General features: G+C 37.2%; 1 protein-coding gene across 1 annotated transcript; it reads left to right on the plus strand.

The window, feature by feature from the left end:
• Nucleotides 1–26,981: 26,981 nt before the first annotated feature.
• Nucleotides 26,982–119,097, plus strand: LOC114650764 (interleukin-1 receptor type 1-like). The gene is made up of 12 exons (XM_028800601.2): nt 26,982–27,096; nt 76,144–76,228; nt 78,004–78,075; nt 91,028–91,283; nt 93,928–94,114; nt 95,546–95,711; nt 97,221–97,283; nt 98,935–99,064; nt 106,303–106,448; nt 107,524–107,667; nt 117,816–117,983; nt 118,532–119,097. The coding sequence occupies exons 2-12, from the start codon at nt 76,195–76,197 to the stop codon at nt 118,894–118,896; spliced, it is 1,731 nt and encodes a 576-aa protein (XP_028656434.1). The 5' UTR covers nt 26,982–27,096; nt 76,144–76,194; the 3' UTR covers nt 118,897–119,097.
• Nucleotides 119,098–128,678: the final 9,581 nt, after the last annotated feature.

A 128,678-nucleotide genomic window follows, 5' to 3' on the forward strand; every position in this document is an offset into this window, starting at 1 on the left:
CTGCTCCAATTAGTCGGTACAGTAAATCCTGTCTCCAAGATGATGTTTGGATGCACTTATTTCTCTTTCAATGACATCCCCTATTCTGCACGCATCTTTGCAGTTTTATACTGTCATACCATACATAGAAGTCTGGGAGTCAAGGACTTTTGTGGGTAAAATGTATGATGATAGTCTGAGTCTCGTAAGAGAGACAGAGAATAGTGCTCTGCAGCATTGGAGGCACAGGGATATGACAAGTCTATAATACAGTTTGACAAGCACTGAAATTGAGCAGTTTTATATGGAGCCATAGCCTTGGGTTAAAAATCAGGCGGTCAGCCAGTCCATTGAATCTGCCAAGTGTGTTTAGTTTTGTAAGAGGTTATCTGTCTCAACATAATAATAAAAGATTCAAAGACTTCCACTTCAAATGCATGACTTTGTAGCTTGTCCCAGATTCCCATGACCCTCTGTGTGAAAAGTGCTTCCAGGCAATCCTTCCTAATTTTTAATAGTGCAATTGAGTGCCTGCTTTGCTACTTAGGTCTCCATATAGCGATCTTTGTTCAAGACTTAAAGGTTATAATTGCTTGAGCCTGTTAGACTACAATATGCACTTTAGTCCTGGGATGCAGTTAGTTACTTTTTCGTGCAGCTTAAAAAACTTTATTTTTTTAAAATGGTGACCAATACTTTATATGGTATAGTCTAACAAAAGCATTATGGAGTCTTAAGTTATATTCATCATTTTTAACCTCACATTTTATTCTTCTTTGAAAAGCTTGTGCACAGATGTTGGGTCAACAAAAACCTCAAAACTACTTTTCAGATGTTGCTTCCTGTAGGACAGTGTAAACTATCTTATATTTATGCTTAAGTTGTTTTTGAACTCATCTACATTAAACTCTATTTCCTATGATTTTGGATAGCTGTGAAGAGTCTTCAGATCTTTCTAAATTTTTTATTGGACCCATATCATTTGTAATTCCTCCAATTATAATATTACCTGAAAATTTAACAACTTTACTACCTGTATTAGAACCAGTGTCAATCATGTACACTATGATGAGTAACAGTACAACGCAGCTTATTGATGGCCTCATCCGACGTGAAGCAGTCTCCTCTTCTCTAGATCTCCAGATCGTTAAAGTAAATCCAGTCTTCATAAGTTACAAGTGACGCCATTTTCTTGTAATTTTAAGAATTCTTTGTCTGACTTTTAAAAAAATAAAAAACAACTCAAACAGATTTAGTTTTACTTTTGAGGTACATTATGTCATGACAACCTTAGTGACTTTGGTCACACATTACACATGGCGGTGAGCACCTCCACCTCTCAGCTCTAGCTCTAGCTCTGCTTGCTTACTGGTCTAATCACGGTCAGTGTGGAATCTATTGTCTTTGGATACTTAGTTTTCAACTCTTATCCCAAACAATGTACGTCTTAGCCTGATTAGCTGCTTTAAATCGGCTTGTTGTTTGTGATAGTAACCTTTCATATATGGTTGGCTCTTTCTCCCCTCAATGTAGTAATGGACAGAGGTCAGTAATTAATGCCTTGCACAGGTTGTCAACATATAATCTGCTGGAACTGATGACATCGGAAGTACAAGAAGCCAGGGTAATGACCACTGTCATAAAAAGTTTAATATCCAGACAGTAATTTGACAGAACACATGGAAGGCATTGGTTGAAGATTTGCTTGTCTTAGTATCTCTGCTCTCCTGAAATCAAGAATATTATCTATATTACTAAACGAAGGTTATATATATGCACGGATGCCAGACGCACCGAAGCGCATACGCACTGCGACTTGGCGCCCCAGAGTCAAACCCAGCGGCCTCCCAGATTCAGTAGGTAGCGCCCAAACAACACAACACAACCTGTAAACTAAACTTCAGGTCACAATACAAACGCCGCCCAAAAATGCACACCACTGCATATAAAACCTTCGTTTAGTAATGTTTACAAAGGTTGTGGCATGCCAGATAGAATAACATTACAGTAATCTATACGTGACGTGACTCGGGCATTAAACAGTACTTCAGTACTGTGTTGCGTAAGAACAGGACAAAGTCTGGAAATGTTTCGAAGATAGAAGAAGGCAGTCCCTGAAATGCTACTTATATGGGAGAAATGATTAATAATAATTATAATTATTATTATTTAATAATTGCCATTATTAGTGTATAAATGGATATAAATAATTGCATTTAAGCGATTCACCAAAATCTGTTGTATGTAAACGATACTGTTTTAAACATTATTGTTTTTTTCATCAGAAAACCCGGTTTCCACGTCTACCTGTATTAGTTTAAATGCCACTTTTGCCACTTGCAATAAAGCTGACGTATCGTATCTACTGGGAAACACAGTGAATGCGCCGTCTATCTATATATGTCTATGTATTTAAACTTCAGGTAGTGGTGACTAACTGACAGTGCCAGCAGTCAGCTACTCCACAGTGCCAGCGGACAGTGTTCTCCACTCCACAGTACCAGCAGCTACTCCACTACACAGTGCCACCAGTCAGTGTGTTCTAATCCACTGTGCCAGCACTCAGTGTGGCAGCAGTCAGTGTGGCTTATTTGAATCACATTAAGGTAATTCAGTGTTAAAAGTAAGTTCAATTATGATTCCTAACAGCAAACGACTTCTAGCTAACAACACACCCATAGAAAAACAAAAATGAGACTGCATGGATAAAAGCAATGAAGGCGCCTACAACACGCTTCTGAAACACCAGAACCAAAGGAGTACAACTATATTGATTTAATTAAATGAAAACTTTCCCAGGACGCTCCCACCCTCCATGATTTTTCATCCCTACAAAGATTAGAGGGAACAGAAAGTAATTGCCATTCTTGGATTTGCGATTCTTTAGAGAATCGGGGGTTTACTGGTATGTTGCTAATATGAAACTGTGGAATAAGGAATGTGGGTGTCTTGGACCTCACAAACAGGAGAGAAGCTTGTCTATCTGATGTCCTGTATTCTATGTACCCTGACAGAATGATAAAAGTAGTTAGGCAGCACATCATTGGCTGTCACAAAAAAAAAGGGGGGGGGGGGGGGGGGAGCTCCAATTGCCAGAAAACATTCAATGTGACATTGGCTTTATCCACCCATAATGCAACAACTGCTTGGATTAGTGGCTCCCAACCTCACCTACTGTGGCCACAGGTCTTCAACCCAACCAACCCCTGCTTTTAACTGGACTGGATCTGTCTTAATTAAGCAAACATATATGGTGTTTCCTAGTTTCTATGAATCCAGAAAGGACAAAACTGGGTTTGTGAAATTCTAAATATAATGAAGCAATAATCTATGTATGTTTCTTGAAGATAATTTTGAGTTTTTTGTCTTGGTGTTTAAGGTCTTCTGCCTCATCATTATCACTATCAATTTTCCAGGTGTTCTGATTATTTTAGCCATTATTTATTATCTGTCTCTGCCTTAATTGCTGTTGAGTCAATGTCGACTCACGGTGAGTCTTTGGATAGCTTTTCTGAGTTGCATCCTGTTTCTCATAAATGATCTCACACAACTAGAAGAAGAAGAAGGCATTCCGTTTATATTTGCTCACTACTCAAAGCACTTTACATAGTCAGTGGGAAGCCACGTCAACCACTACCAATGTGAAGTATCCACCTGGATGAAGTAAGGAGGGCCATATTTGTAAGCTCCCGCACATTAGCTATTAGGAGGTGAAGTGGTGAGAGAGACAGCCAGTTAGGGACAGGAAATGATTTGGAGGCCAGAATGGCCAGGCTTTGATGTTTGACAGTTTAGCCTGCATATCGTAAACATCCCACTCTTTACAAAGGATACCCAGGGATCTTTTATGACCACAGAGTGTCAGCTTGAGCTTATCTGAATGATGCATTAAAGAAGTAAAATTAAACAATAAGATCAGTTAGATGTAAACGACTCACTGACTGTAAAACTGGTCAGAATAAAAAATCAGAGAACTAAATCTGACAGCCACTGGCTTAGATGATCAGATAAGTAGATAAAGAGTTTTACTTCCCTTAATGTGTTTTCATTGCATTTTGGAAAGTCATATTCAGTGTTCTGCTTTAAATTTGCATGACTGCAGATAATCAAAACATTTAGAAATGTTTACACAGCAATCATAGATCAGATTACTGACTCAGAAGAATAAAAATGGACCAAAAACAAGGGAGTCAGCTTTCTAAGGAGCATGGAATTGTTGAAAAGCTTCTGCAATTTTTTTATGCAATGTCAAAGATCTTGCCAGTACTTATTTTTCTGTGATTACATAAGTAAATAGCTGTTGACAATACATGTTTTTAATTAGCATTTATTTTCCATTTATAGACACACAAAAGAAATACAAAAAAAATCAAAGTGAAAACAAAATTTAAAAAAACCCTCTAAATTAATTATAAATATGAAAACAGAGAGGGACGGGTCCAATAATTTGAATATTAAACCTATTAAGTTAATGTTCAGTAAGGGCACTTTTGGTAGCAGTTATTACCCGACTGTCTTTAGCGTTAAAGTTTCAGAGCTGAATATATCAGTTTTCAACTACTGTATTCTTCTCTTTAAATTTGCTCAAGGTACTTCATGTTGATGTTGTTGAAAGGGAAACAGGTAAGGAAAGTATAAATACCAACTCCTGCCACAGTTTCTTCATTACACTCTACCTCAAGCTGGGGCTGGATTGCTGCAGCACATTATCTTTCTGGTTTTAAATCCACTGAATGTGGCTTTGACTGTATATATTGGATCACAACCTTCTAGGAATAATGCTCTTCTCTTAGATGTACGTATCTCGCAGAAGGCACACATGTCCTCCTAAGTTTCTTAGTCTTTTGCCTACTTCCATTTTATATTCTGTCTTCTCAGATTTTGACAATATAGCTGAGTATAACCACATTCATAACTCCACCACTGTTGTGGACAATGGAGAGTGTGTGTATAGGACAACGTGCAGTGTTACACCCAAACTAAGAGCTTTACATTAAAGCCAAAAATGTTACTTTTGTTCTAATCAAACCTAATCACTCTCACATTTGATGTTAGATTTGTTGTAAGCTTTTATTTAGCGATAGTTATCTCCTTTTGTCACTCCCATAGGAAATCAAATCTTGTGAAGCAATGGTCAATATGCATAGTTCCCTCATGCTAGCCAGGGTCCTCCATTAAGTCAGTGTCATAACGTTTGATCCCTTGAGCGATGCCATCAGGAGCCGTATACTCTCCTGGTATGTCCCACATAGATACGTAGTTAACCTGAGCTCTTGTGAAACAACTTCATTGCTCTGAAGTACAGTCCATTCATCTAAAGAGAGCTTGATGGACTGAAAAGCCTCTTGCTATTCCTAAAATTTCAGTTTTGAAGAGTTAGACTCTTCAAAAACACTGGAAGAGTTGTTTGGGTAAGCCATATCACTATGGGTAAATCTTTATCTTCAATTTTTATGTGTTTACACTTTCATGTTATGGATTTTCTGAGCTGATTGATGGCAAATATCTCAAATAAATGCATTTCAGTTCTATATTGTAACAGACCAAAATGTGAAATTGAAAATAAAGACATTACTGCAACTATTTTGCCATGAAAAGGGAAGGTTAGGAATCCATTAGTTTGCACTGGCAATAATTAAGCTAAGATGACAAGGATGGAAATTGAACACCAAAGCATAAAATTAGTGCAACCTGCTGAGGGCCAGGTTTACAAAAGGTAAAAATAGTAAACACAAAAACATGTGTGATGTGCACAGTACTTATTGTTTTTTTGTATAGCCTGGTAAAGGAGGCAATGCTGCACTAATCTTAAAAGGCAGCATGAGAGGCGTGTGTTTTGTCTTGGTAGAGTAATATGTTGCTGTACTTTCCCCTATTGTATTATTAATAAGTAGCCTTTGTCAAAATGCCTAATCTCAGACTTACCACTGTTTATAAGGTATTATAGTGTATAACTTATCCCCACCTTCCCTTCTATATCTATAACCTCAGGCAATTAGGTGTAGTAAAAAGATAAGCAGGAGTTAAGTTACACATCAATAATGTATTTTTGGTAATATTCATAAATAATAATATGCAAAGTACATTTGAATATTGGCAACCATACAACCTGATTAAATGGTGATGTGTAGTTCAGGCGGCACACAGACTTGTAGTTACTTAAAAATGTCTCTAGTTAAAGCATCATTCAGCTTCAGAACAGGCTGCATTGCCTGCCTCAATATGGCTGCCGGGTTGTGCTCTCCATTGTGTTGTCTTCTTCAGTTCATGGTGTGATGGTCTTCATCAGTTTGGTAAGAGAGATATATGCTTCTTCATCATATGTTGGTTAGTAAGAGAGAGAGTGTGAGGTTAAGCAAGTAAATTTATAGATGTTCTGTCCAACCCCTAGAGCCAATAGGGCGTCATAGTACTTAAAGGCCTGCGAGACAAGCCAATTCCAAACAGCCATACCTCAGACCAATGGGGAAATAGAACATCTTAACACCTGCCACCCCAAGACCATATGTCTTTAAAGTAACCTGGCTTCTTTGCGGGGGTTGAAAGACTTTAGCAGAGAAATACTCGCCAAACTGGTTTAAGGCACATCCTCCCCCATCTCTGTCGTAAAATTCAAAGAGACCCATTCCTAAGTGGGGGGTAAACACTCACTAATGTAACACTAAATTACATTGCTTTGCCTAAATTACAAATAAAGACATACAAAATATTTCTCAAGTTATATGCAAAATCTTACATCACAACAGCATGTCCAGGCTGAAGCAGCTGAGACCACCCTAAGGGTCAAATGAAAAAGTCAAAGAAAGACAATGCCTTAATGGTGTACTCAAGACAGAGCAATAGCAGAACAAAAAAGACTATTGACTCTGACAATCAAGTGCAGATACTTTTATTAAGTAGAATGGCTCTGTGATACAACACTCATAATGGATCTTTGAAATTAAATCTTAGTTTACAATTGTGTCCAGCAAGGGAGCATTAGCTCTACTCATGGACCAGGTCACTGTTGCAGCTTCAAAGCTACAATAGTGGCAAATTAAAAAAAAAAAATCACAACACAAATAATAATTTTATACTTAATTTGTATTAAAGAATCATTTAGCATTTAACTAATGTCAGTCTCGTCCACGAAAGCTCCTTTGAAATTCCTCTCTCTCTCTCTTTCTGCACTCCGACTGTTTTCTTCTCCATGTGCTGTCAGATTGTGCAGTAATTTGGACTATGGAAGATTACAGAGGGCCACAATACAAAAGACCAATACTTAAACAGTTGTGTTACTCCAGAGAGTCCGTGGTTCACCATGTGTGGGGTTTTTAAGTGCCAGGGTAACAATTTTTATAACTTTAAGATATTGTTTTGGTAGAGTAAACCAATCAGTGTTTAGCAAGGAGGTTAATACTAATGAAAGAAAAAAGATGTTTAATCAAAGGAATAGCAACCAATTTTTGACATAATAGAAATAAGTGAAAATAAGTTACGTTGTTGATCTTCTTATATAATATGCTACCGTGGCTGCCCAGGATTTTAAATCACCTGTAGCTCTCAGACTGTTTGACCTATTGACCTGAAATTTGGTACACATATACTACGTGACCTCTACTGTCCACTTTCGTGGTGATGATTTTTATTCCTCTGTTTATTTTATTTTATTGTAGAATCAACTCTCGGCAGCAGGCCGGCCGTGTGGCGCATGTGTACGGGTGCCGTTCTTATCCCTCCCACCTTCGTTGTCACTTCCTCTACCTCTTCATATCTTAAATCATTCTTGAGGCAGATTGAACACTTAAGTGCCAGCTTAAGTGAAAAATGAAGAAAAACATACTAAGTAATTGCAACACAAATACTGACTTAATTAGTTTTAACGTGAAAAGATGCCAAAGAAAGAAGAGAAGAAGCGGGATGCTAGGGTAGAGAAAAGAAGAGCTGCTCAGGAAGCAGCAAGCGCATCAACCTCGGAGCAAACGAATGCTAAACGTACAGAGAAAGAGGATGAAAACTAGGAATGCTCAAGTCGAATGTATTCATGGCACGTTATTGTGCAGTCTGCTGTTACTGGTGAAAGAATGTTTCTTAAGAAGGGTTACTGTATGTAGATGAGTGCAAAGCCTATTAAATATGCAGAATACAGCGTTGTATTTCATATTGCTGGATAAATGTTACTTTCAAAAACTCCACAGTTATGAATTTGGTTGTGCATATTGGTACAATTGGTTTTTCTACTTATCACAAAAAACAAGCTTGACTCACTTTAAATTACACGTTTTTCCATAGATTAAAAGGGTAAGTGTAAACTAAGAATTATTTTGCATTGTATAAATAAGTCCACTTTTCTAATGTGATTTTTGATGTTTAAGACTGCTGGTTCTACTCCCAACACTCTATGATTCTAGACATTTATTTTGCCTGCCACTGCTCACCTAACAGAATTATGCAACTAAATATGTTATACCTTATAAAATTTGTAATTTGATTTGGAAAAAAATCACCTTTCTGTATTCATACATGTTAGAAATGTAATGCAATGAAGCAAAACTCCATATATAAAATAAAGTAGCAAAATACTGTCTGCCCACTGGCATAGTTTCACTACTTTTCTGCAATTCTCACTTCTCTTCAGTCATTGCAATCTTCAAAATGGCTTCCCTTATGACCATGAGTAGTTTTACAAAGAAGAAGAAACCATTTAGTCCACTTAGCTCATTTGTTTAACTAATAATTACGAGGGCTAAAAATCTTATCTATACAATTTTTGGAAGCTGACAGGCTCTCTGCTTCAACAATATAACTTTCTTGGTGGTTCCAAATTCCAGCAACCCTTTGCGTGTAGAAATTCTTCTTAGTTTTACATCTTGAATGCACTTCCCCTTAATTTTCTTCTTTGAGTGCACAATTCACTGACGGCAAAAAAAAAACCCTGGATCAGCTTTATTGATGCTTTTGGTAGATCTGAAAGTGTAAAAAAGGTCATAAGAGGAGAACATGTCCTTTAGTTTAGGGATGCACTCTTCAATCTGCAACTTCCCATCTCCTAGTCAGTTTTTGCCTCAGACTACCTGCCTCCTTGAGGTTCAGTGAGAGCTAGCAGGTACAGTCCCAGCCATTTAGAGTTAAGAATCACCTGCGAAATTCACACTTCCTACCATGATTGAGTATCTCCAGGACGCACTGCAACTGTAATCTACAGTGTGCTTTTTGTTTGTCCAGGCACACCCTGTGAAGCCTGCAGTGTTCAGAAGCTAGCAGGCTGCAGATACAACTGATAACTCCACTAAACCATTGTTATAGTAAGTAAGTAATACATTGCTTTGATTTGCATAATTGTAATGTATTTGTTTTTATGCAAAGTTTACGTACTTACATTGTTGTAAATTAAAGTGTATTATGTGAAAGCTGGATACTGTGGAAAATAATGCATGTAAGTGCTTGAAACTTTAACAAGTTAAGGTGTGTCTGGAAAAAGTGGCTAGATGTTTCTGTCAGCATCATCACTGTGAAATTCTAATAAATTAGAGAGGAGCAGATAAACTGAATTTTTTACCTGTAGTACCAAATATGTTTTTTTACTCAATTGGATGAGTTTGGGATAAAGGACTCTTGTCGTGGTCCTGCCTACACCATTTATATAGAATGTTTTATGCTGCCAAATTTCTACCAAGAGATAAATATCGCCCAGAAAAAAGGTAAGACATTGTCAGGGTCAGGTAGTATTTCTGAAAATGGAAAATTTAAGAAAGAATGAATCATCAAAGCCCAATATATGAAAGGGAATTCAAAGGATAAAAGAACAAATCAAAAGACAAAACGCTAGCTGAATATATTCTTAGCTCCTTACTTTACAAATGAAAAAAATTCATTTGCAAAATATTTTTCCTTTTTAAAATATGCCCATCACCTCTACAGTCTATGCAGTCGATGTAGATCTCTTTACCAGCAATAGCGCAAAGCAGTGGTAAACAACAAAAGCCCATGATGTCACCAATTATTTTGTATGAATTTTTAAAAATATATTGTTATATCCAATTTATATATTGTGACAAAGGCGCTATACCGGCGTTAAACTTGACACAGACAGACGCAGGAAGCTTACTTATAAAAGCACCAGCATTTTATTTTTTCTTTGCTCGTGTGGAACATCTTCCCCGTCCCCACGAGTCCACAACACAGTCCAAGAACTAAAGACCAACACACCTTAACACAATACTTTTTCTTCTCTTTTTACTCCTCCCTGGCAAACTTAGTCCACCTTCCACCCAACTCTCACTCCCTGAGTACTGTCCACTGGTCCCTTATATAAGGCATCCGGAAGTGCTTCTGGTGCTCATTTCCCTACTTCCGGCAGTACCTCCGGGTGTGGCAGAACTGCCCACACAAACTCAGGAACACCTGCAGCGCCCCCAGAATCCAACAGGGCTGTATCAGAATCCATCTCCCATGAAGCCCTGTGGGAGTCCAAGGTATGGCTGCCATTTAGTGTTTTGGGGGAGGTAGTGTTCTGTCCACACTGGCTCCCCTGGTCCTTCCATAACAGAGGTGCCCTGGGCTGGGTAAGGGCCCCAGCCATCTATGACAACATATACACAACAGTTTAAAACATTACATAGTCTGTGATTGACTGTACTTGTGATGAACTCCTTCATAGTTAAGTAGCTAACATGATATTTAATTATGGATAGGCAATAAAGGCAGTGCAGTATTCTGAATCATAAGTGTTCACAAGAAAACATTTAAATGATTAAAGGTGTGCCATATTATTAATTACTTAAGCTAATTGAAATACATTACTTAAACTATTTACTGAGCTAATAGGAGTCCAGTACACCAGGGCAGTGGTTCAAAAGTGATAAAATAGAATAAATAATGGAACTTCAAGAGTCAGTGGAGACCAATACTGTGAGCCAGTACAATAACACTGTGCAGACCAGCAATTAAAACAACAGGATCCATGGAACATGCATAGACAACACATGTTGGGGTTAAAGAACCCTCGGTGACTAAAATAGACTTAGAAGAAAGTAAGTGAACTAAGATGTTTGACAGTTCTCCTGACCATATAATGGTACAAAAACAAATTAATAACTATAAATACTAAGATGTTAAAGGTGCTTTATACAAAATGACAAAAGAATTTAAAACCTGCAACAGATCAAACAAATATTCTGCTATATATATTTATTGTTATAAACATAACACATTTTATTTTTGTCAGACAGTGTTAAATGAAGCCATTCCTTTATTAATTTTCTGAACCTCCTTATTTCAAAACAGGGTAACTTTGGGGATGGTGGTTATCACACTCAGCAACCGGCCCTGAGCAGGATACCAGTCTCTCCTAAGACACATTCATACACACACATTGACTCATGCGGGGGTAAGAGAGATCTGCTAATGAGCAACCCACAAAGAAAAAGGCTACACAGAATCAGAATTTGAACCCAGGACACTGGATCTATGACATTACAAGACTATCAATGTAACTTCCCATCAGCTGAATGAAAATAGATGCAACATAATTAAAAATGAATAAATTAGATATTCCTATCTTTGTAAATGTTTACAAACACAAATTGAAAATGAAGCAGAATTAATTCAGGTTAGACTTTTGGTTGATAACAGCAGCTTCAATACTGACTGGATTTTAATTCTCCATTGCGTTTTCATGCTACAATCACTTGTGTTGTGATTCTACCTAACTCTGCTTTTTGTCCCCTTTCCATATGCAGCCTGCAGTTAGACATGTCTCCCTTGTTTGGTGATGTAGATACCTTAATCATTAGGCTGTCAAGTAACTAGAAGTAGGGTATGAGGTTGAGTTCTGCATTTTCATCCACAGAGCTCAACCATTGTGCCTTTTGTCTTCAGAACCTTGGATTTTTTTACCTCTTTGTTGCTTCATGAGTATGCTATTTCTTATGATTTCATTTTGATTTCCTTTGCTATGACCCACATCTTCTTCTGGTTGTCTTTCTTTTTTATTTCAAACTTCTAATTCTGTTTGTAAAGAATACTGTTCCATTATAGTTGCTACATGAATTACAATGCTTTAACCTTGATGATTGACTCTCTCATTCCTTAAAACACTGCTGAACATTTGTCTTTGCAGATGGCCCTTCTGTCACAAAATGGCGAGCTATGAATCCTGTTTGGGAGCTAAGGTTTGCTTGAACATGGTGTTCTAAACTGTAGGATGCACACTCTACCAGCAGTAGAAAATTCAGACATCTTACTTGTGTGCCTTATTACTCAAGGGGGAAATTGTAAAATTAGTCTTATCACAGAATCAGGACAGGTCAATTACTGCCAATCCTAGGCATATAGTGTACACATAGTATATACAGTATATAATTCTTGTTGACAAATCTACAAACATAAGGTCCTAGCTCCTGTTTTCATGGGCATCAAGCTTTCAATCATTCTATGCAATACTGGATATGTGCAAGTTTTCCCTGTGGTAGTATAGATTACTTCTAAGATCTCCCAATTTCAGGAATTAATCTAATTCAAATATTCCATACATTTTTGTTAGGGTAGAATTTAGACAGGTCCAGAAATTAACTGAATGCAAATAATTAAATTGATATCAATAGCAATTCTCCACAGAATTAATTTATATTAGTAGCTGATATTGCTTGAAAGATGCATTCCACCCATTTCATGCCCATCAACTTTTATATTTATATATACACCATTTTACCCTCACCTCTGCTTCCCCAAAATTCCATGCCTGTGGAATGTCCTCATTCTTCTCCATCATCTAGAAGCAAAAATTCCGTTCCCCATTCGACATACCATTATCGGTAGTCACCAAGCAGTTAAAGCAACCCCATCAATTCCTTGCTTCAGAAGAAGTTTTGCTATTATATTTTAATGGACTAATGTTATGGTAGAAGATGGAAATGGTATGGGAGACAAATTTTAGACCTGGCTGCAATCACACCTAGTATGTCTCCCTGAGCTTAAACCAAATAAAAGTTAATATCAAATGAGATCAGAAATGACACACAATAATCAAAGAGCACATCTGGTACAAGTGTGGCTAAATTAATTAGAATGTGGATAGTGTACATAGATACCAGAGGTTGCTAAGTTATGTGGTACATGAAAGGCATCATTTCCTTTCCAAGCTAGAGGATTTTTTAAATATTTTTTCAGGTTAATGAACTGGCAAGGAGGAGGGCAGTGTTAGAGATTGAAAACTCTTGTCTGTAGCCACAGTGATACTCTCTTGTATACCTCTTTCCAGGTCCAGGCTGAGACAGGATATAAAGGCCAGAAAACTAATGTAAGGAAGAGTGCTAGCTTAAAAGGGACTTAATTAATTCTTAACCACTGGAAACAGATTTACTGTAGACTCCCGCAAAGTTGCGGTTCAGAGTTCGTGGCCTCTGTCATTTGTGGATTTTTCCTTAGATTTAATAATTGTTTGCGGAAACTGCAAATATCCTCCGCAATTTTTTTATGGCTTTTTATATGGCAATATAGAATTCTTCATGCGTTTTAACACTAAATTATTAAGAACAATATAATTTACTAAATTTGTAACATAAATATTAACGTAAATTCAGCTAAATTTCCATATAAAATATAATACTGTATACATTTTTTAGTACTGTAGAGAGAACACGGCTTGGGATGGTGAAATACCCCTGTTCTCTGAGGCGAGAGGTTTCAAAGTAGCCAATTCGAGAGTGTTATTCATTTCTCCTTGCTGCTGATTGGCTGCTGCCCTGTGACGCATCTCTGGCAGATGCAGCCCAGCATTCCCGCATCATAACAGTTTACCGCGTGTAGCTATCTCGAGCTATGTCCTGTACATACAGTATGTGCAATTTACAGGGTACCAAAACTCTTCATTTTGGAAGCCTTTATAAAGATTGAAAGTGCTGCATCCAGATGAAGATGGGCTACACAGAATACTTCAGCACAGACGCATTGATGGACTTTGTGATGAAAAGAGCAACAGTGAGCAGCACTCCTGGGATTTCATGTAGTGCAGACCAGTAAAAGTTAACAGACTTCATAGAAGAGATTCTTGTTGGTGGAGTCCATGGATAAACAACAAGACTTCAACACCAGTGTAGAGACAGAAGCAAGGAAGGATGGACTCAGAATAAGTACAGACAAGACCAAGACCTTGTGGGTTGGAAGTGCGGTGATGCCAAAGAGGTAATGGCCCAAGTGATGAATCTAGAAAATCTACACAATGACTCAAAAAGTCTTAAATCCAAAATCATACTGTATAACTCAACTGTAGTACTGACATTTAGGACACTGATAAAAACAACACACTGGTTCAACATGTTTCATCAAAGATTTCTCCTGACTATATTACTGAAGAAAAGGATTGAAGCTTGAAGCAGTTCAACTCAAGGAGGATAATTAGACTAGCTGGATATATCTTTATTAAGACACTTTGAGAACAACATAATTCATACAGCCATGAAATGGATGCCAGGAGGTTGGAAAAGAACAAAGAGTAGGCCCAAAAACACCTGGTAAATATCTTTTCAAGAATATCTGAGAAATATCAACATAAAGTGGATAGAAACAAAGAAGACAGCAAATCGGATTCTGTGAAAACAGATTGTTGCCTTATACTTCAAAGACCTTGAAGAGCTATACAGGTAGATTATGTGTCAGACTTCTTCCTTTCATGTTTTTCTATAAATTTGAATGTTTCAGACAATGGATAGAGAAGTGATTATAGTCTATGCTAAAGCAGTATACACAGATTTTTAATATTCTCATGGCTAACTGAAATATTCCAAATATTGTTCCCTTCTTGATTCAGTCAAACAGTATTCTTAATGTTGATAAGAAATATTTTTTATTTGCTGTCCTTACCTGGACTAGTAATACTGAGAAAAACTAAACTCACTGCATAATTGTCAGAGTTCTCAGAATAATAAACAATTTTCTTCTTCTTGTAATTCTGACACATGACTAGACCTCAAACTTTGGCTGTCTACATACAGTCTTAGTTTCAACCGAAGGTTGTGGGTATACCTGGCTGAATATTTTACCAGAAATATACTTGCACTTGCTTTCCCAATATTATATCTATGCAACTGTTGAACAGGCAATCAGAAATACAATATAGCTGTTGTTTTTAATTCTAGTCCTTCAGAAAAAAAACATTAACTATTGATTTTCAATCCAAAGAGCTTCTTAATCATTTACCTCTTTTCATAGTTTGCTTTAATTAAATTTCATTCTTTGTATGGTGTATCTGTAATGCAAAAACACCTACTGTGATTGTCATATTTGTCAGTCTATCTGTCCGCATGAAACAACTAGTCTCCCAGTGGACCAATTCTATTGAAATTTGGCACACTTATTCTTACAGGAAACTTGTTGGGACAGTTTAATTTTCGCTGATATAGCTGTAATAGTAGAGTGATGTACTGTGCTAGCCATTTATGGATACAATGAAAAGTGAAGCAAAGTGACACCTTGGAATACATCTCAGTTTGTTGTTCTTATTTAGCATGGACTGAAGTTCTTTAATAATTTTGCAAAATACTTCTAGATGTTGGTTATAGGTGAGAACAAGGGGGATGCAGTTCTTGTTGTCTTTTTTTTTTTTTTTTATATGCCAGAAGATTGTCTTTGGGTATGGCAGTAGCTCGTTTGATTTGAGTGTCCATTGTTTTGGGAGTATATGCTTGTCTAATGAAATTTCTCCTGAAATTGTTTATCCCATTCTGTCAGGTCTGATCAAATATTGCTTGGCTAAAAATGATGGAGCTCCTTATATGTTTTGGATGGAAGCTATCATTTCTCAGGTATGTCTGTCTGTCTTTTGGTTTGCAAAAACAGAAGTCACAAGGGTACTGTCTTTCAGGTGAATGACAGTGGTAAGGTAGCTGAGTCCTGTTTCTGCCAATACTAAATAATGATGACAAATTGAAAGATGTACTCCCAGAACCTCTCTTCTTGGCATACAGACAACTACTCAAACTGCAACTGCTAACTCTCCACAGTTCCCTTAGTGAACCAACAGAAAATGGTACATCTCCAATGTTATAGAAAAGATACAAAACATGTAGTCACATTTACACTACAGTTTGGGTAGCTATTCCGTACAGCCAACAAGAAACCCAGATAAATGGATCATAATGTGATCTTCTGTACATAATTCTATGCATGAAGTGTCCCAACACTGGGCTATATGTGGAAGAAACTGGACAAACACTGCACCAAAGAATGAATTTACACTGGTCTGATATTAAGCATGGCAATAATGATGCTCTTGTAAAAGCTCACTTCAGCAGCAGTGGGCACTGTAAGGATAATTTTAAAGCCATAGTGGTTATGGGTAACTTCAAGACACAACAGGAGAAAAAGGAATGGGAAATTAAACTGATGTTAAAATTTAACACATTTCAGCATAGTTTGAATAGAGACAGGAGATTTATAGCCAGATATGAGGACTATTTACATAATTCAGACTAACCCAGGAGCTTTGATTACAGATTCACATTGTCAAGAAAACTCATCAAAAACTTCAAAAGATTTTGTTGGTTATTTATTTTATCAGAAGCTTTTGATCAAACATTGTTGTCCTCTCTTGCTAAATGAATCTTAGGTTGGAGAGGTCTGTTAATATTTGACACTAAAGATGTCTCACATAAGGGTCTTAGACTGATGTTTCTTTCCTAGTGTGCATGTAAACAGAGGTAACCCCATTTTCCGTATTACACTTTACCTGAAGAAGAGGCCTGAGCTCCCTTGAAAGCTTGCATTTGGTAATCTACAACGTTAGCCAATAAAAGGTATCATTTTGCTTCGTTTCTCATTGTGTTATCTCAAATACCTTGTGATGTACAAATTAATACAATTTCAAAAAGCATTGGTGGTTTTGCAAAGTTGTCTACCTTAAAACAGAGAAATATGATGTTCAACTTCAATCACGGATTAGTTTACTGTTTCCAATTTACCTTGATGTTGCTTCAACTTGCATATTTTGTATTTTTTTCTCTTTTACTGGTCCGATGTTGCTCTAGATATAAAAATGGATCCCTAAAATTAGCAGGTGCTGGGAGAGGCCAATGCAACCTGTTTGTCCACCAGCGCCCAGCCCACTACTTCTACTGAGGTGAGTAAACCATGAAGAAAAATAAAACAAAAGTAACTTAAATAGAAATGAATGTAAGAGGGCAGGAATTATGCAACCTTTGCTCTGTTAGCACAGAAAAAACAAATATGTACTCCGCTTTTACAGTGCAATAAAAACAACTAATTGACTGCAATATATGCTCATTTAATTCGTTCAATATTTCTCTGACACTAAAATTTACTGGCAAAACTCCAAATCTGCTCTCTATCATAGATTGAAGCAACCAACAATTTTACCGAGAGACATACAGATTTCACCTCCCTATTGAGTACTTCTTCCAAAAATATTTAAGAAATATGAACTACAATTAGTCACTGACACTCCACAATCAAAACTAACAATAGGACATCAGTCAGTGCTATTATAACATCCCCTGAATCGAACGCTGCTGTTTGAGAAAGCTATTGAGCCACAACAAGCCTATATGAACTAAATGTTTAAACTACATGAAATTGTAAAGTACTGTTAAATGCATATAATTAATGTAGTCTAGTCATACATGTAATCGTATTCTTTTAGTGCTGTTATTTTTTAATATGACTCACTGTTACAAAACATTTTAATAAAGAAACATGTGATAACTGACTATTTGGTGAAGTAATTAAAAAAAATAAAATTCTCCAACTTTTTCCTTAAAAGCAAGTGAATATTATGCATTATGTACTTTTTCTAATTCTCAGAAAGCAAACTGAAGAAAGAAAAGTACTTTTTGTGCTGCAATGTTTAAATGGAATGCAGGAAATAAGAGCCACACACCATACATGTATGTTTAAATGATTATTTTAAAGATATTGTTATAACTGATAAAGTTAATTTGTTAAAAGAGTGAGTAACTGCTTTATGTTTGCATTCAGTAATAACTGACATTTGCATAATATTATATGCCAAGCACTGGTTATTTTAGGATGTGTGAGCAAAATTATTTCAAGGAGACCCTAATAGCCAAGCTGGAGGTCTCCCAGATCGTGACCAAGGGCAACTGAAAATTTTCTGGATGGATGTAGGTGTGAACAAAAGTAAAATATTACCTGGTACAGGAAACAAAACATCATACTGTCATGTCAGTCAGTCATTGTCCAACCTGTAGCATCCTTATGTAAGTATGCTGACATTTACTGTGAGTGAGAGAGATTTAAGCCGCAAGCTTGATCGTTTTGAGGAAGTTTCATTATTTTCTAAGCTTAGCTACAGTATAAATTGGAAAGTACAGCAATAATCATAATTTATATAGCACATCTCCATACATGAAAGGAGCTCAAAATGCCTTACAATAAAAATAGCTACAAAAAGAAAGATAAAACTAATTATATTTAATTGGGAAGTGAGATAGAAAAGGTTCACTGGTGTGAAGATGAAATGTCCCAGGACAGAAGTAGAGAGGGAGTGTGTCATCTGGTACCAGTGAGATGAGAGAGCCATTACATCTGACATTCATAAAAAATATATTTAGAGGGGTGGCAGCAATTGTTTCTTATTGTGCATATGCATTCTTTCCATATTCTGATTCTCAGGAATCTTGAATATAAACTTCAGTTTTTGTGGAGTGTGTGTAAATGTGGAAGTTTATTTTGTTCTGGTGCTGACTTAGAGTTTGTGGTGAAAACCGGTAGAATTGATTGCTTATTGTGCAATAGCTTTCTGTAGCCTGTTGTATTTTTAGAATGCCTTTGTCAATATTTTCTACATTTCTGTAATCTAAGTAATACATTCTGATTAATAACTGCAATCATCTTGCAGCACTAGGTGAAAAGCTGGAATCAACCGTGGAGAAGGTGTCAGTTTACCACTGGGTGCACTCCAACACACCTTCACCGGCTAATTTCAAGTCACCAAATCGGAGTAAGATGCATCTTTTTTGATGTGGAGACAAAGCCAGAATAAGTAGACAAAAACCTCATGTTGACATGTGAAGAAATGTATAGAATGTACAAAGACAATGACCAGATGCAGAATTGGAACTGAGACCACTGGATCTATGAACATATACTGTATATACATAGTATTAAATAAACTCTTCTGAGAGGGCAGTAAAGATGAAGACTACAGCAAACCAGAATTCTCTAATTGTTCCATCTAAGTTTTACTTTTGAGCCCACATCTTCAGTTGTCTGAAATAGATCACCTCCTTGACATAAGGAAGTAAATACAAGGCATGATTATTTTCTTTTGTTTCAATATTTTAATATTATGATGATGATATTTCATGTATGTTTTTTGTATCTAATTGCATGGTCCTACTACTTTGTGCTTCTAGATTTCTTGGGTCCTGCCATTTGGGTATTAGGTCTCTAAGATGCTGCATGGTTGCTAAACATGTAGCACAAAAGCAAGAGTTTCAAATGTTTCAAAATGAAGGGCTGGCAAATTTATAAATGCAAAAAGGCTATCTTTTATCTAATTTAGTAAAGATAACTGCTGAAGATGTAAAATAAAGACTCTTCAACATATTAATAAACTGTGTACCATTAAAATTAATGACCACCAGAGATCGGCCCAATTTATACAGTCTGTGCATCTGGGGATCTAGTCTCAGGATGGAAATAAGCAAACCAAAAAGGCTAAAAGTAATAGAAATATGGGTCGAGAAATGAAGGCTTCCTATTAGGGCAAAAATGCACAGTAAGGTCTTTAAACAGGCAGTAGCCAAAATATAAGGAAATAATGAAAAAATCAGTCATCAAAAATTCTAAATGAAGGGCAAAAATTAAAGTCAAAACTACAAAGCAAAGCTCCAATTCTTGGTCTAAGATTCCTTTACCTAAATAACAAAGTATATGTAAACATTTATTTAGGTGAACCCAAAGACTGGATGGATTGAAGTCCACTTTGCCATCTTAAACAGTTGTGGCATGATGACACTATATGTCACACCTATGTAATAGCACATATCACACGCTCATGACTGCGACAGGCAAGATGTATGCAAAGTTCCCAGAAAATATCATCATCTATTTGAAAGAAAAAAACAAAATGACAAGTGATAACTGATAACACTGCAAATATGACTATAATAATAGCTAAAACACAAAAAATAATAATAAAATGATAAATCATGAATAATATGAAGGTGACAGTAGATGCTGTGTTCTATGTGGTTGATAAGAATAAAATCAGTCTGATCAGGGTGACTTAAGATGTGAACCACTGATATCAAGTGCCAAAGAAATAGCTTCACCAGCAATTTGGTAACTATCATATCTATTTATCAGGAAAACTGAGTGGACATTTGAATAATGGTTGGGTTCCTTATCTTGTTTCAGAAAGAGTGTGATCATGGAAATATTAGTTGAAGAATTTTGTAGAGAATATAACAGCATTTACATTTAGAAAATATGGGAATACAATTCCTATAGTTCCAAAAAGTGAAGAGAAGAACTGGTAAGAGAAGTCCTGGTCTTGAAGATCTACTGTTACCCATCAAGCCCAAAAATCCCATAAGATCAACCATTGACAGTTAGGAATCTAATGAGGGAGTTTCTTCTTCAGTGATCCTGGGGAGAACCAGGACTTCTGAAAATAAATAAAAGGAAGAGGAGCTGGAATTTTCTTAAACTAATACTAAATAGAATTCAAAATAACACTTGATAATTTTATTAGCTTTTTTGGTTAAGAGCCTTGATTTGATTTTGATACCTGAAACAGAGGAGAACCAGTCATATCTGTGAATTCTATATGCAAATAATTTTATTGGATTAGCTCTGCAAACCTAACTTTGCAACCATGTGTGGTACACCTCACATTTTGCCCATTGGAGGAGCAAACAATTTAATTCCATTCTAGTTTGAATGTTTAGTTATTCATACTCTGGGCATGCTCCTGAAAAATGGAAGTCTTACGTCAGTGGGAATGAGCCAAACCACAGTGGTTAAGTAATGGGTATTTAACAGTCAAGCAGAAAAATGCATGATCATCTACACAGCCAGAATTGAATTAATGTTTATTTTAGAGGTGAGTTTCTTTCAGGCATTTTACCAAAGAAAGAAGTGAAACCTTCAGCATTTTAAATCGGAATGAATGAACAGAGTGTGGGGTTCAAAAATGAAAGGGGGTGGAGAATGTATCTAATTGTGGATGTATATTTATGAGTTTGCCTCAATGCCAGGAATTATATATAAACACTGAAATGTAAACATTGCTTGGCTAGGTTTTGCAAAATTGAAGACCTATATGGTGACAGAGAGAACACAAAATGAGTTTCCTAATCCCTGCCTCTTATAGCAAATAGCGACATGGCATTTCCAGAACCTTTTTTTTGAGATAAGGGTTACTCTGTGCTAGAATCATGCCACACTATGTGATTTTATTTTCAAATCAGGACATATCCTTAGCTAATAACATAAATTACTGTAGGAATACAGTGTCTTGTTTTTTTTTCTTTCTGCAAGAGGTAATCTAGGATGCTTTATCACTTAATATTTAAACCAAAACCATAAACTTTCCAGGAGGCAATAGTTAAGATTAACCATAAGTGAGACAGAACTGAGAGCAAATAGTGTGAGACTAAGAGAAAGGAACATAGTAGAAAATTAAAATGAGTCCGGGTTATGATGCAGTCGCACACATGAGAATTATGTGTACTGATTTGAAAAGGTAAAATAGAGGAAGGATTTTAATGTTTACAGTAGCTTACATATTCTCCTTTTCCACCCTCACACATCTGTACTCATGCACAAATAAATAATTCCAATATCATTCTTTTGGATATGAAATCAATCATGAGATTACAAGCATATAAAAGGGGGTCCCTCTGAGGTCCTTCAGACACTAAGAGCCCAGTTTATGGACTTGCCTGGTAAGCGATTTTAAGCTCTGGTCCTGTTGTCTGCCATCTCTTCTGGTGTTTCACTTGCTGTGAACCGCCAGGTGGCACTGTCCTCATCACTCACTGCACTAAACAAGAAAAACCCAAAAGGTACCCCCAGGGTCAAAACTTTGGGTTCCAATGTAATCTATGGTCTCTTCCTGATAAAGTGGGATATGTGTGCAAAATTAGGGTGTGGAGCAAACACACACACACACACACATTGAGCTTCATATATTTTTCTTCTTCTTCTTTCGGCTGCTTCATATATTATACAATATATAAAAAGGGTGCCTGGCCTGCCTGAAGAAACTGCACAGGAGAACTCATATTCTTACCAAACAGCTAAGGACTTTTGATAAGGCACCATAAAGACTGTTACAACCTGGCCTGAAAATGCACTCTCCAAACTACAGGACTGTTTCGAATAGACGGACCGGGACATATTTGAACACCAAGAGCTGGAAACATTCACAGGAATGGTACTGGGCTATATCAGGTTCTGCATTGGAAATGTGACTGTGGACAAAAACATTCGGGTTTTCCCAAACCAGAAACCCTGGATGACCAGCCAGGTCTGTACACTCCTCAGAGCCCGTGACGCTGCCTTCAGGTCAGGTGACAGAGCTCTGTACAGGGCTGCCCGAGCCGCTCTCAAAAGTGGAATTAAAAAAGCCAAGAAGGACCATAGGAGGAGCATAGAGTTCCATCTGTCCAGCCACAATACACAGTAGGTGTGGTAGGGAATACAAAACATCACAAACTACAAAGGCTGTGATGCAACAACAGGAGATCTGAGTGTGTAGCTAGCAGAGGAGCTGAACTGCTTCTTTGCTCACTTTGAATCATCACAACAGCAGCACTCACCTGCTCCAGCCCTGCTCCCACCCTCACCGGGTTCCTGCACTACTCCACTCACTGTAAAGGGGCACAACGTCAGACGGGTGTTCCTGGCAGTTAACCCCAAGAAGGCTGCCAACCCAGATGGAGTGCCTGGTAGGATGCTCAGAGTGTGTTTCCACCAGCTCACCTTTATCTTTACCAAAATCTTCAACCTCTCCCTAGCCCAGGCAGTCATTCTGTCCTGCCAAAAATCAGCCACAATCATTCCAGTGCCGAAGAAATCTCCCATCACCAGCCTAAATGATTATCGCCCTGTGGCCCTCACTCCAGTAATCATGAAGTGCTTCGAGATACTGGTTCTCCAGCACATCAAGAACTATCTCCCCCAAGACTTCGATCCCTACCAATTCGCATATTGCGTGAACAGATCCACAGAAGATGCCATCGCCGTAGCTCTCCACTCTGTGCTGAGCCATCTAGAGCTACGTCCAGATGCTCTTTGTAGATTACAGCTCAGCTTTTAATACAATCATTCCTGACATTCTCATCACCAAACTGGTCACTCTTGGCCTTCCCCCTCTCACATGTATCTGGATAAAAGACTTTCTTACCAACCGGCTCCAGACTGTGAGACTCAGCCCCCACCACTCCTCCATTCGCACTATGAACACCGGTACCCCACAAGGCTGTGTGCTGAGCTCCCTTCTGTACTGTCTCTACACCCACGAATGCAGTCCGGCCCACAACAACAACCTCATCGTCAAGTTTGCTGAGGACACCAGAGTGGTCGGACTCATCTCAAAGAGAGACGAGGCAGCTTACAGAGAGGAGGTCCTGATGTTGGCAGCCTGGTGTTCAAAGAACCAATCTGGCCCTGAACACCAGGAAAACCAATGAGATCATTGTCGACTTCAGGAGGCACAGCACCGACCTAGCCCCCCTTTACATCAATGGGGAGTGTGTGGAGAGGGTCCATACCTTCCGGTTTCTCTGCGTCCTTCTCTCCGTTGACATCACCTGGACAGACAACATCACAGCAATCATCAAGAAGGCTCAGCAGCGGTTACACTTCCTGAGGGTCCTCAGAAAGCACAACCTGGACTCCAACCTGCTACTGACCTTCTGCCCCTCATCCATCGAGAGCCTGCTGACGTACTGTATCACAGTATGGTACAGCAGCTGCACCATGGCAGACAGGGAGAGGCTTCAGAGAGTAGTAAAGGCAGCACAGAAGATCATTGGCTGCCCTCTCCCCTCCCTGATGGACATTTACACCTCCCGGTGCCTCAGCAGAGCAAAAAACATCATCAAGGACAGCTCCCACCCTGGCTCTGATCTGTTTGACCTGTTGCCTTCAGGGAGGCACTACAGATGCATCACAACAAGGACAAACACTCAAGAACAGTTTTTTCCCAAAAGCCATAACCATTCTAAACTCACACATGCACTGACTACACAGTCTAACCACCCCCACTCCGGACTTCCTTCTGTCCATCAACTGTGCAATATCTAATATCTAAATGGTACTGATAATAACTGTGCAATATCTGTATACTGTACAATATCATTACTCTCAGGGTCCAACATCCACTACTCACTGCACATGATCATCATCATTGTGCAATATTTAAATTATTTGCAATAACCCAATAGTGCAATAGCTATTTATTCTTTCCAGTATTTAAATAATGTGCAATAACGCAATAGTGCAATAGTTATTCTTTCCATATGTATATAGCGTCGCAGAACTTTTTTGCACCATTTGTTTATTTGTTTATTTACTTGTTCTGTTCTACATATATGTGTGCACCGAAGGAGCTGCTTTTAATCTCATTGTACATGTGTACAGTGACTATAAAAGGCATTCTATTCTATTCTAACTGCGGCTTTGAGAAAGTTGAACTGTGCTAAAAGGTGTGCGTAGGTACAAAGTCACAGAGCACCAGAAATACCTAGACCTCAAGGTTCATGATGACTAAAACCTTTAAAACATACTTAGTCACATTTTGACTCGCTTGTGCTATAATGAGGAAAAGACATTCTGCTAAGAATTTACGGACTACTCAGCCCAGCTACCTCAGAGGAGCGCAGCGTTATCTGTTGTAAAGAGCTGCTGTGTCGCCTAAATTCCACTATCCATTTTCATTCCTTTGGATGTGAAAAAAGTGTAAAAGTACAAAAATATAAAAAAGGGGGGGGGGGGGCATCTGAAGTCCTCCAAGTACTAAAGAACACAGTTTACCAACTATACAGTATATTCAAATGAATAAATAACTTTCATTGAGAGGCCTAACAGTCAGGGCTGCTACCTCAAACCTCTGTCTCTGGAGGTTACACATTATCATCTTGTTTTCCCTGGCTACCCCCCTTTTCCCTCTTATATAACCAAGGTGTGCATGTTAGTTTGACACTAAATTGACTTGTTGACAGGCTCTGTGATGGATGGTTGCCTTTTCTAAGTTTTCTTTTTATCTGCCTCACAACCATTGGTGTCAGCATTGGCCTCAGCTGCCCTTTACCCTTTTGTTGTGAAAACTGGTTAATTAAATGGAAGGATGATTACTGACAGTACTTATTAATCTTTAATTTTTTCCATATAACTTTATTATGGTTTCTGTGTAAAAATGAAAACTGAATATATCCTGTTAATAAAACAGTGATAAACATTGCACATTTCTAGGAGGCTTGCAGTGGTTCTGTCACTCTGATGTTTGCATGTTGTCCCTGTGTTTTCATGGGATTTTCTCTGAATGCTCTGGTTATCCTACAACTTCCCTAAGACGTACATGCATGCTAGTGCAGAATGTTAAGAGTAACAGTGCTTAATAGATAGCCAATAGGGTAGGGAGCACTTTATTTGGATGAGTACAACACTTTACCTGAGATACTCATGCCTCCAATTAGACCAAAATGGCAGAACAACCCACCTGAAAACTGGCAAGACAAGAAAGCACTCCACCTCAATCAGGTATAGTTTCAAATGTAAACATCTGAACAATCTGGACAAGAACAGGCCATTCTGCCTGACAAAGCTCACCAGTCCCATCCAATTAATTCTTCCAAAATAACATCAAGTCTTGTTTTTCATTTTCAAATAATGAAAATTAGAAAAGCTCAGGCCACTATGCAACATATCTATAACACAAAGCACATTTCTAACTATAATCCAAATAATAAATGACTTCCTAAATTAGTTAAATTGGCTGGATGTTAATATGTATGCCTTGCAACAGACTGACACCCTGTACAAAGCTGTCAGGTTTATGCCCAGTAGTTCTGGGACAGACTCAGACAGTGGGACAATGATATTGATAAAGTGAGGCTAAAAATGGACGAATGCATTAACACATAGCATAACAAGTACATTTTTGACTAATTAGCAAAATCAGCAGTGAAGCTGGCAAATCCAAATCAGATGCAAAGCACATTGTGTATGTTTATTGTGAAGTGTATACAGGGTTTTCATTGTGTCAAATCCCAGACGCTGTGAACTGGTATGAAAAGGTAAGAGTTATTAAAACTGAATGATCTACATTTTAATTTTAGCACAAAAAAGGTATTCTTCATTAATTGATTAAATTAGTCGTTCAGTTCAAATAACTTCTTGATATTCTCTTATTAGTTCCTTTAGTCGTGTTAAAAAAAAGCAAAACTTTGTTGGCGTCTGTGAGAAAGTTCATAAAAATCACAGTGGGTAGGGTATTAATTCCCAATCCGCAGTCATTTCATTATTAGTTCTGCAGCTTGTAAATCAAACGTACACCTTATAATCACAGGGGAACACACTCGCATTGTGCGCCGCCCGCCGAGGCCCGTCCTCTGCTGCCTTGATGCCCGTTATGATCCTGGCAGCACCAGCACGAACAGCCATAAATTGTTAAAATTCCAGAGAGGTTACATACTGTATGACAATATATAAAGAATAAAGATTAGGCAAATCGTTTTAAAGCCTTATTAACATTAAAGACAATAGCTTAAACTAATATATTTGATTAAGCTGTAGAGTTTGTTTTTTTTTTTGAAAATCAGGTTTAAAAAGTACATCTATTGAACAAAGTATACGCAGTAATCACTTGACTTTTTTAAAATTACAATTCATTCCGGCTTGGCTCATCTGATGGCTGGATATACCATCAGTTAAATGTCTCTTGATACACTTTAATCCTTACAGGTATCCTTTATTTTTCTTTTCTACATGCGATTGTTGGGGGCGGGCAGGATTCTGTGTGCGCAGGATTGCTCAATAGTTCTCGGGAGAGGCTCCAAAGTCTGACAAGGAAATTGCAAAAGCGGAGTTGACTCGAAAGCTTTCTGGGCGGCAGCTGCCAGGATAGCCGAAGAAAGGCAGCCTGTAGCCGTGAGTACAACTTAAAACTTACTTTATAAAGTTTTCGTCGAAGCAGCTGGATTTCCATTCCAGTTGTTTATGGTGTTGGGAGACAAGTGTGATAAGTAAAGCGCTGGGAAAGGGAAACACGAGAAAGGTCCAGGAGCTGCGCTTCACTTCCAGTACAACCTTGGTCTTTATCGTGAATGGTCCCTGTGGCTGTTAGGAGAAAAATGCATATTTGTTTCAAGATGTATCTTTTATACTGACCGTCAGTTGTTAAGAACGGTTGCAGACAGTACCCCAGGGCTCTGTTAGAACGACTCCGGTGGCTATCTTGGCTAACGCCAGGTCTCCGAGTCCACTAGGTTTTGTTTCGCTCGAGATGCGAATTGCATTGGTTAATAACTTATGCTTGAATTTAATTCATTTTCTTCAAATGGTTGTTTATGTTTTACCGAGATGGTGTCTGCATCGTGAACAGCAGTAACCACTAAAGTTTACACGTGGATAGAGGAGTATATCCTGTTTTTGTTTTTTTTTTTTCATTGGAGATTTGTGCAACAGAACGAAGTTACATGGGGATGCTTGTCATTTTACAGATGTCGTATTTCACTTTACTCGTTCCAATAAGTTTTTACGCATTCGCCTAAAGTGTCTTGAGTTGTTAAAACTACGGGTGAATATATATATTTTTAAGCAAATATCCGTGTATATGTATATATATATATATATATATATATATATATATATATATATAATATAAAACGTTTCACTGTTAACAAAACCAGACGTAAACTGGGCAGCCTAGTGGCACAGCAATTAGAGGTACCGCCTCACAGCTCCTGAGTTTCGTTCACAGTCTGTTTTGTTGGGAGTTTTACAAATTCTCCCAGTCTCGGGATCGACTTTTCGCGAGGCACTCCAAGTTTTCCTTCCACATCCCTAACACATTTATTTTGTTCTGATTGGAGAATTTACATTGGTCAGTTATGAATGTACACCGTCATCCAGGATGACTCCTATCGAGGATTATTCGAGACAAAATTAAATAAATACAGAAATGCAGGCGGTGGTTAAGGCTTTGGACAGCAAACCAAGAGGTTGTGGGTTCAAGTACCACCACTAACACTGTGTGACCCAGAGCAAGTTGCTTCACCCACCTTTGCTTTAATTGGGGGAAAAAAACTAAAGAAATGTAATGAACTGTATCTCAAATGTTGTAAGCTGCTTTGGATAAAAGCGTCAGCCAAGTAAATAAATACATATGTTGAGAAATGGGACAATAAATAAAAAATAAAGTGCTATGTGAGCATTAATAATACATTGTTTAATAAAAAAGTTCTTTGTTGCTTATTTATTTATGTATTTCATTAATTGTTTCCTTATTTATTTATTTCAGTGGCATTACAACATGAATGAAATGAACACAGTCTGTTTCACCTGTCAAAATTCAGAAGGTGGGCTCTAGCAAGTATTGTGTTTTGACTGGTGAATCATTGGCAGAGTGAATGTAAATTGTAGGATGTCAGATTTGCAGCGGACACTTAAGATGTAGAGTCCTAATGATGAATTCAGAGCTTCTTGAATTACATTAGCTCCTTCGCACAGTAATTCTGTTATTTCTCATATCTGCCTTTAGGGTATGTGCAGCTCACCAACAAAACCAGTCAAACATCAGTACTATGGTAGCACTCATCCTCACAACTTTGACAGTTGAAAGTGGTAGCTTTGACAGGTAAAACTGGTAGCTTTTATTTCATTCTGTATTTTTGGTTGTGTTCACTGTCACTGAAATAAATAAATGAAATAAATAAATAAACAAACAAAAGAAAAAGAAAGGAAAAACATATTTCAAGAAACTTTTAATTATTTATGCTCACACATCACTGTATTTTTGTTTATTTATTGTCATATTTTGCAATACATTTATTTACTTGCATATTTATGTCCAAAAATATTCCTCCATTGGCTGCAATGCTGCTATAATATGCATTGTCTCAAGCAACCCTTATTTGAGATAAACAAGTTGTAAATTAAATAAATTATTGAATGTAAATCTCCATTGTTTCTTGTAATTCATACCATTTTTCTCAGCTTCTAATTCTCATTACAGTGAGAGTACAGGATTCGTGTAGCATTTAATGTAATTGTATCTAATAATTATTTCAACTTTAAAAGTCCAATCTTCCTACAGCAAAGATTAGCAAACAGTATCTGTACTTTAGTGAACATGGTTAGGCATCCCTCATAAATACAGTGCCTTCACTTTTTCACACTTTACTATGTTGCAGCCTTGTGCCTAAATCATTTAAATGAATCCCTTCCCATCAACAAACACTCAATATCCCAGAATGGCCAAAGTAAAAACAGAATTTCAGAAATCTTTCACAAGCTTTAAAAATAAAAGACTGAAATATCACATCGGATTGGCAGAAGTATTCCGACCTGTTGCTCCGTATTTCGCTGAAGCCCTTTTGGCAGTGATTAGAGCCAAGAGTCTTCTTGGGTTTGATTCAAAAAGCTTTGAACCCCCTGATTTGGGGCTTTCTGCCATTCTTCTTCTCTGCAGATTCTATCTTACAGGTTGGATGTAGACTGTCAGGGGAGAGCTACATTCAGGTTTTTCTGGAGTTGTTTGACTGGTTTCAAGTCTGGAATTTTGCCGGATACATCAAGGATTTTCCTAGAGCTGTCCCTAAGCCAAACCAGTCTTATTTCTGCTTTGAGCTTAGGGTGATTGTCCTAATGGAAGTTGAACCTTCAGCCTAGTCTGAGGTCCAGAGCACAATGAAGCAAGTTTTCATTAAAGATGTCTCAGCACTTTGGTCCTTTCAGCTTTCTTTCAATGCTGTCTAGTCTCCCAGTGGCTGAAAAAGGACCCCACAACATGATGCTGCATTATTGGAATGGTATAACTCAGGACATGAACAGAGCATAAATTCCTCTAGACATGGTACTAATCTTGGTTTCCTTAAACCAGACAATCCCATTTCTCACAATCTGGAACTCCTTAAGGTATCTTTTTGCAAACTCCAAGCAGGCTTCCATGTATCTTTAACTGCTTGGCCATTCTCTCGTAAAGCCCAGATCAGTGGTCTGTTGTACCGATGGTTGTCCTTCTGGAAAGTTTCTCTTGTCTCCATACAATTTCTCTGGAGCTCAGCAAAGTGACCATTAGGTTCATAGTCACCTCTGGCTGCAAGGCCAGCTCTAAACAGAGTTGTGGTTTTTCCAGACTTCCTTCATTTAAGAATTATAAAAGCAACAGTGCTCTTAGGAACCTTCAATGCTGCAAAATGTTTTTGCCAGTCTTCCCCAGATCTGTTCCTCAACACAATCCTGTCTCTAAACTCTTCAGGCAATTTTTATTTGACCTTATGGCCTGGTTTTTGTTCTAATTGACATTGTCACCTGTGGGACCTTCTATAGACAGGTGTGTGCCTTTTCTAATTCTGCCCACCCAATTGAACTGAGTGCAGGTGGACTTCAAAAGCAAGGTGTACAAACATCTCGATGATAACCAATAGAATGGGATGCAACCGAGTCACATTTCATGTGTCATGGCAAATGGTCTGAATACTTGTGTCATTGTGATATTTCAGTTTTTTGTGTTTAATTAATTAGCAAAAAATTCTAAAATTCTATTTTTGTTTTGTGATTCTGGGGTATGGAGTGATAGTTGATGGGGGGGGGGGGGGGGGATGAATTTAAGTGGTTTTATCACAAGGCAGAAACATAACAAAATGTGAAAAAAATGAAAGGATTTGAACATTTCTGAATCCACTGTAAATATGATGGTCTTCTGTAAACCTCTGTAAGTGTGTAAAATTTTAATTAAATTTATATACAAACTGCATTGGTGGATTTGCTTATCTTCAACAAGTGAAAAAGGAAGCCTCAATAAAAAAAACAAAACTGTTCATTAACCAATAAAATTGTTCTGGAGGTGTAGGCAAAGAGCATTATTTACTACACATAGATTATCTTTAGTTAATTTTATTCTGAAGATTTTTAATCTGTTTATGCTGTAAAGTGTACATATAGTACACATAGGTTCAATCATAAACAAATGTGGCATTTCAAGTCATAAACAGTTATAGCTATGTCAGTTACTAAGAGTAAATGTTGAAATCAGAGTACCAAAATATTTAGATTTATCCATCTTTCTGCACTAAATCCCAGCTGGGGTTGTGGAACTCTGTCTTACTAGGATGCAGAACAAAACGCAAAAACAGAAGTAATTTAGTGTTTCTAGTCAGTATATGAGCAGGTTTACAGCCTGTGGAAGGAAATTCACAAACAAAGACAGAAGATGCAAAGTTTGCATGCTGTAGAAGGTGCAATATCATAGTCTACATTTCAAGCTAGGTTCAAAATGCTGTGAAGAAGCCACACTTTCCACACCATTGCAGTGGTTTGCACTGCTGACATGCTGCCCAAGCAATGCGTATTCTGTAGATGCTGTCTTTAGTGCACAGACACAGAGGTTCAGTTTAATTGGTGATTCTGAATTGGCTCAGTGTGAGTAGGTAAGGGTGTGTGCAGAACAGTGCCCTGGGGCAGACTGGTGTTTAGTCCATGCTGGGTCTCCAGTCTAGTCCTTCCTGTTGTAACCCTATAATAAAACAAGCAGGTTCATGCAATGTTTTGACATAATTATTTCAAAGAAGCCAACTTTATATTAACATTTTGTGAAGCTTGGAGTAACCACCTAATATTAGATGCATTTCATTTTATATTGCTACAATACTATCTTGTTTAGCTTGTGGAAATGGTACTGAAACCCTCTGCAGTTTGCATGAAGCAAACAAATACAACAGGTATGTTTTCATTCTGTTTTAACTTATTGTGACAATATATATATTTTAGATTATATTAGATAAACTATTAATTCCAAGGGCTGTATATAAAATACTGTACTGTATGTTGTAGGTAGCAATGAAGTTCAATCAAAATTCAACAAATCACTATGGTCTAAGTATTAAATAAATAAGCTTTGCACTTATATTCATATTCTTGTTATGAAATGTTATTTCATATTCAATACTCTGTCTACCGGTAGTTATTTTTAATATTTTAAACTGCTTGATTTTCCTTTTTCATTTTTTCTTTCATGAGTATGCTATATCAGTCTGTGAAAAAAGTGTTTCTTGGGCTCTGCCAGGAAAAATGCACAGAGAGGTCTTTGTTTCCAGAAATTTCTATAAAAAAGTGAGTGAAGCTGCATCAAGAAAATAATATCTTAAAAGTTATAAATAGTGTTATCAGATCCTAGCACTGGTAATTCCCACCACCACTCAACGTCAGACTTTGTTAAGCAAATGCTTCTTTCTGGACAAATATATGTCCTACATACTGTAATCCATCCAACCCTTCTGGATACCAGGTTTTCCATCACCATACCACCATAAGACTGGAGCGGGCCCAGTGCGGTATTTCAGTCCATCCTAGACTATACAGTTGCACACTTTCCTTCCTTTTAACTCGAAAAGCTGGTTGACATGTCTCTCCACCAACTGAAGGAAGCACTTGTAGGTTCAAACTTACTGTATAATCAGCATTGAGAAGAATCTGAAATAGTTCACGCACATAAACTAATGTGATCTGAATGACAGAGGAGAAACACACTTTTAGATAAGGGACTCTAACTAGTCATCACAATGAGGCTATGCTCATTCTATGTAAAGTAAACTGCAGGAGAAATCACAAAGCACATTCAGCTTCAATGTTTAGAAGCATCTTGAGGGCCTGATTAACTAGCCAAAATACATTTGCATGTGAATAGTATAAACCTATCCTCGGCTACAGTGCAGCTTCATTAGCAAAAGAAAAGACAAATGTAACTGTCAAAGTCAACGGTTGTACTTTGCACAAATTACAAAACTGTTAAAAGAAGGTAGCTGATGTTACCATTTAGAATGTTGGCTGTGAAATCTTTACATTTTAAGAATTACCCAGTAAAATAAGAAGTGTATAGGCAGATCAGGTTCTCTTAGCCTCTGGGTATTTTTATAGTCTTATCATCTATGTTGAATTTTTATCTAAGTTGACATGAAGCTTAAGATTTTTAAAGCTCGTCTTTAGAATATTTTCATTGGCTATACTTCTTTGTTTTTCAAAGTTAGTATGTCTCTTTAATATGTAATTCATCTTTACCAGCATGCATTATGACTGAAAAGAGGGCCTACTGTGACCTCCTCCACTCTATATGCTGTCCCATATGCATCTTTATCCACGACTATTGTAACAGTAGTATAGCCACAGAAAATATGTTACTACTGTAGACAGCATTTTAACGCTGTTTAATTACATCCTCCTCTGATAACTAAGGGTGCCGCTCTTGAACAATCTACATACCCGAAAAGACAACATGCGAGTCCAAATGATGAACAAAATGTGGTATATATTATACAGTTAAACATATACAGAATGGAAGGCTTCATTCTAAGAAGAGAATAATACTGTGATACAGCATGGCATAATGCAAAGAATGAGAGTTTAATTTTGTTTTCAGACAAGTGATGCTTTGTTTTAACAGCAGACATGAACAGGAAAGCCAAGGGGGGTATAACATTGATGGTAGAATTGGCAGGCAGTTAACCATATGTGGATAAGCGATCTGGCATGCCTTCTCTTTTTAGGGACTAAGTGTGATAAGTGAAGTCAGTATCTGCATTACCGGAGATTAAGGAGCTGTGAGTGAACTCAGTTTGGTCAGTGCTGAGAAAGAGATGGAGTGAGAGACTGTGAGCTCCAGAGGGTGTAATTGCAGTTTAAAAGAGAAATGGACAAGATGAATAGATGGGGTGTGAAAATCAAAGGAAAGGAAATGGAATGAAGGAAAACGACACTGGCCAGGATGTGGTCTCTTTGGCAATGAATGAGGGGTAGAGGGCAGGGTTGAACCTGTCCTGGTGCAGCGAGGGGCATTTTCAGACTGAGATCCATTCTGCAAACACCGAAGTGAGGAGGCAGAACAGTCCAATGGCCAAGTTCATAGATGATGAGCATACTTGGTGATTGAGAGCAGGTTGGGTGCATCGGTTGTAAATGGAGGGATTGCAGGCATGTACAAGTAAGTGGTGCATAATGACAGAGTTGACAGAGCGAACACAGACTGGCTATGAAACTTTGCTAGTTAAAGGATGAGGTATACGATGGAGCTTTTTGATGGATGGAATGTATGGAAACACTTTCTTGGATTGCAGCTCTACAAATGTGACTGATATCCTTTCGACTGTTTTTATTTGTTTTATTGATCTATTTATTCGTTATATTATATGCACTGTTTAATGACTTATTTATTCAAAACAAGTTATTCGGCACAGTTGACACTTTTATTAAAATAAATGTGCACTTTGCACACTGTAAACTGGAATTTCATGTCTCTCACTTGCTGCTTGGCACATGCTCGGTATGCAATCTTCTAGGGGGTCTACTTGTCATCTGAGTGTTGGGTGCATCCTGGCATGGACAAATACAAAATAAAAAATGCTATGGTCACTCCATGCCTAAATGGCATTCTACTGCATTCAGTAGAAGTAGTAGTACAGTACAGTATGTGGCTGAACTGCCTTTCTAAAACAACACTATTAAGTGTTCTTACCTCAAAGCCTCAACCTATGTCCTGCTTATGCCCTGCCTAATGAGCCTTTGTCTCTACTCTGCTCAATTCCCAAATCCAAGCTTCTCTTACAGGGGATAGGGAGGCCTAACAGGTCAGGACCCAAGAGTACTTCAACTCCCATTTTGCAAGGAAGTATTTCATCATTCTTTTGCAGAAGCTACTGTCAACTAGCGTGCAGGGGAGTACAGATATACCCTGCCATAATTCCCATACTGATTGCACAGGGCGGTAGTGGTTGTAATTTATATTTGGAATCGGGAGATATACTGGAATTGAAGTAAGCAAGCTAAAACATATCTGGGAGAACAGGAATCTAATAAACAAAGCCTAGGACATAAGACAAAAATTATAGTGATTGAATGGAGCAAGAGTGTCAACAACCAGAATATTTCACGTAACAGAACCAAAACGAGAGTTGTAAATCATAGTCAGGGACAGAAGAGAATTTAGAACCTATGGGACCTTTTTAATACACAATCAAACATAATGCTAAGTCTTTTAAGTTGAGTCCATACATTTGAACAGCAAGCAAGTGTACAACACTGCCATTCACACCCTTGTGGTAATGATATCATGTAATGCACGTTCCTTGTCATCCTGCCTAGCAAATGCCTGGAAATTAAGACCAGATGGTGGTCAAACAATGGCAGTGCCCATAATGAAAGCAAAATGGTACAATAAGAGAATGTATTTTGTTTAAACATTGTCAAAACTTCTCCTAATCCAAAAAATTAATCTAACAGCTGGATTCATTGGCATCCAAAACTCCCAAAATAATGAACTACTAATTTCTAAAGACCAAGTACAAACTATAAAAAATGATAAACAAAAGCCACATCATGACATTTCCATTATTTGGGTATACTGCCCAAGTAATGTTAATCTTGGCGTCCTGTCTGAACATCTATTGTATGGTATGTCTTACTAATAATCCATTATTTGATAGAAAAACTCAGTATAGTAAAATATATACAGGTATATATAGATTATCAAATATATATATACAGATTATCAAGACTCATGGACACCCTATACTTTGTTTACTCCAGTATAACTTACTTTTCAACATCTTTCTGTTACTAAAGAAACCCACATTTAAAGTAGTAATCACAAAACTATTAATGCTTAGAAGACAGCTCTTGCATATATATGCTAAATTGTATCTTTAAGACAAATGAAATACCGTTTAACTGTAATTCATGAAGCAGCCTTTGGAACAGGGCCTTAATTTTCTAAACTGATAATAAGTAAAACACACTTTAAAGAATGCTCAGTTTTTGCTAGGTATGGATTAGTAACATTAAAACTGTCCATTGTATTAATGAGTTCTTTACCAGACTGGTGTAAAATGTACCCGAGTTTAGATCCATACTAAGCAACACTTTAAGTTTTGAGGTGTTTCAGTAGCTCCTCACTCACTGGTATGTTGTGTTAGACTTAATATCGAATGTAACTCCTTTATTCTCTGTTCACGTTTACAGTCTATAGATATCTTTTTATAAAATCTTTTTGCCTAATTGTGCACAACTGAAGAAAATCTATTCCTCCTTCTGTTTTACACAGAATTCGAAATATGCTTTACTATTTAAAGCTAGAAAAACTTAAACTTGCTGAAAGGGAGCTATCTGGATTCTTTTATAAAGAGCAGCATCCTTTAATAGGTGTTTTGACTTTCAACATCCAGAATATTAACAAACTATTCATACAGTCAGAAGTTTTAGAACACATTATTAGTTTTTTTCAGTTTTTCTTCAAATTTAATCAGTTGAAATGCAATAGATGGCCTAAAATGGTGAAAAGTAGTAAACTTCAGAATATTACAAATGGGCCTTCTTGAGAGAACAAATAATAGGTTACAACTTTCAAATATTTGCAGCAATTAAAGTAAATTAAGCCTTGCAAGTTGAAGCAAACAATTTGCACAGGTGTCCGAACTTCTGTTGATTACTTAAAAGCCCTCTGTTAGAACAGACTGTGTCACTACACCCTCTGAGGTACTACTTGGACAATATTCCAGTGATAATTGCAAGAAAATGACAATTAACAAAAGAAAATAAATGAGACAGAGCTTTATTACCCTGAGAATCAGCCAATTAATTGGATAAATTGCAAAAAAAATATTGAAGTGTCTTTGAGTACAATGGTGTCCTACATAATCCAAAGGTAATTAGAAACTGGGAGAAACACTAATAGGAAGAGATATGGCAGATCAAAGTCACAACTCGTGAAGAAGACAATTTTCTGAGGGTCACCAGCTTGTGTGACAGGCGCTTCACAGCACAACAGCTTTAAGCATAGCTTAACAGTGGTCAAATAAACCAAGTCTCATTTTCATAGTCTTTATGAAACACCCTTATTCAACCTAATTGTATAATATGATCTAGTTGGTAAAAAAGACACACAGCAAATTAATACAACTGAGTTTTAAACTAATTTATGATAATCAGGAAACTGGTAGACTCCCAATGCATGTGAGTAACAGTCATCATTCTCTGCCTGTCACAATTGACTTCAGTTATTACAGACAGTGTATTTTACAAGATTTGTATAAGCATATGACTCCGACAGCTGCATGTCTGAACATGTACCGTTTTCTTATAAAACAGGCTGTATTTTTTAAAACAGTTTTGAAGCTGTACTGAACAGTTTCTTTAGCTTGTGATTGACACCGTCTAATATTTATTTTATGATGTAGAGTGGAACCACAAATAGTCACTTTTGAAATCTTATACAGTGTAATTGTAGTGCCCCTGCCTCACAGTAAGGAGGCCAGAGTTCACATCCTGGGTCCACCTTGTGTAGAATTTTTGCATGTTTGCCCCATGGCTGTGTGGGTTTTCTCTTGATGCTCCAGTTTCTTCCCACAGTCCAAAGACACGCAAGTTAGGTGGATTAGTAATGCTAAATTGTCCCTAGTGAGTGCATGTGGTGTGTTTGTCCTGTGATGGACTGGTGCGCTGTCCAGGGACTGTTCCTGCCTTGCTCCTTATGCTTGTTGAAATGACTTCAGCTTCCTCGTGATCCTGCTCAGGATTAAGTGAGTTTTGAAAATGGATGGAGGTCTTACATGTAATACTATTTTGATTGGAGTCCTTTAAGGGTCTTAGAACCATTAACTGAATCACTGTAAAAGCAGGATATAGCAGATAAAAATAGTTTATTGGATAAACTCTTTAAATCAATAAGTAATTAAATCCATCCAGCTAGCTATGCCTCAGTTTTTTTAATCCACTTTTTCAAGCACAGAGTTGAATGCAATCTGAGCCTGTGGTGTACTGGCACCGTTTGACACACAGAGGGGATTTAAACTGAACAGGACACCAATTCATTATATGGAGGTCATATTTATGTATAAACCCTTAGTCATTCATCGACCGTTACAAAAGCCACAGTATGCAACATTAAATACTTACCCACCAATCTCCCCTAATATCATTTAGCCACAATAGCTTCTAAAATCTAACAACATAACTGTCTTACAACATACACTTTATAGTTTTTAAAACAGGATAACGTTGAAAAGCAAAGGTGGCCAGCTGCTATAGAAAAAGAGTCCTGTTCAACCCAATGATTATTGATCACACGTTACTATATTTAGTGGGAGGAATCATATAATCAGATTCTCTCTGCTAGATGGAGAAAAAGAGCATTTGTTTAGTGGATCTTAAGAAGCTTCAAAGTTTCAAAGGCTTTGGTTTGAAGAGAATCTTTATAATACTAACCTGAAGAACCTGACATTGGCAATTTTGCCTTTAAAGATGTTTTAATATTTATGTGAGAGGTCAATCTAATGTAGCAAGCTGTTTCAACTGTTCCAAATTAAAGATTTTTTGCGCTCTCTTCTGTTCTTATTATGCCAGATGTAATTATGAATTTCATCAGAGAACTGCCATAGAGACCTATTTGCATGATCACCGGCTTTCAACTACTAATCTTGTATAGCTTTAATTGTGGTTGTGTTTTTGATGCTTGATTTATCAACAAATCCATCTATTTTGCTTTTTCGTTCCAGCTTTTGTTTTTCCTTTTATGTAATTCTTACTGTATTTTGTAGCATATTTTTTTGTTTTTCCCCAGTTTAGCAATTGTCTATGTGTGGAAGGTTTTGAATGCTAACAGCTGTATTTTCTTTTCCCAGCAATAATGAACTGGCTGCATAAATTAGAGTATGGATATAACTATAACAACTTGGCACTTGTTGAAGAGAAAAACTTTCATTGCCCAGTCCCAGTTTTGTTTTGCTTATCTGATTGTTTATCTGGGTCTAATCATCTCATACAATTTCTAAATATTATTTTACTGCTCAAAAAATTGCTCTTAAACAGCATTCACAGATACTAGAAATACATACAATAATAATACTTAAAATAACAGGGAAGCTGGATCAAGGTTTATTTGTGTAGTACAGTTTAAAAAAAAATCAAATAGAAATCATTTCAAGATGTCCAGGTGATTCATGGTCTTCATTTAAAGAAATACACTTGTGAGAGAAGGAATTTTCCATCTCAAAAGGATGCATTCAAAGACATATTTATTTGTTTATTTATTTATTTTTAACTTTGATTCTTTTGAGAGGTGAAACGTTTGTTTCAGTTATTTGTGAAGCACCCCAGCAATTCTTTGTTAGTTCATTTTTGTTAGTAAGTGCAGTTTTTAAAGATTTCAACTAATGTAAAGACAATTTGTCCCCACCGTCGTCTTATTGAGTGACCCAGTGTAGCTCAGTGAGTTATAAAGTAGCAAATATTTCTGTAAAATAATATCTGCACTGCAACAATAAGACACTTAAGGATATTGTTAACCAAGAGAAATGCATACACCTGGGAAGGACCAGTGTCTTTAGATTGTAAAGCATGTTGTTTTTACCCCTGTTATACACGTATATAAATCCATCTTCTGAATGTGCTGTGCAGTCATGGGGTTCAAATGTAACCTTAACATCATCACTTATAAGACAGCGATCAACCTCAACTGAAAACGGTTGATCATAGAATATATAGTGTCATAATAAGACACAGGAAACATCAAAGGTTTGGAGCAGCCACCTGTATAATATCCCTGGCTGCAAAATGGGTATTTTTTCTGTGAATTGTGAATGGTACAATGTTCAGAACAGAACTGATTTGAGTTTGGTAAAATGGAGGCTTTAAAGGCCGTGACTGTAAGTGACGTCATCTGGAACACGACTGGAAATTATGTAGTTGAGACCGGAAGTGACGTCAGCTGGAGTGCCAGTACCAGAAGTGGCATCCTCGGGACCTGAAGTGACAACATCCATGGTGCCGGTTCTGGAAGTGACGTTATCAATGGTGCTGGCACCAGAAGTGACATCATCAATGGCACTGGTATGTAGTGGGATTTCCCGAGGATAGACTGCAGAGGACGGAGAGAGAAAACTAGTGCAGCTCTCCACCCCCTGGTCTGGCATGGTACTACTATTATTTAAGCCCTCTAGCTGCCTCCCATGCACATATGTGTGACAATATAGATCCACAAACACACACAACTGAATCGACTTCAAATACAAGTTGAGATTCAACTCGTTCATTGCCAGTCAACTATTTACTTTATTTTATAATTATTTCTTAGTTCATCAAAGGCATATGGGAAGCCAGACCTTACCCTGTAACATGGGAGACCCACTTCATCACAGTGTTTCTTAGACTCTTAAGTGAAATTATTTCAGAGCCACTACTGTAATTAACCCCAATAATTCATGGTAAAGCATACAGTACATAGGAGAATATGGAGACTCCACATAAAAGGCCAGTAATTAAAACTTGAAACTCTGCAGATGTGAGAGAGCAGCATTCAGCAGTGCGCCATTCAAAATGACTCATCAACTTCATAATATTTATTTAATGAATTAATAATACAATTTATTTATGAACAGTAAAGGGAACGTGTAAATAATCTGTTTAAAATATAATTAGTTTAACTAAAGGAGAACAAAATAGCACAGTTGGAGTCACTTATGGAAAATTTCTGAACCCTTATATCACTAATTGACAGTGATGAATTGTTTTGTCATTGCTACATTGCTGTCCACACATTTCAGAGTATTTGGGATAAAGAGGATATCTTTCATCACATTCCCAATAACTCTATATTTAAGTTGTCTCTAACATTTTTATCTTTGTTCACTATAAATAAAATTGGCTGGAAGCCTACTGCATTAGAAATTGTTTTCTCCCTGTTAGCAATTGTCCATGGAGAGAGCTTAAGTAAATAAAATATTTACCAATTCCTATTAAGCACATAACTTTGTATAGTGCCTTTTATAGTGATCATTGCATTGAAGTATTTTATACCGCAATCAGCCATATTGAAGCATATGCTAAAACAATGCTTTGCTTACAGTCCAAAATGAACAGACATATCTAAAAGGCTATGATAAGACAAAAAAGAAATATCACGCACAGAGAAGTCTATGCATTCATTTATTTTATGACTTGATTAATCCATTCCAGCATGGCGAGGGTCCAGAGCCTATTCCAGCATTATCAAATGCAAGTTGAGGGGCAGCACTGGATGGAGCACCAGTCCAGTACTGGGCAGAATGTGGAAGTTTCCATTTCATAAGTAAACAGAGAAAAGAAATCCTATGAGAGACTGGCCCCGGGAGGCAGAGGTCAATGAATATTTCTTGATATAGATGATAACAAAGCTAGTTACAATTACTTGGGACATCATGTACTGTATGGTGGATTCAGAAAGTGCCAGTTATCCTATGGTTTTATAAAAGTCAGGATTAAGCATTCAGATATTCTGAAATTCTAAATTTCACTTCTGCTTTACTGAAATGAGGAGTAGAATTTTATATAGCTGTCTGTGGTGAAGGTTGACTCTGAGCAATACACGGTGTGTCCTGTAGGTTGGCGTTGCAGCACCCCAAACCTCCCAGACTCAACTTCACAACACAGTCTTAGGTTTGAATAACAAGCATTTATTTCAGACAATACCTCCACAGGGTTTCAGTTTCCTTCCTTCTACAACACACAACAAGCACTAAGCTTCTAGACCTCCTATGCAGACTCATCCACCTCCAAACTCTGACCAGCCAGTGGACAGAGGCAGTCCCTTTTATGCCTGACCTGGAAAGTACTTCTGGGTCAGGTGGAAGCTCCTGAAAGTAGGGGCAGCTCTCCCTTGCAGCTCCCCCTGGTGATGCCCAGGGAACCCAGCAGGGCTGCCCCACATTCCCAACTTGCCTTGCAGATACAGGAATGAGCATACTGGACCGGGAATGCTGCCATCCAGTGTGTCAAGGGAGTGTGTGTTCTTGGGAGACAGTCACCCCCCGTCCATCCATTACACTGACCTCCCTACTGGGTAAGCGTATGGAATTTAATCCAGCTGGGATATCAGCCCATCCCTACTCTCCCATCACAATGGATAGTCAGATAGCAAAATAACACACAAGCTAGTGATGAACAAGGAAAAATAATAGTATTGTATGTGCAAAAGCGCAGAAGGAGACTGAAGATTGGATGGTAGTTGATGTATTATAAATGTACATCTGGATACCCAAAGCCTGATAAGAATATTCAAACAGAGCAATCATTACCTTTGGTGCAGTAAGTATGCAGGTTCTGCCTGCAGGATTTGGAACATGCAAGCAGTCTTTATTTTATATAGAGCCCTTAATGTACATATTATAATACCATACCATACCATTTTTTAAGTCCACTTAATTATAATAGTTACTTTTAATCTATTGTAATTATACATATATATTTAACAACTACTGTATTTTAAAAGGTGCACCTCTAAAGTAATGTTGATCGGTGTAAACCACCAAAGTGTTTTTTGCAGTGAATTTGCTGGGTTCACCGTTGACCTTCTTCGCCAATTTTTTTCCCCTAATAATTTGCCACATGGTCAGCTTAGGCAAAGTTTTTTTTTTTTCCCTAGCACCTCCATGATGCTTTACGAGGCCTGTCCGACATCATAGAGTTGAAGGAGCCAATGGTGGATTGGAAAGTCCTCCAAGTATACAACATTGATCCCTTGCATCACAGGCATACAGTGCCAGTGGAAGCCAGTCCTAAGCTGAAGAACACCATAGCTGAGACTCACACCATGCCTCATCCATGCCCACTCCTACCACTTATGTTACTGTATAGCACCAATCCTCTCTCACACAGATGGTGGAGCATATAAGGCTTCTCCTACTTAAATCCAGAGTCTAAATGATCACCTGGCAAATTTCTTGATGCAGCAGCTCCTGTCCCTTCAGTTGGTGGAAATGGCCCCCTTCCATCAGTTGATAAGTTATGGCATCCCCAACCAGCAGATTGCTAGACACTAATTCTTTGTAATTTCGTGGACAGACTGACAGTCATAAAAATAAACGAGTCCTGGGTCAGTGTAGATTTCCAACTCCTTACTGCTGATTCCAGTGACTAGATGGGTCCATAGTCTATCCCTTTCTATTGGCCTCCTGCTGGTTTTCTGTAACTCTTATGTGCACTGGGCTTCTGCGGCCCAAACTTCATTGAATTCATGATTTCTGCTCCTGATGTTTGCAATAATGTTTATTATTCTGATATTGAATTCTATCACTATTTTCTCCAGATGTATCTGCTGGGGCCAAGTCTCATTGAATTAATGCTTCCTGCTCCTGTTGCCACTGTCTCCAAGAAATGTTACTATTCTTGTAGTATATTGTAGTCTGGACTTTTGGGGATTCCATAGTAATAAGGAATTATGGGTATTGGGGAGCTTAGAGGAAGTGATAATAATAATAAGGTTGTGTAATGTGTACTCTGAAAATGATCTTAGTAAAAGACCTGTTAAAGTTTATTACTTTGAACCTGTCTCCGTCTTCTTCCTTTTTATTGGTACAATATTATTGCCTATAGATATAACACTTCTGATATTTAATTCTATTAACTAATTACAGACAGTACATACAGTAAAGAATTACACAAGTAAAAATAGAACAGTTCTTTAAAGTAAACACTCATCAGTGAACTTCCTTCAAGTCAAAAGCCAAACTTAAATAATTTTCAATAAATTTCAGGTCCAGGTGTCTTCCTGATGTTAAAAACAATTCAAAGGCACCCTGTAGAGAGCTCCGGAGTGGTGGAGCTGGATGAAGCAAGCACTTCAGATGCATTAAGATAATTGCATCCATCTTTTATAAAGGCTCATGTCACCATGAGATATGAAATTTGTGCATGACCACAGTTGATCGAGCAACTCTCTTACTTCTGTGTTTCTGAGATGCTGGATTCTCTGCATCTGGTAGCAGTAATCATGCAGTGGTCAGATCTCTTAGATCACATATTTTGCTCATTTTAAAGTTTGTAAGAGTGGTTTACTTGAATTAAAAAAACAGGTGTTCATAGTAAAGCTGTCCATTTGAGTGTGTGTGTGTGTGTTTATTTATTTATTGTATTAGCTTGCAGGATAACAGCAACCTGAAAATGTGTCATTTTTGCTTTTCTTCTCATTAGGTACATGTTAGAAAGGGACACCTACTGTACAGTACTCCAACTCAAGACTAGTTTCAAGACTAGTCAGAGGGCCAAACAGTTCATGCCTATTGTTGGGTTTCTGGCCGCACACCTTACACACCTATCTCTGTCTTTCTTTTTGACATTCCTGTCTAATTTCTACGCAAGGCACTAGCAAGCATGCAGTACATACTGCCCCTAGTGACCTATGTGTTTCCTCACTAGCATGTTAAGCCCCTGTCGTTTTTCTATTTTTCTGTCTACCTGAAAGCTTATTGTGAGGCCTAGCCCCACAACAGTCATCTTGGTAGTGCCTTTGCTCTTTGCTAGTCAAGTCATGTCTGGAAATTTTTTCTTTAAGATTATGCCCAGAAATTGATGTTAGCCAGATCTGAATCACACCTCTGTAAGAATATTCTCTCTGTGTAAAGAAAAACTTGTTAAGGTTTGTGCAAAATTTACCCATAACAAGTTTCCAGCTGTGTCCTTGTATTCTTGCTGAACTCATTTTAAAGTAACAGTCTTGATTCACTGGACTAATTCCCTTCATAATTTTAAACACTTCAATCATGTCTCCTCTTAATCTTCCTTTGCGTAACCTGAGAAGTCTCAGCTCTTTTAGTTTTTCTTCATATATCATCCCCTGGAATCAGCCTAGTTGCTCTTCTCTGGACTTTTTTTTGCTGCTGCTGTGTTCTTTTTGTAGCCTGTAGTCCAAAATTACACACAGTACTCCAGATGAGGCCTCACCAGTGTGTTAAAAAGCTTGAGCATAATCTCCTTGGACTTGTACTTCACACACCGTACAATATAGCCTCACATTCTGTTAGCCTTCTTAATGGCTTCTGAACACTGTCTGGCTGTTGATAGTGTCGGGTCCACTACGACTCTTAAATCCACTTAAATGTATTTACTGTATTGTACAGTATACTCAGTTGTCTTCCTAACAAAATAAACAATGCCAATTTGGTCTCTGAATCAAATTCACACTGGAGATTGATCACAGAATAGACAGCATTGTGCATTGTGCTGTTTCTTGCATTTTCTTTCTAACTTATAAAAAGTAAAAACATTTTTCACACTGATGGTTGAAATAATTAGGGAAAGCCATCAGAGCCTACCAAATAAAAAAAAAATATCTAGATGAACTAGACCTCACTGGTTTTGAAACCCCTGCATGATGATGTTTTGAAAACATTAGGAGAACAGGAAATAGAGGAAACAGAGGAGCTAGGCACCCTGATCTAGTTTCCTTTTCTTATATATCTCTACTTTCCCTTGTTGATGGCAGAGTTTAGTTGTACTGCCTCACAGCTCCAGACACATGATTCTTTACCGCCTTTTAAGTTTTCCTAAGATTCTCTGAATTTGTGGTATCATTAATCAACAAGTATACCTGAGATGATTGGTGAAACTAGTTTTGATTGCTAAATTACATAGAAAGAAAATTAAATGTTGAAATATGGTGTATAACTTAAATTTTCTTCAAAATAACTTAAAAATAGTGAAAAGAGTGTACTAGTAAATATCTCTTTATATTAATCATAACTTTTTGTGGGTCATAATGTTTACAAAGAAGTCTGTGGTCATTCAGTACAGAGCAGTATGTAGTTCTTGTTTCTCTGTCACACATTGTTACCATAGGCACAGTGATTAGGATTACTGTGTCACAGCCAAGGAGTTCTGAGTACAATACTGAGCGCAGCACTACCTGTTTGGGGGTTTTCATGTTCTTCTCATGTCTGTGTAGATAGGTGCTATCAATCGTGAGTCATAGAATAATGCTGGTGTAAATGGACGTAGACTGCTTTAGCAACAAATTTTCACTGGTGTTCAGACTGCTGCGCTCTCTTGACTTTGTGTGCTGACCACATGTAATATACAAAACTTTACATAGGCACTCTTTAGCTGAATGTCATTCTTTCTTTATTTTTGCCAGGTGTAAGTCTGTGGGTTTGTTTTTGTTTTACTGCTGTTTCCTTTATCTTCTCTTCCACCCTTATTTAATCATTGCTTGATGCAGAATTTTGGTACATACAATACATAGATTTTTCTTTCCATTTTTCTGTTTTAAGTACAGTGGACTGCTATTCTAGGAGTGTTTTAGGATTTCTTATGTGCTCATTATGAATACAAAATTTCAAAATACACAATGGCTGGACTACTGCCTGATCACAGAACAGTTCAGCATAAACTTTCCAACTATAGCATTTTTTGAATTGCATATTTATTATATTTATATTATGCCTGTTTTACATTATTATTATTATTATTGTGAACAATTTGTGAAATTAGTGAAAATTATACAAAACCTGATCATACAACGTAGGCATCATATGTGATCTTTATATTAAAGTTATTATTATTTACTTTTAAAGCTGGTATTCTATTTGTAAAATAGTACTACCTTCAATTAACCTACCCATTATGTTGTATTGTTTTATTTATATGTTATTTGCATTTGCACATTTTGTAAACAAAATATACTCAATTGGTAAAATGCAAAATCAAATTTATATTCATTTATTTAATATTTGCAGTAAACTGCTAGTTTTCTTTGCCATAATTTATTAAAAATGGGGGGAGGTTAAGGGCTAAAGGGTATTTATAGCTTTGCCTAAGGCAACAAAAATGCTATAGCTGACTCCATTTTTGGTATCTTTCCTAACTTGCTGTTATGTCCAAGAAAAGAAAAGCTGACAAAGAGAGAAGACAGACAGAAAGATGTGAGACCCAGTATTATATTGTGATGAACAAAGAGGTACTTGTTTATCTTGTTTGTAAAGAAAATGCTGGGTATACAAAGTGTTACTTTTTACACTCCAAAAAAAATTTGAGTGTGACACCCATGCTCTTGATTGTCATGATGTGAGTGTAGTCGTATGGAGAAATGTTCCCTGCAATGAGCTGGAACTTAACACAGAATTGGTTCCTGCCTTGTGCATGATGATTCTGGGATTTGGTTTGGTTCAGTAATCATGCATGATCAAAAAAAAAAAAATTAAACATTTTAATAAATTTGAACTGTTACTTGCTTGCAGCTTACAGCTGTCACCTATGTGTTAAAGCTTATTTTGCCAAATATTTTTGAGCATTAGCTGTATGAACTTCACACATTTGTGCAAACAGTGCTTATTAAGACTAGGTTTGAGCTTAAGTGGGCTTGCTACCATTAAATCTCACCATGCTTCAGTCTGAATTCAGTACAACTATGTTGTCTCATCAGTTAAGTTTGTTCATTTAAATGGGTATGACTTTACACTATGGGTTTATTATTTTATGCTTATTTTTAGTGAATGTTGCTCACCTGACTTGCACTCACAGAGATCCCTTACATGTCAGCCACTGTTATAGTGTGTCACTATTAGGAGCTCATGTAATGTTCCTCAAACTCATAAATTCCAGTAAGGCCAAAATATACAAAGAATGCACCTTTTAAGTGAAAATATCCACAACAGGTTGTGAATGCAAGGAATGAAATAATGCTCAAACATAATGGAAAAGCAACCTATTAAGAATAACTAGACAGTCATTAAATTCAAGTCTAGCAACGAAGGCTTGTCAGATTTCTCACTTTAAATACCTTACCAGAACACTCTTCACTTCCCCTCTACTGTGTCTCTTACTTTTTCTTTTTTTAGCTTTGCTTCTCTTTCTCCTGCCATTTTGGTGTTGGTCCTATACTAAGTGGCTAACTCAAATATCAATCAGGCAATGAGTCGTTTTTAAAGTTTCTTTGGTCACTCCCAACCAATCACCAGAACTTTGGGGATATCTTTTTGCTACAATGACATCAGAATAGAGCTTACTCTAGCATTTCCTTGTAACCCTTTACTTCTGAGTCTGTAGTTAACCTACGTACACGTACCTTCGATAATTGCTCCTTAGGAGGTGCCAGGCCATAGGAAAAGAAAACGAGTCCCTTTTCTGTAAATATGAGTATTTTAGCACCCAGGAGGTCTTGGCACTTCTAACAATGTTCTGCTAAATTATGAGAAGGCATCCCCACTGTACAGTCTGATGTTTGTCCCAGCATCTCTCAAAGAGGCTTCCTGCTTTGGTCAGGGCCGTCTCCTTTTGTCTCTTACTTAGGAGCATAAGGATGTTTCCTTGAGGTTCAAAGCATACTCTCTCTCTCTCTCTCTCACACACGCACACACACACACACATACACAAACACACAAACAGACGGTCCATCATCCTTTTGAGATGCAGATTTACATGGTGTAAGCAGCAACAAAGTTCAGTCAATATGCAGTGCATCTGTGTATTCAGTAAGCTTTGTATGCATACACGAAACCTGCTTATGTAATACTACTCTTTCACATACAATATATGTTTTATTTCTAATAATAATTATTATTATTATTATTGTCTGCTTCTCCTTTTTATTTACTTATTGCTTTTTGTTTCATTATTATACTGTATCAGTATGAGAGAATGCATTTCTTGGACACTGCCAGAAGAAACAGTTAAAAAAATCTTTGTTCCCAAAGATTTCTAGACAACAAACACTGACTGGTTTATTCTACCAAAATAATATTAAAAGTTATAAAACATATTACCACACTGGCATTTGAGACATTTGTCACTCCGGGACACCACAAACACTGACCTACTCAGCCCTAAAATTTTTGAGCTGCCGCTCTCTGTAACCTTCCACTCTCCAAAATTCTGCTCACTCCAGTAACACCTGAGGGTTTTCCAGGAAACATGCTTAGCGAGTAAGACTTGCTTAATTTGACAAGCCAAGCTTATTTTAGATAGTTTCAGGACCATCAAACAAAATTAGGGCAAGCCATACTTGGTAAAAAAAAGTGTCCTCTTTTAAGTTGTTCCACAAGTAGTTGTGGATTGAGAGTTCATGGAATTCATGATTGACAAGAAATCCCTAGCTGTTTCTTTGACGAAGAGCAGTTTAGTGGTCTTGTTATGATTTTCAGATTACGATTTCTAGTTTCTTCTTCTGAAAGGTCATGTTGTAGTAATACCTTACTTTATAGTGTTAACAGTATGGTGTGACATGACTTCTGCAGTATTCGACTTACAGCACACAAACCACTTAGCATTTAGACCAAAAAAATTCTACTTTTATTTGCAGTATCCTGTAAGAGATGTGTTGCAAAAAAATTAAGGGGAAAGGTTATGTTTTCTATATTTTTATCTTTCACATTATTCTGCCATAAAGGTCCTTTTTGTAGAGTGTTTTTCACATTATTAATCATTCTCTTTATTGACTTTTACTGACATGTAACATTTGTTATGAGTCACCATTAGGTTTGCAATAACTTTCCTTAGAGTTGTCCTTTTGTGTGTCAGGTTTAGAGAGACATCTTTACTGAGCTGAGGACTGTGGCAAGCACTAAGGAATGTGCCTTTAATATGGTGGTGTGCTCATATCCTGACTTGTGCTTCTCAGAATAAGAGCTGCAAATTGTTTAGAATACATTAATTTGACAGCATCTAACTTAGCATGACATTTGAGTAAGAGAAAAGCATTAGTTCAGTGCAACAAATACACTTTTCTCTACAAAGATGAACTCCATCAACAAATTGTGTTTATTGTGGAATTAAAATAATCAGTGGAAATGTGGTCATGTGATTGCAATACAAAGGAGATTACTGTTTTTCTCTTATTGTAAATTTTGAAAGGTTTTGAAATTTACCACGATTTGACAGGAAGATAAAAACATAGTTTCATCTACTTAATAATATATTATTATTATTGTTATTATTATTATTATTGTATTTATTATTTTTTTTAATTCCAAATCAGTTAAGAAATAAAAAAAAAAGTTTAAGGATGAATAATGTCTTTTATGTAGTTTAGCTGGAATTTTCATAATTTTACTGGGTATATTAGTTCTGGAAATTTGAAGGAAGGCAGCAGAAAGAAGAAAAGAAATATTTAGAGAAACTGTCTGTAAACTGGCCTTGACATGTCCAGGAGGGCAAAGGGTCATCTAACACATCAGGAAAGCTAACAGAGAAAATGTATGTCATTATTGGCCTGAACAGGCCTATTATAAAATCAAGCAGCAGGGACAGTGGTTCCCAAAGGGGAAAGAGTGTATGTTTACATTTTATTTTCTATATTTATATCTGCAAGTAATGGACCTCTCATCTGCATGTACCTTATTTTACGATTGTTGAGAGGCTTTTCTGTTACACTTTGAAAGCATTACATATTTTTAAATGTGAATACTGCAGTACACTTGTCTAAATTTAACTGGTTCTTCCATACGCTGAAAATTCAGCTCCTTTTTGATTTTTCATGGAATAATTCTTATTGATTTCTTTTTTTGCTAAAGCATTTACAGTTTAGATTGTGAAGATCCGATAAACTGCAAACAGATAGTTTTTGTAGGCAAGCTATAAAAACCACATCCTGAAGTAAAATGTGAAAAATGTCCCTGTTTTTACATACCTGCTTAGTCATCTGACTAACCAGCTGCTCAAACTTTTATTCTGCTTTAAGTCAGTAACTGTTTTACAAACAATGACTTTGACTTTTTAAAGGGTAATGGATCTGGCTGAAAACAAATTTGTAAAGTATTCTTAAAGTTATTGAATTTGTGTCAGTTGTGTTAAAAATTTCTAAAACTAAACCAAATCCAAGATTTTCTTCGACAATTCATTAGTAAATTCATGTTGTGAATTCAATTGACCACTTTATTGACCACTCTCAGATCCACAAACAGTCTCACCTCTAAATTGTTCTTCTTTGGGATCAACAGCAGATTAGAAATCCACTCTGCACCTTGCTTAACTTCTCTGATTATTCCTTCCAAAATCATCTTGTGTAGTTCTTGACTGACGCCTCAGTCATGTGATATTGAACACACATGTAAGTCCCTGAGCAACAGATGCTACTTTATGTGAATATCCCAAGTCATTTTCCATGACCAGTTCTACAAACTTGTTTTGGAAATTGTCTACTTTGTGCATTCAACTTTTTTAAACAATATGCAATATTCCTCAATGAAAACTTAATTTACTGCAATTCCATTGCTTGCAAAGCAAACTTTCTTTTTCATAAAAGGTGTAGTACTAGGGTGTTGTACAGTGTTAGCCATTATGAATGTAGAGAAAAGCCAAGCAAAATGACACCTTGCATTTAACCAGCATAACTCTAGTGTCTAATGTGTTTCAGAGAAAATTTTATACAACTGTGGACTAAGGAGGATACCAATTTTAATATTTTAACTGTAACAAAATAGGTGCGTTGCCTTTTTTTTTTCTCTGCAGAAAGAAGTATATCAATCTTAGGTTTTACAAGACCCAGGCTGTTGTCATTTCCTGCCATACAAAAACCAAAATCTAGGCCCAGGCTCCCTGAGGGCCAGTATTCAAAAAAGGGGTATCTTTAAATAATAGAAAAAGGTGAGACAACAAAATCTCGTCTAGATAGATAGATACAGGGGTGTGCAAAAGTATTCAATCCACTCCCATTGAAAGTCATCATAATTTTCTGCATGACAAAAGATTTGTACACATATTTATCCATTCAGTATTTTTAATGTGAACTCTTATGCTGTAACAATATATTTCCAACATCAAAATAAACCATTTTCTGTAGATATTTAACTGAAGAAGAAAAACTCAAAAGTTAGTGTTTGCATAAGTATTTAAACCTCTGTGCTTTGCAAGCTCCACGTTTACAAAAATGACAGATTTATCACAAATGACACAAAGGTGACAGTCATTTGACCATAATTAAACATAATCAAGCACTTCTGAGTCCTTTATATCTCTCTTGATGTAAAAAGCACCCTTTGTAAGGGCCATAGTCTTTGTTGAAAGAATATCAAAGAATATCATAGAGTCTGAATGTCCCGTTAAGCACTGTTGGATTCATCATCAGAGAGTGGAAAGTTCATCACAGCACCTAGACTCTTACTAGAACAGGCCATCCTTCAAAACTAAACAACAGAGCATGAAGTCAACTGGTGAGAGAGGTTACTAAAAATCCAGCCATCACTCTAAAAAGTCGGCAATGCACTTTTGCTGAAACTGGAGTGAAGGTACATGGGTCTACAATTTCAAGAACTCATTGTCCCACAGCTTTTTCTATGTGTAGTTTCTTCATGTGTCTCCTTACTTGGTCTTCAGTTATGGATAGTCCACACTGCTGGTCAGAGGTGGACTTGTTAATGAACATTCCAGTTGATGTGGTAGGAGTTGTTGATGTAGTAGGGGAGACTGGTCATTGGAAGAAGGTGGCAGTGGGATGGAAAATGTTTAAAAAATTGGTTCAGGTCATTAGCTTTGTCCACTTTTACCTTATGGCACCTGAGCCCTGGATTGTTTGTGCCCAGTAATTATACCCAGTCCATTCCAGATATCCTTCATTATATTCTGAGTGAGTTTGTTTTCTGTTTTCACTTTGTAAGCTTCCTTTCCTTCACTCAGCTTTTTCTTTAGCACACACTGTATGTCCTTCAGAGCCCCTTTGTCACTGGATATGAATGCTCTCTTCTTCTCATTCAGGAGACCTTTTAGATCCTTAGTAATCCAGGGTGTGTTGTTTGGAAAGCAACACACTGTCTTTATGGGTATCACAATGTCGACACAAGTTTATATAGTCTGTGATGCAGTGACAGAGTCCCTCAATATCGTTCCCATGTGTCTCGCATGTCATTTCCCAGTCTGTCATTTGCAAGCAGTCATTCAAAGCCATTGTAGCCTCCAGGCTTCACTTCCTTACTATTCTGGTGGTAGCAGGTTGCCGTCTAATAACAGGCTTGTAGTTGGGAATAAGATGAATCAGGTTGAGGTCAGATTTGTGTAAATGATCCAGCACAATACACTTAAAGGCATCTTTAACTACTGAATACAGCAGGTCCAGCTTGTTTTTTCCTCAAGTAGAACAAATCACAATTTGTCACATGGTTAAAGTCATCACATATTATCACTGTAGGGTCAGAGTGAGGTCACATAGATGACCAGTCCACCTCCTGTTTTTCTTCACACTGCACTGCCTCTCTGTCTGCTCTGTCTGCTATACAAATTAAAAAACAAAAAAATATACACATAAACACGGTTCTATTCAATAAGGGCGCGCACAAAAAGGCGACCTCAATTGGGCGAGGAGAATAAAAGCGCACATAAATAAAAGCGATCTTCAAAAGGGCGACCTCAATTGAGCGCTGAATAAAAGCGCACATAAATAAAAGCGAGCTTCAAAAGGACGACCTCAATTGAGCGCTGAATAAATGCGCGTTTAAATAAAGGTGCGCTTCAAAAAGGTGACCTCAATTGAGCACGGCAAATAAAGGCATTCGTAGATAATTTAGTTGAAATGGCTCTGGAGTATGTGAAGAGCAACAAAGGTGCAGATCTACTCGTAGTCGAAGGCTATACATTCAGAAAGGAGAAAACTATCAACGGGAAACACATCTGGAAATGCACTGAATATAGGATTGGAAAATGTTCCTGTCGCTGTCATACCAAAAATGGATTATTCGTCAAGAGACCATCTATGCACAACCATGTTCCAGATGTGGCGAAGATCGAAACAAGGAAAGCAATAGTGGACATGAAACAACGAACAACTTCTTCTACTGACGGACCGCAGGAACTCGTGGCTACAGCAACCCAAGGTCTGTCATCAACATCTCGAATATCTACGTGGCATTGCACATAATCTACAGCTTCAAGTGTAACTTGCTTTCACCTTTTTATACATTCAGTCATTGCCTTAATCTAATTTTCTGTAATTTTGAAAACAACGAAATATAGAGAGCTTTAGAAATAGTTCGTTAGAAGTTCATGCATTAATTAATTGTTTTAATATTCTTGCTTTCACCTTTTTATACGTTCAATCATTGCCTTTATCTAATAAATTTTCTGTAATAATTTTGTTGCGTTTGCCTTTATTCGCTGCGCTCAATTGACGTCACCATTTTTAAGCACTCCTTTATTTATGCGCGCATTTATTCGGCGCTCAATTGAGGTCGCCCTTTTGAAGATCGCTTTTATTTATGTACGCCTTTATTCGGCGCTCAATTGAGGTCACCCTTTTGAAGATCGCTTTTATTTATGTGCTCTTTTATTCGCCGCGCCCAATTGAGATCGCCCTTTTGAAGGTCGCCTTTATGTGCGCGCCCTTATTGACGGATACCCATAAACACACATAAAACAAAGCAATGAACCGAAAACAGAAATCTTCAAAAGTACATACAAATGACTTTTCTCCAACAACTATCAATGCCAATCTGGCGGATCTAGTCCTCTGCCTGGAATACAGGGGCAAGAGCAGTCCTCCAACTGGAGTCATGATGGCCATGTACCCTGAAACTGAAGGGGACAGGGTATCTAGCTAAACAAGTTAACAAAAAAACATATTAATTATTAGTAAATATAATTATACTTGAAAAGGGAAAAGAAACATAAATAAATAACAGCAAAGATAATACAATAAATGAAATTACATTACCCTGCCTAAAACTTAATGCAGGCTAACTGCAGAGGAGATGAGCCTGCATTTCTTTACCATTGGCTTTCTTTTTCTAATCGTAATGAATAAAGGGTTTTCGGTTGTGCTAAACTGATTTTTGCATGTGTTTTGCATTTTTATAATTATTTAGAAGACAGCATTCATTTTTATAGTTATTTATATGATGTTTCAGTGTCATTTTGTGTCACATTTTGGATAGCAGACAATGTAATTTTGAATATTTTTACATGGCATCTTGGCCTTTTATATTACTTGGCCCTTTTTGCCTAATTCCCTTATTATGTTTTACCATTTTATTTATTCTGCATTTTTAGTTCTATTCTCTAATCTTTGTTGGCCTGATATTGCTTAATTAATTTGTATTTGATGCAATTAACTTATTGTTTGGCCTTTTTATCTGATTTTTGTAATTGTTTTCTTCTTGGCTTTTTGGCTAATAAATACTACTAGCTGATACTACGCATAATTATTTATTGATGGGTGAACACTTCCTGAAAGACACAGTTGTCCAAATGGGGTGGGTTTGAGGGTACGACTGTGAGTGAATGAAAAGATGGAACTCTGGAGAGAGCAACATTCAATTGTCAGTGACTGAAAACTGGTTTTGGCAGATACAGGCATACCTTTTTGAAAGTTTGGCACTGTGTCTTATTAATTGTTATTGCAAAGAATAATCTAACAAGAAATTGTCTGCGTGTAAAAGTAAAAGGCAAATTTGAATCTGATGGGGTCAGGGAAATCCGGGGAATAAGGACAGTTTGTGTGGTAGCAGCTGTGACAGTTTTACACTCCAGTACATTGCGGTTAATGCTGGTAACAGTCAGTCTAGTGCCATTACAGAGACTTCTTGCTGGCATGAGGTTTCTGAGAAGCATGACGACTGAACCAATTTTAATTTTCAGTTTATGCGGATGCATGCCAGTGGGAGTAAGACTGCTAAGAAATTCTTCGGGGAATGAAGGACGTTCTCGGAAGTGAGTGGTGATAGTAGCTGGAAGTATTTGGGACATTGCCACAATTTCTGCCTCGCCACCATAAACTCTGGAAGTATTCATGTAGTCAGTGTATTGTTGAGCAGACTGTATGACTATGTTTCCGTGACTAAGAATAACGGACAGCATGTCGCCGAAGTTATCGCAATGTTGGCAAACAAAGGTTACAGTCATGTTGTGAAGTTCGAGAGCAACAGTTTCGTCGATGACATTTTTCCAGAAATATCCGACTGATAGAAAGAAACAGTTACCTGATGCAGAAATTTGTATAACCTTGAAAGAAGAGTTGTTTCCATGAAATACATGTGAAGCGGTGGCCATGTTAGGAAAATGAACAGTCAACGTGGCTCAGAGGTGCATGTGGACTGTAGCACAGAGCAAAGCGACGCAGGATATGTTTGGTGAGGAGTTGGGGGCGGGCACATGAGCAAGCAGTGTGCATGCCTCAAGAGCGACGGTGGACGCGGGAGGAGGGTTAGAGTTGGTGGGTGGGGCTCTGTCGTGCGTGCGTACCCCATGGTCGGGCGACTTGGTCTTTTATATATATATAGATAATATTTGAATTTGCCCCTTGTTTGCTGTTGACGTTTTGCCTTATTTTTGTGTGTTTTGAGTTTTGGCATTAATTATTTTGTATTGAAAGTAATTAGCTTATTTAACTTTATGCATTTTGTAAATACATCTCTTTAAACTAAATTGAGTTTTATTTGTTGGTTTTCTTCCTCTTCTTTCATAACACCAAAGACCTGTAGATTCAGTGGATTGAGAGAGGCATGAAAAAGGGTGTAGATGTTATCAAAAAGTGAAATGTACTCTTTACGGATCTGAAGAGCAAGTCCTCATACATGAGGCACGTTTTTGAGAGCTGGTAGAAAGGACAAGTACTTTTTGGGTGACAACCACTTTTACCACTTTTATCACTTTCACTAACAAGACATATTGGGTGGTCTTGGTGCCTTCAGTGTGTAAACTCCATGTTCTAGCTGGGGTCACCAGGTTACTTACACATTTCAAATGTAGACAAATTAGTGGTTACTTGTACCCACCTGCTAAGACACATTTCTGAAAATGTAACGTTTGGGTTTCTTTGTTTTTGTTTGTAAATTTTTTATTTTTTTGACAGTAATCACTAAAATGTATAAGAAGCTAAAGCAAATATGACCTTGGGCTGGCCTAATTTGTAACATGCTGCTGCTTAGTGACATTTACTTTCACTACTTTATATTTTGGAGAAATTCCCATTCTGCTGTGCAAAGTGTTTCCTTAAGTTTCCTTTTGCTGCTCCAGGATTTCCGGCCTTTGTTGTTATTTATTACAATTCTCATATAAAGTAATTACACTTCCCCCTCATGCATTTGTGATGTTAATCAGAAATAGAACGGCACTTTTGGATTTGCTGCTGTTCGCAACGCGTATAGGTAGATAACTAAAAGCTATATCGGTAACTGTATGTTTTGTTACAGTTTGTATAAATGTTGAAATCCTGAATTCCAAAGTTCCATATTGAGTTACACAAGTCAGACTAATCTTTTTTGTCATGTTTGTTAGGTAGTCTTTATTAAATTTGTTTGCAGCAGGAAAGGACAAAAACAGAAGACTTTGTTACAGAGATCCAATAGATAATCAAAGACAAAAGATAAAAAGATTAAGATTTGACAACCAATGTTATTGCATAAATACTCAAGATCAATACAAAGAAGAATAATCATGTTCAACGGTACACAAAACATCCATCCATCCATTATCCAACCCGCTATATCCTAACTACAGGGTCACGGGGGTCTGCTAGAGCCAATCCCAGCCAACACAGGACGCAAGGCAGGAAACAAACCCTGGGCAGGGCACCAGCCCACCGCAGGGCACACACATACACCAAGCACACACTAGGGACAATTTAGGATCGCCAATGCACCTAACCTGCAAGATTTTGGATTGTGGGAGGAAACCCACGCAGAGACGGGGAGAACATGCAGACTCCACGCAGGGAAGACCCAGGAAGCAAACCCAGGTCTCCTAACTGCGAGTCAGCAGCGCTACTGCTGCACCACCATGCCGCCTACACAAAACAATAAAGCAATATTTAACATTTAGCAGCTTCCCTACAGGCAACAGAATTTAAAATGCTTATTGCTCTAGGAATAAAAAAGTTCTTAAACCTGTTGCTCTATACCTTTGGAAACCTAAATCTGCAGCCTAATGGCAACTGCTGGAATGTAGAGCAAAGAGGATGGCTGCTGTCTGACTGAATTATGCTGGCTTTCATTCTAATCTGTTTGCAATACATTTCAGTGATAGGTGTCTGCTGTGAACCAGTAATTTTACTTCTACCTTTTATAATGTTGTTAAGATGATTTCTATTCTTATTGCTGTTGTTGCTAAACCAACAGATAAAAGCAAATGTAATAAAGGACTTCTAAAAAGTGTCATTATGGTTTTGTCCACTTTAAAACAGTTGAGCTTCCTAAGAAAGAAAAGTTGTCACTGCCCGTTTTTACAAATTTGCTCTATGTTAATATCATAGTTTAGTTTGTTATCAGTGATTGTTCCCAGATATTTGATAATTGCCCTACAATCTCCACTGTCTCTCCTTTTAATTAAAGCTGATGTAGTGGATGGTGGGGAGCACCTGAAATCTACCACCATATCTTTTGTCTTGTAACTATTAAGTCATAAATTGGAGCGATAACACCATTGTAAAAGACCTTATAAAAGACCCACAATGAAAAGAGTTGTCTGCAAATTTCAGGATATATCTATCTTTGTGTAAACTCCTGTAGTCATTTGTATATAAGATCAACAAAAGAGGAGGTAAGCAACAACCTTACGGAGTGCCAGCAGATGAACTTAAGCTATCAGAGAAACAGCCCTTGACACTCACTGTGTTCTGTCTGTTGGAGAGTACAGAATCCTCCCAACCAAGTTAGGGTCCAAGCAAAATTGATCAATCAGTTTCTCAAATAAAATGTGGGGCTGGATTGTGTTAAAAGCTGAGGAAAAGTTCTATAAACAGCCATGTTGCATGTTTTTTTTGATCCTTCCAAGTGTTTACACAATACATTCAGAAATGTTGCTGTAGCACCCTCCACACCCCTCTTTGTTCTGTGTGCAAATTGCTGAGGGTCCAGAAGAGCCTCACCTTTAAGTAGTTGTCTCATAATTAACTTTTCAGAAGATTTCATGATATTAGAAGTTAATGCCACTGGTCTAAAGTCACTTAATGCTTTGGGGTGTGCAGTTTTTGCCAAAGGAATAAAAGTTGCCTGTTTCCATAGGCTGGGCACTTGCTGTAAATTCAAGGACATTTCAAATATGGAGTGGAATATTGGAGAGAGCTCCTCTGCACAGTAATGAAGCAGGCAACCACTTATTCTGTCTGGACCCAATCTTTTTTTATACAAAATTCCCAGAGACGGTTTTCAAATGAGGGTGATATATTAGATTCATTCATTACACACATAATCATCAACATTAAAAGAAATAAACATTTGAAATACATCAGTCTTCTGTGTGTAATGAATGAATCTAATATACAAGTTTCACTTTTTGAATGGAATTACTGAAATAAATCAGCTTTGTCATGATATTCTAATTTTATGACCAGCACCTGTACATTATAATAATTAATGAAGCCTTCATATGTTTTGGTAATTGGTAAACCATTTTAAGTTTTCTCAGGCCACATGGTCTTTTATTATTAGTTTTTGTATTAAGAATTTAGGAGTTTACCACATATCTTTCTAATGAAGCTGCAATGATCAATTTGGCCAGTCTCATAGACCACTCTCACTACAGGAATCCCCTTTTCTTTTAAAGATTTTCTGTAATTGTTACTTACTTTTTATCAAATATTTTAGAGTTTGTTTCTGTAGTAGATTTTCTTTTTTTCCTGCACTATGACTCGCGATACAGTAGAAATTATGAATAACTAGTACTTCTGGTAACATTTACATCTGAAAATGTAGACAGTACAACCACTGCTTAGCTTTTTCTGCCTGTATACTCTTACTTCTGTACCTTTTTTTTTTTTTTACATTATGTTTAACTTTTGTTATTATGGACAAGTAAACTTGAAGCCAGATGTGGGGTAATCAGAGTTTAACTGAATGTTTAGGAGGTTTTTTTTTTCCTTTTCTTTGTGAACTTCACTCAATGCATTAAACATTTTTGTATATGTTGTCAGATAAAATATGTGTTTTCTCAACTATTAAGAAACCTAAAATAAATCTTATTTTGAGAAATATTTAGGATGTTGTAATTTCAAATAGACTGACAGTCATCTTTAGGTCACAAACATTTTCTGCCACAGCCTGAAACCACTTTGCATAAATTTACATATATTGGCGGTAAGTTCCATACTACAGCATTAAGTTTTTTTTCTGATTTTTTTTATTGGCAGAAGTCTATTCAATGAATTTTCCGTCTTTTTTTTCTTGCTCATTTCAATGGAATTTGTCTACTGTCTTTAGTAGCTGATCACATCAGCCATGAGTTGTACCTTCATCCAAAATCTTAACGTTTTGGCCTTTATAAATGTTTTGAAACACCATGCTAAATTATTTTAATAATGCAATAAATGTTCTCAAAACTTGTCATCTTGTTTCATGACGAACTATCTCATACCACTAAGTCTTTATCCTAAAACTAACTTTCATGTTGTTTGAGGTAACGGTCTTGCATCAATTACTTGGTATATTTCTCAACCACCCAACATCTTGTGGTAAGACCATTCAGTTAACATAAAATTTTGTGGAGTAATAAGCATTCCCCCACTTCCTTTCTGAAGCAGTATATTCAAAACACATTTATTTCTTCTTGAAAACTACTTTTGAGAGTTTTTTTTTCTGACAAGATGGGTAGTTATTGTTCAGGTGGCAAGTTAAAATATAGACAATTGACCCCATTAGTACTGATATTAACATGTGTTTTGGACCAGTATCTGGATTGCATCTGTATTTAAATAAAACAGATTACATTTAAACCAGGAATTAAAATGCATTTTCTGTTTCTGCATTATTTCTAGTTAGAGCTCCGATGTCTCTGATAGAGTTTCTAATTAGGTTCTGTCTGTGTTGTTTTTTGTATGAAAATAGAAAATACATTTACAGTTGTGTTTAATGTAGCCACTCGCTGTTGCCGACTACCTCTAAATGTGGTCAGAGTGATCCAATCATAGTAGAATAAATAGTGTATTTACACTTGGTTTTTAATGTGGACAATTGTTATTTAATCATGAATCCAAATCACATGTTAATGCCGAGTGAGAAGGTAAGTTAATGAAATGAGGTAACTTAATAAAAGTTAATCATATAATTATAAATTTGGGTGTTAATACAATTAACTATGCCAACACCCACACATAAAAAGTATTTTAGTATTACTTTATTTTATATACTGAAACTCTCTGCTGTAGTACAAAGTTCAAAGTTTAGTCAAGCAAGTAGGATACCAAGTATTGAAAATGGATAAATGCTTTCAAGTCATGAATATAGTAAATGAGAACAAATATGGAGTGTCTGCCTTGGTTGAGCTTATTTGGAAGGGGAAGAAAGTACAACAGTTATGTGTAAGAAGAAAAAATAAGTGAGAAAAGAGAATTACACATGAAAATGAACAGAATGGTTCATAAAAATGTCTTCTGGGCAAATAGTAGAGAGTAATAGAATAATGCTGAATTGGCTTCAAAATTTTAATTATAATCTCAGATCATACCAGTATTGTTTTTAATCTTTTCAGATGTCACCTTATTCCAGTAATTTATGATTTACTGGCAATGAGGTCTTTAGGCAAAAAAAAAAAAACCAAAACACACACACACATTTCAAACTGATTTCATACCCCTATCAGGGGCTGGGCCATGGAGACCTAGTGTTTAGTCCTGCTGTCCTACAATTCCACAGTGTTTAACCATTTTAATTCAGTAGCCAGTCTGTGCAATTACTTTGCATTTTGTTGTCAGTTTTTACCTCGAGAAGACTAAAAACCATACATACCAAAAAATACGTTACAATAAGAAACCAAGCAGTCCATCCATCTTTTTCATATGGCTGCTAACGGCAGCGCCCAGCATTGTGTAAGTAATTTTAAGGCAGAACTACATAACTTTTATAAATAGTGTTTCTTAAAGTGTACACTCACAGAGACAAATTAACTTAATTTATTTCAGGGCTCAAAATCTGGAAAACGCGCTGTCCGTAAAATGTACTGTAGTAAAAAGAAACTCCCCCACCAAAGGTAGCGCCATTTATTTCTCACAGTATACCTTCCCAGAGACAAATGAAATTAATTTAATTTATTTCAGTATTCAAAATCTGGGAAAAAGCACTGTCCTTAAAACTGACTAAAGGAAAAAACCTCCCCAAAGGAAACCCAAGGGTCAAAATTTTGAATTCCAAAGTAAACTAGTGTCTCTTCCAGACAAAGTAGGATATGTGTGCCAAATTTTGTTGAGATTGGGCCAAGGATGTGGAATTGTAAGAATAAAACACACACAAGAGACATTGAGTTTTATATGTTACATTAGGTAAGCTGTCAAAATATTTTGCATATTTATTTTAACAACCTGCTTGAAACTCCCATTGAACTACATAGCTAGGTACACTGTCCTGAAATTCCTAGTGGCTTCAAGTGAAACAAAAAAGTAATAATGTCAAGAAAGTAATATCACTCAGAACATGAGTGTTAATTTTGAAAACATGAAAAAGTTGAGAGGGAACAAAAGAGAACAAAGTAAAAAAATGAAACAATGTTATAAAACCGTACACTTCACCAGCTCCAAAGTATTATTAAGAAGTCTCCGTCTCATCGGTCATTCCATCTGTCTTTTAACCCTTGCACCACCTCCCCCGGCTGGTGTTATGCCAGGGGTGAGCAACGTCATTCCTGGTGTGTCACAGTGGCTGCAGGTTGTTGTTTCAACCCACTTACTTAATAAGAAGTCAATTATTGCTGGTGAAGCACTAATTGCTCAAATGACAATTTTCTACCTAATTTTAGTTGTCTCACTTGCAGGGTTCCCATTCTTAATTGCTTATTTTAGTCTTAAACAGTTGTATTCACTGTTTTTAATTACTTCTTATTAGCAATTGCTGTGGTGTGAAATTTCGTCTATAAGTGGATAAATATTTTGTATGTCTTTATTTGTAACTTAGACATTAGTGTTATATCATTGATATGAACAGAGTCTTTGTAATTTTACAACAGAGTTGGGGGAAGTGCCAAAGACCAGTTTGGCAAGTGATTCTCTGCAGGACTCTCTCAATCAACCCTCACAGGAAAGCCAATCTACCAAGCTGGCAAACATCAGCTGAGCAAATTTTTTTGGGGGCAGGTGTGAAAGGTATTGTGTGCACCATTGGTCTGAAGTATGGCCTGAGGGATTGGCCTGAATCAAAGGCCATTCTGTAGCACGATGCCCTATTGGTGTAAGGGTTTGGACAAAGGATGCATAAATTCGGTTGCTTTACCCATCCCTATCTCTCTCTTACACCATACTGATGAAAGAACATCTCAAACACCATGAACTCAAAAGGACAATACAATGAAGAGCACAGCTTGGCAGCCATATTAAGACAAACATGCGGCCTGTTCTGAAGAAAGCTGACCAAAAATGAGGACTTAACAAGAGACATTTAAAGTAACTATAAGTCTGTGTGCTGCCTGAAACTACACATCAGCATTTATCAAATTGCATGGTTGCCAGTGTACACTTCTACTTTTCTTATTGTTATTATTTATGAATATTATCAATACTACATTATTTAAAGTGTAACTTAACTCCTGCTTGTCTTTTACTACACCTAATTTGCCTGAGGTTATAATTGTAGAATGGAAGGTGGGGAGAAGATATATGGTACAATACCTTATAAATAGTGGTAAGTCTGTGAGATTTGTGGCATTCTGCCAAATCTACACATTAATAATGCAAAGGGGGAAAGGAGAGTGATATAAACCTCTACCAAGACAAAATAGTAATAAGTTCCAAATGACAAAGAAACCAGTAGTTCTCCAAGTAAGTTGTATCCACCTGTATGTATTTATCGTGAACTATCTGGTTTAATAAAATATTTAGAAGGAAACTGAAGAGAAAAAACTAAAGGACTGAGAATTATTTATATACTAGTCATTTAGCCCGTTACAATAACGGGCACTAGAACAGTAGTGCATAAACATTAGTAGGAACAGTCTATATTAAATGGCAAGGGACTTTGACCTCATTCTTTTTGTTGGTCGTATTTTTCTTTCTTTCAGCCTTTCTTTTGTTGATGTTTACTTGCTGAGCTGACCGTTCTTTGTGGGCTGCCGCCGTGTATTGTGTGTCTTTAATTTTCTGTGACAGTAATACTGTCTTGTACAGCTCAATTCAATAAGGGCGCGAACAAAAAGGCGAGCTGCAAAAGGGCGACCTCAATTGAGTGCGGCGAATAAAGGCGTTCGTAGATAATTTAGTTCAAATGGCTCTGGAATATGTGAAGAGCAACAAAGGTGCAGATCTTTATTTACGCATGCCTTTATTCGCTGCGCCCAATTGAGGTCGCCTTTTTGAGGCTCTCCTTTTTGTTCGCGCCCTTATTGAAGGATACCGTCTTGTACGTTCGCTGGCTTGTACGTCCGTAATATACCTTTAATTTTCTCTGCCGGTAATACAGGCGTGCGCATCGGTAATATGCCTTTAATCTCCTCTGACAGTAATACTGGCTTGTATGTGGCTGTAATATGCATCACTGTATTGTGTACCTTTAATTTCCTTTCGCAGTAATACTGGTTTGTATTTCCGTAAAACGCCTCTAACTTTCTCTGACAGTAATATCGCGCATCACACCGTGCCCGCGCATGCACACTTCATCAGAAGACACCCACACATGGACACCTGGACGCACATAGGGATTTTATATATATAGAGTTTAGGCTTCAAATTATTTGGAAGATATCTTTGGAAAGGTAAAAAAATCTATGATATAAGAATGACCTAACATTGTAGAGTTAAAACACAAACAATCTATGAAACTAAAACCTACAGCCACTCCGGCCCCCCAAGATCGATGTTGCCTCCCCACTGTGTTATGCAATAACCAAGCTTTCATCCTTGGCTCAAGTGTCTTTTCCTTCTATGTATTCATTTCATTGTTTTTTGAATATTATATTGTAAATTACAGTAAATTGTGGAATAGGGTTGTGCATTCTTTCTGTGTGTACTTTATTATGTATTAATGACATTGTTTAGTTTGTTAATTATTTTTATTACTATTGTATTATGTTCATCGCCACGCTAGTGTTTAGATATGAAAGTGCCATGCTGACGGCGTATGCACCCAAAAAGAAGAAGCCTTTGATTTAAGTCCGTAACAACCGGTGTAAAGTTTTGCTACCTGTAAAAGATATCGTTGAAGGGATATAAGCAGACACACGAGTGCTGGTGAGTCATGTCTTGTTGTCACTTGAACTCTTTGTTATTCAGTTTTATTCTTGAATAAAAGCACTCTTGTTTCGTTTACCTTTTGCGAAAGTGTTTATTTTATATTCCAGTAACCACTAGAATGAGATCAGATCTGGCTCTGCCTGTCTTGCACAAGCACACACACATTCATACATGAAAACGCCACTATTTGAAAGAGCTATGCCATTTAAACATGAGTTGTCATTTGAACATGCATGGCACTGTCAGATCTAAACACTGGCATGGCGAATTGCTCTCTTACTAAAGTGACCTCAGCTGCAGGTGGAAGTCCCATTTTACATATGGTGCCAGGCAGAGTTGCGTTGCGGTGCAGCAGTCTATTAGCCAGTGAAAGCACTGTGAAGAAGCTGTCTTTTGTTACGGTTCTGCCTTAGTCCAGTCTGATAGCGGTCATGGGACATCGTATCTTTGATTGCCAGTACAAAAAATAATTCTGAGCAGGTATCAACCACAGTACCAACTGTGGTCATCGCTGTTCTTGTGAAAAGAATGGAGATAAATGGTATCAACTCAGAGAGGGAGAGGCAAGTTTGTTGTACCACATGAAAGTCACAGAGAGAATAAAACTGAATAATAAAAAAACAAGCGCTAACTTTTACAAGTAGTCAAAATATACACCGGGTGTTACAGACTCAAATGTATATTTTTATTATTTTAAAGTGTGATAAGCTGCCCAGACACAGACAGACGGACACCATATTCAAGTCCACCACACGTTTATTGTACATTATATTTACAATGTCCAAGTGCACCAACCCAGTGCCAAAGCACCAATCTTCCCCAAAGTCCAGGCTCTCACACTCTCTGTCTGCTCTCAGGCTGCCTCCTCTCTCCTGCCTCCAAAACCTTGTCCATTCCTCACCCGACTCCAGTCCTTCTTTGCAGGGAGGCGGCCCCTTTTATAAGTTCCCGGATGGGCTCCAGGTGATCCCCGACACTCCCTAGACACTCCCTTGTGTGGCGGAAGTGCCGGCTGTGTTCCCGGAAGCCCTCCGGGTGTTCCCAAACTTCTTCCCCCCAGTACTTCCTGGTGTGGCGGAAGTGTTGGGGTTCCAGGTCCTTCAGGCATGGGGGCGCCCCCTGGCGGAGACCACGGGCCCCTACAGGGTTGGGCTTCCAAGCCCTGCACCCGTGGTCCTTAAAGGAACCAGGGCGGCCGCCCCCTCGTGGTCCGAAGGAGGAATGAGCCCTCCTCCTGTCCTCCTGGGCGTCCCGGCTGGGCACCACCCCCAGCCGCATGCCACAAAAGTAATAATAATAATAGCAGCTCACTACTCAAAACGCAAAGCACCAGGTCTCGAACTGGCAACCTTTTGGTTATAAGGTAGCAGTTCTTACCTCTTCACCATTCAAGAATCCGTATTAGTTTTCTGTCGATTGACATTTGAGCTTGGGTTTGTAATTCATTGACAACAACATGTAAATTGAATGATTTTTTTTTTACTTTGGTTATATTCTTGAATAAAAGCACAAGTATTTATTTGATATGTGGACTATAGTCTTCACACATTATACACTTCACATCATTATTAGTATAACATGGAAAAAGTTTCTGCTTTACGTATGTGTTCAGCATTTCTTGCATTTCCTTTCATCCTACACTTACCCAGATCTATGTAAACACGGAACACATATGGAATGCATGGGCAATTAGGTCATCAGCTATTAGAACTAGTATCTGTTGTAACAAATCAGTGATTGCTTGGCGTTGGAAGTAAACATTTTCTTTCACTTCATCTATATTAACATCTTTTAGCATGTGGGCAATAATAACATAATACTTGTTCCAGAAAGTAATAGCACTGCATAGCGACTTCACACAGGCTGGAAGCCAGTGATGCTTATAGATATTACGCTCCTAACAACAAAGCCAATGCCTTCCAGGGCAGTCAGTGATGCAAGAGTATGATGCATTAGTGTATGAGTTGGGGATAACCAGATTCAAGACGTGGATGATTTGTATGATGCAGGCTAAAAATGACATCAACAAAAACAAATGCAGAAAATTGACACATGGAAATGATTAAACTTGTTGCTAGGTTGTTCATGTATGAAATGTGACATGAAATTTCACACAAAGCGCTGCGCCCTCCTGTATTAGCAGGCATGCAAGTACTATGTGGTGGCGATCAAATGCTCAGGCACTGAACATCATATTGAAGGTATCATCTATATGAGTACCCCAATCAGTAAAATCACTCTCTCCTATACCTGAAAGTCTGCCTATATAACTTCGGCTTTTCTCTCAATTAATCCACTGCCTTCATGAGCTATTCTCTCCTTTGCTTTTAAGAGTTAAATTTCCAACTAACCTCTGATTTTCTGTGTGCCTTTTCAAACTTTAATTTTTAACAAATTTATTTATTTAATAGTTAACAGAACTTGATTTGGACATGTGCAGAGGAGAGATGCTGAATATATTAGGAGAAGGATGCTAAGGATAGAGCTGCCAGGAAGGAGAAAAAGAGGAAGGCCTAAGAGATGGTTTATGGATGTGGTGAGAGAGGACATGCAGGTGGTGGGTGTAACAGAACAAGATGTAGAGGACAGGAAGATATGAAAAAAGATGATCTGCTGTGACAACCCCTAACAGGATCAGCTGAAAGAAGAAGAAGAATAGTTATAAGAACACATTAATGAAATTGTTTCAAGATGGATTAATATATAGCCTTTAATTCAGAAAGCTGAGACTAAACATAAAAATATAGTAGCACACCACTCACAGAACTACAGAATCCCAGTAAATGATGCCGGGGCTTGTCTGTACCATTATTTGCAAGACAAGAACCTGCCATGGATGGGGAGCCAGTCCATTGCAGGACACTGTCTTCCACAAACCCACATAGGGCCAAATTGTATTCAACAGTCCAGTTTTTACCAACTGAGGCAAATTTCTAAACTAAAATCCTTTCTTTCACAGAAGGACTTGGAAACAGTCATTAATGCCTTTATTACATCTCGGCTAGATTATTGTACAGTGGAACCTCGGTTTGCGAGCATAATTCGTTCCGGAAACGTGCTCGTAGTCCAAAGCACTCGTATATCAAAGTGAATTTCCCCATAAGAAATATTGGAAACTCAGATGATTTGTTCCACAACCCAAAATTATTCATATAAAAATGATTAATACAAAATATAAAGTAAAAATACATAAAACAAATTAACCTGCACTTTACCTTTGAAAAGAATCATGGCTGGTGTGAGTGAGTTTCTAAACTCTTGTGGGATTCCACCCAATGGAACGACACGCGGAAGAGCGTCCCAAAGCAATCGCAGTCTCCCAGCGCTGTAGCAGTTAGCTGTAAAAGTGAATCTGAAAAGATCGCGGACATGCTATAAGCGCCTGCCGTCGATGGGTGATATAAGGAACAAGGAGCATTATAAATGCGCAGGGCACTGCCTGACTGCTGTGTCTGTTTCAAGCTGAATAAAGCTGGTGTTGACTCAGCTTTGTGTCTTAGTGTGCAAGACAGGGACTCGCACATCACAGCACACGAGCGCGCGCGAGCACACACACACACACACACACACACACACACGAGCGCACGCAAGCACGCACACACACACACACACACACGTGCACACACAGTCACAATGCTAATGCTGTTGTAAACAGTACACGCTTGTATGGATGTTTACTATGAGTGAGGCACGCTGACAGAGAATAGGAGACGATTGCCCACAATCCCGCAGCGAGAGAGAGAAGAGCCATCAACTCAGTTGTGATCACATGATGCTCAGCAGACAAAGAGTATACATACTACTCATACTGCAAGACCTCGCTCGTTTATCAAGTCAAAATGTATTAAAAATTTTTGCTCGTCTTGCAAAACACTCGTAAACCAAGTTACTCGCAAACCGAGGTTCCACTGTAATTCCTTAAATGTGGGACTGCCAAAATCTGCTCTGTCACACCTTCAGCGGGTTCAAAACGATGCAGCTAGATTTTTAATTGGGTCTAGAAAAAAGGATCATATCTGCCTCATATTAGCCTCTCTCCACTGGCTACCAGTGAGGTGTCACATTGATTTTAAAATCTTGTTTGTTTTAACAGCCTTGCATGGTCTAGCTCCTAAATACATCTGTGACCACCTTCACTCCTATGTGGCACCAAGAGCATTGAGGTCATCTGGACAACTACTCCTTGTAGTTCCAAGATATCGGCTGAAGTCTAGGGGAGACTGAGCTTTCTCAGTTATTGCTCCTAGGCTTTGGAATGACTTGCCTTTCCACATCAGGTCTTCATCCTCTATCAAGGTTTTTAAAAGTTGGTTTAAGACCTACTTGTTTTCTTCTGCCTTTCACTGTGTATAATGGGATTGTGGTGGATGTTATAATTGGTTGCAAACATTAATTTGCTTCTGCATGATAGTTTGCATTGTGTTTATTTTAATACTTCTTTGTACAACGCCTTGGCGCAATCTCTGTTGTTTTAAATGTGCTTTTATAAATAAATAATCTAATCTAATCTAACAGTTAACCCACCACACACATCATTGGGGATGTATGGAAAAAACAAAGTACTCTGAGGAAAAGCTACATAGGCACAGGGAAGGTTGAAAAATGCATTACTGGGTGAGGAACCTGAGAGCAAGAAGCTAGACTTGCAGAACATGGTAAAAATGCTAACCACTACACCACCATGCTGCACACATAATAAATGCTTAAATACAGTGTAATTTATTTGATACTGGATTGACTAGTCACTTACACGAAAAAAGCAAGATAACTGTAGATGCACAGAGACAAGTTTTAATACTCTACATCAGATTTTAGGTAATTCCTTGTTTCTGCTCCAGATAAAGTAAAACTTTTTAAGTTTAATATAGTAATACATCTTGTTAAAAAATAGCAGTTTAAATCATTAATACATTCATTCATATTGATTTATCATTTACAGCACATGCTATAAGTGGTCCAGGAAATATACTGTAAATAAATTCAAATGTTACCTACAAATGGGAAATGGCAAAATTCTAGCATTTGGGAGGTGGGTTAAAATGTTTTGCCTAGATTTTTAAATTTGGATTATAAACAGTTATGAACATAAATTATTAAGCTTGAGTGAAGATAATTTAATTGTGGGGACATCTTCACATTACAGATAATGGAGGACACAGCATGAGTATGAGAACTAGACCTGCTAAACATGTCACCACAGCTGTCACACTGCTATAGAACTACTGCAACCGATATTTGTGTCTTCTTCAGTGTTCAGCATTTCTTTGGCTTTTGCCTTCTTGTCTTTGAACTCAGGAACAGTGATAGCCACCAGAAGCACTGTTTAAAATCTCAGAAGCTGAGGAAAAAGGAAGTTCAAAGAAACAATTAGGAGGTGTTCAAAATTGAGTGGACCAACAATAAAGAAACAAAAAGGACAAGAGAAAAAAACAACATAAAGTTTGTTAACTGTTCAGAATCAAATGGTAGCTGTGTGTTAGAAGCTTGCCTGCCAATTCCGACCAGGATGTGCCTGTTTCTGCAACGATAGGCTCCCTTGAGATTCACTTGAAACACAATGAAAAATGGTTAGGTTTTGTTGTCTTTTTGACATGTGGTTTCACTAAATTCTTTTAAAGAGCTCACACAGTTTCAGATTTTTGCAAGAAGGAAATAACTAAAAAAATTTCACAATGTTTGACATATCTCCATTTGAATTCAGCTTATTTCAATGAAGTTTTTCAAGACCAATTGCAAATTAAGTTTTCCTGTGTATAAAACTACTTCAACAGTTCAATATTTAACTTAAAACAGTTCTGAGCAGTATATAAAAAATAAACGTAGATTACAATACAATGTCATACAAACTGAAGCTACAGGTGCAAACCAAGATGTGCCTAACACACATATACACAAATAGACCTACTGTATTTAAAGTTGACAATCAGCTTTACAGAGTACCAACATAATTGTACTCTTCTCATATCCTTGGACCTTGATTGTATCATTGTTGCAGGTTTATCTTATTTTCACACACACCTACATATAGTACATAAAAAACCCAGTAGAAGGAAGTGTAGACTGCTCCTTTATACCAACAGCAATACGCCTGCACAATGCCTCATTGTGACCGTGACAGCCAAGTCAGACATTTTCTTTCTTTTTTGCATTTTAGTCATTCTGGTGTGTTTTCAGACCATAGTGTGTTTGAATATCTATCTATCTATCTATCTATCTATCTATCTATCTATCTATCTATCTATCTATCTATCTATCTATCTATCTATCTATCTATCTATCTATCTATCTATCTATCTATCTATCTATCCATTTTCCAACCCGCTGAATCCGAACACAGGGTCACGGGGGGTCTGCCGGAGCCAATCCCAGCCAACACAGGGCACAAGGCAGGGAACCAATCCTGGGCAGGGTGCCAACCCACCGCAGGATCTATCTATCTATCTATTGAAAAATGAAGTCTATATTAAACAGAGCTTCTTAACAAAAGATATGCTTTTTAAAATAACATACCTTTTTATTTAGTTTCTTAATGATTTTTTCCAGGAGGACTGGACCTGGTCATTAGAAATATGTATTTGCTTATTAATTTGACAACTTTAAGTTATTCACAATTTACTCTAGGGGTTTAGTCACATTTAAACCAACTTTCTCAGAATTTAGCATGTAGCTTTATTGACTAAAAAAGAAATAATTTTTTTGTAGATTTGTAAAGGAAGTGGTTAAGGGTGATCTGATGTCTGATGTGTTTTATATGTGAACTCTCCAGGACTAAAATTAGAGATTCCTGCACTGAAGCAAAATTATTTGTTGGTATGTTTTTGGATTTGAGACAAGTTGGTGGCACTGAGGAGAATATGCAGAATCTGCACAAAATGTATTCAAGTCTAAAGTGGTTCTCATGGTCAGGGTCCATAACAGCACCATTCCTCCAAGTTGGCTATACATAGGTATATGATGTGAAAAAGCTTCTGTTTATAAAGTAACTCCCAAAACAGACACAGCAGTTTTTAGTTAGAAAAGCAATGCTTAATCTTATGGAAGACGTTTGCAAGCAGGAATTAGCAAGAACATTTTACAAACAGATGAGTGATATAAAGAGGATGAAATTTGCTGGTTTATCCCACTGGTATATTTTGCTCCGCAGTATATACTAAACTATGAAAGTGGTATATTTTTAAGAGCATTCTACCAACGATACCACCAGCCTATGATTTTAGAATGCTTTTACACTTCTGGTCCAGCATAACTTCCATAATTGTCTAAATACCCAGAGTTCATTTAAATGAAGACCACTATTTTAGTGCAGCTCAAGGAAATCAGATAATGATCTCAGTGTAAGTAAAGAAGCTCACCTGTGCCTGAGTCATCTTATCTTGCAACATACCATCAATCTCTGACCAAAATACTATGAAAATGGTAACAAGCTTGCATTGACAAAACTACTTTTAGCAGATAAAATATTTTGTAACATCTTGTAACCTACTGAAAATAATAGCTTGTTGTAATTTGCATGTGAGGAGGCACAATCAATTTGATTATAAAAATTTTATCAATTTAACTTAGTGATCTAAAGTATTGTTTTAGGAAGCCATTAATGTGCATAAGACTGATGTTTTGCAATTTACACAACATCATGATTATGGTGGCGCAGTGGGTAGCGCTGCTGCCTCACAGTTAGGAGACCTAGGTTCGCTTCCCGGGTCCTCCCTGTGTAGAGTTTGCATGTTCTCCCCGTGTCTGTGTGGGTTTCCTCCAGGTACTCCGGATTCCTCCCACAGTCCAAAGACATGCAGGTTAGGTGGATTGGCGATTGTAAATTGTTCTTGGTGTGTGTGCGTATGTGTGCTCTGCGGTGGGCTGGCGCCCTGCCCGGGGTTTGTTTCCTGCCTTGCACCCTGTTTTGGCTGGGATTGGCTCCAGCAGACCCCCGTGACCCTGTAGATAGGATATAGTGGGTTGGATAATGAATAGATGGATGATTGTTGTGAGAGACTTGGTTCAAATCCTGTCCATGTACTACAATTTATCAAGTTTTGTAATCAATTGTTCCCAAAGAATCACTTTTGATTCCTGTTTACACCTCTACTTTCAGAAACATGTTACATGCATAAATTTAGTTAAGCTCACTGTCTCGGCTGCAAGTGCAAATGTACAAATCCCGCCAAAATCTACAGTAAGTCTACTAACCTGTTCACTTTCACAATTTTAAAGACACTAGTAAAATTTATTATTATTGAATATTTGAGTGCCGGCAAATTGTTAATTAGCTCCCTTTCTGAGATTTTAATTGCTACATGGACTTAATTGTGTTAGGTATAAAAAAAATGTTTTTTTATTTCAATCTTCAGTAAAAAAGCCATCCTCTGTCTCACTTGCTTACAATGAAGCTTTTTCAGTCTACCTTTAATATTACAGCTGAAAACAAAAATTAGGCCCCTGTGTTCCAAGCTAAGCAGAAGCATGAGTTCAGAGACAAGAACACATACAAACTAATACAAACACTTTCCACACATTTAGACATGTTAATATCTAAAAACCTCAAATAAACATCAGTATTTCACCAGCTGTAAAACTGATGCTTTTCAATATAAATCTATACTTGCCACATATGAGCCTAGCCCTTTCCTTTATTTTCCTTTCCTTCAAAGTTCATTCATTTACCTTATTTCTGGCCGCCCTTCTCTACTTGTCAAGGTGTCTTTTTCAGGATTTCTACAAATTGTTTATCCAAATCTTACTTTCCAGTAAGATTCATGAAGCATAGTGGGGAAAAAGTTCACTCATCAAGGTTGCTATGATAGCACACATTAACTCTCAGTTCTGAGAACATCATTCTGTGGGTCAGCACAATAATAAAATAGTAGTTTGTTTTGTTCCTGTACAGTAAAGTATGTGGGTGCTTCTGTCCTATAGTGCTTGAGAGCACATGAAGGCAGTATACTACATGAATGGTAGAAACTGAGACAGCAAATGATAACATTTATTTTTCCAACATATTTGATGGCAATAGGTTGGAGAAATGGTTACTGTAAAAAAAGTTGCATTTATGCCATACAAAAATATGTAAAATACGAAAAAAATGTATGTGTTAACCAGTCCAATTCATTCAACCATGCATATTGTTTTGTTAGAAAATAAATATTGATTTAAGTCTCCAATGTGTACTGTGCAACATCTTACCTCAGTCATTTAAGTTTTCTGTAAAATAGAATGTTGCAAACATTTTTGATTGTAGCCATAATTTTTTTTTCAGATATGAAAGAAAAATGCTCTGGTTTTACCTGTACTACTTGCACCAGTCTGAATGTTGATATCTCCCATTCTCCCCTGCACGTATAGTTTTTCTGTCTGAATCTTTGAGCGCTATCTCAATGAATCAACCTGGTTCAATGCTGGGAAATGTTCTGTGGAATGGTACTTCTACTTACAGTACTGCTTCAAAGCCAGAGTAGTGGCATCATAACAACAATATTAATCACAATGCAGATAATAATTTTGTACTTGGCTTGTATTAAATAATCATCCATTTTGTATGTTTGATCATATTTAATATACATTTTCAAAGTTTGTGCTAAAAATGAAAAAAATTAAGCATCTAAAAATGCACATTTTCATATTGCACATGGAATTCAAAGCATCTAACTAAACAAATCTTAAAGATAAAATGAAAGTTTTGTTTCTGGGAACAAAGGTTCAGGATCTTAAATAGAAAGAAAATTTCAAGGTGCCTAGAGGGATAAAAACCACGGTTCACTTTAAACTTTATTTGGATGTCAGAATGGACCTGGGTTCGATTCCCGGGTCCTCCCTGCGTGGAGTTTGCATGTTCTCCCCGTGTCTGCGTGGGTTTCCTCCGGGCGCTCCGGTTTCCTCCCACATTCCAAAGACATGCAGGTTAGGTGGATTGGCGATTCTAAATTGGCCCTAGTGTGTGCTTGGTGTGTGGGTGTGTTTGTGTGTGTCCTGCGGTGGGTTGGCACCCTGCCCGGGATTGTTTCCTGCCTTGTGCCCTGTGTTGGCTGGGATTGGCTCCAGCAGGCCCCCGTGACCCTGTGTTCGGATTCAGCGGGTTGGAAAATGGATGGATGGATGGATGTCAGAATGGACCATCTGTGTAGTCACTTTACATCATCAATATTAAGCTTTGGTGATGTTTTACTAGGACTTATTGAACTCCATCCCAAGGTGGTTTACAGGTATGGTAGCTATATTAAATTGTTTACTCATGTAATATCTGTTGGAGCTTGGGGCCGATGGATCTCCTGGACCTAGGGAGTGAGCAGCTTTGTGTTTTTTAAAGTCTAATGCTTAGTGGGTGCATCATTCTCTCTAACAAGTCTAACATGTTTAATTTGCCATGCTTTTCTTGCAGATGGCAACATGTTATTCATTAACAGGTCAAAGCTGGCTTTCTGCATCATGAAGTTTTTCATTTCTGATCTGCTTGCAGTTCTCATGCTTGCTAACTAACCAATAAATAAATTACCATTCTTATGAATGTTAAACATCTGCAATGTTACTTAATCTCTGAACTGAATCCTGCAATGTATATTGTGTTAAATTGCTTATAGGAAATGATTTGAGGGGAAAGGGGTTGGTTTTAAGCTGGATGGGGTGTTCTCATTCATTTTTGGGAGAGAATTCCAAAATAGGATCTGCTGTACCTCAGTAGATGGTGTGTCAAAACATGCATGCTGAAATCTTATTAGGCAGTCTCTGCTCATAAACAAAACCAGTACAGTATGTATCTCTTTAAATAACTGAAAAGTCCTTGGACATAACAGTATGTATAGTTGATTTTTGAAGCTTTGTGCAAAGTGTTTATTATCTTTTTAAAATACATTTTTCATGGAAGAAGAATATAATAGTTTGGATGTCTTTAATATTAAGCTTGCTGAAGGAGAAACTGTTAATGCAGTATGCCAATATACCCAGTCATACAACTATTGTAATTGCATGTAAACCGTCGAAGGTATAAAATATGACTAAATAGCATTAAACATATATTAAAATGAAAGTACATATTTGTGAAAATGTTCATTTTGCAGCATTCTCAGATTATTGTATATTTAGATTGTAAAGTGTTATTAATGTGAGATCAATTGTTTTTTTTTTCCCAGTTTGGAATTTGCATCCTTTCATGGCATAATAATGGAAAATAATCTCTCTCAATGCCAGTGGAGCATACAGTAGGCCCACTTGAAGGTAATTTTGAAAGCTTTATTTTTCAAGTGTGCTAAATATTTATTGCATTGTTTTTTTTTTGTTTATCCACTACAGTAGTTAAGTCATGTAAAATAAATATATGTCCATACCTCACTATTCATGGTTTCAGATTTTGTCTCTTGTATATAAAAATAAAAATAAAAAATTCCCATTCCAGGATGTCATTGAAGTGATGTGGCAGGTGGGTGATTCTGTTTTTAAGAGTGATTTGTTTTTTGCCTTTCTTTTCCTGTGTTGGCTTACAAATGCAAAGAGGCAAAGTCCACAATTATTATCATAAGCAGCAAGGTAGAGAAGGATAGTTTGAGAAATTTAGGAGGGGATTTTCTTTTTTAAACCTAACAGTGGGCAATGAAGCTTTCTTTGACAAGAAGTAAAAGCAGGTTTTTCTAAACTGCTTTGTAAATATTGAACAGGAGAAGACTCACATGCCAGAAAGAATATTCAATGCCAATGTTTTTCCAAAGATGAGTAAAAACCTCTTAGAATGTGCATCCTACATGTTAAATCAAGATCTGGGTAAATGTAACATATATATGCAGTGACATTTTCCTCAGCATCCCTCAAAAACTTAACTTGTCAAAATGTTTAAAACACCCTCAACTTTGTTTTCTTGAGCAATGCTTTTCCAATTATCCATCATATGCTGAAATATCTTGTTTAATAAAATATTGTAATGTCATGAATTTCTTTTAAATAAAAACTCTGAAGTCACAATGCAAAAGGTTCCATGTATATATATTTAATCCAGCAGATCAATTGGAGAACAGCAAGTGAACTGTAGTTCCTCTTTAAGCTGCTCTTACTGGACAAAGACATTCATATGCTTATAAAATCATAGATAAGAATCAGCTAAAGATCAGTTAATCATCCTATAGACCGTGGAAAGTCACAAGGAAAGTTTCAAACTTAATCTAAACATGCTCACATGCTCAAACCCACCATTTTAAAGTGTAGCCGGCAGTGCTCCTTTGTTCTATAAAAGCAATATATATGAATATACATATATATATAAAAAATTTCATAAAATATAAAAAAAATAAATTCCTTTCACAGTAGTATGTTAAACTGTCATTATGCCAGGTGGTGCATGGCTGTCTTCAGCTAAAGGGGCTAGGTCTGTTAGCCCTGCAGTGCTCTTGGTTTACAGTAGGCTGTGTGAGTAAGTACAACTTGACCTTTCTGGTTTATTGATGGGGCTTGAGGTCTAGAGCCCCTTATTCTCTGCATTATTGCATGTTTGCACTTCCAATTCAAGCTTTTCCCAGCCAATGTTATGCAGTGCAAGCCAACCAAGATGTATGAAATGTTTAGTATAGTTTGATTCTTTAAGGAAGCCATGGTCATTTGAAAAAAGCAAGTACATCAATATCAGGAACTGATTAGGCACAAGATATTATGCTGATTGGGCTGAGCGGAAGCTTTAGTGTAATTCACTGTAAAGTGGAAGACAACCTAATTTTGAAATTGTCTACCAAGGAACTATTTCAAGTGCTCTTTCTGCTTCATGGAAAATACAACAGTGGTTTAATTTTTCTGTTTCAATGAAAGTTAGAGTCCTGGTTCAGAGAAAAAAGGTATTTAAGAAACTGACTGGCAGAAAACTGATGTATGACTATATTAAGATACTATACTGTAAATTTTGAACAAACCCAGAGGAAGATGAATATTTTGTATTGACAAGGTAAATAAATGCATATTGTGCAAACAGTAATTAATACATTTGTACTCATTTCATATATAATTACTTCTAGGTAAAATGACATGTATATGGTTGATGGTTGGTCTTACTGCTTTAATGCAAGGACAGAGTGAAGCCAATGCTGGTAAGAACATTTTTAAGGTTTTGTCAAAGTATGCTCTTGCTGGTTATGTTATTAATGAAAAGATTCAATGGGAGTAAAAGTGTTTTTATATACTGTATAATGCATAGGAAACATGTGTATTGTGGAGCTTTGCCTCCTTAGTTCCTAGTATAAGGCTTTTAAAATATTTAGATTTTATATGAAAGATAAGATTTCCCACTTTGGGCAATATGTAGAATGGATTCAAAGACAACATGACACTCCACCAGTCAGTTCAAGTACTGTCTTAATTTAAACCTTAATTAGTTCAATAAAGCTAATTCTAAGGTGTAGTTTTTATAAAGAACAAAAATGTTTCATGGTAAATTATGGGTTGATTCATTAAGTGTTAAATCACATAGTCAAGGGAGATAGTGAAAAAATGAGAAGAGTGTAGAGCTTGTAACATTTGATGAAACCACTCTGGAAGTTCATGACTGACTGCACTTTCTCTAATTTGAACTTTCAATGATGAACTGCACATTTTGAGACCTGAGCTGGAGCCCCATATTCTGTATGTCTTGCAATGTCTTGCCTCTACAGGTTTCAAATACTAAAAAACAAAAAGAAATATCCTCCTAGGAAGCCTACTAAACATGTAAGAGTTCAGTTTTCTCCACATACTAGGGACCTTTTCAAAGACCAAATACCCAATTTCATATACAAAGAACTCGTCACAGAATGAAATGGTTCTTTGTCAAGGATTGGTTCTACGAGAAACCACACAACATAGTAAAGTGCAGTTTTGGAGCCATTATTTTCCAAGTGAGCAACAATTCTTGGTGGTGGTCTCCTTTTACAGGGCGAGAGGAAAGGGGAAAGGCAGTTTATCAGTGGTGGAGCAGAAGTGTCTTCAAATGTCTTTAGGTATGTTCTCTTCCATTTTAGATGTGGAGATGAAGGATAGGTGAGAGATCATTTGCATCATCCTCATTCTTCCTCACATTTGAAGCAGTAAACAAGAATCACAATATACAGTATATCAAAATGTGTGCATTCTTTAAAAATAATGAAGTATATAGAGAGGTACATGCCAAAAACTGAAATAACTAAGAACATTTTAAAACAGAAAGAATACCCTAACCAACCTAATAAATCTGACTACTAGAGACTTTTTACAGTTTTTCTTGTTCATTTGCCCATCTTCCTAGTACCACGTTAAAGTATCCACTCTTCACACCTCCTCTCTATGTCAGGGTATGTATCTCTCATTCTCGTCTCTTCTTTCCTCCAGTGAGCTTACTGACTCTAGACTCAACTATAGCTCTGGACCTAGATAGCTTTGAACCTGTTTCTTGGAATATATCAGTGCCAAGCTCCAAAAAAACGTATGCAGTCCCGGGGGATCCCATTATGACTACAGGCTGAAACACTTGGTTTGCTCATGCTCAGTCCTCATGTCTTTGCATGCCCAAATCCTGTGCAGCCTTTGACAGTTGTATATTTTCCACAGTTTGAGTAATTAATAAGAATTTTGGCATCTCTCCCAAAAAGTGATTTTAACCTGACAAGAATTAGGCCTACAACCACGTTGGGAAAAAAAATCAGTGTTGAAAGAGCATTATATAGTGCTTATTAATAACACTTACTGTAAAGTCAGTCAGTCAGTCATTTTCCAACCCGCTATATCCTAACAAAGGGTCATGGGAGTATGCTGGAGCCAATCCCAGTCAGCACAGAGAGCAAGGCAGGAACAAATCCCCGGGCAGGGCGCCAGCCCACCGCAGAGCACACACACACCCACACACCAAGCACACACTAGGGACAATTTAGGATCGCCAATGCACCTAACTTGCATGTCTTTGGACTGTGGGAGGAAACCGGAGGACCCGGAGGAAACCCACACAGACACGGGGAGAACATGCAAACTCCACGCAGGGAGGACCCGGGAAGCGAACCCGGGCCTCCTTACTGTGAGGCAGCAATGCTACCCCACCGCCCTTTACTGCAAATTGTTACTTTAAATTGTTTGAGCATAACTGGCTGCATGTTTTATGTATTTACTTAGATTATTTTGCAGGTAAATCGGGTTATTTCTATAGATTACTTTTGATCCCTATTTGTTTTTTCTTCCACCATCTTTAGACTATATCTTTGTCAAAACAGAAAAGCACTGACATTTGAAATTTAATCTGAAATTAATATTTTTTAATGCTGTTTTATTGATTTTTTTCTTGCTGGAGGTATAATGAAATTACTCATTAAGCAGTATGTAATTCCAAATCTTGTTGATGTATTCTAATGGCTTTGATTAATTCATTTATTTTACTAAGATGTAGCATTATTCTTTGCCGTTATGTTGTCACCTTAGTTATTGAAGAAGCTGACTTCCACAAGATTAAAGCGGCTGGCATGGTTTGCACATTTTATTGTCATAGTTTATGCCACTTGCATACACATATTTTTCTATTTTAATTAGCACATTAACTTTATATTTTTTATATAATAAATATATTTGGGTGGTCTGAGTGTGTTTACTTGTGACTTGAAAATTCATCATTTGTTTTTATTGTAGTTACAAAAACATATGGGCACAGTAAGAACCACTAGCTTTGAATCGTTACTTTTATAAACAGTTGTTAATAAAATATTACCTTATATAGTGTTTTAGATTTATACTGTGTTATGTTAGACAGATTTTGATGCCATAACCTGTGCCCCACCTTCTGTTTTATCCTACTTAATATTCACTTCATAAATTCTTTATTTAACTGGATTCTAGTCTTTTCCTAGGTGATGTTTAGAGACAAGGGATTGGTCAAGATCACCTTCTGTAGATCACAATAAACGCTATAAGCACAAATTTGGTAGAATTCTGGTTTCATGCGGCCTTAAAAGCTCCTGATTTTTAAATTTGAATCCTAACCTAGCCACTGTCTGCATGTACTTTTCACATTCTTCTCATTTTTGGGTACCTCCTCTCTCGTGTTTGGTTGATTGGCTACTTCATGTCGTATGATATCCTGGTGCCCTGTCCAGGTTTGTTACCACTTTGTGCTCAACACTGCCAGGTTATTCACCAGCTGCAAGTGTTCCTAACCAGAAGAAGCAGCATTAGAAAATGATTAGATGATTGTTTTCATTCAACTATATTTGAATATTATACTTAAAAACATTAGTTAGTACTTCTTAGAATGTTATCCTGTATGTCCGCTCTCATCTTTACTATTTTCATAGGAAGTATATCAAGGCATGATTAAGGATTTCAAAATCAAAGCACTACACCTCAGCTATTTAACAATGATATTGTTTTCTTGGTTTCATGATACTGTGATTTCCAGTATGCATTCAAACAGTTCATTGCTGAATGTGATATGATTGGGATGAGAATCGACACCTTCAAATCCAAGGTCATGGTCCTCTCCTGGAAAAGAGTGGCTTGTTTTCTTCAAGTAAGGGGTAAATAACTCCCCTAGTTGGAAGAGTTCAGATACCTTAGGGTCTAATCAATGAGTATGGATAGGAGTAATTGTTAGATATTATCAATGAATTAGAGTAGTGGTAGAGGTTTTGCAGATATTGGTCGTGGAGAAGCTAAGTCATCAAACAAAGATTTTAATTTACCTATCAGTCTACATGCCAGGTAAATTGCTGAATGGTGACCAAAAAATGAAAGTACTAGTGGTTGTAATGTGCAAGGTTGCTCAGTTCAATTCCTGTTATAGGGTGAGAAGTTAAGCAATATGGAGTAAAACCACTGCTTCTCTGGATTCAGATGAGCAAGTTGAAATGTTGTGTCAATATAAAATACTGTCTTTGCATCTCCTGTAGCAAATATACAAGAACTGAGAGAATAACTAGGAGCAAACCCAGGACACACCAGACGAATCACATGCTGGGAATTATCCAGGAGGTGGTAGAAGAGGTTGCTGGTGATCTGCTAGCCTCGTTGTGTTGCTTTCATGACCCTCATCAGGATAAATTATAATAAAAAGTGATGATCATTTTATATTGTTGCTGAGAAGGTAAATGTCATGTAAAGAGTCAGGAAAACAAAACAAGCCAAATATTTGCTATATAATTTCCAACAGCCATTCCATAGCTAAGCATACACATGCATACACTGACACCATACCCGACACAACTTATAGCAACCAATTAACTTAACTTGCATGTCTTAGGAATGTGGGAAGAAACTGGTGTAGTAGGGGATTTTTTTCATATTATGTCTTGCAGTGATAATGTAAAACTTTTATACCAATACAGTGTAATTCCAAATAGATCAGCCAGATTTCCATATTTGGTTTACCAAAAAAGTATGCAAGTTGATTGCAATTGTACAGCAGGTGGCAATAGAGGCCACATCAATGTTGAAATGCAGCAATAAGGAGCACTTTACCAGATACCGATACAAAAATATAAATTATTTACTTTAAATGTCTGAGCCTAAGATTTTATTTTTTGCAGTATACATCTTTAAAATAGTAAAATAATTAGTACAGTGATTATGTTTTCAATCCTTATTTTCCCCTGTGTGTTTAATTTTAACAGAGAAAGGAGCATTTCTCATTGGTTAATATCTATCTATATTTTTATGATTTATTGAGTACAGGGTTATGTAGAGCCCAGAGTATAAGCAAATAGTAGTATTTTGTTCATGGCTGAAAGGAAAATGGAAAAAGGCAGCTGCCTAAATTAGGGTACATTCATTCTCACATAGACATACACTCATAAAAGTCAACATGTAATAGGAAAGGTGAGTATTTTGGGCAAAACTGCCCAGACAAAACTACGCATACAAGAGGGAGAGACTGTGACTGGGCTAAGAAAAAACTGTAACTTGATTCCTAGTGCAGTAAAGCTGCCACAATAATAAGTGCACTACAGTACTCTTCATTTATAAACATGTGAACATTCATTTTAATTACAGTTGAACATGTTACCTGTGCAATCTGGTTTTCAATTTGTGTTAATTAGAATATAACCACATAGAGTATTATTTTTCCAGTTACCGAGTAAAATGACTCATCATACTGTCGGTTAGTTAATGTTTTTTTTTACGTCAACTTTACATGCTTCCTGAACATGAAAGAAAATAGGTCATAGAAACCTATTAATACTCTGGTGATTTATGACATATAGACTAATATTTATTGAAGGGTGTAACTGGTAATTCTGATTTCAGCACTTTTAGCACTAGAAATCAATACTTGCAAATTCTTTAAATAGTCATGTTTAAGTTAAATAGTGCATGTTAGAATTCCTTCAATGTACAAACATGAATAGTCACAATTTGTTGTAAAAGTAGCATTTTTGCTAAATTCTAGTGGTAAAATGGAAAACAATATAAGTTGAAATTAATCTATTTCACTGTTTTACTGTACAATGGCAAAAGTGTAAAGTATATCTTGAGGATTTACACCATCCTTATTGGGTAAATATGCCACAGGTTTCTTCCAATATTGGTTTCAAAATATATTTGTGTTCTGGGAATCATTATACTGATTTAATTTTGGAGTAATAACACTTTTTCTATATGTTATTGTTGTCTACTATTTCATTTAAATTAAATGAATCATAGATGATGAGTTTTATTTTTGATTAGAATTGCTGCTGGACACAGTGCCAGAGACCAATGTTCTGTTATTAGAGCTGCATGTTCTGCAGTTTTAGTTGTCAGATCCCTTCAATTGGCTGGTGTTCATGTTCAAGGCTGATTTAGACTTTTGCCCAGTAACTCTGTAAATGACAATGTTTTTGGAAAATGTCTGCAGCCTAAATGTTGCACATACATATATGAAAAGCATAGATTTTCTTTGGCTAATTTTCCTTTACTTTAAAATTACTAAGAATCAAGTAAATGCTTATTAATTAAACAGTCACTACAAAATCAGAAAGTTTAAGTGTGGTCACTGTCTGTAGAAGTTTTATGTTTTCTCCCCGCCTGCCAGTGTTTTCCCCCTTGTATTCTGTATATTCCAAAGAGTTGTAGTTTAGATTACCTGGCAACTCTAAACCGGCCCTGTATGAGTAATCTTGTCCTTTAGGATAATAGTGTCTTTTAATGCTCCTGATGTTGCCAGGTTTGCAGTGACTATGTAATGAAAATGCACTGCACTTTAAATTTGTTAAAATGGTAGCAGATTAGTTAGTGTTGGGGTTTTTAATGAGTACACTGAATTTCTTCACATTAACTAGATGTATGTGTTAGTGTTACTTTGAATGGTGAATCTAAATTAATCCTGTATTAGAGATTGTGGGTATGTGTGAGAATGGATTGTTCAGTAGTAACAAATTAGCAATGCCTCAATACTCTGCTTGAGTAGGTTTTGAGAATATTTCAACTTTTCTTGATTATGAAATTTTCAGTCTACTTTCACGTTTAGTACAGTTTCAAATGCAGATGGCTAGTTTTACTCCAATATGCAGTAATTTTCTAGATACATTAATTACTGCAATATTAAACCAGAAAACAAGTATGCAACATGAACATGCAAAATGCTTTACTCAGTCAGTTTTCTGAAAAACAGGTTCCCCCTTCTTTATGGACAACCACTGCAAAAAGGTTAGCATATAAATGCGCACCACTGGTGCTAACACTTGATCATCTAGGTTAGGTTAGGTTAGGTTTCTTTATTTAGTCATGTTTTCACAGGAAAACATGAAATTTGCCTTCTCAGTTGCATCTAATAACAGGTAACAGACAGAATGAAATAAAACAGACAAATAGAAATAAGAAAGGTTAAGGTAAGGCAGTTAGATAAAACATATTTATACCAACAAAAAAAAAAAAAAATAAAAAAAAAAAAAGGATTTCTAAGTATGTGTCACTGTAATCCGTGCAATGGGATGGGGCTGAATGTTTGTGGAAAGGGCTGAAGGATGTTGATGTGCAATCTCTATGTTATATATATGTGCACTGTCATAATTGAGTTACAGGGTTCAATTATGCAGCCATGTACTGTAGGTCTGCTTTTTGTGAGATGAGCTTAATTGCTTTGATCTGAGAAGTGAGAATAAAAGAAAATAAAAAAAGGAGTTGCACTTACCAGCTGTCAGCGTTTCTCTCTCTCAGACATAATACTCTAGTCTGTCCTTGTAACCGCCTGTCAAACATAATGGGTCTGATCTGTGGGCTGCAATGAGGTGTTCTTGTGCATTCATGTGCTGTGGTTCTCCCACCCCATCACATCAGTTGTTCACACGATTTCCTGCATTATTCTGCACATCACAGGTCCAAAACAGATTGTGAAACAGTTGGAAAACCCCAAGGAAAAACCTAAAAAACATTTCTTTAAATGTGAAATTAGAAGTGATAAAATCAAGGTAAACAGTTATATTAAGCGTTTTGTGATGAACGGCATTGTTTTATTAGGGTTTGTTTGTCAATTTTTATGTAGTTTGGTGTTATTTGAACAAAAATTAGAGACATTTTTGGGGCCAGGAAATGCTGAAAATTATTCTCCATTTAAAGTAATTCCAATCAGGTTATGAGAATTGACTTTTTGAAATGGTTTTCAGGAAATAGATAAGCTCTTTCTTAAAGCAGGAGAAACCTGTATGCCTATCCTGTTAGCACCCTGCCTAGAAAATTAGGTTACAATTTTTAAGATATCTGCTCAGGCTGAATGTCACAGCATCAAGTTGCAGTTTTGTGGATCATACTTTAGTGATTGTAATATGATTCAAGTGCTAAAAGAAGGTAGACTGACTTATTTTAGGTTTGTAAGTATAAAACAGGGAGAGATCATACGTTTACTTGTACTTGTGATACTGAAGTACACTTATGTAACAGATACTTGAAAACTACTTATACTTTAGTAGTTTTCTCAAGGGCACATTTTACTTTTAGTTAGGTCATTTACCAGAAAGGTAATTTTTACTTTTACTCAGGTATGGCTGTTGAGTACTTTATACAACACTGAGTGAATGTGCCCTTCGATGAACTGACCCACTGCCTATGAATAGTTCTTGCCTTGCACCCAGTTCTACTCAGATAGGATACTAGTATACCAAACTGTTTAAACTGTTCAGGGATATTTCCAATTACTATTATAAGATTCAATTAATCAGCCAGCCGACATTTGTAATACATTGCATTGGTTTCAAATTATGCACACAATATTAATGTTATAAGTAAATAATTTTCAGTTACAAATGTTATATGCAGAAGCCACTTAAAATATCCTTACACCAACAAGAAAAAAGTCAATTACTTTAAATAGAGCCTAGAAGGTCCTTAATGAAGCACTGGCAGATATAGAAGAATTTTTAAGTTGTTTCCTAATAGACTGAATTTCAATTTCAAACTCTAATGTAAGATGTAATTTTTTCCATTTGAGCACTACTTACGCACAAAGCTAGAACTGTTTTAAAATATGAAAGGGCATTATCACCTGTTTTTCATATGTCACCTTGAAGTTTTATTTTTAAGGTCCCATTCTCAGAGTAGCCTCAAATCATCTAAGCGTATATTTTACAAAAGTACAAATATGCTTTGGAGAACAATCATATTATTTAAATGTTTATGTGTTGTTACATATTCTTTTTGTTGAACAATCTTGTTTTTGATTTATTCTCTACAGCCCATGAGTAAAATGAAACAGTTGATATTTGTATAAAAGAACAATCTTCATACAGTTTTAAAAATATTAAAAATTGTTACTTAATCTGTTACTCAATCTGGTGTGAGAGTGTATGCCTTTTATTGCTGGAGTTATAAAATTTCACTGTAGCCAACCACAGGTTACTAACCACAATTGTTAATGTTCTGTGTTTTGCTCTATTTAACACACTCATGCAGTTCATCAAGCTTTCATCAGGCCTGCAAGTTTTTGCAGGATTTGGAAGTAGGTCATTAGGTAAATGTTTAATGTTAGAAGCTAAATGTTATATTTAATTATCTGGGCTGCTATGCTTACCAATGAATATTAATACTTCAACTTGGAATTATGTCCTGACAGAGAACTGATGGTGTATTTTCTATACACAAAATAAAAGATGCCACAACAAGTTATTTTTTATTAAAAAAGCAGCTGTCAGCTTGCTGTTTATTGTTTGAAGAAGAGGCAGAAATTATTATTGTGCAGATGGGTAAAAACTTGCACAGTCTGAACTGGAATACTGTAACAGGTCTCTCTTGAAATGAAAGGAATGCAAAACCACCGATTTCTCATATTTTGATCAATAGTATTGCAAGTTTTAGATCAACGGGTATGATTACAATTCAATATGAAGGCTACGAATTTTAGTTTGGCTATACATTTAGAGGTAAGGGAGAATTTTTCACGCTTATATAAAGTCAATGAATGGTAACCTACTGCTTACACTTTTCTAACTGATTGGCATACCATCTATTTTATGGTAATCATTTTCATCAAAATCGACAACTAATGCCAGATATTTGCTACAAAAATTAATGTAAAAAAAAAAAAGAGCGGGATATGGAAAGATAACCCCAACAGAACGGTAAATTCTCAGGGTTCACTTTGGACAATAAAAGTCGAAAGAGTTTGGTATATCAGTTTTTGGTAAAGTATTCAGAAAAAGGTTAAAGGATGTACTTTCAGCTATCACATTGGCAAAGACAACTTTGAGGTTCATGTTTTACCCTGTCGTAATGCAGATAGCTGTGAGAAAAATAACACAGACATGCTGGGATGGGATCTACTCAAGGTGTACAAAAGGTGAATAGCAAATCAGCTAAATGAGTTTTATTGCCAGTTTGACAAGGGCATGACCCTCTGCCTTCTATATCAACAGCCCCCCTCTGTCCCTCTCACAACCATTTCAGTGTCACCATCCCCCCTTCACTGGGTCTGATTCTCCTTCTTCAACTTCCCTTGCCCCCAGTTATTCCTTTCCACTCCACCCAATGCTTTCTATGAAGCAAGAGGAGGTACAAAAACTTTTCAGGAAACAGAATATTAAGAAAGCAGCTGGCCCTGATGGAGTCTCACCTGGTACTCTTAGATATTGTGCAGACCAGTTAGCACCTGTCTTCACTGACAAATTCAAAACCTCCCTGCAGCTGGGCAAAGTTCCAGACTGCTACTGTTTATTCCAGTTCCCAAGAAGGATAAAATCTCTGAACTTAATGAATTTTGCTATCTCCCAACATTAAAAGATCTGTTCATCAACAGAACAAAAAAGAGAGCAAGAAAGATTGCAGTTGACTCCACACGTCCCAACAGCCATCAGTTCATTAAGTTGCCATCACACAGGAGATTCAGGTCTATTGTGACCCGAACTACACACCTTCTCCACAGCTTCTTTCCTCAAGTTATTCAGCTCCTAAATAAATTTACATAGGTTACTTCTGTTTCTGCAACATATAACTGATAACTGTTCTGTCTGTCTATTTGTAAATACTTCATACTTGCTCAGCTTTTACTTTTTGATATGTATATTGTTTTGTATAGTTTTTCTGTCTATTTGAGTTAACTATTGGAAGTTAGTAAATGTTTTGTTCAAGACACTGTTGTATTTGTATAGTGTCCGGTTAATAGTGGGTTGAAATTCTGTTGTCTTGAGTTGGTTATGTCTTGTATCCTATGTTTTGCTCCTAACCAAAGTCAATTCTGGTATGTTTCACATGCTAGCAATACAGTGATTTTGGTTCTGAAGTATGACAACTCCTTCTGTTATTTACTTATATTTAGGGTTATATTACACTATTGGCCCTTTGGGCTTCTGTGTTACAAATGAAAAAAATGCTAATATCTGGAACATGCCTGAGGTCGCATGGGAGTTGAATGCCTATTTTGACGATTCGGCTTGTGTAATCATGAGTTCTTGATGTGGATGACCTCCAAAAAACAGTTTAAATCTCTTGGTAAAAATTCTCTGATCTCCTGTACACCCAAGGTTTCCTAGGAACAGATCTTTTGCTATGGTCTGTTGCTGCTGCTTTCTTTGGCTACAGCAGCACATGGCCCTAGGGTTGGGTTAGGTTGGGCAGACTATTATCAATCCTTGGAGATCACAGTGGGGATTGAATGATTTTATGGGGATTCTGTTACCCACGGATGGGCGGCACGGTGGCGCAGTGGGTAGCGCTGCTGCCTCGCAGTTGGGAGACCTGGGGACCTGGGTTGGCTTCCCGGGTCCTCCCTGCGTGGAGTTTGCATGTTCTCCCCGTGTCTGCGCGGGTTTCCTCCGGGCGCTCCGGTTTCCTCCCACAGCCCAAAGACATGCAAGTTAGGTGGATTGGCAATTCTAAATTGGCCCTAGTGTGTGCTGGGTGTGTTTGTGTGTGTCCTGCGGTGGGTTGGCACCCTGCCCGGGATTGGTTCCTGCCTTGTGCCCTGTGTTGGCTGGGATTGGCTCCAGCAGACCCCCGTGACCCTGTGTTCGGATTCAGCGGGTTGGAAAATGGATGGATGGATTTTACCCATGGATTTTTCTTTCACTAGCTACAACAAATTGTTCCAAACGATGATGCTGTTTTTAGCCTCTCACCTTCTCTTCTTATATGGGTGGGTCATAAAGAAGATTGTACCGTATATACTCGCAGATAACTTCTCCCGCTGATAAGTCGGGACTTGATTTTACAGTATAATTTCTGGTATTTTATAATATCAGTCGTATAACTCAAATGCGGAAAACTTACACTATTGGTACAAGGGATTATGACGCCCACCTGAGAGAGTAACCATGGAGCACACTGCCTTTTCTTTCTATGTAGGAGCAGCAATGCCCTGTATCAGTGCGTGCTACTATCCTCTCTCTCTCTCTCTCTCTCTCTCTCTCTCTTGTGCCTACGTGACCACACAGTAATACCCAAACTATTCCGAAACAACGTTTGCACTGATTTGTGTTATTTGTATCTCACACCCTCTATACCTTTATCATAAGAGCATCCCTTATCTACGATGGTTCATTCAATCAGAAGAAAATATGAATCTGATTTTAAATTAAATGTCATTGAAGTAGCAAAAGAGGTAACTGCGCTGTCTGCAACAAAATTTGATACATCTGAGAAACTGATGTGAGATTGGAGGAGGCAAGAAGATGTAAAAAAAAATAATTAACTGTCGCATTTTTGAACGGAATTATAGATTTTATGATCGATTTTTTGGGTTTCAAGACCTGACTTATACATGACCATACATGGTATGTTCTGCTTGGACTTTTATAATATATTAGTATCCTTTATGTAGCAGACACCTTTATCTTAGACAACTCATAAAACAAACCTGTTTGCATATAATATGAGTGATTAAAATTGATCAAATTAACAAATAAAATAATTAAAATTTATAGTAGAGCACAAGTTACAGAGGGGTACAGTTAGAGACAAGGCCAGATAAAAAAACAGAACTCCAACATAACCAAAGTTCCTTAACTGTTTGATTGGATCCATAGAATTGCAGGTATGCAGAAGAAATCAGAACCTAAAACCTAAGCAGTCCCAGGATGCTTTGTGAAGAGGTGCAGCTTCAACAGGTGCATGGAAATTTGTAGTTTGGAAACACTTTGTATGGTCGTATTTTTGGGAGAAAATAACTGAGAAACATCATTCAGTTTTAGTGCCACTGACCAGATGGAGGACACATAGAATTGGGTATTCTTGTAGAACATCTTTTTAGGACTTAATTTGCGCTAACCTATATTTTTGTTATTATCTTTGTTGATTGGATTTCCTACAGCTCAATCTGATGAAATTGGGTTGTCTTTGCAGAATGAATACATGTGGTGAGATTAAGAAATGTACAGAGAGAGTCAGATTATACCTTACCTTGCATTTATGTAGACTCAGACTGAACAGAATCTTTTTTTATTTTGCTTTGTATTTGACAATAACTATTTTTTAGCCTTCATTCCTTTAAGTGTGTCTCAGAATGTTTAGCCAATAATTCAAAAGTTATCTTTTTAAATGTGATACTTGGTACTGTTTTTTGTGATTGCAGTAGTAATGGCAGTATACATCCATCACTCCATTGTTTTTTCCAACTTTTTTCTATAAATGCAAATCTCTTTATTTGTCTTTAAGGTTCCTGCAAAGACCTTGGAGTGGACTTTCATCGCTTCTTTGTGGCAGAAGGAGAAGCTATGGTGCTATCTTGTACACTGCTGGATCCTCTTATCTTAAAAAGCTTTGCAGGCTCAGAGTACAACATCAGCTGGTATAAAAATGAGACAGGAGAGGAGTACACCTCAGGAGAATCCACAATAAGTGCACAAAATGAGCTGCTTTGGTTTCTTCCAGCCTCACTAACTGACAATGGCCATTACGTTTGTGTTCTCAGGTATTATCTACCACATATGGACCATGTTTGATCTGTAAATTAGGTTTTATTCAAAATAATCCAGATAATTTGTTCAACTAATTTTAACTTGATCTAAAAAAAAACCTCTTTTATTTGTACACCCATTATATGAAACATTTCCACATATGGCAAATACCTTTCTTATGACTATGACCTTTACCGTCAAGTATTCCTCTAATTTATTTTAAATAATGTGTGACACATATTATTTTCAGAGTGCCAACTAACTGAATCTATAAATTCTATATTTGATCACTTTGGTATATCTATCTATCTATCTATCTATCTATCTATCTATCTATCTATCTATCTATCTATCTATCTATCTATCTATCTATCTATCTATCTATCTATCTATCTATCTATCTATCTATCTATCTATCTATCTATCTATCTATCTATCTATCTATCTATCTATCTATTTGGTATATATAACTGTACGCTGCTATGCTAACAACAAGCCATGGATTACTATCTATCTATCTACAACTATCTATTTAAAGTTTTATTATGGCTGGTGACTAAACCATGGGCATTTCCTAAAAATAACCAATGTCTATTGAATGCCTAAATTACAAAAACAGCTTAAATGTTTTGTTTTGTTTTTTTTAATTTAATTTAGTTCATATAGTGACCTTCTCAAGGTATTTTAGAAACCTAAGTAGAATACAATATAAAACTGGGATAGAATTCAAGCTAGATTTATATTGAATTACTGGAAAACACAGAAGAGCCAGCAAATTTCTTTGTAAACATACAATGTATTGATTTACTTAGAAATTAATGAAAAGTAAGAACTGATAGCAGTAGAGTCATCATCAGTACAGGAAGTTCAATGTTCCTGTTTAAAGAATAAAATTTAAGAAATACAGATTTCAAACTTAAGGAGAAAAGTTTAGGTGAGATACACACATTATAAATAATGGAGTCACAAACAGACAAAGCTGGAGAGTTCCACAGAGATGCAAAGGGCAAATGGACATTTGGGAATTAAGAGTGTAGAAATGGCTAGTACCAAAAGATTTTCTTTTTCTAGCTAGTTTATGTGGGGTACATCGTGATGACAGGTATTCTGTGTTGTTGTCATTGATAGTTTTTAACAACAGCAACATTAGCCCTTATTTTTTTAAAGCAGATAGCTTGAAAGCTGCCTGAGAGAGCCTTTTAAGGATCATGGTATGCTAAGAAATCAGGAACCCAAGGGTGGCTAGACTGAGTTCTTATTATGTGCTCACATAGCCACAAGGAGCAACCTCAGAAGTGATTTTGCAAGATTGTATAAATATCTTCAGGGAAACTTTGAATCTAGAGTTTGGGAGGAGAGAAGGGTATGTTTTTAATGGCCTGAGTCTACAGACAGAAAGAGAGAGAGACATTCATGATAAGATGTCAATTCTTTGTGATACTTGGGAGCTTAGCAAGTGAATAAGATAAGCCACTTAATAGGAATATTGCTTATGTTTAGTTGATTTCTTTTTATTTTCTATCCTGTATGCATTTTTGAGTTGTCTTTAAATTACTTCTTAATTCTGTGTATGGAGAGATGCCAGATATGTTCCCTTTACAATTATTAGAATTTAACTCTCAGTCTTAATTAGTCTTATATAAGGTTAACTAAGTTTTTTTTTGTTTTTTTTTATAATGCAAAATGTCTTGGAAACAGGTAGCATTGGAAGGCTGCACTGCACTTATTTTGGAGGTCTTACGTACACTTAACTTAAAATTACAATAGATATGAATGAACAAGGAAGGTAGTGCATATGTCCTAAGCAAGGAATACTATAACCAATTAATAAATTACTTTGTGATCATAGAAACATGGTCAACTTGTCATCATTCTTTGATCAAGCATTTTCTTCAAAGTTTGCAGGAGAATCTACCCTTTTAAAAGTTTAGAGGATCACTAGCTAAAATACCCAGCGCTGCCTGGGAGGGAAATAAAGTGTTTTTTTTAATTGTTTGAGAAAAATATAATAAAAAAACACAACTTTAAAAAAAAAATAAATTAACAAACAATGAAAGCTTGCTAATGTGCTTGTCTTGTGGTCTTGTATGTATGTATGTTATCATCTAGTTGACGCTCGGAAGTGGCCAGCTGTATTTAATTTGAAAAGGAACAAGGGCACGGTGGTGCTCAAACATAAAGAATACGGGCAGTCGCCTCCAGTTCGCCCTCTGGTGGTCAAAAGGATAATAACATGCATACAAGACCATAAGATCACACCCCACCCTACTCAGAAGGGGGTGGGTTAGGGCTGATTTCTCCCTACAGTATTTTTAGTCGACCAATGAGAACCATGTGTACCAAGTTTCATGAAAATCGCTCCAGCTGTTTGGAAGTGATGGTGGATCATACATACATACACACATACATTGACTTTTATATTTATAGATTATAAGCACATGTACAGTAAAATTCTTACTTGCATGTCCTCATCAACATGCTACATGTTTGTACCAAATCATCGACATTAATGTCTTATGTAATACTATATTTGTTTACAAATGCTAATTTCTTGCTGACTAACGCATAAACGTCTCAGTGATATGGATGTACTGTACTATATTCCAATATGCTTATGATGCAAATATTTACAATGTACATTTTTTTCTTTTGAAATAGAAATTCTGTCAATTGCATTAAACAAGCTATATTTGTAAATGTTCACGAAGAAAGAAGAAATCATTGCATCCACGATAGTCTGGTCTATTTGCAACAACTGAAAACTTTACCTAATGGTAACATTATTTGCTCTGATGTGAAGACCTTTATAGAGAGATCAGAAGCACATACTATACACTGGTACAAGGTAAATGGAATGGGAAAAGATGGATTTCCTTTCTAAAGAAAGCATTTTTTTATTTTAAAAATTGAAATCAAGAGTGTTTTCAAGTAATACTCTTTTTGTTTATTCCAATTGCATTAAGGGCTCCCGCAAAAATGTTGTTAGAACCATAAATGTTACAAGTGGAAATTGCTTTATTGTATATACTGTACATATTAAAATCCAATTAATATTACACTCACTATTAATGTAATAATGGTGTTGAATTACAAGGCATGGTGGAATAAAGTGGGATCTTCAAGAAGTTAATGAACTTTATTTTTCACGATATTTTAATTTATGTAAGAGACCTTTCCAATGAAGTACTTCCTATAATAGTGTCTCTGCTTTGCAGTACACTTATAATACCTGTTTGCAAGCTTTTGAATGTATTTAGAAAAAAATAGCTGTTTGGTTAAGTTGCAAAACCACTTCCTGCCCCCTCATCATTACTGAACCTTGATTGCTACTTGGTTATAATGCAGTGTCTTCTATCATGAATTTTTTGTTTATGAAAATGGCTCTTGCTTCTCTCCTTATCATTAGTGGTTGATGTTGATGACTTCCACAGAGGTATCTCATTCACACTTGTCCATTTTTAACATCTCTATTCATTTATATATACTTTATTGAGGAGTATTATGCATTATTGCCATATTTAGCACAGAAACTGTTGTGAATTTCAGCTAATTTAACACCTCTGCCCACAAAATTGCATAGCAATTCTTTGTTATTCTTTGACAAAATTACTAGATGTGCAATTACATTAAGTTCACAACTCTGCAGCAAATGGTTCATTGATTGCAAGGTCACCAGCAAAAGGACACTAAACCGGCAGACTTGACTATTTCCACACTACCCTGGTGTTTCTAACCCCTAAAAACAATGATTTTTAAAAATGCTCTCCAGAGGCGTATAGTTCTGAAAACTCTGGGTTGGCATTTCATTGTGGGTTGATGCAAACAGAGAGCTTTAGAAAAGCAGACTCCAGTTGTGCTCTGTTGGTTTGTACATGTTACCCGGCCCTTCATTAATTAGAACTGCTCATTACAGCACCTCGTTCCCTGATTGGTCATCCTTCACGGATAAAAAAATCTTATTTTATCACAGTGAACATAGAGGAGTTGCTTTTCGTGGTACTTATTATGTTGCTTACCTTATGCATCTAAATTGTGCTTTGTTCAGTTTGAAAGCTGTTTACATGCGCAAAAGGCAAATAATATACAAGTCTCTACAGTTTTGCAAAAAATCCTGTGGCCGGCAGTATAATCATCCCTTCAAGGAAGACATTCCTCTTCTTAATTCTGCCAATGCACACATGCCCAGAGTAGATACCTCATAAAAAATACTTTGAAATTAAAACGTGTGGAAATGTTTTGAATAACTCCTATCATTTTTATTCTTAATTTTTGACAGGAATGTAAAGCAATTCAAAACGATGACAAATTTATTTCTTATGGAAACAAACTTTTGGTTCAACGTGTCAGTCTGGAGGACATTGGGATTTACACTTGTGAAATAACATTTCGGCTGAATGGCACTGAATACAAAGCAACAAGGACCATAGACTTAAATGTGATAGGTAATTCAAATCTTACATTTTCTAAAAGAAAAATGTGATAATAAAAAAATTAAAAATGCTTTATTAAACTAATGAGAATCTCATAAAGTATAGTAGTCAATGATGGTATGTTAAAAGTTTACATCACCAATGGTAATGGCAGCATTCTGAGCAAATACATTATGATTAATTTTTTTTTTATTTCTCAGGGTGCCCCCAATCCCTTATCTCGCCCAACCCCTTAACAGCAATATCTGTAGTAATGTCAAATGGGAAAGAATTGTCTAAGCGAATGTCTACTGTGGTATCCTAAACCACATTGCTTGCACAAAAACCTCTTTTTGCTTACTGGAATAATCCTAATCTACCTGTCATAACTCAGTGGGAAAGTAAGATCATACAGTACATTACCTTCAACTGGAAATCTCTCTCAGGAAGTTAAAACAAATTATTTTAGAATTTGGTAATTCATTGTTAATGTGAAATATTTTGTCAAGGGTTACTGAATGCCTTCTGTTAATTTAAGTAAAATGAAAGCTATAATAAAAAGAAAGTAAAAATATAGCAAAATATTTGTTATAGTTACATTTTATATCATAACTATATCAGAAGTGTTTTATAACAATGACACAAACATATTTTTCACTGTAGTATATTTAATTTAATAAGATACATTCTACAATATTGCTGTATTTTACTAAGGTTTGAATTTTCTTTACTTTTCCTACATGTAACACTTTTTAGTGGGTCCATAGAAAAATGCTGAATTGGCTCTTCACAGTAGCAATGAAGACTGATGATCCCCCAGTATCCACCCTTTAGCTCCATGTAATAGAGGACTTATGTGAGATCCACATATTGTATATGAATCCCAGTGAGCTTCTGTACACAGATCTATAGCTCATTCACGTTTTTGACTGAAACATTCAATCACACCATGTAAGATATTTTTCTGAACTAGATTTGACTGTTACTTAGATTAGCCCGTCAATAAAGCCTGTCAGTTCCAGACACAAATCCAGTAGTTTCTCTTGCACAGTACAGGATTAGCGAATTTAATCTCTTTAAATAAACCATTTTCAGATTTAAAGAATTGTGTATAGCACCTGTACAGTTAAATCTATCCGTCTGTTTTCTGTACTCGACTTATCCAATTCAGGGTAGCAAGGACTAAAGTCTATCTGAAGCAATTTGGCATAAAGCAATCCTGGATGGCACTGTGTCCTAATGAACTATTCATGTTTGTAGGTTGCTAGATGATGGCCATTTTATATTAAAATTTTAGATCATGCTTATCTCACTTTATAGGCCCTTTGTCACAGTATTTATTGAGTTATTCTGGTATATAACCCTTTGATTCAAAGTAATAATATCTCTCATAATGAGGACTCTATGAAAAAGCCTTTTGTCATATCAAAAACACTAATAAACAGTATAGGGAGTACTTGTATGAGTAGAAATAAAGCTGTGCAGTGAATGAACGTTGGCAAGATAAAAATAACTGACTTAACTCTTTGCCTATTTTTTTAGATGATTATTATTTACAGCCATTGGTTGTTTCCCCTTCTAATAATACAATTGAAACCAGGCTTGGTAAGTACTTTGTGAATATTTTCTTTACACAACTAAAACAATGCCAAAAAGTTTAAGATATATCATATATAAATAATTCTTTGGTTGACAAATCTTCTGAGAACGAAGCTCCTTTATAACAATGTCAGAATATAATGTGCTATTTATGGCTCAGACCCGGATTAAAGAACCTGTCCAATAAAGCAGAGTTTCTCAACCTTTTTGTTTGTTGTAATCCACTTTTCACCATTTACATAAGTGTTTTTGTAACCTACCAAAGGGGGTACCCCTGGTAATTAGAGCTTGATTGTTGGAGTTGCGTCCCCATTCATAAATCGAGTGTTATCATGGAGAAAAATTGAGTGTGATTGTTGGAGCAGTGACCCAATTGCAACCCACCCTGACCCACTACCAAAATAAACAATAGCAACTCACAAGCAACTGACACTAAAGCACTAAAGCACTTCCTGGTACAGAGTAGTTGTTGTTTGTTGTATGTGAGTGCTTAATTATTTCACAAGTACCAAATTAATATTTTGTATAAAGTAATATACATTGCCCAGAATGCCATAAATAAAATTTGTTTAGTATATCATGAAAACGTAAAAAAACATCTTTAGAATCCTGAATGCAGATGATAAAGAAAGTAAAAGCTGGAAAAAAGGAATACCATGGAGTAGAATCAATGGGGTTAACACCCGGTCATGAAAGAAGCCAGCAGAAAGCAGAGAGAGCTGGAGAACAGTCACCTGTAAGTACTTCAGAGGCGCTCCTCCACTAAAGTTCATTGGCCTGGGTACTTGACCACCTGTGAGTCTCCTTAAGGATCCTCGCATGGATTAACTCGTACAGGTGGGAAAAGTGAGGTAAATGGTGTTATATCTGACCTCAAATGAAGAGCAACTCATCACCAGTAGCATCAATAAGGAAGATAGTGGATGAGGTGGATAAGAGCCTGTGGAGCTACAAGGAAGGGGCTGTGAAAAAGTAAGGCAATGGCAACAGTGTTTGAGGGTGGCCAAGAAAGGAGAAGTCACATGGCATTAGCCCCCACAACCCTCAGAACAGGGGCTTGATACAGTAAATCTACCTCAGATAACAAACTTTCTTATAACAAACAACTCTTCTGGTACACATCAAATTTTCTAACTGACGTATTACTGTATTTATCTATGGGAAACTACATTTAATGGATGGACGAGCACTGGGTGGAAACAAGATGAGCAAAAATCCCAGCTGCTCTGCTGGACTAGTGTAGGGTATGTCGTAACTTTCCACCACGTTGGATGTCTTTCTTATTATTAAAACCTTTCAATATCATTAAGCACTCTAGCCTGCAGCGACTCTCTGTCTGTCCTTGCTGATGTGCAGAGTACAATGTAGACATAGCCTTCCTGTGTCATATTGGTGTCACATTTCTTACTGCAATCCATTGTTACCATGGCAAAAAAAGGCATGTCAAAAACATTTCACATTCTTTCAAAATTGTAAGGAACTGTACTTAATTTACAAAAATGAAAAAAATCAGTATTTTGGGAAAACTTAGTTTGAATTTGAAAATGTATAATGCTTCAGGAGTAAGTGCTCAGGTATAGTATCCTGTAGTAAAATAGATGGTGACAGATTCATACAGCAAACATTAAATCTTTTTATTTATTTTTTTGTCTTGCAGGCTCTTACTTCAGTGTTTACTGTGAAGTTTTTATAGGGGATCTTCCAGCCAGCCCCCTTAGTAATATATACTGGGTTGTAAACGAGACAGAGTTTATTGATCCAAGTCGCTTCACAGCAGGAAACATGTCGTGCGTATCTGATTTATTTAAAGTACAAGCTTTTGTGTAATTTTAAATGTATTTATTCTAATGACATGCCACCTTCCTTCCTCAATTTTGAGAAATGCCAATATATGCTTTAAATACTTATTATGCTCATTAAATCATATTCATGAGTTTAATCTGAAATGACTTACAAATCAGGAGTTTCCAATTTTTATACACAGTATATTTAAAAACAACTGGAGTACAAACAGGTTAAGTGACAAGAAATTAAACTAGAAGTCTTGGGGTTTTAATCCAATAGCCTCTAGACTTTCAAGTTTATCAAATAGCTTTTCACATAACATTCTCGAACTCATTCAGGGTTGCTGGGAGCTGAAGCCTACCCTGGCAAACTTGGGCACAAGACCACAAAAAGGACAGTCAATCACAAAATCTGCAAGAACTTATCAACACATCCATCTTCAAACAGGGCCAATTTGATATGGCCAATTAAGTTAACAGGATCATCTTTTTGGGTAGCTCTTCAAAGTTACTAACTATAGTAATAAACTCACTCTACAAATAAAATCACAATTCTTCAAAATGTTAACAGCAGAACAAACAGGATTTTAAAAATGTATTCTTAAACAACTTGATGGATAATTTTGATATTTTTCATGTCAAAGTTATTTCTTCAAAATCATGGTTAAATTGCATTCTAAAGCTGAGCACGTTTGATAAAATTTGAAAAAATACCTATCCTGTTCTTGCATTTTAAAATGAAAAGTCTGGAGTCCAAACATAAAACCAAAATCCTTAAAAATGACTGAATATGTCAGTGTTGCAGGCCAAGAGTGTTATTGAATGTTGATCCACATTTTGAGTTTTCGTATTCTTGTCATTTTAAAAATAAAAAGCAAAACATTTAGATAGATAGATAGATAGATAGATAGATAGATAGATAGATAGATAGATAGATAGATAGATAGATAGATAGATAGATAGATAGATAGATAGATAGATAGATAGATAGATAGATAGATAGATAGATAGATAGATAGATACTTTATTAATCCCAAGGGGAAATTCACAAATAATGAGATTCAACCATTCAACCATTTTTAAGGGTGAATGGCTGTTTGATTCATCTCAATGCACTCCTCATCTCTCTCCCCTGCAACCTTTCAGTCCCAGGAATATGGTTGCCTCTAGTATATCTTTTTACCTCACAAACACTTTTGTTGCTGCACAGATGTGAATTGCTGTCTCTGTTCTGTAGACAGCTCGACAGTTACCACAACAAAATGTTACACTTATGATCATCGAGTCTTTTGCTATGTGGGTTGAAGAAGATCCTAGACAAATCTAAAACACCTGTTAGTGCTCTAGTTACATTTATCATGGGCCGCAAAAATATTATGGGCTTAAGTAAATGTCTACCAAGAAGAAACTGAAAATTATTAATTACTTTTACTTTGTCAATAACACTGTTCCATCTTTTATTAATCACTTCTACTCACTCAACAACACTGTCCTCAGCTGTCATCTTACTACCACTTCCTCTGCAAAAGCAAAATTTGATAATTGGTTTGTGGTGCTTCAGTCTATTTTATCGTGGTTTATCTGTATTGTATTATCTGCCTTTTTCATTTCCTCAGATTACTTTTATTATGTTGCACAAGTGACCCGCCAAAGAAAGTGCAAAATACTGAGTGTTGACTGGCATTGTGAACTTAGTCTTGACAAGCAGGTGTTCTTGGCATTTCAAAAATCTAAGCTTTTGATAAATATATATATATATATATATATATATATATATATATATATATATATATATATATATATATATATATATATATATATATATATATATATATGTTGTAGTGTAATCAGTTCTGTAATTTATTGTCATATGCAAAAAGTACAATGGAAATGTTATGTGCACACTTGACCAAAGACTAAATCAGGATAATATTTAGAGTCAAGCTTTGGCTAAAATGCTAATTGGTGATGCATCTGTGGAGAATGTCAAAACTCCTCCCACGATAGCCGCTGTGAGAAGACAAGCGAATAGGACACATATCCTTCCCTCAATAAAATAGTATGAAGAATTTGTGATAAAATGTATTACTTTAAGGTTAGTTTTGTTGTCATAAGTATGTCTCAGATTTGTGGAAGTCACGTTTTCTTAAATTGAAATCTTTGCCACTTCAAAGAGGAGATATTTACTAAGTTTTAATACTTTAGATTTCCCATTTACACTCCTTCCTCTTCAACCTAATTTTAAAATGCAAGAACAGATTCAGCATTTTTTAAAACTTAATTTTTAGAGAGCAATTTCTTGTGGCTAACTATACCTTGATTTTGAGTACATTACGTAGCCTTGAAAAAATACCAAACTTTTCCTTTAATAGTAAAATTCACAAAAAAGTACAAATTCATTGCCATCCATACACCTATATTCCCTATAATTATGGTAATTAAAACATCCATGAAAGTTAAAGTGGCTAAGAAAAGGACACATCTGTAACCAATAGTTCCAATTTTTGCTCAGATCTTTATGAAACATTTAAAAGAAAGAAAAGAAAAGTATGGAGTCAGTGGCCTTTGGTGGAGCCCAGGCCAGTGGTGTTTCTTTAACTATGGGCACTAGGACAATTGCACCTGCTCCTGCCAGCAATAAACAAAAATCATAAACGTACCTGAAAGTGAATACTTACATTTTATCACATACTGTTAATGCATTTTTTTCTAAAATATGTTTAGTGATCAGAATTTCTAAGTTGTTTTTAGAAAAAAAGAATGTTGTCATAAACTGTACTAGTGAACATGTCTGTCCTGCCAGGGTATCTGCTAATAGTGCCCTCTACTGAAAGTTTCCAAGTCTCCAGATTCGAATTAATGCACTCTTCATTAACTAGTCAGCAGCACAGAAAAGTATTAGGTTAGGGTGTTGAAGAGAGTGCCCTTGACAAATGGGGAAGATATACAAAACGGACATGTAATATAAAATGTCAGCATCTATTTAAAAAGAGGACACTTGCAGAAAAGTGACCTGTCAAAAGTCTGGGACTAGATAAAGCAGATATTCTCATAAAGCAGCAATCAGGTGACTGTGGCAAAGTTTATCTGAGGACATTCTGTCTATATGAGGACAAACCTGATAATGCAGTAAACCTTTGGCAGAGCTCCAAAAAGGACTTAATTTCCCAGCAACCGCCAAGAGTGTGCAGTTTGACAGTAGAAAGTGAACACTTTAAAGCGAGTTGTCATTCAGCAAAGACTACAGCAGAGCTACAGTGGACGTTCACATGCAACATCCCAGTCTACACGTCACAAAAAGTGTATGCTGTACTTTGATGCTTGCATTATACAAGGTGGCATAGCTTTTATTTGCAGAGGGTATATCTGTGTTTGATTTGAGAGGACCCAAACAAGAAAACTGATAATAATACTGGGACCTAAGATGAGGATTACTACCATAATGACAGCAGAGCCACAGATATTCTCACATGAATATGACTGAAAGAAAGAGGTGGAAAGAAATTATATTGTTAATAAAACAATGCTGGATAATGAAAGGTAACTTTTTTTATCGTGCTAAATTCAAATATCTAATTGGAATTTGTCTGTCATGCAAGCATTTTAGTGACAAATGAATAAAATTTATACATACTGTATATACTGTATTTTTATGCTAGATATATCTGCTGGGAGCATCTCATCAAGGTGTGTACCATTTTTGCTGTCCTTACTAAATATTTGGCCTAAAAAAGGAATAACACATGGAAGATAGAAAACGTCTGAGAACATTTCTAAAAATAGCATGAAAAAAAGATATTTTTAAACACCCTTAATTGCTCAGTGAAAAAATATTTTGACCAGTGTAATCATATTTTGTTTAACATACTGTATGTGTACATATGATGATTTGAAGTTAATTAAAACAGTATATTTAGATAAAGGTGATGCAATTAGAAAAAAACTGAAAATGCAGCTTTGCAATGACTTATTTAATTAAAAATGAACAGATATGCCATTTTTGTCTATAAAAAGGCTCCAACAGTTGGTATTGCCCCCTTTGTCAGAAAGAACTAGAACTACAAGGCATTTCCTGAAGCTATCTGCCAGTCTATGGCATGAATTGGTGGAAAGCTTTTCCCTTTTACTCCACAGAGAATTATTTCAGCTCTACAGTGTTTGAGGGGCGTCTTGCCTGCACAGTACTATACTGTTTCCAGTCCTCCAACAGATTCAGATCCAGGCTTGGCTTTCCCATTTCAGTGTCCTCCATTTGTTTCTTTTCAGCCATTCCTTGGTGAATTTAATGGCATGTTAGAGTCATTGTCATATTGCTTGGACCCTTTGAGTTGAACTTCACAGTTCTTACTGATGGTCACACATTATCCTCAATGCATCCTCTGGTACAAAAAAGAATTCATAGTGGATTCTATGATAGTGAGTTGCCCAGGTCTGATGCAGTAAGACAGCCCCAAACCACAATATTTCCACCACCAGTTGGCATCAGGTTCATCTAGTCAAATGCTGTCTTTGGTTTTCACTAAAGTAGTTACTCTAGCCAAATGACTTTATCTTTGCTTTTTCTGTCCAGAGCAAATTGTTCCAGAAATCCTGTTCTTTTTTCAGTTAGTCATGGGCAAACTTTTGTCTTGCCCTGATGTAATTTCTGGACAACAAAGGTCTTCTCCTGGTATATCAATTTGTGCAGCCTCTTTCTAATAGTAGACATTACATGTGGTAAGAGGTATCTGTAGTAGGTCCTGTGATTTTGGGGCTCTTAGAGACGTCTTTCAACATCTTGCTTTCTGCTCTTGGGTTGAAATTGAGAGGGGAGACTGGCCTGAAAAAGTTGGCTATTGTTTGAAATCTTTTCCACTTGTAGTTAATTTCAAATTACTTGGAGATCTGTGTAATCCCTGGCCCAGACTCATAGGCATCTATAACCTTCTTTCTGAAGGCCTCAGATAGCTCTTTCGATCTAGGCATGATGATAATACACACTTTAGCAAGAAACATCAAACTAAACTAAACATCTAAGGTTTAAATAAGACAGGCTACTCCAAGATCCTCTCTGGTGATATGCTAGTCATTGCCAACTGATCTGGTGCACATGATTCTAATTTTAGTTATTTGAGGTAATGAGAACTATAATTTTCACACGTGCAATGTTTGCATCTAGGTTTGTTTAAATTAATGAATGGTCTGCAAAATGGAAATGTGGCCTGATGCTTTTTTATATTGTATCACCTTTATCTAGAGAAACTATTTAAATGAAGATCAGATGTTGATATGTTAAAAAACCATTTCATGGGATGTACTTACTTTTTCACATGACTGTAAGTGCGTAGTGTAAACTTCAGTAAAGCTGCGAGAACAAGAATATGATTATTTGTGAAAAGGATGGTATGAATAGGCACTTAACTTAGTTACCATGTTCGTGGCACTGGACATGGAAAAAATTAGTGAAAAAGGAATTAATCAATGTGGTTTATTTACCTTGTCTTAAATAACATTATTTTTTAAATAACCTTTTCAAATAAACTCCACAATTCTTCTAAATGAGTTGTTTAAATTGTTCAGCATAATACAGTTTTCATTTAATAAATCAATAAAATTGAGTTGCATAGTTAAAATATTCCTAACACTATTATGAGGTATTTGTACTTTATATAGGTGATCAGATAAATCTTGATAAAGAATTCAGCAAACAGTCTAGTCTGAAAGGTTTAATGCTTCTGATTGACCATGTGCTGAACGTTAGAGGTCTTCACACTATAGTTTGTTTCACCCTTTTGATTATTTCTGGCGTTCTTAAAAATCTCAAAGGTCCCACAGCAGAGTGACATTTATTAAACTACTATAAAACTATAAAATAGGATTACAAGAAAGAATTGAAACAAAATATTCTTTTCAAGTCAGTAACCGATTTAAACTTGATGTATGCTGTAACATTGAACACGCAATGCGGCTCCAAACAGTTTTCAATTGCCAATGAAACTGCATTTAGCATACAACACTAGCACAGCAATATATATCTCCACTCTATTCACTCATCCCTCACAACACCCCAAAAAATTTTAATTTCCTTCTGCCATAGCCATTGTTTTCGTTTTGACATCTGATCCCTTCACCTCACAAGCTTGTCTTTCGTTCCAACCTCTGTCCCTTTTTCTTATACTTGTCTTTACTTGTCAGTCACTTCATTTTTATTGTTTCACATGTGTAAAAGAGGTTGGCATTGTCCTAGGGAATATTTATTATAATTTATTTTCGTATCATAGAAATTAAAGCTCTCTGTGATCAGTCAACAGTATATTTAAGGCCACAGCTAGGATCACATACTGCAGCAACAAATAAAACACCAAATAGAAGGCTACGTTTTCTACACAAGTATGTGATGACCCATCTCCAACATTTTCACAACCCATAGTTTAAGAAACACTGGTCTATTTTATTCTACATAAGATATGCACATCCTAAGTAATAACATCCATCCATCCATTTTCCAACCCGCTGAATCTGAACACAGGGTCACGGGGGTCTGCTGGAGCAAATCCCAGCCAACACTGATTTATTGCATATTCAGTATCAGAGTAAGATTTTATAATTACTGAGTCATATTTAATAATTTAAATAAACAAAGTTTGCATGTGTGAAAAGTAATAAAACCAATGGGGTATTTCACATACTGCTGGAAATTCTGTAATTTTAAGGTATAATGAGGGAAATCCTCAGCTACTTAATGCTTGACGAGCTAACAGTGCGGCCCAGACTGAAACGAGTGGCCATTGGGCTGAGTCCTGGCTAAATTGTGATAGTTGGGCATCTTGAGCAGGAACTGACAAAGAATTTTCTAATCAACAAAGAATAGCCTACATGAAAGGTGTGGTTTAGAGGAGTACTCTTGAGCTTTTTAATTTTAGCTATATTCTATACATTGCATAGAATACAATAAAATTTGAAAAATTTGATCTAACATGAAAAAACAATCACAAGAAAAGATTATTATCAAAAAGTACAATCTGAAGAAAGGAAGCAAGCAGAAACCCAATTAGAAAAGACATTAAAAATGCTTTGCCAAACAAGAAATGATTTATCTGTTGTTTTTCCATTTTTGCATGTAAAATACTTAACTGCATTTTCATGAGCAGTCTTCTGATGATAATATGTAATAGGTATAGTTTTATTTTTATTGGGCATAAGCTGAATTGTTTGATCTCACATCATATTTGCTTTATTCTTTTCTGTATATTTTATTAAAGGGAAAAACCAGTGTCAGGTGGAAAGCTCCAGCAAGTTCAGCTTATAATTACAGAGGTGAAAGAAATTGACTTTTACACAAACTTCAGCTGTCATGTAATCAGTGGAAAAGGACACTCTGTAGGATATTTCAGACTGAAGCCATCTAGTAAGTTCTATTTTCCAAAGCTTAATTCTTAATCTTTGTGACTCATAAAGGTGACTATTCTCTGTCCACCACTCATGTTTTGAATATAATCTGGTGCTTGTTGGTTATGGGGAATCAGAGATTATCAAACAGATTCTTAACATGAACAGAATATATTGGACTAATTGACTTTTGGCCTATAGTACAAGAGGCCCTATTGAAAATACAGAGAGAATGCTGAAATTTCATTAGGTTCTGTTCCTAAACATTAACCTGTCCAGGGAATGAACTTGGGTCCTTGCAGCTTTGAGTCAACAGCATAAACTGCATCAGTTTTTGGTCATTATACAAAGTAAAAAATAATACAAATTTCATGAAAATTAACAAATTAGAGTATTTTGTCTGCACATGAAATTGCCTGAAATAATTTTTTTATATTTATCCTTCTATTTTCCAATCCCACTTTTTCAGCTACATCACTGGAGAGCAAGAACCTAGTCAGGTAGCTTTTGGTACAAAGCAGGACCCAGTTCTGGAGTGGGTCTGTCTATTGCATGACAAATTCACACAACATCCAAAGTCATTTCTGTCAGTCCGGTTTGGACACACAAATTAATTTAATGACAAATCTTTTTCATTCAGCAAGAAACAAGAATATATGAGGAATAAAAAACAGACATTTGGAAGGTTGTTCAGCCACCAGACAGTGACTTGGCAATAATTGAACTGTGAGGCAGCTGTGCTGACAACTTCACTATTGTCCCTCCTTTCCTGTCTGCCCCCTTTTTCCAGCAGTGACGTTTTAATAAAAAAGTAAATGTTAAATTTATAATAATTTTAATAATTAATAATTTTATTTGAAAAAGTGGTAAGTTTTGCAAAAAATTTGATATTAATGAAGGTCTGTACTTTTGTTGGTGTTCTTACAGTTAGCAGCATAGAGTACGGTATCTCCATATACAGCATGTAACACTACAACGACATATAAACTTAACACTGCAGTAGATCTGTTCATACAAAGTAAATTTGAATAGTGATCAAAATTCTCATTTTCATTACCTGTAATAATTTTGTGTCTTTTTTTTTTCTTGTCTAGGACCCAGCTTTTTGGTTCATGTTGGAGTATTCTTTTCTATAATTCTAGTATTCACTATAATCAGTGCAGTTATTTATAAATTCTTCAAAATTGATATCATTCTCTGGTACAGAAAATCATGTCACCTCATTAGAAAAAAACAAGGTAGGTACTTTTTCAGTGCATGTTTAAATATTTCATTAATAACTAGTGTTACAGAGGGTAAAATATCTGTTAGGAAGGTTTCAAGGCCTGTATGCTGCAGCTAGGCGGAGTTGTGGCTCTGAGGCTAGGGATCTGCACTGGCAATTGAAGGCCAACAGGGACTCTGCTCTGTTGGGCCCTTGAGCAAGGCCCTTAACCTGCAATTGCTGAGCGCTTTGAGTAGTGAGAAAAGCACTATATACAGTAAATGCAAAGAATTATATTATTATTATTATTAGCTATCTGTTTTTAATATCAAATTTCCTTATACAGTTTCTTTTCCTTGTTTTGAGTTTCAGTTGTGAAGGATTAAAATAGGGCTGGAGTGGGACTACATGTGTATGCATTGCATTTTAAAAATACTCAGCCTTTTCCATATATCATGAACTCTTTATTGTGTGGTGCAGTGACATGCTGCTATGACAAGCTGCAGCTCTCCTCACCCTGTAATAGGTACAACAGTTTAAAAGTGTGTGTAGCCTTTGTATGATATGTAGTGTGCTTAAAATCAGAATCGATGACACAGATAAATAAAAACAATACATGAGAAAAAAAAGAAAATCAATCATCAAAATTCAGTTTGTTCATGTTCAGAATAATTAAGTCCTAACGTGAGACTGAAAAGAACAGTTAGTAGTAGCACTCCTGATGTCTGAAGCAATCTGGGAATATGGAATGTAAGAAGAAACGATTCAGCTACCTGAATGATCAATAGAACAGAAGGTGAAGTGGGAGTTTGAAAGACTAAAAGATTAGTTAAGCAATACTGGGCCAGCCCATTGAGAAGTCAGTCTATCATTTTCATATCTGTTTATTTTAATTCAGCGCCACAGGGGGGCATCGCTTCCACCAGCAGCACTGGGCACAAGTCAATCAAAGAGTTTGAGTAATCAGTATATAAAAAAGCAAAAAAAAAATATCAGAACTGAGACAGATGGACAATGCATGGATTCTGTTTTATAATTATTCTTGAACCAAAGACATTTGTACATTATTTTAACTAAAAACGAACCTTACAGCAGAATACTGTAATGAAACAATACAAGATAAGCCAAGAGTAAAAAAGAAAAAATTCTCCAAGTAAGTTAACCTTTAGCTCATTGTCTCTCATATTCTATTCATAATTAATCTTTTTTCAGAAGTGGATGGATATGGATAAGTCTACATGTCTACCTTCACCTTAGGTCATGAGTATGCAAAAATATTAGACTGTAACTTACACATGCCTATAAGGAGGGTGCAGTGCTGTGCTTTTGGGGTTACTTGGCATCACAGGTTGATGACTTTGGTCTGCTCACCTTAGTGTGCTTCCATGCCTCTCATCAGGATTAGTAAATGTGAACTGAGTGAGTGGCAAATGATGGGCCAGGAAAAACCTTCAATAATTTATTATAAATTTAGTACATCTAGCAGGATGTTGTTGCGTTTAATAAAACCTTTACTTTTAACCTTGTAAAGCTGTAAATGCTACCAACACTGGACATGATGCTAGTTTTTCACAGTGTACACTCATACTCACACAAGGCCAATTTAAGATTCTCTTTACAACCCATCAAAAAGACTTTGGACAGTGGTTAGAGATTGGAGTTCTTGAAGGTGAACATGAAAGTGCCCCAGAAAAAGCATTTGTACTTTTGTGGAAGTTCACCTGTTAATTATGTTTAGTTTACTTTACTTATGCCACATAGGTATAGCTAACTATAATTTGAGTGTGCCTGTGTTTGTGTATGTAAACGTATATCTGCTTTATTCCACCCCATGTGTACAGCTTTACCTACAAGTGAACTCCTCCTTTAAGCGAAATTAAATTTCTGAATAGCTACTTTATTATACCCCACTTGTACCGCTTTATTTCAACAACTTACACCCACCATTCTGCCCACCTCCCAGTTACATAGAACTGACATTGACAGTGGACGAGGCGAAGCAATAACTAGGGAAACTCATTCAGTATAAAGCTGCCAGACCTGATGGATTTAACCCTAATGTACTGAAGGAATGTACTGGGCAAGCTAGTGCAGCCTAAAGTCCTAAATGACTATAGACTGCTGGCTCTGACCTCACACTTATAAAGAATTTCGAAAGGCTAACACTAGCTCACTTGTCTAGCAGGGCCACATAGGGGTGGATGATGCTGTCATCTATCTGCTGAATAGATCCTACTCCCATCTGGAGAAAGAGAGTAGCGTGGTGAGGATATTGTTTTTAGTGCAGTTCACACCATACGGCCCAAACTGCTGGAGGAAAAGCTCTGGTCAATGAGGGTTGATGCTACCACTGTATTTTGGATAATGGACTACTAGCTGGTAGACCACAGTTTGTGTGGCTTAAGATCTTTGTATCCAATGCTGTCATGATTAGCATGGGGTTGCACAGGGGTTCCATAGGGGACTGTATTGGCTTTCTTGCTGTTCAGCTTTTATACCACAGATTTAAGATAGAAGTGTATCAGCCAAGGGCAGAAGAATTCATTCAGGGCACTATTGAAAGACTTTGTTGAATGGTGCAAATTAAACTACTTGCATCTCAGCACAAGTAAGACAAAGGAAATAATCATAGCATTCAGGAGAGTCAAGCCAATTCTGCACATTATTCTCATTGATAGAAAAAATGTGGATGTGTTGAGTACATATAAATACATCAGTGCACATCTGAACAACAGGTTTGTCTAGAGTACCAACACAGAGGCTGTATATAAGAAGAGTCGGAGTCGTCTCTACTTAATGAAGAGGCTGAAGTTGTTTGGTGTATGCAGGTCACTCATATGTGTGTTGTGCCAGTCTTTAGTGGTGAGTGTAATTTTATTATGCAGTAGTGTGCTGGGAAAGTGGCATTTGTGCAGGTGTTGTCAACTGATTAAATAAATGGATTACAAAAGCTAGCTCAGTCTTGGAAGTCAGGCTGGACTCATTGGAGGAAGTGGTAGAACAAACATCACTCAGCAAGCTTCTTACTGTCTTTGACAAGGACTCTCATTCCCTGTACAGTGGAACCTCGGTTCACGAACGTCTCGGTACACGTACAAATCGGTTTATGACCAAAAAGTTCGCCAAACTTTTGCCTCGGTTCACGACCACACACTCGGTATACAAACAAGCCAGTTTCCCTTTCTGTTTGTACATGTTCAGTCTCTCCCTGTGCATTTCCTGTGCAGAGAGCAAGAGAGAGAGAGAGAGAGAGAGAGAGCGAGAGAACGCAACACACGCACACGCACACACACACACACACGCAGACACACACATACACACAGGCAGCGCAAGAGAGAGAGCTGGACGCATAAGGTAGGAAGGCAGTTAAAGAATGCACTGGGCTTGATTTTGTTTTCACTTCTGTTTACAGCGATCGGTTCGTAGCGTGCTTGTTGCAATGTTACTTTTCTTGGTGGTTTGTTAAGTTACGGATTTTTTCAAATGTTCATTTTTTTCCTGTGCTTAAAACTCATTAAAAAAAAGTGTTTTTAGCCAGCGGTTGGTAGCGCTGTAGCGCGAACTATTGCAGTGTTAGTTTTCTCTGTTGTTCAAGGTTTTCTCAGTGTTATTCAGTGTTTTTACATTTAGTTTACTATTACGCTGTGCATTCTATGGTTTAATTAACTATATTTGTGCTTAAAAACTTAAAAAATATATATATATTTACATACAGTTTGTATGGTCTGGAACGGATTGATTGTATTTACATACAATCCTATGGGGGAAATTGCTTCGGTTTACGACCAGAGTTTTGGTACGAATTATGGTCGTGAACCGAGGTTCCACTGTATGGCTAAACAGACAAATGTATTTAGTAACGGACTGAAACAACTGCTTTGCTCCAAAGAGCATTACGTGAGGTCAATTCTACTCTCGAGAATCAGGCTCTATAATGATGGCTCACCCCTCGGCTGAGGTGGTATTGTACCCCTTGTACTGAATGGTACTGAGCTGGACATGCAGACATCTTAACAGATAGCGACACTGTGCCAATGACTGATGTCTTGTGCTGTAAAATTTTATGTATGTGCAATTGTAATCACTTTATATTTAGTAAATACGTATACTTTGTTAATTTACTTATAGTTAAATCTTGTTATTATGTATATTTGTATCTTGTAAGCATACTTAAAGTTATGTATTGTGAGAGACAGCTGGGACACCCTCAGCTGCAAAGGGCAGTGGTAGACAGCATGCACAGGGCATTGTCTCCTCCAGACCGCTAGATGGCAGTCCCACTGGGTTGTAGCAGTGCCAAGGTTTCCCACAGGGCTTCATGGAAACTGGAGTTCTTTGGCTCGGCCATGTTAGGTTCTGTGGGTCCGGTCTTACCTGGAATTGGTCCCGGGCCAAGCCTTTGGGACACCAGAAGTACTTCCGGGGATAGCTTAAAAGGAGCTGCCTTCCACAGCTCTAAGAGCTAGAGTCAGGATGAGGTGGACAAAGCTTGCTGAGAGGAGGTGAAGAGGCTAAGAGAAAAAGAAAGAGAAGAAAAGACAAAGTGTTACCTTGTTCTGCTTTGGAACTGTGTTTGTGGTGTGGGAAGCTCTTGTATGAAGAATTTGACACAAATAAAAGCCTCGTGTTTTCTGCACTAGCGTCCAAGCCTTTCTGTGTCAGGTGTTTGGGGAGCTAGAGCACCCCCTGGTGGCCACAGTATTTTTGTGCTCTTATTATCTTCTACTGTAAACCTACAATTTCCTTCAGGATTAATACATCTGTCTGTCTGTCTGTCTGTCTAATCTGCACATGGACAGCTGACATAAGTAAACTGATATTTCTTCTGTAAAGCTGCCGTATAGTGCCACACATATCTGGCTTTATCCACATGTGGACAGCTGCCTCAAGCAAATAGTCTTGGTAGCTTTGCATAAGCATTCTAAAGGTGTACCTTCAGACCTGAGAATCACTCAGTATCTTGGCCAATTACCAAAGCAGATGCCCACTCACCACCCTACTTTCTGTTAAAAGCATCTCTCCTCTGCCTCTAATAATTTTTTTCATGTTTCTAATCATGATAATTTCACTAAGAGGAGACCCCTCTCCCTTGCTGTTTGCTTTCTGCAATTGGAGCGATGTAATCAAACAACATAAATTGGTAAAAATGGGTCCCAGAGGCCATAAAGGTTGAGAAAAACTGGTCTAAATGATGATTTTTAGCTCTTATAAGCATGGGGTTAACAATAATTGCATAAATAAAACATTTACAAAAGATTTGTACTTTTACCCATCAATCTACTTTCAATAACGCATAACGAAGTCAAAACATGGTGTCAGAGAGGTTTGCAAATTTGTTAAATATCAAAAACCGAAATCTCTTATATTTATATGTATTCAGAGCCTTTGCTGTGGAATGCTACATTGTGGTCAGGTGCATTCTGTTTGCTTTAAGTCTCCTTGAAGCATGTCTAGAAGGTGTCTAGTACTTGATTGGTGTCCACTTGGGGCTAATTGAATAAATTGGAGATTGTTTTGAAAGGCAAGTAAGATCCCACAATTCACATTGCATGTAAGGACAGAAACAAAGCCATGAAGTCCAAAGGAACTCTCTTTAGACCTCCATGATAAAATTTCAGTGAGGCACAGGTCAGGGCAAGGCTAAAAAAACTTTTCTAAAGTTTTGAGTGTTCCCAGGAGCACAGTGACCTCAATAATGATGTAATGGAAGAAGTTTGGAAATACCAGGGCTCTTCTTAGCGTTGGTTGTTTGGCCAAACTGAGCAATCGGGTAAGGAGGGCCTTGGTGAACAAGAACCCAGTGGTCACTTTAATAAAGCTTCAGAAGTTTCCTGCTGAGATTGATAAAACTTTTAGAAGGGTGACCATCTCAGAAGCACTCCATCAATCACACATTTATGGTAAAGTGGCTATGCGGAAGACACTCTTGAGAAAAAGACAAAGACACAGCCTGCTTGGAGTTGGCCAAATGGCATTTAAAGGACTGTGATCACATGAAGAAAAAGATTTTCTAGCCTTATAAGACAAAAATTGAACTTTTTGGGCAAAGTCCAGGTACTATTCATCCCCTGCCTTATTCAAACACTACAGTAAAGCATGATGGTGGCAGCATCATGATTTTGAGTGCTTCTTAACAGTAGGGATGAGGAAATTGACTAGAATTGAAGGAAGGATGAATGCAACCAAATACAGAGAGGTCCTTGAAGAAACCTACTACAGAGTGAATGCAACCGCAGACTGGGGTGATGGTTCACCTTTGAGCATGACAATGTCCCTAGGTACATAACCAAGACAACACTGGAGTGGCTTTGGATAGGTCTCTCACTGTCCCTAAGTGGCCCAGCCAAAGCCCAAACATAAACCCAATGGAACATCTGTGAGAGACCTTAAGATGGCAGTTTACAGATGTCTAATCTAATGGAGCTTAACAGGATCAACCATAAATAATGGGATAAATTACTAGACTCTAGGTGTGCACAGCTTGTAGAGATTTCCCCAAGTGAACTTGAAGCTGTAATTGCTGTCAAAGGGTCTTCTACAAAGTACTGAAATAACGTATGAATACTTATGACTGATAACAGTATTTGATTTGTAATAAATTTGCAAACCTTTCTGGCAATAAATTTTCACTTTGCCATTATGAGTGCAGATAGATGGGCAAAACTGGAAAATGTATCCACTTTAAATTAAATTTACAACACAATAAATTGTGCAGCAAATGAAGAGGTCTGAATACTTTTTATATCTACTCTATGTCCACCTAAGAAATTAATAGTCAGTTATCTTAGTGGATATTACAGACTGTAGTGGAGGTGATTATAAAAAGGAATATAAGACAACAGCTATGAAGTATTTAGTCAACTTGAGTACAGAGAGGGGAGATTTGTTTCTGAATATCAATGCAACTTTGGGACACACATACTAAAAGAATGAGTCTTGTTGAGCTGAGGCCATCCTGGCAGCATCTGTGCATGGCAGGAAATAACCCCAGAGAGCAGCGCAGTCCTTCAGCGGGAGCTCTCACTCATGAAAGTCACAACTTGGCCCACTTAGAGGCACCAATCAGCACAACCTCTGCATCTTTAGGAAGTGGGAAGAAGGCAGACAATCTGACCTGAATCTGAACTCTTTAGAAAAGAGTCTTTAACCATTATTAAACCATTAATGTCTATATATTTAGTTATTAATACTTTAAGATAGCATGCGCATTTTCATTTTTTGGTGTTACTTTAGTCATGTTTTTAACATTAATAACAAACAAAACACTTTTTTAAAGTATGTGGTTAGTTTCCGATTTGATAAAGTAAATTATGGTTTTTGTTATGAATGTTAAGCATCTAGTTCAATTTCCAACCACTCATTTTGACATTTACATGACCTTATGCTCCCTGTGTTTATTTATTTTTCTTGTATCTGTGCAAAAATACATTAATAGAACTTCTCATTTGCTTTGTATAAGAGACATTTAAATATTTTTAAAAGCTGTTTATCTATAAAATTGTCACCAAAGAGAAGTATAACGAGACATGTGAAAACTAAGATTCAAAATAATAACATTGCACTAAAAAAGCTAAGCTGATGTTTGTTCACTGCTTTATATTTTATTAATTATGAAACATAATTTTAAGATGTGAAACTTTGCAGATATAGAATCTAAAGACATTCTAACACTTGACAGGTTTCATTGAGGGTTTCATTTTACAATTCAGAATCCGCAGGCTGTTAGATCAACGAACATTCTGAAAGGCAAAGTTTTGTGGGAAGGACTCAAACTCGACAAAAGACAGAGTCTAAAGTTGTGACGGTGTTTTAAACTCACCGTCAAAAATGTAGTTTCTTAAACAGGCAGTCAGTCAGTCATTACAGGGTCACGGGGGTCTGCTGGAGCCAATCCCAGCCAGCACAGGGCGTAAGGCAGGAACAAACCCTGGGCAGGGCGCCAGCCCACCGCAGTTTTTTAAACAGCCTTTGGAAAATGATGTCACACAATGCACCTTCCATTGGGTTAGCTGGTGGCAATGGAGTCTCATTGTTATCAACAAAAAAGACAAAATGGCGGTCAGTCAGTCAGTCATTATCCAACCCACTGTATCCTAACACAAGGTCACGGGGGTCTTCGGTGCCCATGAAAAATGAAATTAGCAGTCAAAATAGAAACAAAATAATAAAAAAACAGATAGATTTCCATTGGCACAAAAATGAACACTAGACAATAAAATGCCCTCTCTGTTTTCTCTAAGCGTGCAGCACCACATGCATGCAATTCTTATGTTTCTTATGTCACACAAGTATCACTTTTGTGTTTTGCATTGCAGTTTTTGTACAGATATTCTTTATATATGGATTTTGCCTTTTTTATTTCAACTCAGTTTCACATTTTTTCTCCCAACATTTATCTGATTATTATTTGTATTATAAGTCTTACTTACATGTGCAGGTTGCTTGGGAGAGTTTATTTGATATAGGATACATTTTCAATATTTTTATGTGCATATTCATCATTTCAGTTTTGTGTTTTTACTAGTTTAGAAAATATTAAATCAAATATTACACTAATTTTACAATTTCTTGGTGGAAAAACTCAGAATGATATCTGGTAACAAATGCATAAAGTTACAAATATGGCAGAGTAAAATTTAGCAACAACACGGATGCACCAACACCAGCAACAAGGATTTTGTGGCAGTGTTAGCCATTGCAAGAACACTTTAACAAAATGGCAATGTGAGGAAACCACAGCTACAATGACAATCTAGTAAATAACTAGATAGAAAAATAAAAATTGTAAATGCAAAAATGATCAGAAATCCATCCATCCATTTTCCAACCCGCTGAATCCGAACACAGGGTCACGGGGGTCTGCTGGAGCCAATCCCAGCCAACACAGGGCACAAGGCAGGGAACCAATCCTGGGCAGGGTGCCAACCCACCGCAGGACACACACAAACACACCCACACACCAAGCACACACTAGGGCCAATTTAGAATCACCAATCCACCTAACCTGCATGTCTTTGGACTGTGGGAGGAAACCGGAGCGCCCAGAGGAAACCCACGCAGACACGGGGAGAACATGCAAACTCCACGCAGGGAGAACCTGGGAAGCGAACCCAGGTCTCCTAACTGCGAGGCAGCAGCGCTACCACTGCGCCACCGTGCTGCCCATGATCAGAAATGATTGGTAGTAATACACAATTAAGAATTATGACACCTGCTGTTATCAGGAAACTGTACAGCAGTAAGGAGTTTATTTATTTGGCTTTTTACACTGTCAGTATTATATCTAGTTGATTGGACTGGTTTTATCTGCTTTACAGATATAAATAGAATACATGACTAAATAGGAGGTGCTTTAAGTTGTGCTGCTGCCTTGCAGTTAGAAGACCAGGGTTCATATCCAGTGTCTTCCCTGTGTGCAGTTTGCATGTTCTCCCCGTGTCTGTGTGGGTTTCCTCCGGGTGCTCCAGTTTCCTCCCATTGTCCAAAGACATGCAGTTTAGGTGGATTGCTGATACTAAACTGGCCCTGTTTGTGTGTGTGTCCTGTAATGGACTGGCACCCTGTCCAGGGTTTGTTCCTGCCATTTGCCCTGTGCTAGCTGGGATAGGCTCCAGCACCCCTCAAAACCTGTTCAGGACTAAGCTGATTAGGAAATGACTTACTGATATAAGTAAATACAAATAAGAAGACGTCACGCACACGTGAGCAGCAATGTTCAATAAACTCAGTAACAGCAGAAGGAGCAATAAAAAGATAATGTAACTGCAGTCAAATGTGTGCCAGAGAAGAGACGTCAATTCACACCTGGGTACCAGCGTTCAGTTGCAATGTCATCAGTCCCTTTCATGAATGGAATTTTAGAGGTACAGCAACATGGAAATTTGTTGTGCAGCTATTTAGGAAAAAGTTGAGAAAGGTCGGGAACATGACATGCACACTGATGAATTATTTTGAAAATGTAAAAACTCTATGCCCATTGAAATAAATGGTACTTCTGGTATTAAAGAATATTCTGCCACTTTAATTCTTTCATAGAGCTTCACTCATAACTAATGTTGTCCATCTTGAATTAAACATTTTGCCGGGTTATCATGTTTTTAGGGTAGTGAGTGTTTTTCTTAAGCATATGCCCACCGGCACATTGCACATATTTTCATTGTTTTTTTTTTTTCTTTTTTTCAGAAAGCGATGGAAAGACTTACGATGCGTATGTTGTTTATTCCAAAAATAATCCTTGGGCACCGTCAAACAAGGCTGCTCAGTTTGCTCTTCAGATTCTTCCTCATGTGCTGGAGAAGAAATGTGGATATAAACTTTTCATATTTGGTAGAGATGAACTGCCTGGTGAAGGTGAGATAAGATACCTGACTGTTCACAGGGGTCTGTCATAATAAAATGGAAGCAAGCTGCTGACAGAATGCAGTGAAATTTTGAATTCTCTAAACCCAAAGTAAAAATACTGCCTTGTCCATGCTAGCCATTTTCAGTAGTTGTAAAGTAAAGTGTATAACACTGTTAATTCACTGTTGAAGCCTGCCATGAGCCCAAAGCCAGCCATGGTAACATTTAGGCCGTACTCCAGCACCTCAAGTCTATGTCAGACTCAGGCAAAATTAAACACGTTACATTTGAAAAAGGATGCTGTACAATAATGCATTGAGCTCATCCTTGGTTTTCACTTCTTCCTTTTGGGAAGCGCTACTGAAACCTCACCACTCACTCCATCCGGTTCAGGAACAGCTTCTTCCTCAGGCCGTAAGACCACTGAACTTCCAGTAACCTGATCCTAAAATGATTTCCTCATATGCCTCCATAAACATTATATTGCTATACTAAAAGGAAACAAAGTGGTATTCATTGAAAATAACTAATAATGTCAACTGGCTTTATTTTTCTAGCTGTGACAGATGTGGTGCTGAAAAACATTCAGAAAAGCAGAAGATTAATTTTCATCTATGCGTCTAAACTATATGATGAAGAGGATCCCCTTGTTCTGTTTGAACTCCACACTGGATTGTATGATGCCTTGATATGTAATAAAGTAAAAGTCATTTTGATTGAGCTGGAGGTAATACGAGACTATTCTGGCTTTCCTGAATCAGTAAAATATTTTAAGGAGAAGCAAGGAGCTGTACATTGGAAAGGAAGCTTCACAGGGAAATACATGTCACCATCAACCCGTTTTTGGAAACAAGTCCGATACCTCATGCCAATGATTGAGGAAAAACAGTCAGATAAAAACAATTTTTCTCTCTCTGTTTAATATATGAATTGTCCTTAAAATACAGCCTTGTAAATACGTAGTGACACTACAGTTCTTTTTATATTTTGGGTATGTGTGATGAATTGTGAGTGTTTGGTTCAATGTACACATTATTTTTACAAAGCACTATTCCAAATGAGACACAAAAAGAAATTCAAAAGACACTTTCAATTCCCTATGAAAATTAAAAACAATAAAAATGATTCACTTGTATTAAAATGTGGTTTTTAATTGCTTATTATTTACTTATTTTCTGTGCAGAGCTGAAACCTGTTAAAATGCAACCAATGTAGACATGACATACAAATAAACCAGCCTGTCCTTGACATGTCAAAGGAAACTGGAGTGCCAGGAGTAAATATTCACAAATGCATAATAAGAAAAGGTCGGCACGGTGGCGCAGTGGGTAGCGCTGCTGCCTCGCAGTTGGGAGACCTGAGGACCTGGGTTCGCTTCCCGGGTCCTCCCTGCGTGGAGTTTGCATGTTCTCCCCGTGTCTGCGTGGGTTTCCTCCTGGCGCTCCGGTTTCCTCCCACAGTCCAAAGACATGCTGGTTAGGTGGATTGGCGATTCTAAATTGGCCCTAGTGTATGCTTGGTGTGTGGGTGGGTGTGTTTGTGTGTGTCCTGTGGTGGGTTGGCACCCTGCCCGGGATTGGTTCCTGCCTTCTGCCCTGTGTTGGCTGGGATTGGCTCCAGCAGACCCCCGTGACCCTGTGTTCAGATTAGGGGTGGGCGGTATGACCAAAATTTTGTATCACGGTATTTTTCTAAATTATCCCGGTTTCACGGTATTTGACGGTATTTTTTTCCCATGCATGAGTGGATGTTAACCACATTTTCCACTGCAATTACTGCAATAGACTGGCTAAGAATAACCTATTCCACTGTCATGAGCATTGTACATTGTACAAAAAAAACATTTTAATGTGCACAAAAGTGTTAATACAGGTTTGAATGGTCCCATAAAGTGATGGTTTTCAAGGGGGTGGCACTAATGAAGAGAAGGAATCACATTGCATGACAGATGCAGTCAAAATATAGAACCTTTTTATTGAACAAATTTTGCAAACAACTATTTTGACAACATATTTTCAACCATCTCATCATTAAACTGCATAATATTTAAATTAATAAATAACAACAATAAAATAAATAATAGTTCAACTTCCAGTAATAATAACAATAAAATAAATAGTGCAAATTCCAGTAATAATACTATTACTTCAAAGCTTCAAGCCCAGATACATTATATACATTATACAGTATTCAAGTATTGAGAAAAAAAAAAGTGAATGTGTATTCACACATTTGAACATAATGAACAAGGCACTTATGTAAATCTTAGCCATTACAAATTCTGGGCAAGGAAAACCAGACGGTCAACAGCATCTGGTTTGAGTACTGCCCTGTGGCACCTGACAATGTTCCCACCAGTACTGAAAGCTGTTTCAGTACGTGTTCAGCACAAGCTACAGGAACGTGTTCAGCACCACAATCAGCTGGGGTCAGATCAGCTGATCCCGGTACCTCACTTTCATTTTTGATCTCCATCTCTATATGATCACTTGCATCAAAATCAGAGTCTCAAACGATAGCTAGCTAGACTGAGGCATCTCACAACGTGGGAGTTTCCGACAACGTATCGTAATGCATCGATCGGCCCACAGAAAAGTTTGTTTGCCGCGCCAACTTGAAAATGTATATTTTACACAATTTTATATAAATTATCGTCTCGCTTTCAACATCATAACTTCGAAAAATCTAAGTTGAACCATCGTAAGTAGGGGACTGACTACCTGTATTGACTGATAATAGAGATAACAGAAAACTGATTATACACACTTTCATTATACATTTCTTATTGTAGCGTCTCAGCCAGGTTGAAGCCTTTTTTTTTTTTTTTTTTTTGAAGTGACTGTTGAATCCGACTGAGGGAAGGCGGAGTACAACGCAGAGGAATGGCAGCAGGGGCATGATAGATGCGGTAGGGGGGGGGGGGGGCAACACCCGGGACGGGAGAAGGGGGGAGAGTGGTGAGTTGGAGAAGGAACTGGAAGGTTGTGTGGTGGGGTTACAAAGTCAGCGTTCTTATTTCTTGACTGTTCAAATAAACTTTTGTGAGACTTTACTACGTCTGTCTGTTTTTTTTTCTTCTCGAACCTGACACGGAGGTTGCTACATTATTACTATAGCATGTTTTTACGACCATTACTTAAAATAGTTTAATAACTATTACATACCTATGGCTTTGTAAAGCCTGTGTCCAAAGCACTGGAGTCTTGTCCAATTGTTAATTTTGACAGCCTTCTTGATGTTGGCCCCACTGTCCGTTGTGATGGCCACTTGCCTCTGCTCTGCAAGCCCTCAGGAATTGAATGCCTCCAGCAAGCCTGCAGCAAGTAATTCGCCAGTGTGGTCATTTGGAAAATAGCTTGTTTGGAGGCAATAACTTTTCAATAGCCAGTCATCATTTATAAAATGAATCGTCAGGCTCAGATATGGCTCCATAGTGCGACTTGACCACACATCTGCTGTAGTTGAATAGTCGGTGACTGTAGCCACCTCTGCTTGTAATTTCCCTCTGTGTTCTCGGTACAAGTCGGGGATCGCCGTTTGGCTAAAGTACTTGCGACTTGGGATCACATATCTGGGATCCAGTGTCTTGATCATAGCCCTGAATCCACCTTTCTCCACAGTACTTAACGGAACCATATCTTTGGCTATATGGACTGTAATGGCGTTGGTTATCTCGATCCACCGCTTGCTTTTTTTGTCGTAGGCAGTACTTCTAGCAAACGCGTCTACAAGTGACATCTGACTTGAATGTCCCCTAGGTTTTTCAGTTTTACCTGAGGACATGGAGGGTGCCAATCTTAGTTCAACGAATTCATGGTACTCCAACGCATGTTTGCGGCTAAGGTGGTGCAGCAAATTGCTCGTGTTGCCGCCTCTGGTGACAACTTTAGCTCGACAGCATTTACAATAAATAGTTGTTTGGTCCACATCCAACTTTTTAAAGTCAAAGTATCTCTTTCTTCGGCAAAAGTTCTTTTGTGTCATCATATTTAACTTTATCATCTGCTACAGCTTCAGTTTTACAATGTTCACCGTCCATTTTCACTGCGCAATACCTCCACTAACGCATGCGTGTTTAGCGGTGTAACAGTGAAAAAGGTCCCCCCTTAAACAGTTTCCCGATGCGCCAGGTTCCGAACATTGTTTAGTCTATTTTAACCGGTGTTGCGGTATGAGAAAAATCCATATCATAACAAAAATAAAAAACGGTTTTTGGTATGAACCGGTATACCGCCCAGCACTAGTTCAGATTCAGTGGGTTGGAAAATGGATGGATAGATAATAAGAAAATGTAAACTTTACACACTTGAGTTGATGTATTACTGTACTATGCTTTCATTATTTAAAATTTTTCCATGGTAAACCTTTACAAAGGATTATATAATGCTTGTAAATGACTTATTGAAAGTTATAAACTGTTATAAACACATGAATTATCATTTAATAACAAAACTGTTTAAATATTTATGAACTAATGATCTGTTAATGCATGTTAATGACTGTCACGATTTGTGCCAAAGCTCAAAAATGGGTGCACACCTCTAATAAACCACAAAATCTCCCTTAATAGGCCTCACTTCAGGCAGCCTAGCCCCAATCCAAAAAGCAGGCTTTCAGCCAACACAGGCCCCAAAATGGAGCTCAGGCTTTAAAATAAACAAGATTCAGAAAAACCTCTTGTCATAAAAAGAACAAAATCAAAGTTAATATTTAAATTTAATTTTTAAAGAATGTATTTAAAGAAAAATAATATTAACAAAACGGCAAGGCAGGAAAAAATGTGTTTTGTCTAAAATACAAAAACTTAAAGCAAACAAATCTTAGACAGTATCCATAAACTATACTTTAAGGGCAAAGCAGACATTGAAGCTAGAAAATCCAATACAAAATTACAAAATCAAGAAACAGGAATCAAAAGCCACAGAAAGTAATGTCGAAACTTCCCTTTAAACGATAACTGAGGTAGTATCCCATCTTCAAGATCCAGTGGCCTTGCCTCCTTTGGCCCTGTGTAACAGGGCACACAACTAAATTAACTACAAAAATTAGAGTAACACAAAAGTACAAAATAAGATGACATCACAATATTACATAAATACAAAACCAAAATCACCTGATGAACGTTCTCTAGTGAGGTGGTTTAATAATTGAGAACCCACTTCCAGTGGCTGTTATTCTTTTATTTTGGCGGACCAAAATAGGCAGTGCTAGAGACTGAGCTTATGAAGACTTGGTGACTTCTAACTGTAAGGTGGCTGCACATGCATCAATTACAGTAGCTGCATTAGTAAAATTTCAACAAGTTAGTGGGTTAACTAATGAAACATTCAGAGTTTCATGAAGAACACATAATTCAGCCGGGCATAGCTTATCCTTCTCCATGGTTTTCAAACTACTGTCAAATCATGATGTGAAGGTCCCAGACATTCTCCTGTCTACAGCCCGGTAACTTCTGCATATACAAGTGGCGCTCTGAGTGAAGAAGAATCCTTGGTTGGCTTCCAATTTCTCCTTCAGGATCAAAAAAAAATGAGTCAATCATCTCTAGAGCAACATCATGAAAGACTTCCTTCCAGGAGTTGTCCTTGCCAGTTAGAGGTCTGGTATTTACACATGGGTGGGGGTTGATTTGTTTCAAACCAAGTCTTGTAAATCTTGACTTATTTGTATGGAATGTTATTTGATTGTAATAAAATCAATAAAATCCAAAAAAAAAGAGAGGTTTGGTATTTACTGAAGCTGGACTTCCTGTGGCATTCAGGTCTGTGTCACACCCAAATCCCTCCCCGTAAGTATTTCAGATGGACCCAAAACTGTGTAACACACCTGATGGTCTCTTCTTGACAACCTGTGCACCTTCTTATTCATGCAGTTACCTAATCAGACAATCACATGGCAGCAGCGCAATCCATAAAATTATACAGATACAGGTCAGTGGCTTCGGCTGATGTTCACACCAAAATGGACAAAAATGTGATCTCAGTGATTTTGACCGTGGCATGACCAGACGGTCTGGTTTGAGTATTTTTGCAATTGCTGATCTCCTGGGATTTTCACACACAAGAATCTCCAGAGTTTATTCAAAATGCTGGAAAAAAAAACATCCAGTGAGTGACAGTTCTGTGGAGGGAAACTCCTTGTTGATGAGAGTGGGCAGAGAGGAGAATGGCCAGACTTGTTCATGCTGACAGAAAGGCTTCAGTAACTCAGATAACCACTCTGTACAACTGTGGTGAGCAGAAAATCTTCTCAGAAAGCACAAAACATTGAACCTTGAGGTGAATGGGCTACATAAGCAGATGACCATGTTGGGTTCCACTTCAGTCAGCCAAGAACAAAAAGGTGAGGCTTCAGTGGGACACAGGCCCATCAAAACTGGACAGTTTTGGAAAAACATAGCCTGGTCAAACGAATCTTGATTTCTGCTGAGATACACAGACTGTAGAGTCAAAACGTGTTGCCAACAGCATGAATCCATGTACTTAATCTGCCTTGTCTCAACAGTCCAGGCTTGTGCTGGTAATTTAATGGTGTTAGGAATGTTTTCTTAGGCCCCATTAATACCAGTCAGTCATTGACTGAATGCCACTGTCTTATTTGAGTATTGTTGTTGACCATATGCACCCATTCACAGCCACATCTTCTAATGGCTACTCATAGCACAATAGTACACCATGACACAAAGCAAAAGTCGTCTTAAACTGTTTTCATGAACATGACAATGAGTTCAGTAACCTACCCAGTCACCGGATCTGAATCCAATGGAACACCTTTGGGATGTGGTACAACGAGAAATTCACTTCATGAATGTGCAGCTGACAAATCTGCAGAGATTGTGTGATTCACTCATGTCAGCATGGACCAGAATTTCAAAGGAACTGTGGAATCCATGCCACGAGAAAACAAGACTGTTTTGAGAGCAAACAGAGGCTCTACTCGGGGAGTGTCAATAATGTTCATAATTTGCTCTGAGTGTATATATCTATCATAAAGCACCTTTTATATACATACTGTATATATATATATATATGTGTGTGTGTGTGTGTGCCCTTTGCCACCAGTGCAATTGAATTCTTACTTGCGCTTACCCTCAGTAAGTGAAGCACACACAGCAGACAGCACATAATAGGCAACAAAGCCGAGTGGAGCAGTAGAACGTAGCACCCATCACACATGCCCATCTGTGGACCACCTCGGGTCAAGAGGGGGTGCCCATGTTAACCTTCTCCTCTTTTGTTCCCTCCATAGTACTGAGAAGATGCCCAGTGAGGACAACTGACTCTGCTCCTTCAGGTGCCTATAACACCCAAGGCTGCTGTAAGGTGGCATGCATTTTGGAACAGACTGCACTGCAAGATGGAGATCTTTGCAACTTGAAACACCTGGCTCACTTACCTAGTCTGACGGCTTTCTTATTTTGCTTTTGTTATCACTTGTAATAGTGGTCCATATCGTTGATTTTTGTTGGACTGAATTAAAGCGAGGACAGCCGGGTTGGCATCCTAATATTTTTCTGTGGGACTTGCAATACTTGCAATATATTCTACCACACACCACAGGGATCATCAGTTATTGTGACTAAAAAAATAACGATTTGATGATGTGATGGTTTTGAAAGCATGAAGTAAACTGAAAATGATCTTATAGGATATGTGGTGTGAATGGACATGTGAGAACGCATGTAAAATGCTTAAATTATGAAAATGAATGACATTAATTGAAAGAAAATCATCTAAATTATGGTTTGTACTTTAGGTGAGGACCAACTGCGTAGGTTTTAAAGAACAGCTTTTCTTGAAATTTTGAACTGAAGAACTGAAACAGGAAACTAAAAGTAAGAATGGTTGAAATATGCAAAATAACCTAACAAGTACAGAAGAGATGTTAATAGGTGGAGTGGTAGAGGAAATTAACATAAAAGAAAGACACATGCTGGTGCACAAAAAACAATTCAACCCTGTCAATTGTTCTTTATAAATTTGAGGTTGCTGAATACAAACCCGGAAACAGAAGTGCTCTGTCATGACCAATCTTTTGATGATTTACCATGAAAAAACACAATTTTAGAGAAAAAGCATAATATATTTTTAAAATTAATTGTTCAGACTTGAAAAACTGATAAGTTACACATGTAATTGTTTCAGTTATAATTATTCCTTACAAAAAGGAGCCACTTGAAAATTTTTTCCTCTTATAAATCCTCTGCCAGGTGTTTCGAAGTATGAAAGAACTGAAGAAATCAGAAGAAATGAGGAAAGCAAGGAAAATGATGAAAGAGAAACTGCAGAGAAGTACAGACAATGATATCATTAAGAAGTGGAGCAAACTAAAGGGAGAGAAGATAAAATAATTCATACCTTTATGGGAGTGGAGCACACAGCTGACATTCGAGGTAATGTGAATAGAGTAAGACCTGTAGAAAAAGGAGTAAAAGTTAAACAGAAACAGCATATGGGAGTGTTAACAGGAAAATTAAACAAAGATTAATAATATACTGCTCAAAAAATTAAAAGGAACACTTTTTATTCAGAGTACACCATCAAGTCAGTGAAACTTCTGGGATATTGATCTGGTTAGTTAAGTAACAAAGAGGGTTGTTAATCAGTTTCAGCTGCTTTGGTGTTAATGAAATTAACAACAGGTGCACTAGAGGGGCAACAATGAGATGACCCCCATAATAGGAATGGTTTAACAGGTGGAGGCCACTGACATTTTTCCTCACTTCATCTTCTCTTACTGTTTTTTCACTAGTTTTGCATTTGGCTACAGTCAGTGTCACTACTGGTAGCATGATGTGATACCTGGACCCTACAGAGGTTGCACAGGTAGTCCAACTTCTCCAGGATGGCACATCAATACGTGCCATTGCCAGAAGGTTTGCTGTGTCTCCCAGCACAGTCATAAGGGCATGGAGGAGATTCCAGGAGACAGGCAGTTACTCTAGGAGAAGGCCATAGAAGGTCCTTAACCCATCAGCAGGACCGGTGTCTGCTCCTTTGGACTAAGGAGGAACAGGATGAGCACTGCCAAAGCCCTACAAAATGACCTCCAGCAGGCAATTGGTGTGAATGTCTCTGACCAAACAATCAGAAACAGACTTCATGAGGATGACCTGAGGGCCTGACATCCTCTAGTGGGCCCTGTGTTCACTGCCCGGCACCGTGGAGCTCGATTGCCATTTGCCATAGAATACCAGAATTGGCAGGTCCACCACTGGCGCCCAGTGCTTTTCACAGATGAGAGCAGGTTCACCCTGAGCACATGTGATAGACGTGAAAGGATCTCGAGAAGCCGTGGAGAATGTTATGCTGCCAGTAACATCGTTTAGCATGACCGATTTGGTTGTGGGTCAGTGATGGTCTGGGGAGGCATATCCATGGAGGGACGCACAGACCTCTACAGGCTACACAGCGGCACCTTGACTGCCATTCGGTATTAGGAAGAAATCCTTGGACCCATTGTCAGACCCTATGCTGGTGCAGTGAGTCCTGGGTTCCTCCTGTTGCACGACAATGACTGGCTTCATGTGGCGAGAGTATGCAGGCAGTTCCTGGAGGATGAAGGAATTGATACCATTGACTGGCCCTCACGCTCGCCTGTTCTATATCCAATAGAACACCTCTGGGACATTATGTTTCGATCCATCCAACGTTGCCAGGTTGTACCTCAGACTGTCCAGGAGCTCAGTGATGCCCTGGTCCAGATCTGGGAGGAGATCCCCAGGACAGCATCCGTCATCTCATTAGGAGCATGCCCTGATGTTGTCACGCATGCATACAAGCATGTGGGGGCCATACAAACTACAGAGTACGATTTTGAGTTGCTGTAATGAAAATGGACTAGCCTACCGCATCATTTTTTCACTTTGATTTTCAGGGTGTCTTTGAATTCAGCCCTCTGTAGGTTGATAATTTTCATTTCCATCAAATGATGTGGCATCCTTTCGTTCCTAACACATTACCCAGTCCATATCAGTAGAGATATCCAGCATTAACATCTGATGTGTTTTCAAAGTGTCCCTTTCATTTTTTTGAGCAGTTTATGAAGAAGTAATTGAAAGTAGATTTGTTAAGGTAGCATTGTGGTATAAGGTTAAAAAAGTAGAATTGATGATTGTTTTGTGTACGAAGGATGACTTTTTTATAACTACTAAAACAGTCAATTCAGAATTATCAGTTAGAAAAAATGTGTCATACACTTTATTAAAAAGGACGGAATTTAGTGTTAACCAATGGAAAGTAAAGTTATAATAAATTGAAAAAGGAGTCAAACACTTAGATGTTTTTTATAATGCAGAAGAGAGTTTAAACAGTGTGGCAGAAAAAAAGACAATGTGAACAGCCAAAGAAGCAAAAGCAAATGGCAATAACTGAGCAAGAGAAGCATCAGGAAAGGTGAGCTGTCCACAAGCACATGGCTCGGGAGTAACACTTCATAAACGAGGCTCAGTTCTGAGGGGGTCCAGTCAAAAAACCAAATTGATTTTCATTGTGCTGTCGATGGTAGACTTGGTTAGCAGCAGGTTGGTGTCCAGCTCAGTGTTGCAGCCATTCAGCCACAAAATCTTTCAGGTATTTCAGTCAGTTCTTTATGTTCATTCTTAAAACTCAAGATGAATTTAGTCCTGAAGAAAATAATTTAAAAAAGAGGTTGGCAGCCATCCATTAGGAATCTGACTTTTCTGGTCTGAAAAACAAAAGAAAT

Source organism: Erpetoichthys calabaricus, chromosome 4, assembly GCF_900747795.2.
Source record: "Erpetoichthys calabaricus chromosome 4, fErpCal1.3, whole genome shotgun sequence".
Taxonomy (NCBI): domain Eukaryota; kingdom Metazoa; phylum Chordata; class Cladistia; order Polypteriformes; family Polypteridae; genus Erpetoichthys; species Erpetoichthys calabaricus.

Excerpts from the sequence above, each read along its gene's own strand:
- LOC114650764 (XM_028800601.2), top strand. The coding sequence starts at position 76,195 with ATGCCAGTGGAGCATACAGTAGGCCCACTTGAAG. Across the intron at positions 78,076-91,027 it reads ACAGAGTGAAGCCAATGCTG|GTTCCTGCAAAGACCTTGGA; the intron begins GTAAGAACATTT and ends TTTGTCTTTAAG. Across the intron at positions 99,065-106,302 it reads TTCACAGCAGGAAACATGTC|GGAAAAACCAGTGTCAGGTG; the intron begins GTGCGTATCTGA and ends ATTTTATTAAAG.